Source organism: Doryrhamphus excisus, linkage group LG2, assembly GCF_037039965.1.
Source record: "Doryrhamphus excisus strain RoL-2023G ecotype Guam linkage group LG2, RoL_Dexc_Guam_v1.1, whole genome shotgun sequence".
NCBI lineage: Eukaryota > Metazoa > Chordata > Actinopteri > Syngnathiformes > Syngnathidae > Doryrhamphus > Doryrhamphus excisus.
In genome coordinates, this window is record NC_136358.1 from 22,986,676 (window position 1) to 23,130,854 (window position 144,179).

Consider the following 144,179-nt stretch of genomic DNA (forward strand, 5'->3'; position numbering starts at 1 on the left):
AGGGGAGTGAAGCAAAGACAGCGGTAATGGGCTGACTGTGCTTTTTTTTGAGGGGGGGGGGGCATTTGAAGTCTACAATTGGAAGACTGGTCTCGGCTAAAATAGAGAGTTGCAGGAGCCGAAAGTAAACCCTTTCTAATTGGTTTGTGGGGAAGATTCTGAGCTGGATATATTTCATAAAACAATTTGGGGCTGCACGGCGGTCGAGTGCATGCGTGGGTACTCTGGGAATAATATGTGCTAATAATACTGATTATTAATAATGATGATTTTAATTTTAATTTTAATTTTAATTTTAATTTTAATTTTAATTTTAATTTTAATTTTAATTTTAATTTTAATTTTTTTATTTATTCATTTTATTATTATTTTTATTTTTTATGTATTTTTCATTTTTATTGTTTTTATTATTATTTTGTCACGTACTGAAGTACGAGGTGACATGACCATCTTAAACTTGTTTCGTAACGTATGCGGTGCATTTTACAAGACGGAGTGAATCATCAACGCCACACAGCTCATGAAAAAAATAACTAAATAATGAAGTATTTTTGGCTGCACGGTGGACGAGTGGTTAGCGCGCAGACCTCACAGCTAGGAGACCCGGGTTCTCCACGTGCATGCGTTGGTTTTGTCCGGGTACTCCAGTTTCCTCCCACATTCCAAAAACATGCTAGGTTAATTGGCCACTCCAAATTGTCCATAGGTATGAATGTGAGTGTGAATGGTTGTTTGTCTATATGTGCCCTGTGATTGGCTGGCCACCAGTCCAGGGTGTGCTCCTTTGCATTTTCTTGGATGGAGTTTACCGCTTGGAGGACATCCTTTACGGTAATGGTAATGGTAATGGTAATGGTAATGGTAATGGTAATGGTAATGGTAATGGTAATGGTAATGGTAATGTAATGGTAATGGTAATGGTAATAGTAATGGTAATGGTAATGGTAATGGTAATGGTTTTATTTCATTTGAACATGCAGCAGATTACAATTCAGTGCATCCCATAATCAGTTCACAGTTCCACATGTCCAAAAGGAGTAGGAAGAAGCAAAGCTTATTAAATCCTACCCCTCCACCTGGTACTTTTACAATCAGTAACTGTTACATTTGTTCACTTCCTGCTTTCCATAATACAGTTTAAGGTTTGTTTGTTTTTTTAAAAATAATGCACCTCGTACCGAAATGAGGATATTATGCACTGTGGACTCCTATAGAGCAACTACACATAATAACCCGCTCAGAACTCTTTCTAGATCTTCCAGATGCTGCACCTCTTTCCGCCATGCAATTGAGTTCCGTAATCCTAACAGAGACTGGAATCCCACTGCGCTCCTCGACTCTTTTTTCCAGGGCTTGGAAAACCTCCCAAAGAACTTGGATGACTTCATCATCACCCAATCACGCTTTTTTTGGCGCGATGGCAGATGGGGCATTGGGCCCACTGTCCTCGTCCCCTCTTGGACTCTACCTTCTCTCCTGTTCAACCCGGTTTTTGCCAAGCTTGATCTTAGGAATGTTTACCACCTTGTGTGCATCTGAGAGGGAGATGAATGGAAAACAGCCTTGCATCCCTCTCGGCCACTTTGAATATCTCGTCATGCCGTTTGGATGAACTAATGCGTCTGCTGTTTTTCCCAGTGCCTCATAAATGATGTCCTACAGGAGTTTAGTGGCCATTTTGTTTTTGTCTATCTCCACGACATCCTCATTTTTTCTTCTGTCTGCTCCACATGCTCCACCTCCGTCTGGTCCTCCAGCGGCTATTAGAGAGTCGGTTATTCATCAAAGCCAAAAAGTGTTCTTCTCTTCCGTTCCTGGGTTTCATTGTGGATTTAGGTCAACTTAGACCCAATCCGGCCAAAATCAAAACTGCATCCGACTGGAAATGTTCGTAGTCTTGATTCAGTTGGATTTCATTTTAGTCCTGTAGTCTGCAGTCACGAGGGTCGCGGGGGGTGCTGGAGCACACCCTGGACTGGTGGCCAGCCAATCACAGGGCACATAGAGACAAACAACCATTCACACTCACATTCATACCTATGGACAATTTGGAGTGGCCAATTAACCTAGCATGTTTTTGGAATGTGGGAGGAAACTGGAGTATCCGGGGGGGGTACTTTCTCTTTAGAGTTGGGACACCATGGAAAGATTCCAGTCAGATAATCATTTAATCAATCCATTTTCTATACTGCTTATCCTCACTAGGGTTGCAGGTATGCTGGAGTCTATCCCAGCTATCTTCGGGCGAGAGACGGGGTACACAGGCACATATAGACAAACAACCATTCACACTCACTTTCATACCTATGGACAATTTGGAGTGGCCAATTAACCTAGCACGTTTTTGGAATGTGGGAGGAAACCGGAGTACCCGGAGAAAACCCACGCATGCACGGGGAGAACATGCAAACTCCACACAGAGATGGCCGAGGGTGGAATTGAACCCTGGTCTCCTAGCTGTGAGGTCTGCGCGCTAACCACTCGTCTGCCGTGCCGCCCAGTATTGCACATATTGTACCTGAATTTGACTTGAACGAGCGGACTCAGACCACTTGAGTGCGGTGAACTTCAGGTCAAGGCCGGGACCATTAAGAACTTTTGACACCTGTGTGTCAAGACGCAGATGATGGACCTCGCTGTTTATACTTTACATGTTTATTTCCTTTCTCTGTTATAATTACTGCTGGCCGTTTTACAAAAGTCAGCGGATACCAAAACAAACCTTTCTCATTATCTGTATCACCTGAAGTACTTTGTTTACCAATTCTGTGGCTCGTGGGCACGTACTCCCACCTCTCTTTCAACGGCTGCAGTCACCCTTATCATTGTGAATGTTGATTTGAGCTAAACGGCAGCAGTTATGACAGCACTCCTATGCGGAATGACGGCAGCTACTTGTCCCAGAGTCAAGTACAGGAGAGCTTCTATTTTAATTCCTCTTACTAATCTGTAACAACCGGCTTTGTTTGACAGGGACTTGGATTTTGGCAACACGACTAAATCCCGATATACAAAACTACAACAATAACCACAAAAGTGGTCTGACTTTCTAATAATATGAACATCATTTCAGATGTGCATCCAAAATAATAAGCTTTCTTAAAACCTCCCCTGGCTAATGTACTGTATTGTCACTAATGAAAAATAGAATATCATCAAATGCTACGTGACGTGACAAACGTTACAGAACGGTCGCGGAACTTTTTTTTTTTGTCAAAATGAATGAATAAATACATTCATTCATTTTCTACCACTTATCCTCACGAGGGTCGCAGGGGGTGCTGGAGCCTATCCCAGCTGTCTTCGGGCGAGCCAGCCAATCACAGGGCACATATGTGGGAACTGATTATGGGATGCACTCAATTGTAATCTGATGCATGTTCAAATGAAATAAAACCATTACCATTACCATTACCATTACCATTACCATTACCATTACCATTACCATTACCATTACCATTACCATTACCATTACCATTACCATTACCATTACATATAGACAAACAACCATTCACACTCACATTCATACCTATGGACAATTTGGACAATTTTTACAACCAGTAACTGTTACATTTGTTCACTTCCTGCTTTCCTAATATAATGTATGTTTTTTTATTTGATTAATTTATTTTTTTTATTTTATTTTTTTATTATTATTATTTTTTTTTGTCACGTACTGAAGTACGAGGTGATATGACCATCTTAAACTTGTTTCGTAACGTATGCATTTCACAAGACGGACTGAATCATCAACGCCACACAGCTCATGAAAAAAATAACTAAAAAATGAAGTCTTTCGGGTTGCACAGTTGTCGAGTGGTTAGCGCGCAGACCTCACAGTTAGGAGACCCGAGTTCAATCCCACCCATTTCAAAAACCATGCTAGGTTAATTGGCCACTCCAAATTGTCCATAGGTATGAATGTGAGTGTGAATGGTTGTTTGTCTATATGTGCCTTGTGATTGGCTGGCCATCAGTCCAGGGTGTACCCCGCCTCTCGCCCCAAGACAGCTGGGATAGGCTCCAGCACGCGCCGCAACCCTCGTGAGGATAAGTGGTAGAAAATGAATGAATGAATGAAGTCTTTCAGATCAATTACACACGTACACAGTACACATATAGCAGAATCAGCTGCATCCTGTAGCCAAACAAACTTTTGCCTCTCAGGAAACACAAGGACAATCAAACATAGTTTGCTGTCAGTGCTTGGAGGAAAAACATAATCAGTTAAGCATAAAGACAACATTATGTGCCTTTGTATATGCTTGGAATTTTATGGCCTACTTTTGGAGGAAAAAAATTCAGACCCTGCGTTTCAGCATTCTTCTTCTATGTACCTTGAAGCACAATATGATTGTACTGTTTCTTAAACTGGCTCCTATTGTACATCGCTTCCATAATTTTAGTCCACATACGGATGTATTGGACATAGTTTAGGATTGTGACGACATAAAGATGTTGAAGATGTAACATTTCCCTGAGGTTGTACAGCACGGGTCTCAAACTCAATTTACTTGGGGGCCACTGGAGCTAGGGTCTGGGTGAGACTGGGCCTCATCAGGTTTTCCAAAAAAAAACAAAACACATTTATTAAAAACAGAAAAATGAATAAACTTTGCTTTGGTTCCGATTTTCTACAATAAAAGCTCTGATAAAACATTCACTGTTCTCAAATATCTTAATTTTTATTTTTCTACACAAAATAAGATGAAACATAAATAAATAAATCAAGAATAAAGAAAATCAATCATCAGTAATAAATAAATAAATATGATAATAATAATAAAACGGCAAATAATAAAAACTTAAGAAACCACATATAGTTGGTGGGTAGACAAATTATTTTTTTCAGTTTATAATTATTAAAGCATCATTAGAACCCTGTGGACATGACAAAACACGACTATAGTCACATTTATACTCTTTTTATTTACAACATATTGCGCAACTGCAGGGTCTTGAGACACATGCTAACTCGCAAACTACAGAGCTAGCGACCTAAACGGTAGCCTTCAAGTTTTTTCCTTTAAACTTAAATAGCCAAAAACTTACCACTTCCACACGGGCCGTGTGTTTGAGACACCCGTTGTACAGGGTGTCAAAAAAAACAAAAAACAAAACATCATAAAAACTGTATAATTTGAAATGTCTGACGCAAATGGAACGAAATAGGTATTCATTCATTCATTCATTTTCTACCGCTTTTTCCTCACGAGGGTCGCGGGGGGTGCTGGAGCCTATCGCAGCTGTCTTCGGGCGAGAGGCGGGGTACACCCTGGACTGGTGGCCAGCCAATCACAGGGCACATATAGACAAACAACCATTCACACTCACATTCATACCTATGGACAATTTGGAGTGCCAATTAGCCTAGCATGTTTTTGGAATGTGGGAGGAAACCGGAGTACCCGGAGAAAACCCACGCATGCACAGGGAGAACATGCAAACTCCACACAGAGATGGCCGAGGGTGGAATTGAACCCTGGTCTCCTAGCTGTGAGGTCTGCGTGCTAACCACTAGATCGCCGTGCCGCCGAAATAGGTATTATGTTTCCAAATAAAAGCCTTATTGCTCAAAAGAGGTCAGATGTAGGTCAGTTCTTCCACACGACTGTAAAAAAAAATCACATGGTCGAGTCTCAATTATAAGGTTTGTGAGTTCTCTACAGCCGGCATTATTACCCTAACTCCCGTTTTTTGCTATTGGGCTTTTGCAGTTATGTCCCCTTAGCTACACACAATAATTACACAATAACACACAATAATTGTCCAATACCTACACCTATACCGATCACATTGATTAAGTGTAAATGTTTAAATGTCCTATTGGCTATATCAGGGGTCACCAACGGTTTCTACAAAATGAAAATGGCCAAGAGCTACAAATTTCTGTAAGATTTATTTTCCTGGTTTATTTCCAGCCAAACAAAGCAAGTATGCTTGTTTTACTGCAACATGAACAAAATGCTGGGTTGGTATTTCAGAATGCATTTCTTTCTAGTGTTCTCACATTATTAACCGAACCTGAATGGTGTACAAAGAAGGTGTTGGTCTTGCCAGGCTTGCAGGGGCCTCATGTGGTTGTGGGGGCGGGGGCTCTTGGGTCCCTTCAAGCACCAAGCACGTAGGGTGACACCTGGGTCATATGATATGAAGAAGAACCATAGAATTTAGACATAAACATATTTGCACGAGTGGTTAGCACGCAGGGCTCACAGCTAGGAGGCCCAAGTTCAATTCCACGGTACCCGGTTTTCTCCGGTACTCCGTTTTCCTCCCCCATTCCAAAAACATGCTCGGTTAATTGGTGACTCCAAATTGTCCACAGGTATGAATGTGAGTGTGAATGGTTGTTTGTCTATATGTGCCCTGTGATTGGCTGGCCACCAGTCCAGGGTGTACCCCGCCTCTCGCCCGAAGACAGCTGGGATAGGCACTAGCACCCCCCACTTGTGAGGATAAGTGGTAGAAAATGAATGAATATTTGACATACTTTTTCAAAATCACTGGTGAAACCTGGAGGATCAGGCGTCTTCTTTCGGGATAAGTTGTTGTTAGAAATGTCGTCAGAATGTTGTATTCTCGTGTTAAATGATGCCAAAGTTTCAGATAATGACATTTGAACATTTGAAAGTGACCCCGGAAAGAAATTTGGGATGGCTCAAAACACTCGGTTTGAAAAGGCGTGGTAAAACCATTTCTTTGTGATGTCACAGAGGGGAAGACTTCCTTATATGGTTCATAGTTAGAAAGCACTTTGGGCGTGGGACCAATCACAGCGGAGTGGGCGGAATAAACTAAAACTGACCGCTGTGGCGACTCCGAAATCAGGAAAAAGCCAAAAGAAACAAACAAGACTGTTTTGGCAGGAAGCACAAATCGACGGAAATAGAGCTGGAATAGGTGCAGATTCTGAAAAATCTAAAAAGTTTTCTGTGCGGGTTATTGGGTGTAGCTGCTCTATAGGAGTCCACTACTCAATACAAAAATAGTGGAAAAATGAGCATAATAGGTCCCCTTTAATGATCTCATCCAGGGTGGTGGCATCTTCCTCTTGGCTCTCGGTTTTAAGAGGAATGGGTAAGACGAGGGGTGAAATGAACGGGAAGGGCAAATTCCAGGATGCTAAGTAGTCTCCTCCCTTCCTCCAATCATCTTCTCCCCACATTTTACCATGAACAATCACATTACATGAACAATTAACCCTCCCACACTTGTTCCAACAAGCACACATTAGTAGTCTTGATTGGCACATTACTCACAAAAGGTTACAGCAACGGTTTCCTAACTTTTTAGCGAACAATGAAAGGATGCATGTAAGATGTTATATGTATTATACAGTCTAGTATTATTTTGTTTCAATGGGGTGATGGGGGGGACCAGATACTAATGCCGCCTTGAAAATTAAAGTTTTTGCTAGACTTTTCCAAAGAAACACAAAGTATCTCAGCTTTAGTTTCCTGCTGCTAGTTTTCCTCACCTTTCCAGCTTCCCTGTGTATAAAAACAACCTCATGTGTGGCTTTAAAGTACTATTACTATTATGCTTTTTCCACTTTCCTGACCTATGAATGTAGTTAGAATTCTGTATCCGGTGGTTAAACCATGCCAAAGTTTCAGATATTTAGAATTGAGCCTTTTTTTTGTCAAAATGAATGAACAAATACATTTGTTCATTTTCTACCGCTTATCCTCACAAGGGTTGCAGGGGGTGCTGGAGCCTATCCCAGCTGTCTTCGCGTGAGCCAGCCAATCACAGGGCACATATAGACAAACAACTATTCCCTCTCACATTCATACCTATGGACAATTTGGAGTCGCCAATTAACCTAACATGTTAAAATTAGCATGTTGAAAACTGTGAAAATAGTTTTAATGCTAACATGCTAACAATAAGAATTGTAAAACCTAACGTGAAAACGTAACTTTATTCGTTCATTCATTCATTCGTTTTCGGAGTCCATCCCAGCTGTCTTTGGGCGAGAGGCGGGGTACACCCTGGACTGGTGGCCAGCCAATCACAGAGCACATATAGACAAACAACTATTCCCTCTCACATTCATACCTATGGACAATTTGGAGTCGCCAATTAACCTAACATGTTAAAATTAGCATGTTTTACAATGCTAGCATGCTAACACGCGGCATGAAAGCACCGTCTACTTAAGTTTATATCTCTGATAATCCCAAAAATGCTAACAATGCTAACTTTTAACATGCTAACACCAAGTATTGTACCTTGTGAAAATAGTTTTAATGCTAACATGCTAACAATAAGAATCGTAAAACCTAACATGAAAACGTAACTTTATTCATTCAAGCTTTCCAGCTTCCCTGTGTGTAAAAACAACCTCCTGTGTGGCTTTAATGTACTACTACTACTACTACTATTATGCTTTTTCCACTTTCCTGACCTATGAATGTAGTTAGAATTCTGTATTCCTGTGCTAAACCATGCCAAAGTTTCAGATATTTAGAATTGAGCCCTGCAAGAAGTTTGGGATCCGCCTCTCCTACGACGTCTAGGTTTTCTGGAAAAGTCAGCCTTGAAAATGGATTTGAAAGAATGTCGGACATGAAGTTCGTTTCTCCTGCTCCTGCGCCAGCCATAGCGAGCTTTATGGTGTGCAAGGTACAACAGGCGCAATTTTTGGTGTGCATTACCGCCGCCTCTGCCTGTCAAACCGGGCTTTGTTTTGCTCTGATCAGCATGTCAGATGATGAAAAACTGTGGACATTACTGTACGCCTGCTAGCTGGCCTTGAAATCTGATTGGTTACAGAAACAGCCCCACTGCTAATAGCGTTTAAGTGACATGAGCCAGCACTCCTGATTCTGAAGGCCCTGGGCAGATTACGTTGGTAACACATACAATGAAAGAGAGAGTTTTTTGTAACACTGGCTCCCTGTGACATCACAGAGTGTCAGTTTCCTTATATGGGCATGCACTGTCGGACAGATACGTTCTCTGCACTTTCTTTGGGTGTAAGTGATAGCTACATTTGTTTACAAGTCCTAACGACGCATCAGGCACAAGTGGTTATTCCCTACCTGTCAATAGCATTTCACACAGGACTGTTTAGTGAACATGGTCCTGGACTATGCGGCTGGACTTAGCAGACCGCAGACTTGCTGAAGCCCTACACCAGTGGTCTCAAACACGCGGCCCGCGGGCCAAATATGGCCCGCAGGACACTAGTTTGAGGCCCCCGCCTTGATATGAAAGTTTAATGTTAGTGCGGCCCGCGCAAGTTTGATATGGATGCTGTATGGTATCATGTACCCAGAAAAAATTATTACGTTTGATTAATGTTCATGTTAAAGGTTAAATAACTGTTAATAGTTATCCTCCCTATCCGTGTGGAAGTGGTACGTTTTTGGCTATTTAAGTTTAAAGGAAATAACTTGAAGGCTACCATTTAGGTCGCTAGCTCTCTAGTTTGCGAGTTAGCATGTGTCTCAAGACCCTGCAGTTGTGCAATATGTTGTAAATAAAAAGAGTATAAATGTGACTATAGTCGTGTTTTGTCATGTCTACAGGGCTCTAATAATGCTTTGTTCATTTTAATAAAAAAATAATTTGTCTACCCACCAACTATATGTGGTTTCTTGAGTTTTTATTATTTGCCGTTTTATTATTATTTTTATATTTATTTATTACTGATTGATTGATTTTCTTTATTTGATTCTTTATTTATTTTTCATCTTATTTTGTGCAGAAAAATAAAAATTAAGATATTTGAGAACAGTGGAATGTTTTATCAGAGCTTTTATTGTAGAAAATCGGAACCAAAGCACTGAAAAAGTTTGTATATTTTTCTGTTTTTAATAAATGCGTTTGTTTTTTTTTTTGGAAAACCTGATGCGGCCCAGCCTTGCCCAGACCCTAGCTCCAGTGGCCCCCAGGTAAATTGAGTTTGAGACCCCTGCCCTACACCTTTCCAACATCAAAGAGTCAAAATAGCAAGTAGTAAGTAACAGTTTATCAGCGTCTTAACTGTGTTTATTTTGTGTAAGTCATGGAGCAAAAATGCTAGTCAGTGTAGCATTATAGAGTGTGCATACAGGGAGCGCGGTGCAAATTACAAGTTCACAGAGTCTTCAAGAGAGTTTTCAAGAGCCATTTCCCACCACAGTCAGTGGGTCTACCCGAGTTTTTTTAAATGTTGGTAGTCCCCCCCCCAAAAATTACATGTTTACAATACAATGACATATACAAATACATTACATGTTATCGATGTTGTAGAAAGCCTAACCTAAGCCTAACCAAACGCTAAAATGCTAAAGCTATGTATGTACGTACTCTACAGAATGCCAAGGGTACGGAAGAGGAAGTCGACTGCGTTTGTGGTTCAGAAGGGATCGGATGAGGCTGGAGGGCCCCAGCAGAGGCGGCAAACCTGATTTTCAGTTCATAATGTTGCTTGTGGATGCCAGCATGTTGTTCATGTTCTTGTAATCAGTCACAAAAAGTTAAGGCTACATATTGGAACTGCCGCCACTGCTTCTGTGTTTTTATTTTTGAGTTTGGAAATTTTTTGAGTTTTGCAGGTATTCATTTCAATGTTGCTATTTGGAATCAGTGCACCCAGGAAGGAAGGAACAATGTAATACTGTAAGTATTACATGTTATGGTTACCGCATGCTTATAAAACCATCAAACCGTGTTGGAGGCTTTTGGAGGTGTTTTAATAACGGTCTTTGTCGGCGGCATACGTATGTGTGTCCCATAATAAGCTAAATCAGACAAGGCCATTAAGTTTGTTCAATAAAAGAACGACATGTAAACATGTGATAGGTAACAATAACAATGGTAGTAGTAATAACAATAATAAAACACCAGTATTTATGCTATATTTTCCAAGTATGTACTTCCATAGTTGTGACTATTTCCTGTAGTGGCTTTACGAGTTACTTTCCATTATCCACAGGTCTGTAAACACAACCGAGGAGAACTAATTAATCTTTGCTCATTACTCTGTGAAATATTCAGTGGCTCAAAGCTGTGTTGATGTTCTTGTTGTCATACATGGAATTCCTAACATTGTCAACTTGTGAGGTTATCATACCCGACTGGTCGCTTCAATGAGGTGACTGGTGCAGGAAGTTGTTGTTGTTCTGTCTGCATCACATGAAAAAATAAGTGAGTGAGATGATTATTTTGTGCATTAAGAGTGTTTCGTTGATATTGATGTTCCAATTGATGCACAAGTGGTGCAGATGAAAACCTGGCACTGTGGGAGGCGATTCACGCTAAAATGAGGCTTTACGGTTAAGAAGGGAGTGGTAGGTCTTTTAGAATTGGGACGCCATGGAAAGATTCCGGTCAGCTCATCATTTAGTCATGTGGATAAGCTCTTTTAGCAATATACAGTATGTGTGTGTGTGTGTCCAGATGGGCGTGGGTTTATCAAAAGCAAAGATTTTGTCCAAAGGGGTGTGTGGTCTTGTTGAGTCACACAACACACACAAGTGACGAACACTTCAGACTAACCAAGCAGGATCAAAAGGTTAATTAAGATGAAGTGTTTGTTTTTCAGTGTGCAGGAGTAGAGGCGACATGACTTCAGGTCAAATGTCTGAAGGGGTTCTGGAAAAAATTTAGGAGAACCACTGAGCTCCAGGTTTTAGGGTCAGAAAATACTTCCCACCTGCAGACTTGGAGAAAGCAACACATGCTTTTATTACAAACTCCACACAGACCGTGTGGCCTATGCCTATAACTTTTATTTTATTTTATTTTATTTTATTTTATTTTATTTTATTTTATTTTATTTTATTTTATTTTATTTTATTTTATTTTATTTTATTTTATTTTATTTTATTTTATTTTATTTTATTTTAGGGTTAGGGTTAGGGTTAGGGTTAGGGTTAGGGTTAGGGTTAGGGTTAGGGTTAGGGTTAGGGTTAGGGTTAGGGTTAGGGTTAGGGTTAGGGTTAGGGTTAAGCATGGGTTTTCTCTGGGTACTCCGGTTTCCTCCCACATTCCAAAAACATGCTAGGTTAATTGGCCACTCCAAATTGTCCATAGGTATGAATGTGAGTGTGAATGGTTGTTTGTCTATATGTGCCCTGTGATTGGCGGGCCACCAGTCCAGGGTGTACGGGTCGCCCGAAGACAGCTGGGATAGGCTCCAGCACCCTCCGCGAACCTTGTGAGGAAAAGCAGTATTTTTATTTTTTAATTTAATTTAATTTAATTTAATTTAATTTAATTTAATTTAATTTAATTTAATTTAATTTAATTTAATTTAATTTAATTTAATTTAATTTAATCCTCCTCTGTATGGATAGAAAATGGTGTTATTCCAAAATATGATATACGCACACATATTTAACATATCCAACATTTAAAAACCAACACAAACTAAGGTCGAATTCTTGTTCATTTTGGAGTGTAGCTGTCACAATCCGCACCGTTGCTTGTGTGACAGTTTTTGTTTTCACTTTGTCAGCCTTAGTTCCTACTCTCATGCTCTTATTTTGTATTATTTCCTGTGTTGGTCTGTCCTGTGTTCCGTCACATTTACTTTCTCTACGCGCACCTGTATGTAATTTGAGTGTTGTATTTAGTTCAGCCAGGTGCGTCTGCCTTTTGTTGGTGCATTGTTCATTTCCACGTGTTGTATGCCAGTACTGCATTCGCTTTCGGGGAATAAAGCTAAGCTTTTACCTGTACCTTCTCTTCATCTCTGCAGCAACACTGACATGCCTCACCGTGACAGTAGCCAAGATTTTTTGGAAAAACATGGCCTCTAAAGTCACAAGAAATTGGCACTTTGAGCTACTGTTGTGCATGGTGTCGCCAATTTGCTGAGACTTTGCACATAGCTTTGCTTCTTCTTTGGCTTTTTGCTGCTTCTTGGCTCCACTCAAACACATAGCAGCCCCTCAAGGAGGACGTTCCATGGAGCAGAGTGCACTAATGCTGCTGAATTGAATGAAAAACAGTGAAAACCAGGACATTATAATCACTTTCTCAATAAAAGGATGCACGTGTAAAAAATTGAAACACTGCATTTGTTATCTTCAACAGAACTTTTCCAGAAAGACCATCGTTCCTACTGATATTCTTGACGATGTTCCTTTTGATGATTTTGTAGGTTTGTGAGAGCTACAAGCTGTTACCTGCCATAGTTCCCATTGCACACACGTTTTATCAGGTGTTTTTTAAATCTTTTATTTTCAGTGCTTTTCCTTCAGAACTGGATTGTGTAAAGCCCGCTGGAAGGTCGGGAGAGCCGAATAAGTGCAATCTTTGAGTTTCTTTCATCTTACATACACCACTATGTCCATTCTAGCGAGCTTGTGTGTGGACAGTTTGGAATTACACTGTCCTGGCCCAATTACCTTCCTGCCGGGACGGCCATCAGCTACAACAATGCAATCATACAACCACACAAATGTAGTGAACAGATGCTTTGATAGTGAAAATGCTTTCAGCTATTGTGCACCGTGATGAATGTTGTGCTTTTCTTTCTGATCCAAAACCTTGAAAATAATTTCTGCACGCAACAGTGGAGCACATGCTTACTTTGCTGTTGTTTGTATTGTACTGGAAGAAATGCGACCTATTGTCAGGTGTGCTATGGGGAATTGTCAAAATGTACTTATTTAGTGCCAACATATAATTCATCTGCTGGGCCGCTGGTGTCTGTTGGTCAGGGCTGACACAGGGACTGCCTCTTTTGGGTTTATTTTCCAGCACTGACGGCAAATACGTACAAATCCATGGCTGGACCTTATGGAAACGTATCTTTCTGTTGTAGCTTGGATTAGCAAATTCTTTGACAATAATGAGAGGTACACTTGAATAAAAATTGCATGCAAATCCATACTACCCAAACATATGGCTTCTAGAGAAAATGTCTGACTATTCATGCTAAAATGTTCATATCAGAAAGCACATATGGGGGGGCAGACTCGCATGCCCAGACACCCAAAGGCTATTTGGATCAGGTGGCTTCACCCCCTCGTGACAGCTCTCTGTGTTTTCCTCTTTTTCCTCTGTTTCCTGTATCGATGCTCTTATTTTGTCTCCACTTCCTTTGCTGTTCCCTGGACCTTCATGGAAACGTATGTATCTTTCTGGTGTAGCTTGGATTAGTATTCACTAAAAAACGAGTTATTTGACAATAATGAGAGGTACACTTTAATAAAAATTGCATGCAAATCCATACTACCTAAACATATGGCTTCTAGAGAAAATGTCTGACTATTCATGCTAAAATGTTCATATCAGAAAGCACATATGTGGGGGCAGACTCGCATGCCCAGACACCCTAAAGCTATTCGGATCAGGTGGCTTCACCCCCTTGTTGTCTCCACTTCCTTTGCTGTTCCCTTTCTAGTTTAGTTCCCCGTTGGATACTCTTATTTTCTCATTCACTTCCTGTCCTGTTTGCTTGTTTTCTGTTAGACTGCTACCCTTATTAAAATTATACTTTTACCTGCACAACGTTCCTGTGTCTGCATCCTTGGGTCACGACCATGCCTGCCTGTGACAGTACATGACTTTTACACAAATAACTCATCATATTAATTATATATTATATTCATTATAATCATTATAGAGCATCATATGAGGCAGACAAGACACATTCGCCACCCGTGTATGATAATAAGTACGAAAACATGGTGCTTATTCCCATTTGCTGCCTTCATTACGGATTCAGGAATCTTGGAGGATACTTTGCTTTGCCTCATCCACCTAATAAATGAATTAATTTCCAATTATAGTCTAAAGTAGAAGCATAATACCTTGTACTTGAGTACTAAGACCGTTGTGAGCAGGGCTGACCTCCTCCAGGGCAGGCAGACAGCTGGCTTCGCCATGGAGCATCACTGATGGCCTCCATGCCATCCTCCTCCTTATTTGGCATCCTGCAGCTCAGCTGCTGGGTCATGATATCACGTGCCCTCCAGATAGATTCTGTATAGGACAGCGCATGCCGTTATGACCTACTGTGATATAATGTATCACACTATATTTACTACTAAGAATATTAACATTACAACATTAACATTAGTATAGGAAACATATAGTTTTATTTTATCAATAATCAAGCAATTAAAAATGAATTAATGGATACTCATTTGTAAAAATATTAGTGTTTTAAAAAATGTGTAAATTAAAAGTGTACTAGAAAATTAATAGTGACAATTGGGAAGTAGTAAGATTCAAGTTTGATTATTTAATTTGATGTATTTTTAAGAATAGTTTTCTTTTTCTCCCTCACACACTTTTATTTTGTCATCTCACTGAAACAATCCCATAACATTGATGTTTTTCTCTCCATGTTAGCTTATGATGGCTTATGTAATGTTTAGTTGGGGTGGTTTCTTTCTTTCTTTTTGTACTAGACTATGTACGCTAGGATGACTAATAATGAACTGGTTGCTCTTGGCACATGGTTGGGTGCCTCGGGCTGGGTGAGGGTGGTCGCCTATGGGGGTTTTCTGTGTGGATAAGGAATAATATATGTTTTTGTTGGGATGAGGTTGGAATCTGGGTGGTTTGGGGGGTGGGACTGAATAATTTTTGACTTCTTCCCATTCCCTTTCAAAAATGTGTACGTGTATATACATGTATTTTTATTTGTATTGATTATGGTGGGGTTTGGGTGTTTTTTTATGTTAGAAATAAACTAAATGTGGGCGGCACGGCGGTCGAGTGGTTTGCGCGCAGACCTCACAGCTAGGAGGACCAGGTTTCGATTCCACCCTCGGCCATCTCTGTGTGGAGTTTGCATGTTCTCCCCGTGCATGCGTGGGTTTTCTCCGGGTACTCCGGTTTCCTCCCACATTCCAAAAACATGCTAGGTTAATTGGCCACTCCAAATTGTCCATAGGTATGAATGTGAGTGTGAATGGTTGTTTGTCTATATGTGCCCTGTGATTGGCTGGCCACCAGTCCAGGGTGTACCCCGCCTCTTGCCCGAAGACAGCTGGGATAGGCTCCAGCACCCCCGCTACCCTCGTGAGGAAAAGCGGTAGAAAGTGAATGAATGAATGAATAAACTAAATGTGAAAGAAATCTAAGAATCCAGTTCAGTTCTATTATGTAAATAACATTTGTCAGTATATCATTTTATTATGTAACTCTAACAATTGTCAGTATATCATTTTATTATGTAGCTAACAATTGTACTCAGAATCCAGTATGTTATTGTATTATCAGGGCTCTACATTAAAAACAAAAATGACTTGCCCATGGTGAATCCTTTACGGTGAGAACTACTTGCCCGAACCTGTGCTGTGACATGCCGCCGAGCAATGCCGTGCGTACATTACATGAGGAATTTAGCAAAAAAGCTAACATGCCGTGAGCACTTTAGCATCTGGTGAGATGGCACTATGTACCAAAAGTGTCAAGGCGGTCCTAAAATATCCCTGCATCATGCTATGTCTGTATTGTTTATTGTTTACATGTCTATATCGTTAATAGCATCGCCATGGTTACACAAACCTTTCCATAAAATAAATACTGCTGTAGTCCCTAACGTCATAAAAGTGTCAATCAAGTGCTTCTATTTAACGGTCCTAAAATCCAAATCCCCAAATAATAGTAAAAATATAATTTCTGGCTGCATAAAGTTTGCAAAAAGTCACTTTCATCTGAGTACACGGATATGCTCCTTGAAAAAACTGATTTAGCAGGTAATATGTACTATTATAAAAATAAACACAGCGAAGGCCATTTTCACACCTCTAATGGTGAACATGACCACAGCGCCATCACTGGTGTTGCTAATGATCATTTAATTCATCTAATAATGCATCAGCAGTTCCCTAAAAGCCATTCAGTGATGGTCCAGTCTGACCCCACAGAAATACGGGGGCACATAAAAAGTGGACCGATACCTGCCAGCTGTAGATGTAATCTCATGCCAACAAGCTTCTCCATTCTCCACAGAGGAAAACTGGAGCTTTCTCAGAGGGGACCATCATTGGCAGAAGATGGAGGCCACCTTCGAAGCAGCAGAACATTGCTGTATGCTTTCCCAAAAGAATTGCCAGAGGAACCTCTTATAGACGGGTGTGTGCCTTTCCCAATCATCACCGATCAGTTTCACTGACCACAGATGGCCTGCAATGAAGGCGTAGAAACATCTCAAAGATGATGATCATCACCATTGTTGTCGTTTCTGTGGGAGAACATAGGGAGAACATAACAGTGTCACTTTGTACAATACAACCCCAGAAGATGGAAGTCATTTCATTCATTCATTCATTTTTAACCGCTTATCCTCACAAGGGTCGCGGGTCTATCCCAGCTGTCTTTGGGCGAGAGGCGGGGTACACCCTGGACTGGTGGCCAGCCAATCACAGGGCACATATAGACAAACAACCATTCACACTCACATTCATACCTATGGACAATTTGGAGTGGCCAATTAACCTAGCATGTTTTTGGAATGTGGGAGGAAACTGGAATACCCGGAGAAAACCCACGCATGCACGGGGAGAACATGCAAACTCCACACAGAGATAGCCGAGGGTGGAATTGAACCCTGGTCTCCTAGCTATGAGGTCTGCGCGCTAACCACTCGTCCGCCGTGCAGCCCGTCGTTGTCAATGAATGATGATGTAATTTTCAAAGACAACCAATTGGTCAGTGGGCGGGACTTTTATCAACTCTTCGCTTGTATCTCAAAACCAAACCTACTCATGAGCAAGTTAGCTCCAGCAGACGTGTTCCCGTAGTATCCAGCTAAAAGGTGAACCAGCGTCATAGTACAGAATATCCGGACTTAATCCTCAAACTCATCCAGAATAAGGAAAAATCCTGTAATCCTGTCATTTGTAGTGAAGGCACCAATTTGGTGGACTGGCCCTTTTACTATTAGTTGCAATATAGAAGTCATTCATTTTTCAATATGTAATCTCCTAATTTTACACACACACACACACAAAGGCTTGGCTTTTCCGTCTAATCTTTATTGAAGCTCCTGTTCCTGACAAATATGTGCTCAGAACAGTGATGAGATTTAGTTATGTTAGCTGAAGGCCTTTTCTTAATTAAAAGGTTTGTATTTCATGTGTTGTTCCAGCGACAGCCATGATAACGGCTATCTGTGACAGCCAGATAAAAGAGGCTAATGAATTTTTAGTCATGCATACACAGCGTGTGACAGGTGAGGAGAAAAAGTAAATACACATAGTGTAGTGGACAAGCATTTTTATGGTCGGAGGGGGGAAAAAAACATGTAGTATAAAGTTATAAATTAATTTGTATTTGACAGAGGAAACATAAGTACATGATCCCCTACCAAGCAGAAAGCATTCTGATTACAACAAGCCAGGTATGTGTCCATGAAACCCACAAAGGAAAGCATGTGGGGGCCACTTTTTACTATATTTTACTTTATATAAATTATATGATTTGAAAAGCTCCAGCTCCACCAATCTACTAGCACCGGGTTGCACAATTTGATCTCCTGTTATGCAGCCTCAGATATGCTGATAACATACCCCCCCCCCCGCCCCCTCGATAATACATGACCGTGGCTCTCATTGTTACTGATGATTTACTTTCCCTCGTCTACAGTCACCACCATCGGTCTTCCAAGCCACTGTCGCACTCTACACTACTACTATACTTAGCATAAATGACAAACATAAAATATGTGACGGTAACGTACATTCAACATATTTCACTGGCAACACAATCACAAAGAAAAATGAGCCCACTTAAACCTTAACATTGGTTCGTAGCTTGACAATATAACAAAGTAGTAAATAAAGGAATTGTGTACTCCACTGGGATGTACGACGGACAAGTGGTTAGCACGCAGACCTTACAGCTAGGATACCAGAGTTCAATCCCACCCTCGGCCATCTCTGTGTGGAGTTTGCATGTTCTCCCTGTGCATGCGTGGGTTTTCTCTGGGTACTCCGGTTTCCTCCCACATTCCAAAAACATGCTAGGTTAATTGGCCACTCCAAATTGTCCATAGGTATGAATGTGAGTGTGAATGGTTGTTTGTCTATATGTGCCCTGTGATTGGCTGGCTGGCCACCAGTCCAGGGTGTACCCCGCCTCTCGCACGAAGACAGCTGGGATAGGCTCCAGCACCCCCTGCCACCCTCGTGGAAAATGAATGAATGAATGAATAAAGTTACATTTTCATGTTAGGTTTTATGATGCTTATTGTTAGCATGTTAGCATTAAAAGTATTTTCGCAAGGTACAATACTAGGTGTTAGCATATTAGCATATTAAAAGTTAGCATTGTTAGCATTTTGGGGATTTTTAAAAATATAAACTTAAGTAGCGTATTAGCATGCTAGCATTGTAAAAAACATGGTATTATGTTGCTTTGCCTCACACTTGTTCCTATGTGTACCACTGTGTACCACTACTTCCATTGCTAGTAGCTTCTATGCTAAGTCTTGATTCTAGCTTTTGTCTTTTTTCTCCCATCATTAAGGGTAGATTTTGGTTACCATCTTTTTACTGTTGTTTCCGTGACTGTCTTGTGCTCCGTCTTGTCTTGTTTCAAGCAGAACATTTTGTAATATCAACTTATTCTAATATCACGTGATTTACGCTGCGTGTGCGAGTGATTGTGTCCAAGTGTCCATGAATGCAGCGGCAAATTGTACCCGAGGAGTTACGTGATACACCTGAATGCACCAAAGCTTGCTCAGCACTGATGGCAGTGTGCTAGTTTTCATCCTGCTTGTTGAGTATGAAGTGTCCATTATCTGACTGGAATCTTCCCATGGTGTCCCAACTCTAAGAGAACAACTACCGTAATTTCTGGACTTTTGAGCGCACCTGATTATAAGCCTCACCCACTACATTTTTAGAGGAAAACCGATTTTGTACATACACAAGCCGCACCTGTATATAAGCCGCATGTGCCCACATGTACAGTGAAGAAAATAAGTATTTGAACACCCTGCTATTTTGCTATTTCTCCCACTTAGAAATCATGGAGGGGTCTGAAATTTTCATCGTAGGTGCATGTCCACTGTGAGAGAGATAAACTAAAAAGAAAAATCCAGAAATCACAATGCATGATTTTTTAACAATTTATTTGTGTGATACAGCTGCTAATAAGTATTTGAACACCTGAGAAAATGAATGTTAATATTTGGTACAGTAGCCTTTGTTTGCTATTACAGAGGTCAAACGTTTCCTGTAGTTTTTCACCAGGTTTGCACACACTGCAGGAGGGATCTTGGCCCACTCCTCCACACAGATCTTCTCTAGATCAGTCAGGTTTCTGGGCTGTCGCTGAGAAACACAGAGTTTGAGCTCCCTCCAAAGATTTTCGATTGGGTTCAGGTCTGGAGACTGGCTGGGCCATGCTAGAACCTTGATATGCTTCTTACGGAGCCACTCCTTGGTTTTCCTGGCTGTGTGCTTCAGGTCGTTGTCGTGTTGGAAGACCCAGCCACGACCCATCTTCAATGCTCTGACAGAGGGAAGGAGGTTGTTCCCCAAAATCTCACAATACATGGCCCCAGTCATCCTCTCTTTAATGCAGTGCACTCGTCCTGTCCCATGTGCAGAAAAACACCCCCAAAGCATGATGCTACCACCCCCATGCTTCACAGTAGGGATGGTGTTCTTCGGATTGTACTCTTCATTCTTCTTCCTCCAAACACGCTTATTGGAATTATGACCAAAAAGTTCTATTTTGGTCTCATCTGACCATAAAACTTTCTCCCATGACTCCTCTGTATCATCCAAATGGTCATATGCAAACTTAAGACGGGCCTTGACATGTGCTGGTTTAAGCAGGGGAACCTTTCGTGCCATGCATGATTTCACATCATGACGTCTTAGTGTATTACCTACAGTAACCTTGGAAACGGTGGTCCCAGCTCTTTTCAGGTCATTGACCAAGTCCTGTCGTGTAGTTCTGGGCTGATTCCTCACCTTTCTTAGAATCATTGAGACCCCACGAGGTGATATCTTGCATGGGGCTCCACTCCGATTGAGATTGACCGTCATGTTTAGCTTCTTCCATTTTCTAATGATAGCTCCAACAGTGGACCTTTTTTCACCAAGCTGCTTGGTAATTGCTCCGTAGCCCTTTCCAGCCTTGTGGAGGTGTACAATTTTGTCTCTGGTGTCTTTGGACAGCTCTTTGGTCTTCGCCATGTTACAAGTTAAAGTCTTACTGATTGTATGGGGTGGACAGGTGTCTTTATGCAGCTAACGACCTCAAACAGGTGCATCTGATTCAGGATGATACATGGAGTGCAGGTGGACTTCTAATGGGCAGACTAACAGGTCTTTCAGGGTCAGAATTCTAGATGATACACAGGTGTTCAAATACTTATTTGCAGCTGTATCACACAAATAAATTGTTAAAAAATCATGCATTGTGATTTCTGGATTTTTCTTTTTAGTTTATCTCTCTCACAGTGGACATGCACCTACGATGAAAATTTCAGACCCCTCCATGATTTCTAAGTGGGAGAAATAGCAAAATAGCAGGGTGTTCAAATACTTATTTTCTTCACTGTACATGTAACATGTAAACATATTTACAAAGAAAGACGGTACACAGAGAGAGTTTTCAAAGTTTTAATAATATAACTTAACAATAATAATAATATAACTTTCTTCACAAACGGTGCCTGTGACGCGGCAGTAAAACGGTAGCAACATGGTAACAACACGCAAGCAACACAATAGCAACAACGTTTCCAGCGTCTCACCATCGATTCGTTTATGCCAAGTTTACGTGCAGCAGCTCTGTTTCCTTCTTTATCGGACAGCTCGATTGCTTTTAACTTGAAAGCTGCGTCATATGCCTTTCTTTTTGCATTTTCCATGATGAAGGTATGTTCACGCTAATTTCATTTATGCACAAGACAAGAAGTTGCAGTCTTCCTCGACGCATATATTCCACTGGTCTTAATCTTACCTTTTCTACTTGAGCGCCCCTGGCGGTCGTTAGAAAAAATACATAAATAGGCCGCATCACTGAATAAGCCGCAGGGTTGAAAGTTTGGGAAAAAAGTAGCGGCTTATAGTCCGGAATTTACAGTATCCCTTTGGGCTGAATCTCCACCCACAGTGCCAGGTTTTCACCGCTGGGGCCGTTCGGGGATGAATTGCAACACTAATATAAATAAAATCGTCTTAATGCACAAAGCCATCATTCAGACTTACTTATTTGTTGATATGATGCACACAGAGCAAGGAACTACTTGACGCTCTGTCACCTTCCTGCTGCACCGTGACGCATTCAGGTGCCCTCGTAATTGTGAGTCAGCTGGGATAGCCTCCATCACGCCTGCGACCCTAGTGAGAATAAGCGGTAGAAAATGAATGAATGAATGTTTCTACAAAGACAAACAAAGACAAAGAACTCGAAGTTGGTGAGCAATCCAGAACGGAATGTGTTCTAATTTAGAGGCTCCACAGTGTTTTTACTTGAACAGAGGACGGTATTGCATGTTGTCATTCCCGCACTTACCTTAAAGAGATTGATCCTGTGCTATGCCTAAGATGAAAAGCAAGCTCTCTATTGTACTTATTAGTGTGAGTGTTGCAAATACTGGGTGAGGGTTCAGAGTGTATAGGGGAGAGTGGGTGGTGGGCTCTTTTTCATGATAGTAATGGCTTCCCTTTCCTGACACCAAAGCGCTTTACACTAAAAGCCATGATTCATTCACCCCACGGCTGTAAACTGGGGGTGCTGATAGACATTTGTGGCTAAGGCTGTCCTCGAGTTTGCTGACAGCAACATAGCTGCCAGTTAGCGCCAACGGGCCTAACATTGATGTGTACAGTCCTCCCTTGCAATACCGCGGTTCCATTGTCACGCCCTTGTGTTATGGCGTTTTTATCATCAATGAGGTCTATTATTAGTCAAAACCAGTGCTGTGCATGAACGAATCATTTTTCTAAGAATTTTGAACGTATTGTAAATAAAGGACTTGAACGTGAACTCGCTTGGATTATGTCAGAATCAGCACCACTGTTTAGGTTCACTTATTACCTGACTGGGGAAACTTTTATTCATCACTTATTTGTCTCAGCTGACCTCTTTTTTACCATCTACAGATCCTGGATGACAGTTGAACCTTGGTTAGTGTCATTTAGAAACATACTCTAACCAAATCAATTTTCCCCATAAGAAATAATGTAAATTGCAAATATGTTAACACAAAACAAGGTTTTATTTCAAATATTTGAAATAGATTGTTTTATTTTTCCTCTGGACCACGTACTCTAACCAAATCAATTTTACCCATAAGAAATAATGTTCATCTGTTCTATGAATGTTGAATGTATTTGTAAATAAAGGACTTGAACGTGAACTCCCTTGGATTATGTCAGAATCAGCACCACTGTTTAGGTTCACTTATTACCTGACTGTGGAAACTTTTATTCATCGCTTATTTGTCGCTTTCTCAGCTGACCTCTTTTTACCATCTACAGATCCTGGATGACAGTCAAACCTTGGTTAGTGTCATTTAGAAACGTACTCTAACCAAATCAATTTTACCCATGAGAAATAATGTAAACTGCAAATATGTTAACACAAAACAAGGTTTTATTTCAAATGGATTGTTTTAGTTTTCCTCCGAACCACGTACTCTAACCAAATCAATTTTACCCATAAGAAATAATATTCATCTGTTCTAAGAATGTTGAACATATTTGTAAATAAAGGACTTGAACATGAACTCGCTTGGATTATGTCAGAATCAGCACCACTGTTTAGGTTCACTTATGACCTGACCGTGGAGACTTTTATTCATGATGTCGCTTTCTCAGCTGATTACTTTTTAACCATCTCCAGATCCTGAATGACAGTCAAACCTTGGTTAGTGTCATTTAGAAACCTACTTTAGCCAAATCAATTTTACCCATAAGAAATAATGTAAAGTGCAAATATGTTAACACAAAACAAGGTTTTATTTCAAATGGATTGTTTTATTTTTCCTCCAGGCCAGTACTCTAACCAAATCAATTTTACCCATAAGAAATAATGTTCATCTGTTCTAAGTATGTTGAACGTATTTGTAAATAAAGGACTTGAACACGAACTCGCTTGGATGATGTGAGAATCAGCACCACTGTTTAGGTTCACTTATCATCTGACCGTGGAGACTTTTATTCATGGTGTCGCTTTCTCAGCTGACCTCTTTTTACCATCTACAGATCCTGAATGACAGTCAAACCTTGGTTAGTGTCATTTAGAAACATACTCTAACCAAATCAAATTTGCCCATAAGAAATAATGTAAATTGCAAATATGTAGTAATATATATACAGCAGGACATTTTTCCCGGCGAGAGCTCGCTGCCGGATAGTTCACTTTCATGTTCACAAAAACATTCCTGTGTGAAATGCCGTGTGACAAATGAATTCATCTCTTGCTAGGAATCACCAACTACTATAACTTCTGCCTGAGCTTGCCTTGTAAACAGAGAAGCAGAGCTTGGGAGGAGGGCAGAGAGCATATGGCGCCTACAGCCACGCCCATAAAAAAGCCCGTGCATCTGTGACATCACAAAAGAACAATTTCGCAAAGCCCTCTGAAACCGAGCTTTCAGATTCATCCCAAACTTCTTTCAGGGCTCACTTCCAAATACGGAAATCTCGTTATTTGAAATGTTGGCATGGTTTAACACCAGAATACAACATTCTAACTACATTTATAGGCCCCCTTTAAGATTTTTTGACTGCCCCCCAGCATGTGCGTGCCTAGAACCGGCCCTGGTAGACAGGTAAGACTGCAGCAGGATGACTTCATAGGGCCCAGTCACAGCACCATAGTGCCATGACGCAGATGAAAATGGATGCCTGCTGATGCAGGTGTCTAATGCTTAAATAGCGATTTGGGTATCAAAATTAAACACTTCTGGCTCTATTTCATCAATTAATTCACAAGATAGAGTTAGAAAAATATCCCTATTGGGGGGTTAGCCTGTAAATTGCTTGTTTTTTTGGTATTTGTCACAATAGTAAATTCTAATTCGAAGTAAAATCCCATCAGTACGCACAAAAAGTGTTAAGTTGAGTGATTTTCATATAAGGAATACTTTTGTTACAAGTAACATTACCTTATTCACGTGTAATCACCCCATTCCTCCTCCTTTGGTTCGTCCATAAACGCCGTAAAATGGCGACAGTGTGATTCCCGGGAGAGGAAAGGTTAGGCTTGAATAAAAGAGTGAAAGTGCTGTTTGCTGATTGGCTGGAAAACCCGCGTCTCGTGCCACGTCGTGAGCGCGCGCGTATAAAAAGCAAGCACGGGCTCCGGCAGTCAACCCGTGTGCGCGCGCAGACGAGGACTTGCACAGAAAGACTTTATCACTTCAAAAACAACCCGAAGGTAAGATGATAATTTATTCACGTCACAAAATATCAGTATTGCAGTACAGTGTATAGTAATACGCTCATTTAAATATTTTATATTACAGTGAAATGGTGTTTTTTTGTTTTTTTTTTAACTTTTCCATGTTATTGTTCTCTCCTCAGTCCATGGCTGTCCCCGCACAGCGCAGATGCGTGTGGATGTTGCTTGTGGCGTGCGTGTCGCTGGTGGTTGGAACGGACTGCGGGAAAGAGTGCGCTCTCTGCGTGTACCGCCTGCTGGGACAACACTCCGCTTTCCCTTCACCGGTAATCTTACTTTTTGACTCGTTATTTGCTCCTAAAACACATTTATGCGCTCAATGCGAATAGAAAACTAAAACAAACAAGACTGTCTATAGCATTTTGATTTTATATTAACAATAAGAAAAAAAGTCATGTTTATGATTATGACTAAATACTTATATAAAATAAGATCAGACAGACTTTATTCATTGTTTCTAAACAGTGCAGTACAAAAAAGGATAAAATAGAAATAAAAATCCAAATGATAAAAATAAAAAAAATTAAATACAAATAAAATAAATAAAAAGCTATGAAAAATAATCTCCACAACCTACAAATATAATGAGTTTGTAAACAATGTAAAAATATATATAACTGTTAGAATACACACAAAAAACATTGATATTTGTGAAAATAAAGACTGAAAATAATACTACCGATACTATCTCATATTAAGATTAAGATATATAATTAACTATCTAACAAGATCTCAGTGTATAGACTGGTCATATACCACATCTCATCTTTATCTACATACTGTATTGTATATAAAACTGTTGATTTTGTTAATACTTGGGTTGTTTATATTGTTTATTTTTCTATATTGTGTATTTTGTACTGCTTAACTGACTCTGTACTCTTGTTGCTGTGCAATACAAATTTCCACACTGAGGGACGAATAAAGGCATATCTTAATCTTAATCTTAATCTTAATCTTAATCTTATCTGCTCATCCCTACGTTATACACACATACAGTAAATATGTAGAAATATATGTGTAAAGGAATATGACCCAGTTATGTTTATGTGTGGTTATTAAACAGGCTGACGGATATATCAAATATGCATTGAAGGGGTTTTTAGTTTTTACAGAGCGAAACAGAAGGAAATGATGACATAGGGATATTTGTCTTGCCACCCATTACACACTAAGCTATTATGGTATGTTTGTCATCGCTTGCCACCAGAGGGTGAGATCTCCCAAGTGCCAATATGTCCTCAATTCAATTTTCCTCATCATTAATTCTGTCTTCATAAGCCAGCGGCGCTGAAAGCTCAGCAAGAATGTGTTCTCCGTGATGTCTTAGCAGGCATCCCTGATGCTTGAAAGGAGCTAAATCCCATGACACATGGGAGGTTTTGGAGCAAGTTATGGATGACACTCATTCCCCAGGCAACAGTACGGGGCTTCGTTATTTGGGAGGGTGGCTAAAAAGGAGATTGTGGAAAGGAAATATTCCATTTTGTCTTTCTCTGTTCTTTGCTTTGTCAGAACAAACAATGTAAAATGGGGTAGACGTCTGTCTACTTTTGTGGTCAAGTGGTGATTGAGTCAACACTTGGTGCATGGAAGGGGTCGGGTGTTAGTGAAATGAGAATAGATGGAATGGGCCACCTCAAGTGGAAGAATTTCCGTACCGAATACCGAGAATGGATCACTGGGGTTTCACCGTGGAGATTTTTATTCATGATGTCGCTTTCTCAGCTGACCTCTTTTTACCATCTACAGATCCTGGAAACCTTGGTTAATGTCATCCGTTCCAGGAGGTCCGATTATAACAGAAACGTACTCTAACCAAATCAATTTTCCCCATAACAAAATAATGTCAACTGCATTATTTCGTTGAACACATTCATTTTTTTCAAACCTTGGTTAGTGTCATTTATAAACATACTCTAACCAAATCAAATTTACCCATAAGAAATAATGTAAATTGCAAATATGTTACCACAAAACAAGGTTTTATTTCAAATGGATTGTTTTATTTTTCCTCCGGACCATGTACTCTAACCAAATCAATTTTACCCATAAGAAATAATGTTCATCTGTTCTAAGAATGTTGAACGTATTGTAAATAAAGGACTTGAACGTGAACTCCCTTGGATTATGTCAGAATCAGCACCACTGTTTACTTATTACCTGACTGTGGAAACTTTTATTCATCGCTTATTTGTCACTTTCTCAGCTGACCTCTTTTTTTAACATCTACAGATCCTGGATGACAGTCAAACCTTGGTTAGTGTCATTTAGAAACATACTCTAACCAAATCAAATTTACCCATAAGAAATAATGTAAATTACAAATATGTTATCACAAAATAAGGTTTTATTTCAAATGGATTGTTTTATTTTTCCTCCGGACCACGTACTCTAACCAAATCAATTTTACCCATAAGAAATAATGTTCATCTGGTTCACTTATGACCTGACCGTGGAGACTTTAATTCATGATGTCGCTTTCTCAGCTGACCTCTTTTTACCATCTACAGATCCTGAATGACAGTCAAACCTTGGTTAGTGTCATTTAGAAACGTACTCTAACCAAATCAATTTTCCCCTTAAGAAATAATGTAAATTGCAAATATGTTATCACAAAATAAGGTTTTATTTCAAATGGATTGTTTTATTTTTCCTCCGGACCACGTACTCTAACCAAATCAATTTTATCCATAAGAAATAATGTTCATCTGGTTCACTTATGACCTGACCGTGGAGACTTTAATTCATGATGTCGCTTTCTCAGCTGACCTCTTTTTACCATCTACAGATCCTGAATGACAGTCAAACCTTGGTTAGTGTCATTTAGAAACGTACTCTAACCAAATAAATTTTCCCCATAAGAAATAATATAAATTGCAAATATGTTAACACAACATAAGGTTTTATTTCAAATGGATTGTTTTATTTTTCCTCCGGACCACGTACTCTAACCAAATAAATTTTACCCATAAGAAATAATGTTCATCTGGTTGACTTATGACCTGACCGTGGAGACTTTTATTCATGATGTCGCTGTCTCAGATGACCTCTTTTTAACCATCTACAGATCCTGAATGACAGTCAAACCTTGGTTAGTGTCATTTAGAAACGTACTCTAACCAAATCAATTTTCCCCATAAGAAATAATGTAAATTGCAAATATGTTAACACAAAACAACGTTTTATTTCAAATGGATTAGTTTGTTTTTCCTCCGGACCATAAAGGCTGTGCTGGATTGGCTAGTTGAACATTCATGGCTGGTGAGGCACCGACTCCTTTGGGGCTTTTCATGTTACAACTGGTTGCTCGTTTAGACGATAACAACAAAAAAAAGGAGAATAATTAGAATTTGGTTTACAAAATGTTGCTCTCCAGGGACTGCTGCTCCTCTTTTGCTGGCTTTTCCTTTTTATGAAAGAACAGCAAAAACCCTTTCAGGGTGAGGGTTTGTTTATGCCCCCCATTTTTCCCGAGATTTACTATTTACACACATAAAATACCTATTCTTCTCAATATTAATATAAGTCTGTCTGTATTTGTTTTAGTGCTGAGCACTTCCCCTTTACCGAGATAATGGATCCCATCTCTCAGGTGTGGTACATCAGGATGATGATTAGCCTGCTCCCAATAAAAGGCCATTCCGAAATGTGCATTTTTTTTCCATTGGTATCTGGTGTGACCACCATTAGCTTCACGCAGTGCAAAATACTGTATCTCCTTGGCATAGTGTTGGTTGTGTTGTTGATGAAGGTCTGTAGAATGTTGATCCACTCCTCTCCAATGGCCGTGTGAAGTTGCTGGATGTCAGTCGGAAATGGAACATGCCGTTGCATTCGCTGAACCATAGCATCCCAAACATGTGGGGTGACATGAGTATGCTGGCAATGCAAGAACTGGGATGTTTTCAGTTTCCAGTAAGTGTGTTCAGATCCTTGCGGCATGGGCCGATGGTCTCAGATGAGGGGCACAACAGTGGGCCTCTGCATCTCATCACGGTATCTCTGTGTAGTCAATGTGTAGTGCGCTCATTGGCAGCAGAGGGCAGACACGTCACACCTACCTGAAGCCTAGACCTACACTAAAAGTGCTAGTCATGTTTGTGTGTGAGAGGCTGTTCTCACCACGTATAGATCCATAATTGTGTGGAAATATGGGCTATAACTATAAAAGCAATCTTCATTTGCTAAATGTACTGCAAAAAAGGTCAGTAAGGATAATTCATAATGCCGCCTTCAGAGAACATACTAACTCCTTATTTCTAAAATCACAAATACAGTAAAGTCTCGTTATATCGATATCGGTTATAACGAATTACTACTTATTACGATACTATTTTCATTTCCCGGCAAATTTCTAGTCTTTTATGATATAATTAGTTCCGTTAGTACGATACCTGGTTATTATGATAATCCGGTTACTACGATGCCCTTTTCATCTCCCGCCAGCCAATTTGGTCTGCTTATATCGATACAAAAGCAGCTTAAATCAATCTTTGCTTAAGGATTTCAATACCAAAAAAGAACACGGCGAACGGCTGCTTCCAGTCAACTTTATTTTTCACACTTCCACCACCAGAGCGCAGCACACACACCGATTCCCGCACTTCCTGGTTCACAGGTCATGCTCAACCCGCCCCACATAGCTGGCCAAACACATGCCTGCAACAGAAGAACCAACTGACATAGCATACACACTTATTCCAACGAAGACACAAGCGTACAAATACATGTATTTAATTGTGTTGTATTCAGATATCTTTTTATCGCTTGCAATAATCACTGTTTTTCATATGTACATGCTGGTGGTTGGTTCTTCTGTTGCAGGCATGTGTTTGGCCCGCTATGTGGGGCGGGTTGCGCATGACCTGTGAACCAGGAAGTGCGGGAATCGGTGTGTGTGCTGCGCTCTGGTGGTGGAAGTGTGAAAAATAAAGTTGACTGGAAGCAGCCGTTCGCCGTGTTCTTTTTTGGTATTGAAATCCTTAAGCAAAGATTGATTTAAGCTGCTCGACATTGTTCTATACTATAGAACAATGTCGAGTGCATTATTGCCCACTTTTAATGCAGTTCGGCGCAGGATTGGATATATGGATAGTCCGGTTATATCGGTATTTTTTCCGACTCCCGAGAATATCGATATAACGAGACTTTACTGTACTTCAACTTGCTGATATAGTTCATCTTCAAACAGCTGAAATAATGCATAAGGCTAAAAATAACCAATTAGCTAAAAATGTCATCCAATACTTCTCTACAAGAGAGGAGAAATATGATCTCAGGGAAGAAGTACATTTGAAACACTTCTATGCTAGGACTACGTTAAAAAGCCATAGCCATAGCCATAGTAAACGTATTAGGAAAGCAGGAAGTGAACAAATGTAACAGTTACTGATTGTAAAAGTACCAGATGGAGGGGTAGGATTTAATAAGCTTTGCTTCCTCCATCGCCATAGCATTTCAGTATGTGGAATCAAACTATGGAATGGATTGAGTAAGGACCTCAAACAATGCACAACGATGAGCCAATTCAAGAAACAATACAAGCAGTTGATGTTTGCTAAATACAAGGATGAAGAGTCTTGAACCAGTCATGATGTGCTATATATATCACTATATTGACACTTACTATGGTACCCATTATGGCATTGGATGCTCATATCACCTCCTACATCAGTACGGGACAAACATTTAAAATTTTAAATTTTAAATTTTAAATTTTAAATTTTAAATTTTAAATTTTAAATTTTAAATTTAAATTTTAAATTTTAAATTTTAAATTTTAAATTTTAAATTTTAAATTTTAAATTTTAAATTTAATATTAAACTACTAGCTTTGCTTCTTCCTACTCCTTTTGGACATGTGGAACTGTGAACTGATTATGGGATGCACTCAATTGTAATCTGATGCATGTTCAAATGAAATAAAACCATTATCATTTCCATTACCATAATTTTGCCCCCATTTTTGCACATAGACGGCATGCACGTGTAAGTACGCCGGGTTGGGACCTCCATTCAAATATTTGAGAGGAATAGTTCTTTTGAAAATAGTAAATGTTTTCGGGCTATCAATCACATTCATTTTTTTTCTATAAAGGTACATTTAGTAAGGTAATTTTACAGTTTTTAATACACTTATCAACGTGAGACTGGATAATATGTTTGCTTTTTGCTATTAATAAACATTATCACCACAATACCCGCAACTCTTGTGAGGAAAAGCGGTAGAAAATGAATGAATGAATGATTCACCACAATATTATTTAAATAAATAGACATTAGTAAGGTAAACTGTCCATCACTCAAATATTATTCTCTTTAAGCAAATAATCTCACAAAATAGAATTGTGTCTAACATTACACATGAAGGTTTGTGAGAACGCCCACCAACCAAGTGAAACAGTGTCCTGGGGCCCCTTTTTTCATCATTTACCAATATCTTACGCAGGTCTAATATACAGTTTCACTGCTTTGCTTATGACACCCAATTGCATACTCCCCCCTGAAATCCGAACCTGGTTCACCACAAACGTTCTCAAACTCAACAGTGACAAAACCAAATTCCTTTTCATTCAAACGAAATCATGACTTTCCAGAGTCAACAGCTCCTCCATTTTCATCCAAAGAGTCTGGGTGTCAGCCTGGATTGTGAACTGTCATACAAATTCCAATAACATCAATAACATCATTTAATCTGCTTATTTTCACCTCCATAATATCAATCGAAGGCTGCACAGCGGTTGAATGGTTAGCGCACAGACCTCACAGCTAGGAGACCACGATTCAATCCCACCCTCGGCCATCTCTGTGTGGAGTTTGCATGTTCTCCCCGTGCATGCGTGGGTTTTCTCCGGGTACTCCGGTTTCCTCCCACATTCCAAAAACATGCTAGGTTAATTGGCCACTCCAAATTGTCCATAGGTATGAATGTGAGTGTGAATGGTTGTTTGTCTATATGTGCCCTGTGATTGGCTGGCCACCAGTCCAGGGTGTACCCCGCCTCTTGCCCCAAGACAGCTGGGGTAGGCTCCAGCTCCAGAAGTCCCTAAACCTCAACTGGTCCAGAACCCGGATTTTAACCAGAACTTGTACATTATTTGAAATGACCGACATATCAAAGTATTGATATTTTGATTTGAGTATTGATTTTCGAGGCCAAAGACCTGGCATCAGCGGTATCGGTATTTCAGTACCGATCCGCACATCACTATTACAGAGAGGTAACCTTATTTACCAGCTCAACAGGTAGCATAAGTCTCGTGCTGAAAGATACAGCCGTTCCATCAGTCGGCATCCCAATGAGAGAGGACATCGTGAGTAAGTGACTGTGAAAGTGCTGCATGCTAACGCTATGAGAATACGTTTCGCCCAGTCTGGGGGAGGTCAAAATAAAAAGTAGTAGTCGTTATGGTTGACTCTTTCTACAGGATGTTGCTATTGTTGATGGAGGTAGCATTCGTTGCTATGGGCCCTGTGAACTCAATACGCTCAGGAAGGAAGCTCTGGTCATGCTTAGAATGACCAAAATACTGCATTTCATCTCATCCTCAATGTACCCGCTACTACATGGTCATACAATGTGTAGAAAATGATTAGATGTTGATGGAGGTTTTAATGGGGGGGCTGTATAGGGTGAATCTCATTACATGCATTGTTAATGGTAATGGTAATGGTTTTATTTCATTTGAACATGCATCAGATTACAATTGAGTGCATCCCATAATCAGTTCACAGTTCCACACGTCCAAAAGGAGTAGGAAGAAGCAAAGCTTATTAAATCCTACCCCTCCATCTGGTACTTTTACAATCAATAACTGTTACATTTGTTCACTTCCTGCTTTCCTAATATAGTTAAAGTTTTTTTTACTTGATTTTTTTTATTTTATTTTATTATTATTATTATTTTTTAATTTATTTATTTATTTATTTATTTATTTATTTATTTTTTGTCATGTACCAAAGTAGGAGGTGATATGAGCATCCAATGACATAATGGGTACCATAGTAAGTGTCAATATCGTGATATATATAGCACATCATGACTGGTTCAAGACTCTTCATCCTTGTATTTAGCAAACATCAACTGCTTGTATTGTTTCTTGAATTGGCTCATCGTTGTGCATTGTTTGAGGTCCTTACTCAATCCATTCCATAGTTTGATTCCACATACTGAAATGCTATGGCGATGGAAGAAACAAAGCTTATTAAATCCTACCCCTCCATCTGGTACTTTTACAATCAGTCACTGTTACATTTGTTCACTTCCTGCTTTCCTAATACGTTTCCTAATACAAGTTTTTCTTTGTTGTTTTTTTTTTGTCACGTACCGAAGTACGAGGTATGACCATACAATGACATAATGGGTTCCATAGTAACTGTAAATATAGTGATATGTCCTCACATGGTGAGAAAAAGCTGACTTTGTCAGAAAAAGTCACAATTTTTAAAGAAAATATCAAATCATTCCACCAGTTTGAATACAATAATAATGAAATCTATGCCAATGATTTGATTTTTTTTTCCAGACATGCTCACTAGAGTGATTGTTACATTTGTTCACTTCCTGCTTTCCTAATATAGTTTAATTTTTTTGTTTTTGTCACGTACCGAAGTACGAGGTATGACCATACAATGACATAATGGGTACCATAGTAACTGTCAATATAGTGATATGTCCTCACATGATGAGAAAAAGCTCATTTTGCCAGAAAAAGTCACAATTTTAAAAGAAAATATCAAATCATTCCACCAGTTTGAATACAATAATAATAAAATCCATGCCAATGATTTGATTTTTTTTTCAGACATGCTCACTTGAGTGCGATGGTGAGTTGGACAGTCAGAAGCTCCGCCTTTGCTGGGACATCCTACTGCAGGAAGAAAACAACGTTCCTCTCGGTGGGGACCTCCGACCACAAGAAGCAGAAGCAACTGGCATCATTCCTACGCATGACGAGGAAGAAACACCACCAGGACACCAACTGGCCAAGAAGTACGGTGGCTTCATGAAACGCTACGGTGGCTTCATGTCTCAGCGTTCGCCTTCGGAAGGGTTATTCGGTGATTCCGCACATCATGACGAGGAAGAAAGCGCTCGCCTGGACATCCTAAAGATCCTGAACGCAGTGCATGGTGGGGAGGGGGGCGGCGAAGAAGGCGAGGCTGTGAAGCGGTACGGAGGCTTTATGAGGCGCGCTGATGACGGGGAGGTTCAGGGCGACCTGCTGGAGGCGGTGTTAGGCCGTGGGCTGAGAAAGCGATACGGAGGGTTCATGAGGCGTGTAGGCAGGCCTGAGTGGCTGGTGGACAGCAACAAGAACGGGGGAGTTTCAAAGCGTGCATGGGAAAATGGCGAGCTCCAGAAAAGGTATGGGGGCTTCATGGATTAGGAGCTGATACACTTCATTCTTTTCTATTCAACCAATAACCTTCATCCAGCTTTGTATAAAGTGCCGCTGCCGACGTCATTGCTTCAGTGTGTCCTGTGATAACAAATATATGCATACTATCAAACGCATTTGTTTTGATATTATTTATTAAAATATTGTGTTGATCGATTTCATCTGTTTGTATTTCTGTATGCTCCTCATAAAGTGTTCACTGTTGTGTGTGTGTGTTGTGGGATTGGCTATCGACCACCTTGGTATTTTATCAACAGTGATGGGAATAACTGCGTTACTAACGCCGTTACTTTTTTCAGTAACGGGTAATATAACTAATTACTTTTACTGCCAGCATAACGCCGTTACCATTTTCGACATCCCGTATCTGCACGTTACTGAAGCCGTCTAAAAATGTATCACCGACTGCATAACTAATCTGCAGCGCAGTGAGTGTGGCAGAGTTACAAGGCCAATCAGAGAACTTGGGTGGGCGGGTGTTTATAGCACATAACCAATGATGATTGGCTAAGATTTAGTAAAATTGCGTCTTCAGCCAATCAGCGAATTTGGGTGGGCGGGTGTTTAGAACACATTAGCAACGAGGATTGGCTAAGGTTTAGTAAGATTGCGTGTTCAGCCAATCAGCGAACTTAAGTGGGCGGGTGTTTAGAGCAGGTCCAAACAGCGTTTGCCAAATGGAAGTTCAGACGCTACTTTAACCTCGTTGATGTCAAAGGTAAAATATACTTTATGTACCCGAAAAAAAACTTTGTCCACGTCTTGTGTGAGCAACTCAAACCCACAGAAACACCTGTCGACTGTAATAAGTGCAAAACTCTGCATTGGTACCCGTCTTTGCTGTGTGTGTGTAGGGGGGGGACTGGGGGGGGGGACTACTGGTAACTAGTTACTTTTGTAGTGGAGTAACTCAGCTCCTTTTTTTGAGAAGTAACTAATAACTATAACTAATTACATTTTTAAGTAATGTACCCAACACTGGTTATCAAACATGTCAATAAATGAGGTTGATTGTGTCAGGAAGGGCTGGCACCGTACAAACAAAGCCAAAACATCTTGTTCTCCTCAGTTATCAGTGACCTTGGCATAAAACTTGCATGTAATCTGGAGCCCAGTCACAATCTCATCGGTCAAGGGTCTGTTCTGAGCTCAATAAAAGTGGGTCTGGGCGAGGGTGGGCCGCATCAGGTTTTCCAAAAAAAACGCACTTATTAAAAACAGAAATATGAATAAACTTTGCTTTGGTTCCGATTTTCTACAAGAAAAGTCACATTTATACTCTTTTTATTTACAACATATTGCGCAACTGCAGGGTCTTGAGACACATGCTAACTCGCAAACTAGAGAGCTAGCGACCTAAACGGTAGCCTTCAAGTTATTTCCTTTAAACTTAAAAAGCCAAAAACTTACCACTTCCACACGGATAGGGAGGATAACTATTAACAGTTATTTAACCTTTAACATGAACATTAATCAAACGTAATATTTTTTTCTGGGTACATGATACCATACAGCATCCATATCAAACTTGCGCGGGCTGCACTGACATTAAACTTTCATATCAAGGCGGGGGCCTCTAACTAGTGTCCTGCGGGCCACATTTGGCCCACGGGCCGCATGTTTGAGACCCCTGACTTAAAGCTTGTTTCTCTGTCCCTCTTCGTCGTCACACAGGCTGGTGCTCTTATATAAACAAACCCCTGTTGTGTTTTGCATCAAAGCCTTGTCTACTCAGAGCTGCAGTAACATTCCTTTGGATTACCGTAATGACATGTATATCACTGGAAAACACAGAGGGCTTCACTTCAGCAACAGTTGGAATTATTTTGAAATGAGCAAATGCTTAAAGACCTTTAGTTTTGTCCTTTGTCACCAGCAACAGCTTTGGCGTTAAAAGGGTTGTAATGAAATCATTGGAAAAGTGAGGGTCCATGAGCCACAGGGCTAAGATCGTCCTAATGTTTAAAGACGTTGACATTACCCAAGTCCAAAGAGTTCTTCAGATTTGCATCCCTCCATCACCTCAGGTCATCTGGAGCTTCTTCTTCAAATAATTGCACTACAATTGAAGGTCTTGGTTGAAAGCCAGACTGGTGAGAATATCGGAGCTCATTGCAGTTTTAGCATTTTCCTTTCCAAGAACATTTTCTTCCGGCTTTTAGCAGGAGCAGTTTCTCCAAGAGTCAGAGGACTTATTCATTTGCAACTGAGGACGAGTGGTAAAGGCCCAGGCCACACAGCTAGGAAACCCGAGTTCGATTCCACCCTCAGCCATCTCTGTGTGGAGTTTGCATGTTCTCCCCGTGCATGCGTGGGTTTTCTCCGGGTACTCCGGTTTCCTCCCACATTCCAAAAACATGCTAGGTTAATTGGCGACTCCAAATTGTCCATAGGTATGAATGTGAGTGTGAATGGTTGTTTGTCTATATGTGCCCTGTGATTGGCTGGCCACCAGTCCAGGGTGAACCTCGCCTCTCGCCCGAAGACAACTGGGATAGGCTCCATCACCCCCGCGACCCTCGTGAGGATAAGCGGTAGATAATGAATGAATAAATAAGAATTTCTTCATTTTTTCTACACGGCGGATGAGTGGTAAGGGCCCAGGCCACACAGCAAGGAAACCCCAGTTCGATTCCACCCTCAGCCATCTCTGTGTGGAGTTTGCATGTTCTCCCCGTGCATGCGTGGGTTTTCTCCGGGTACTCCGGTTTCCTCCCACATTCCAAAAACATGCTAGGTTAATTGGCGACTTCAAATTGTCCATAGGTATGAATGTGAGTGTGAATGGTTGTTTGTCTATATGTGCCCTGTGATTGGCTGGCCACCAGCTAGGATAGGCTCCAGTACCCCCGCCACCCAAGCGGCATAGAAAATGCATGGATTTATACAATTGAGTGTACAAATCTCTTCATTTCAGTCCCTTAACTCCTTTGTGGCAAGCTGATGTGTTCATGTAATGGTTCAGATTGTAACGGGGGGAAAACAAGACCAAAGTGCAAGACACAGGAGGCAGTTGAACAGTTGGTAATTAGCTTTATTAGACAGAAAATGGTAGCAGACTGAGAGTTGAATGGCGTCTTTCAGTCAGAGGCGGGAATGTAGCAAGTCATGGGTAATGGGAATGAGCCAACCTGAGGCCATATGAACTTAAATCGTAACACAGGAAGGAGATTGGACATTCTAGAGATTGGGCATATAGGAAAACTCCAAAAGTTCTTTTATATTTTTCTCTTTGTTCTAAATGTTAATAATGTTAAAAACTGCATTTCTGTCATTCATTTTCATGATTGTGTTTGGCGGGCCTTTATATTGCTGACTTTTCTTTTTCCTCTGAGCTTTATTGTCTTTTTGTTTTCGGGTAGCTTGCGTTGCGAGAGCGGAGCAGTGAGGCAGGACGACACAATCAACAACGAGTGCTATTTTTCAGCCGTGCGTCCACACCAAGAAGACACCAGCATTCTTCTCCTGTATGCCAAGACTTCCTGTTTATGCTTTGGGTTTTTTAATGCCTTGTGCCTTTTGTCATTTTTTTGGCAACTTCCTGAACTGCTTTGTTATTCTGACTCAGCTCTACCTTCACCACGACAGTCTGCATGCATCAATATAGCAATGTCACGTATCCTATTTATTATGTATTGTGTAAAACTAAAAGAAGAACAACATCCACCAATACGAGTTTATAGTTTGTTTTTCAGAGAGTAGTAGTAATGTTGTTGTTGGATATGTGCGGCAACAGGCAGTGTGTTAGCGTGAATTAACGTTGTGCACCAAACAAATATGCACACTAGCATCCAATAATGTCATCAGACCTGACCTTCACAGCATCATCGGGGGGCTGTGTACCTGCACGTGGCTCAGGGGTGCTATAGGCTCAAACCGTCCAGTCCCAAGGTTCTTCAATCAGTTTTCACAACTTCCCCCCGACTAATCTTGTACCAGCTGACTATCTGCTCCATCCAGCAGTACAAAAACAGGTGATGAAGTAGATCAGGGGTCTCAAACACGCAGCCCGTGGGCCAAATGTGGCCCGCAGGACACTAGTGTGAGTCCCCCGCCTTGATATGAAAGTTTTATGTTAGTGCGGCCTGCGCAAGTTTGATATGGATGCTGTATGGTATCATGTACCCAGAAAAAATTATTACGTTTGATTAATGTTCATGTTAAAGGTTAAATAACTGTTAATAGTTATCCTCCCTATCCGTGTGGAAGTGGTAAGTTTTTGGCTATTTAAGTTTAAAGGAAATGACTTGAAGGCTATCGTTTAGGTCGCTAGCTCTCTAGTTTGCGAGTTAGCATGTGTCTCAAGACCCTGCAGTTGCGCAATATGTTGTAAATAGAAAGAGTATTGTAGAAAATTGGAACCAAAGTGAAGTTTTTTAATTTTTTTTGTTTTTAATAAATGCGTTTTTTTGGTTTTTTTTTTGGGAAAACCTGATGCGGCCCAGTCTCACCCAGACCCGAGCTCCAGTGGCCCCCAAGTAAATTGAGTTTGAGACCCCTGAAGTAGATTCTCTCACCATCTGTGGTCTTGGTACTCTTCTTGTCTCCTCGCTCTTCGCCGTTATGCCCAAACTCAAACGCCAATCACAGTTTATGTAACGCTGCTTTTTCTCTCTGGTCTCTCTTTCCCCATGTTATTTTCTGTGGTTTTAATAATTAATCTTCAATGCAATCGGAACAGGAGAAATATACCTGTTGTAAAGCAAAACTGTTTTGGAAAAAACAATCATACAGTTCACTAATACTGCATGAGTGATGCTGAACAGGACAGTCACAGTACCAAACAAGCAAGGCAAAAAAATAGCCTTATACCCAATATATGGAATTGTATATTGTTATTTGGTTATGGTGCATTTCAGGTGGCATTGTGTTGGAACAAAAGAATTATAATTAGCAGTGAGTAACAAAAATATGATAATACACTAGAATAAACTAAATGGACATAAGCATAGTTGCAGTAATTCAGGCTGGGAGAAGGAATTCATGACATAACATATTGTAGAGTTTCAATTCCACCCTTGGCCATCTCTGTGTGGAGTTTGCATGTTCTCCCCGTGCATGCGTGGGTTTTCTCCGGGTACTCCGGTTTCCTCCCACATTCCAAAAACATGCTAGGTTAATTGGCCACTCCAAATTGTCCATAGGTATGAATGTGAGTGTGAATGGTTGTTTGTCTACATGTGCCCTCTGATTGGCTGGCCACCAATCCAGGGTGTACCCCGCCTCTCGCCCGAAGACGCGACCCTCATGAGGATAAGCGGTAGAAAATGAATGAATGAATGAATGAAACGTAACCTTCTGCACGCTACACTCCTCCATGTTCTCTCACTTCCTCCTCCCTGTCATGTGTGATCTGAAATGTTAATGCACTACTGAAAAGTTGCAACATCACCTTCGTTTGCCTGTTGTGCGAGAAATGGAAAAGTGGAAATGCAAAAATTGTTGGGATCGGGCACCAAGTTCCGGGTGTGCCCCACCTCTCACCTGGGTGGGTATTTGTGATGATAAAAAGGTATAACTGTGTCATTGGTATTGAATGAGTTAAAGGGGACCTATTATTATTATTATTACTATGCTCATTTTCGTCCCTTTGTATTGCGATGTGGGCCCTTATTGAGCAGCTACACACCTTAACCCACACTGAAAGCTGTCTAGATCTTCTGGAATCTGCACCTATTCCAGTTGTATTTCCTTGGCTTTCATTGTGTATCATATAACTTCCAACTTTATTTCCAATTTTTTATTTTATTTTATTTTATTTTATTTTATTTTATTTTATTTTATTTTATTTTATTTTATTTTATTTTATTTTATTTTATTTTATTTTATTTTATTTTATTTTATTTTATTTTATATAAGCCCTCTGCATAACCAATAGTCATAACCATACGTCAAAGTCCACGTAAGATATACCAGATATACAAGTCCAAAGGCCGAATGAGTCTGATGAGGACTGGGCTGGAGAGTAAAGGTCCTACACCATTTGGCCCCGGACTGACTGCTCATAAAGGTAAAAGGCCTGAAATGAGATGAAACAAAGCAACAGAAGGAAACTAGGAAGGAAAATAGAGAGCCAAGACGTGTGGACGAACAGGAAGTAAAATCAATGTGGAAAAGACTGATGCTACCAGTTTTATGTCCATTGTGGGTTTTTCTTGGCGCCACGTGGCTTTGAACATAAGTTTGATTTTCACGATGTTCGTTTCAGCCCATCAATTTACCATTCTTTGCTTTTTCACGCTATCTGTGTATGATGACAGAGGGCCTTTTTTCCGTCCTTTATGTTGCTTTTTAAGGCTAAAAACAACCAATTACCTAAAAATGTCATCCAATACTTCTCTACAAGAGAGGAGAAATATGATCTCAGGGAAGAAGTACATTTGAAACACTTCTATGCTAGGACTACGTTAAAAAGCCATAGCATTTCAGTATGTGGAATCAAACTATGGAATGGATTGAGTAAGGACCTCAAACAATGCACAACGATGAACCAATTCAAGAAACAATACAAGCAGTTGATGTTTGCTAAATACAAGGATGAAGTGTCTTGAACCAGTCATGATGTGCTATATATATCACTATATTGACACTTACTATGGTACCCATTATGTCATTGGATGCTCATATCACCTCCTACTTCGGTACGTGACAAAAAAAAAATTAAACTATATTAGGAAAGCAGGAAGTGAACAAATGTAACAGTTACTGATTGTAAAAGTACCAGATGGAGGGGTAGGATTTAATAAGCTTTGCTTCTTCCTACTCCTTTTGGACATGTGGAACTGTGAACTGATTATGGGATGCACTCAATTGTAATCTGATGCATGTTCAAATGAAATAAAACCATTACCATTTCAATGTTTTTTCCGATTGTTACGTTTCTCATTTATCAAGCCAACGGTGTCAGCAACCAGATCTGTAATTGTGGTCGAGAGCTGTGTTTGGGAATCATGCGACAGCTTCAACCTTGAAGGTCTTGTTATAGTAACATACGTACTGTATCTCCTGCCTGAGGGAAGACATGATAATCATCATGCTTTATAGTGTTGTACTTTGAACAAAGTAAGTATCTATGTATCTTTGTTATTTGTTAGCCCTCTAACTTCTCCAGCAGCGTCTCTAACACGCTCTTTGCAACAGTTTGGCCGGGGCTGGGTGCTCATGTTCAAACACTTGCTCTGAGGAATTAAGCTACACCACACGAAACACACACACACACACATAGACAATAGCTACTGTATATTGGTTGTCAGTTAATGATAGCAATTTGGCAAAGTTTAGCTACCAATATTAGCTATTGAATGTACAGCCTGTAATTTGCAAATTGTTGGGCTCTGCTCTGAAACTGCTTTTGTGTGTGTTGCATACATGATGAGCATGTACTGTACATGCATGCACGTATGTACAAGACTGTACATTTGAATGTGATTCCATTCACATTTGTGAAAATCTGTTGATTTAAAAGTATTGGTAGCATATAACATATACGTAATACCATACATATTATTGTATTTTTTTATCGTTATTTTTGGAAAATTAGGTGGCTGAAAAAAAGAAAAAAAGTCAAAAGATTATGGTAATAAAAACATATACAGACAAAAAAAATTACAAAGATTATTTAAGAAGAAAGTTGAAATATTAGGGGAAAAAAAGAAACAAAGTTCATACTAATAATAGGCTTATTCACCCATATCACAAAGCTGAGATGCAGTTTTTTCTTGAAACAATAACTTCGGAGTATGTTCTTTACAAAATATTAAAATGCACCTTGCATCCTTTCATATTTCACAATGTCGCCCCCGCTGGATGTTTGGACAACCCTGCTGTAGACTTTGCGTAACACTGTGCACTGTTGACAATAGATAGCCTTATAATTTGTATTATATGTTTTCTCTGACAAAAAGAAAAAGAAGAATTCTTAAAATGAAATGGGTTTGCTGTTAAGGACAATGGTGTTAAAAATGTACAAATTAAAACGGTCATGACAATAAACACTCTATTCTTATTTTTAGTTCCATTACTATTTGAATCATCGTTGTAATGTATAATAATTACAAATGTACGTAAATGTATAAAGAGAAAATACAGGTTTTAAAAAAAAGTGTACATGTGCAACGCTGCAAGCCAGGCAGTCACTTCCTGTTTACATTGACGCAAAGAACCAATCAAACGGCCTCTTCTTCTTCTTTGCTTTGATTGGCGCTCTGAATCTTCTTGTAGCCATTGGCTGCCCGAATAAAACGAAACATAAGAAGTAGCAACGAAATTAACTTCACACAAAAATGTACTTGTGTAAAATAACCCATAATGAAATTAATAAAGTACAAACACTGAACATCAAACCAAGTCCAACAATGCCTCGCGTTGTTAAAGGGGTAGGGCGTTAACCTGTCACGTGACACAACTCCCGCCTCCCTGTTATGTTGTGTGGAACTTGGACGTTACGTCACAGGCCGAAGTTCACTGTATTTCCCTGGAGGCTACGGTAAATGTAAAACAGTTTGTCGGGACAACGAGGTCGAACGTAAGGTTTTCCCGCTTCAAACAACAACGGTAAGAGACTTAAAGAGTCTACTTCTGTTGCTTCATTATATTTTTGTTGTTTACCAATTATCTAACGGCAGTCAAGGGGAGCAAAGGTCCGTTGTTTGTATGCACAGATGGAGAAGGTCGTGTTATTTCCGTTGAACAGCTGTGTGATTTACTATCAGGAGTATTTAAGCTAGTACCATGGTTGACTCTATAGTTTTTCCATTTTGATAGGCCGGTAGCAAGTTTCTAAAGCTCAATACCATTCCTACAGCTATCGAGCATAAGTCCTGCTTCATTACTTACATTATTAAGTTAGTAAATAGAAAATGGTATGTTTTTCACAGTCTATGTACACTTATGATGACGGGGTGTCTAAAGTGTGGCACAAGAGCCACTTGTGACCGTACCTTGTTTTCTCTCTCTCGCTTTTTTTTTTTTTACAGTGGCTCATTTTAACACGTAAAAGGTTGTTCCATTATAGCACATGTATCATATTTAATAACAAAACATGACCTTATTAACCGTATTAACCTTATTAATGTAGGAATGTTGATTTTGTGTGTTGATTTTGCCTTCAAAATGATCTCTAGATCAGTGTTTTTCAACCTTTTTTGAGCCACTGCATGTTTTTTTACATTGGAAAAATCTTGTGGCACACCACTAACCAAAAATCACGTGCATCAAAAAGTCTATCGGAGGAACAAGGTAGGTGTTGCCACACGGACCAATATTACATTGCTCTGCCAGTCTTTACACCACAGACACTCCACAGTAGCCATCTTTACATGACGAGTTTTCTATTTCCAAATGACCTTTCGGGAAACAATGGTATCCATGGAAAGGAATATTCCAATCTCTTGTCTACATGCACCGTGAAAATCAACCAGAATAGTCAATGGGTCATGTGCGGTAAAACGTAAACATCAACATCACGTGATACCGGCTTCCCCGAGTTTTTCTTTCACTTGTTGGAATAACTCCGTATTGTCAGTTTTTCGTCTGTCCAGTCTTGAAATTTAGTTTGAATCAAAAACAAACTTTGCTTAGCAGTCCAATGCCGATTGCTGACCTCCATTTTTAAAACTGAAGAACGTCTGGATCTGCGTGTTACGTCATATCTGAGCATGCGCTGAAAGAACGCACCCGGGATTAATTTAAACAGGAAAAGATCACATTCAATCTTGCTAATATTTTATAATTAAACTCAGGACATGTTTTATATAGATATATATTTTCTTTTTTAATAAAACTGGACTTGTGAATAAAGTATAGAAGGGTTTAGATTCTGTTTCACAGATGGCGCTAATGCACACGAAAGCTGCTTGCCAACCGCCAATAAACAACAGAAGAAGAAAAACACCACAAAGAAGAAGAACGCACCCTGATAAATTTCCGTTTGAGCGGGTACAAGATACCTCAATCGGATTGGGGAAAGGAATATTCCATCCCTGTTCAATTCTTTCCGTTTGAGCAAATATACCAAATGCAATTGGAATATTTAGGTCCATATATTCATGGCTATTGACATAATATTTGGAAATGATGATTAATCAATGTTAACTATAAAAAGTGATATTGGATAATTCCTCGCCGCGGCACAGTGGTTGAAAATCACTGCTCTAAAAAAAAAAAGGAAAACACATGACATGAAGTGGGGACACTATCGGACTGCCTTAACACTTTTAGGACTTGAGGCTGTCTTGCTAGATGCTAGCATCGTAGCCGTTAGCATGTTAGCATTTAAGCTAATTTACTAATGTCTAAAGGCAAATTAAAAAAAAAGAAAATCACTGCTCTAGACAAGCAACTCATGTCAATTAGTTGAAAGTGTCTTTCTTTTCTCCTACATGTGTTTACTTGTCAGACTACGACACATCACCAAACATGAAATTGTTCCTGGAAACCCTACAAGTCATTCTGTTGTCCATCTGGTACAACGTGGAGTCCTTCATCTACTGCTTTTTACCTAAGAAGAGGAAGAATATATCTGGCGAGGTGGTTCTCATCACAGGAGCAGGCAGTGGGATCGGTCGTCTTATGGCGCAGGAGTTTGCAGCTCTCGGCACTGCGTTGGTTTTGTGGGACATTAACCAGGAAGGCATGAAGGAAACGGCGCGATTGGCTAAGCAGAGTGGAGCTATAAGAGTTGACTATTATCTGTGTGACTGCAGTGACAAGAATGAGGTCTATCGAGTCGCTGACCAGGTAAGACCTTTTCCTGCTAACATCATGGTTCCCCAAAAAGTTCTTTTACAAAAATCTAATTATCTTATCAAGTAAAATTATTTCTTTTTACTCAGTTCTTTTGCTTTTTTTGAATAGCACCACTTTTTCCACTGCGGGCCACATATTGTACATGGAAGGTACAGCAATGCTTATACATAATATATGTATATATTTCAAGAAAAAACTGCATCTAAGCTTTGTGATTTAGGTTAAAAAGCCTACTAATAGTTTGAACACCCCCACCCCCTTTTTTGCTGTTGTTTAAAAATATATACATATTTAAACTTTCTATGTACATAATCTTTGTAATTTTCAACTCATAATATTATGAATTATTCCCAGAATATTAAAGTTTTTCCCCAACCTAATTTTCCAAAAAATTGCAATTCAGTCTGTTTGTTTGTCATAATATTTTGTCTTAAAAAAACATTATTTTCATTAATATTTCAAGTCTATGTTAATAATTTTTTTCTCATCATATTACAGGTTTAATAAATAATAAAAAATTAAAAAATAAAATAAATAAATAATTTAAAAATATTTTGAATTTATTTTTGTAAAGTTAAAGTTTTCACATTTCTGCATTTAAAAAAATATCCAACTATTTGAGTTAATGAGCTTATTAGGGTTTGATGTTCCAATATTCATTCATTCATTTTCTACCACTTGTCCTCACGAGGGTCGCGGGGGTGCTGGAGCCTATCCCAGCTGTGTTCGAGCGAGAGGCGGGGTACACCCTGGACTGGTGGCCAGCCAATCACAGGGCACATATAGACAAACAACCATTCACACTCACATTCATACCTGTGGACAATTTGGAGTGGCCAATTAACCTAGCATGTTTTTGGAATGTGGGAGGAAACCGGAGTACCCGGAGAAAACCCACGCATGCATGGGGGGAGAACATGCAAACTCCACACAGAGATGGCAGAGGGTGGAACACTAACCACTCAACCGCCGTGCAGCCTTGTTCCAATATTGAACTTTTCAATATTGAAGTTTTTTAAGTATTTTAAGCTGTCTTGTGAAATGCACTGCGTAAGTTTAAGATTACAACGTGCATACTGCAGCATATTTAGAGGGGTGTAATATTTGACCATTATATTTGACCACCTAATTCTTATATTGTAAATAGTACACCTGTTTAATGACGACTTCATGGAATTAGACAAAAGTAAATTTCAAGGAATAATAGCGTTCGTGCTACTGATGTCACACAAGGCTGCATACAAACCTGCGTATGTTATGAAACAAGTTTACCAAATAACTTTTGATACAAACTAAAAAAGACGTGAGCTGAAGAAAAACTAATAAAGTGGAGGCAGGGTGAGCAAACGCAACACGAGCCGTTTTTAACTTGCCGAATGAGGTGCCGCTGAGCTCCTTTGTGACCGCCGCTTGCAGAGTCGCTGTGTGTGACTGGCCAATCACAGAGTGAATACATATTGAGCATTTTCTTTAAACACAATTATGACAAAATGTACTCAGTTCATACTCGTATCCGGCAAAAACACATTATGTGTAACAGATACCTGTTTATATCCGTTAACTAGTATCCGGCTCATCGCTAGTATCCCTACAACTGGCCTGTTGTGTAAATAAGATAAGACGAGCTTGGGGGATATACTGCTAAGCGAGTTTAGTGTGTTTGCAAGGTGTTTGAGTCTTGGCTTGCTTGTTCAGTGAAGGTGGCTCTTTTTTCAAGCAGCTACATATATCACCATGGTTACTTAGGCTAAATTCATGACCGAGCCCCGACCAGGTTATGTTCAGACTTTAAAATTGGTGGACGTGGGAGCAAGATTAATTGGAATATCGCTGCGACGGGAGATCACACTGATTCGCTAGCCTTCCCTGATTAAATTGTGAGAGATATCGATTTTCAGTCAAGGGAGTACTCTATATTTGTTTTTTTTTTTTGAGCTGAGCATCAGGAATGAAATGCAATACTCCAGCGAACCACAGTGAGCCATTATCCACAAATAGCGAAATCATGGAAAGGTAGTAAACCTTCCCAGAATTGTCTGGCCAACCACAATGACCCCAAGAGCGCAGCAACAACTCATCCAATAGGTCACAAAAGACCCCACAACAATATTCAAAGGCCTTTTTTTGCCTCAGTTAAGATGTATAAAGTAGCTGTTGCTTGGGCTGGGCGATATATTGCTATTTAAAAAATATTGAAATTTACTTTAAGCACAATATCAAAACCAAGCATATCGTGGATATTGAAACAGACTGGATTTGAGCTGTATCTCCCTCGTGCTTGCATGCAGGAACAGAAGCCCGGAGGCTCAGCTGAAGCAAACAGGCTACCACGTCTGCGGTGGAAGACGTCTGCAATATGCAATATGGAAGTACTTTGAATCCATAGCATCAAAAACAAATTTCACCACCTTTTAAAACTTACCATGAACTCCAATATGAGGAATGTGTGCGGTGTCTGCCACGCTCCTGTTGCGTTCCTCATGAGGAAACGCAGCCTCATCACATTGCTAATATATGGTCCCCATGGCAACATTTGACAAAAGGCTTTAAAAACCTGTTGAAAATGATGAATCTATTTGATCAATTTTCGATTATATCGATTATAAAACAACTTGAGAGCTGCATGGCGGTCGAGTGGTTAGCACGCAGACCTCACAGCCAGAAGACCAGGGTTCAATTCCCGCCTCTGCCATCTCTGTGTAGAGTTTGCATTTTCTCCCCGTGCACTCCCGGGTACTTCGGTTTCCTCCCGCATTCCAAAAACATGGTAGGTTAATTGGCCACTCCAAATTGTCCATAGGTATGAATGAGTGTGAATGGTTGTTTGTCTATATGTGCCCTGTGATTGGCTGGCCACCAGTCCAGGGTGTACCCCGCTTCTTGCCCGAAGACAACTGGGATAGGCTCCAGCAACCCCAACCACCCTCGTGAGGATAAGTGGTATAAAATGAATGAATGAATGAAAACAACTTGGCACATGTTTGGATTTAACTTTGTCAAAATTCACTTTGTGGAAAAATATTGGGATATGTATCGATATTCATGTTTGGATTTAATTTTGTCAAAATTCACTGTGGAAAAATATCAGGATATGTATCGATATTCATGTTTGGATTTAATTTTGTCTAAATTCACTTTGTGGAAAAATATCGGGATATGTATCGATATTCATGTTTGGATTCAATTTTGTCTAAATTCACTTTGTGGAAAAATATCGGGATATGTATCGATGTTTATGTTTGGATTTAATTTTGTCTAAATTCACTTTGTGGAAAAATATTGGGATATGAGGTTTTGGTTCATATAGCCCAGCCCTAGCACTTATTATTTGCTCTATCTTTCCATGAGTATAATGCCACAGTCAAAATGCAACTTCCACTAAACCCTGACCCCTCCCCCAACAGGTGAAGCGGGAGGTGGGCGATGTCACTATTTTGGTGAACAATGCTGGCATTGTGACAGGAACCAAGTTCATGGATGCACCAGATTCCCTAATCGAGAAAACAATGGAAGTCAACACCATGGCACACTTCTGGGTCAGTCTTATTGCGATTTTGGAGTATTTCTTGTATCTGTCTAGCGTAATGGGAATTTTTCATACAAATATGATTGATGGTTTGTGTCTTCCTCTCTACTGTCAGACCTATAAGGCCTTCCTTCCTGCCATGATTGCCAATAATCATGGTCATTTGGTCAGCATTGCTAGCTCTGCAGGACTCATAGGCGTCAATGGATTGGCAGGTATGGGTTTTCTTATCTTTTACATTTAATTTAAATTCATTCTATATATAAATATATGTATTAGGGTGCACAATTATTGAATTTTGATATGGCTGGGTACTAAAAGTGTTCCAATATATGTAGAAACAACACATACAAAATATTTTTCCAATACATGATTATTTAAGGGTGCCACCATACATCTGTTTTTGTGGAATAAAGTGGTGAACAGTTCAATGGTCGCCATGAACTCTGAGGTGATCTTTATGTTTTTGTTGGTATTTATACTCCGATTACATATTACTGTGGTTTTGTCTTTGTAATTTGAATGATTTGTAGTCATATTTATAGGTATTTAGTGCTCATTGCCTCTACTGTAGCTAACATTAGCTAGCTACAGTATGCTAATGATAGTTAGCTAATAGCTGAGCAAGCATAACATCAACAACAGTAATATAGAGTAGACAGTATTACTGATGCCTCATATTTATTGAGAGTAGTACTGTAGTCCTACATAATGTGATATACACTTGTCCATTTATTATTTTAGGCACTGTGCAGCACAACCCAGCAGCTCTCCTAAGATGCTGCCCTCAACAACTAGTTCCTTTCAGACTAGCAGTCGCAGCTTGGTCTTTGGTCTGGGCCCCCTTTGATAACCCTATAGAAAATAATGCTGTATAGAAGTTCATTGTACTCAACATTTCCACCTCAACTTCTTAGACTAGAAATTGCACATTTTCCGAAATTTTACAAAAGTTTATGTGTGAGGTGACACCCCTAAATCTCAATGGATTTCCTCAAAACTTTGCAAAAGACATTTTTATGTTAGAAAAAAATGGAATGCCAGCCAAATTGATATTATGAATTTGAAATTTCCCAAATCAAATTTGATGCACCCTAATATGTATATGTATATATATATATATATATATATATGTGTATGTGTATATATATGTATATATATATGTATATATACTATGTGTATATATATACATATACATACATATACATACATATATATATGTATGTATATGTATGTATATGTATATATATATGTATATATGTATATGTATATATATATATATATATATATATATATATATATGTGTGTGTGTATGTATATATATATATATATATATATATATATATATATTATGTATCACAATTATGTGAAATATATTTTGAAAGGTTACATCCTGGGATTGCGTGGTACTTTATTGTATTCGATCCATGTTAATTTCTTAACATACAGCCTTAAAATCTGTTAAAATTTGTGCTCCTCCAACCTCGCCTGCCCGAGGAGGAGCACTCCTTGTCGCACACACTTTGTCAGAGACACTGCTGGTGCCATGGAGCTCAGGAGAAGCCGGCCACGAGGGCACCGCGTTGACTAACTGCAGACAATCTTAGTAATGGAAGTCAAAGGTCACTACACATTTTTTTGTAGGACTACCGTATTCCAGACAGTGAGCACTGTGGTTCTCTCCACCTCTGTGCAACAAATGCACAAACCTCATTATGTGAAACTTTGGCATGGTTTAACACGAGAATACAACATTCTAACAACATTTATAGTTCAGAAAAGTGGGGAAAAAAGCATAATAGGTCCCCTTTAAAAAATGACCTTGTTAAATTTTACCGTCTTGTCCTTGCAGACTACTGTGCCAGCAAGTTTGCCGCAGTGGGATTTGCAGAATCCGTGGGTCTTGAACTTCTGGCAACGGGCAAAGATGGCATAAAGACCACCATTGTTTGCCCGTACTTCATTAATACCGGGATGTTTGATGGATGTCAAACCAAGTAGGTGTTTTCACAGGATCTCTGTCACAGTTGTGGGAATACAGGATGTAAACATGTTCCTTTCAACCTCTTCTACACTGTTCATGCAAAGTCATTAGGTACACATTCACGCATTGTACAGTTAGCTTCAGTGAGTGGATGATGATTGCGGGGGCTGCACGGCGGTCAAGTGGTTAGTGCGCAGACCTCACTCTCGGCCATCTCTGCTAACTATTGTGTTAGCATATCTTACACCTATTCGGCTAGTTCTCTATTCTTTTATTGTTAGAACTTGCCTTCCATGAGGACGTAATGTCTGTTTTGGTCAAGTAGTTTGGAAAATAAATTACCCGCAAAAAATGCCACTTAGTATACTCCTGTGCAACTTATGTATGTTTTTTTCTACCTAATTATGCATTTTTGGCCTTGTGCGACTTATACTCTGGAGCAACTTATAGTCCAGATAATACGGTACTACATGTTATCACCAGTGTCTTTGTTCTTGCGTGATCACACCATATACTATATCATGTATGTATGTATGTACTACATTTATATGTCAGAAAAGTTGGGAAAGCATCATTAAGAACATAGTTGGTCTCACGCAGGTAATATTGTACGCTAACTAGATTCAATTTTTGATAAAAATTTTAATTGGATGACAATATGTTTTTGTTCGGTTATCATGCGGCTAACCATTGCACCTAGCAAATGTTAATTTATTCCATTTATCCCATCCATTTGTCATGTGCATTTCACATTGTTTTCTGCATGTAAAGATAAGATAAGATATGCCTTTATTCGCAGCAAGAATACAGAATCAGTTAAGCAGTACAAAATACACAATATAAAAAAAAACAATATAAACAACCCAAGTATTAACAAAATCAGCAGTTTTTCCCAGAGTTGTATACAATACAGTATGTAGATAATATGAAACGAGATGAAATATATGACCAGTCTGTACACCAGGGGTGGGCAAATACTTTCACTTGTGGGCCGCATTGAGGAAACAAAATTGTCCGGGGGGGCCAGAACATATATATATATATATATATATATATATATATATATTTAACTCACACACTATTTAATACTTATAATTTTCCTTGAATTTTTTTTGTCTAATTTTATCTGTAAGTGTTATATACTATCAGCTGTATGTTTTCATGTCCCTTTTTTTCAGGAGCACTTTAAACATCACACCACATCTAACTACGTCATTTAATTTGACAGTTTTGTTGTTTTTTTTTTACTAAATAAGACTTGCAAGTCATGTTGCCAGTTTGTATGTTAAAAGTTGAAATACTTGGAAAGCAACTGGCGGGCCGGATTCAAACGCTTGGTGGGCCGCATGTGGCCCCCGGGCCGTAGTTTGCCCACCCCTGCTGTACACTATGAGATCTTGCTAGTGAGTTAATATGAGGCATTATAGAAATACTTCACATATTGTATTTAGAACCTTAATATTGCATGTGGAGGTTGATCAGATATTACACAGTGAATGGGGTTTGACCAAAACCATAATAGTTGTAGATTAAAAGTGTTTTTGCGTCTTAAGGGAAGTTTACTTTTTGTTAGGGTCCGGCCTTGTATTTGCAGACAAAAATTTTCCATCTGGAATAGACATATAAACATGCTAGGTTAATTGGCGACTCCAAATTGCCCATAGGTATGAATGTGAGTGTGAATGGTTGTTTGTCTATATGTGCCCTGTGATTGGCTGGCCACCAGTCCAGGGTGTACCCCGCCTCTCGCCCGAAGACAGCTGGGATAGGCTCCAGCACCCCCCGCGACCCTCGTGAGGACAAGCGGTAGAAAATGAATGAATAAATATTGGAACATCAAACCCTAATCAGCTCATTAACTCAAATAGTTGGATATTTTTTTAAATGCAGAAATGTGGAAAAAATACAAAAATAAATTCATAATATTTTTAAAGTTATTTATTGTTTTTAATTATTATTATTATTTTTAAAGTTATTAGAATAAACCTGTAATATTATGAGAAAAAATTGTAGGTACATAGACTTGAAATATTAATGAAAAAAATGTTTTTTAAGACAAAATATTATGACAAACAAACAGACTGAACTATCAGCATAATGACAACACAATATTCAGATATTCAATTCTGTTGTGCTGCCAAGTGGTTTGTAGATTTGACCTTGTTAGTTTGAGAATGTTCTGTTTCAAGAAATTAGCCAAATCAATGAAGAAAAGCTGTAATGGGTTTATTCCCTGAGTTATATTGCTATAAAATAATGCATACATATAACAATATCAATCAAAAGTTGAAAAACACAGCAAAAAAAACCACTGATTTGGAAAATAAACAGAATAGAACTGAAAAATATTGATGTCATGACAGTACCTGTCCGATACTCAAAACTAAGCATGTTACTGCTCGTCTTAAAACACAGCATGTGAAGTTGTGAGTCATAATTGTACAGTCAAAGAGAATTTCCAGCACATCTACTTATTATCTGAGGCCTTACAGGTAAAAAGTACCCCAATATTTAAGTATATCATGTTATCGCAAATTGAATTGCCACAATTCCGTCTCTGATTCTGAAAGAAAATCTGAATGCTAATGATGTCCAAACCTTCCAGAGATACCGCAGTCACATGACTCCTCAACCAGTAAACAACTGCCTTATGTCTCCATGTTCATGTTTATTGTATTGGACACAAGAATGACGGCGTCACTTTGCTTAGGCTCAAACCAACACACCAGAGGCATCAGGTGGGCTGATGTTGTGATGAAGGTGTTGAAGGACCTGTCCATTCTTATATCTGTCTACCCACCTGCATCTATTCTGCACACCCTGAAACAGCCTGAAGCCCCAAAACCATGTTTTTTTTTTCACATTTGCTTGTGGTTCGGCACATAGGCATTCTAAAATAAGCTGTCCCTTCCCATCCTCTTAAAGCCTTAGTATCTGCACTCCAGTCATGACTATAAACACATATATTCTGCTTGGGATAATAAACGTATGTTCTGTGCACTTCATCAAACACCAATTGAATATGTCAGCTTTTGTCATTCCAGGCGCACAGGTGATTTTATTTTATTTTATTTTATTTTATTTTATTTTATTTTATTTTATTTTATTTTATTTTATTTTATTTTATTTTATTTTATTTTATTTTATTTTATGGGCTGCATGGTGGTCTAGTGGTTATCACGATTTTTATTTGATTTTATTTGATTTTATTTGCTGCATGGCGGTCTAGTGGTTAGCGCGATTTTTATTTGATTTTATTTTATTTGCTGCATGACGGACTAGTGGTTAGCGCGATTTTTATTTTATTTTATTTTATTTGCTGCATGGCGGTCTAGTGGTTAGCGCGATTTTTATTTTATTTTATTTTATTTTATTTGCTGCATGACAGACTAGTGGTTAGCGCGCAGACCTCACATCTAAGAGACCCGAGTTCAATCCCACTCTCTGCCATCTTTGAGTTTGAGGTTTGAGTTTGCATGTTCTCCCCGTGCATGCGTGGGTTTTCTCTGGGTACTCCGGTTTCCTCCCACTTTCCAAAAACATGCTAGATTAATTGGCCACTCCATAGGTATGAATGTGAGTGTGAATGGTTGTTTGACTATATGTGCCCTGTGATTGGCTCCAGGACCCCCTGTGACCTTCGTGAGGATAAGCGGTAGAAAATGAATGAATTATTTTATTTTATTTTATTTTATAATATTTTTTTTTTGCCTTCAACAGGTGGCCAAGACTGCTCCCGATCCTTGATCCAAATTATGTCGCCAAGAAGATCATCCAGGCTGTCCTAACAGACCAGGTCTTTCTCCTGTTGCCCAAGAGCATCTACATCATCGCTGCTCTCAAGAAGTTAGTGTCTACCACCAAGTTATATAGTCCGTTCCATTTGAAATTCATGATTGTGTATTACCCTCGTAAAAAACAAAAAAACGTCCAGAAAGGTCTGGGATGGGATGTGGGACAGTATGTGTTGAGTAAGTCTAATTGGTGCAATACACTTTCTTTCAGACTTCATTTAATTTTTCATAAGCTTCATTTCGAACATTTGGAAAATGAAGTAAATTTGCAGAGGAACATTTTCAACAGTAACACAAAACAATGGAGCCCGTGCAAGAATAGCCAATAAGTCCGTCACTGTAAATGTAAGACATGGGCCGAAACAAATTGGTGAAAAGTTGATGAAACATAAGCGAGATTCAAAGGAACCACCATTGAGTAAATTGGTTATTCACAGGTGTGAAGTATGTGTAAACTGCGTCAACATCGTGCATCGTTTCTGTCAACTAATCATGAATGCAAAGTGAACACACCACAACCTCCAGTATGTGCAAACGATGCTGGCATATGGAAGCGTTCCTCTGTGTGGCTCCTTCACGGGAATGGGTTCACTTTTCCACCACCGATTGAAGCAAATCAAGTCAGTTCTGGAGCTTCTTGGATTTTTCTGTTAATAAGTGATCTTAGTGCCCAAAGCAACACCTTCTCCTCAGCAATCCCATCTCCCACACTGTCAGCGCCTCGTTTTTTTTTTCCCCCTTTCCCTTCCTGCACTTTGCACATTCTCTGTCTGCAGCTGTGAGAAAGTATAGACTTGGATTTCTTTTCTGCATGAACTTCTCTGTTAAGAGTTCAGAGAAGTACATCTTGTATGTCCCTTAGAGGAAGTGATGAAGCTGGGGGTGATGCCTGCTGTTGAGTGGCGTCACACAGGACGTAGCGGGACCAAATAATGCCACAACTGGGTCACGGATGTGGGAAGGGTTGGTGACAATGCATACCCATGCGGTAAAAATGCGATTACTGTTGTCAGTACGTGACAAGTTGTAAATAAGTTGTGGTCAGAAGTGGCGTGCCTAGTGCACAGACTAAATAAAATAAAATAAAAATAAATTACACGCATTGTGGAAACGCTTTTTTAACAACAGGTTAACAGTATAGATAGTGGCCGACAGCAGCTTCTGTGTGAATGTTCACTGCATTTGTTATAAAGTCATTGAAGTCATTGAAGTGCGGGCTGCACGGTGATTAGCTTGCAGACCTCACAGTTTGGACACCCGAGTTCAATCCCACCCTCTGTGTGGAGTTTGCACGTTCTCCCCGTGCATGCGTGGGTTTTCTCTGGGTACTCCGGTTTCCTCCCACATTCCAAAAACATGCTAGGTTAATTAGCGACTCCAAATTGTCCATACGTATGAATGTGAGTGTGAATGGTTGTTTGTCTATATGTGCCCTGTGATTGGCTGGCCACCAGTCCAGGGTGTACCCCGCCTCTCGCCCGAAGACAGCTGGGATAGGCTCCAGCATACCTGCAACCGTAGTGAGGATAAGCATTATAGAAAATGGATGGATTAAATGATTATCAGACCGGAATCTTTCCATAGTGTCCCAACTCTAAAAAGAAAGTACCCCCCCCCCCCCCCGCCCCCAGGTACTCCGGTTTCCTCCCACATTCCAAAAACATGCTAGGTTAATTGGCCACTCCAAATTGTCCATAGGTATGAATGTGAGTGTGAATGGTTGTTTGTCTATATGTGCCCTGTGATTGGCTGGCCACCAGTCCAGGGTGTACCCCGCCTCTCGCCCAAAGACAGCTGGGATAGGCTCCAGCACCCCCGCGACCCTCGTGAGGACAAGCGATAGAAAATGAATATTGGAACATCAAACCCTAATCAGCTCATTAACTCAAATAGTTGGATATTTTTTTACATTGCAAAAATGTGGGAAAAAAGCTTTTAATTTTACAAAAATAAATTCAAAATATTTTAAAAATTATTTATTGTTTTTATTTATTTTTATTTTTTTTAAGGTTACTAGAATAAACCTGTAATATTATGAGAAAAAAATTGTAGGAACATGGACTTGAAATATTAATGAAAAAAAATTTTTTTAAGACAAAATGTTATGACAAACAAACAGACTGAATTGCAAATTTTTGCAAAATTTGGTTCGCACTCAAAGACAGCTGGGATAGGCTCCAGCACCCCCGCGACCCTCGTGAGGATAAGCGGTAGAAAATGAATGAATGAATGAATATTACAACAATGACTTTTGTTGCAAAAGTTGATTGGAAGTTTTGAGAAGACGATGACAAGCTAGCAGGAGCGTTTGGGCTGGGTGAGCTGTGTGTCAAAAGTAGCCATTGTTTTATGGGCTTATCAGTTACTAAGGTTTTTTTTTTTTACATTAGCTGGTAGTAATGGAGTGCACCCCTGCAAAACGTGGGGCTCTGCTGTAATAACACCCAGCTACTAAAAAAGAAATGTCCCCATCAGTGTACATCAATTGCAAGTGCAGGAAGACAAAGATGAGGCGGGTCTATCACAGCATCCCCTGGAAGTGCCAAACCCAGAATGTGAACCTTTGTCTTTCTGTAGACAGGAATGGTTTTGTGGAGTGAACAAATGGTCTTCATGTAGAAAATGCAGCTCACATATTCTGAAAGCCATCTTCACCTGAAACAATGATGTCCAATACATTATTGAGTAAAGCTGAGCTATATCAAATAGGGAAAATGGCCTAGCGGTCAAGAGGTTAAAATGGATTCATTCATTTTCCGAGAGCCGGCTTGGTCATGAAAGGTCTGCAGGTTAGTAATGCCATGGACCAATTCCAGCACGCTACCTTTGTTCTGTAATAATGTACTGTAAGCACCCGTCTCAGAAAGAAGACAGGTGACCTTAGATGACCTTAGAGACATCATGGCAGGCTGTGGCCGTGATGACAGATGATGACCGTTTTTAGGAAGTCTGGTTTAATGCGCTTTGTCACAGTTTTTCTCAGTAGGCCCTTTATAATTGGTCGATTAATGGTATCTCTGCACTTGAAATTGTTCTATCCACGACACACAGGTTATTATACTAAAAGGGGTCACAGAGGATCCGCTTCAGTGTTGTTGTTGTTTTTTTTTTTTTTTGATCACGTACTTCCTGAATAACAAAGTTAATTATATCAGGACTTGTAGCCAGCATTAAAAAAATCAACTTAGTACATTTTCATTTTCAGCACTTTGCGCGTCAGTTTGTAATTCTACGTCTTGTTGACTGATTTGAATGAGGCTTGAGATAGCTAACATCAGTGTCCTGTAGTTACAGTTATTGTAAACGCTCGACTAGTAGCATTTGTAGGTAACACTCCACACCACGGGTTCATCGTTAAAGGGGAAGTACACTTTTGGGGGGAATTTTGCCCATCATTCAAATCCTCTTGTGAAACATGAACACATTTATTTCCCTTTTCTGTGCATTCTAGCGTGAGAAAACGTGTCAATATGAGCTAGCTTACAGAACTGGTGCACACGTCTTGTGCCGGAAGACACGGCCATCACAAGGAGAACAGATATCATAAGTCTTGTCGCTGTAGCGTCAGGTAATTGCTCAATGTGCACCAAGGCACCTAGGAAAGAATTTTGGGTAATGTTTTAAATCATTAAAATACGGCAAAATACTATAAGTACTGTATTTTCCGGACTATAAGTCACACTTTTTTTCATAGGTTGGCTGTTGGTCAAGTAGTTTGGAAAATAAATTACCCGCAAAAAATGTGACTTATACTCCAGTGCAGCTTATGTATGATTTTTTTTACCTAATTATGCGTTTTTGGCCTTGTGAGACTTATACGGTAAAATACGGTATTATATATAACGTATTTTCCGGACTATAAGTAACACTTTTTTTCATAGGTTGGCTGTTCCTGCGACTTATACTCCAGAGCGACTTATAAATGAAAAAAGTTTTCAAAAAAAACGCATTTATTAAAAACAGAAAAATATACAAACTTTTTCAGTGCTTTGGTTCCGATTTTTTACAATAAAAGCTCTGATAAAACATTCCACTGTTATATATCTGTTAAATATCTTAATTTTTATTTTTCTGCACAAAATAAGATAAAAAAATAAATAAACAAATCAATCAATCAGTAATAAATAAATATAATAATAATAATAAAACGGCAAATAATAAAAACTTAAGAAACCACATATAGTTGGTGGGTAGACAAATTATTTTTTTCAGATTAAAATGAACAAAGCATTATTAGAGCCCTGTAGACATGACAAAACACGACTATAGTCACATTTACACTTTTTTTATTTACAACATATTGCGCGACTGCAGGGTCTTGAGACACATGCTAACTCGCAAACTAGAGAGCTAGCGACCTAAACGGTAGCTTTCAAGTTATTTCCTTTAAACTTAAATCGCCAAGAACGTACCACTTCCACACGGATAGGGAGGATAACTATTAACAGTTATTTAACCTTTAACATGAACATTAATCAAACGTAATAATTTTTTCTGGGTACATGATACCATACAGCATCCATATCAAACTTGCGCGGGCCGCACTAACATTAAACTTTCATATCAAGGCGGGGGCCTCAAACTAGTGTCCTGCGGGCCACGTTTGGCCCGCCGGCCGCGTGTTTGAGACCCCTGCTCTAGTGCGACTTATGTATGTTTTTTTCTACCTAATTATGCATTTTTGGCCTTGTGGGACTTATACTCCAGAGCGACTCATAGTCCAGATAATACGGTATTACATGTTATCACCAGTGTACTTGTTCTTGCGTGATCACACCATATACCATATCATGTATGTATGTACTACATTTATATGTCGGAAAAGTGGAGAAAGCATCATAGGTCCCCTTTAAGAACGCAGTTGGTCTCATGCAGTGTATTAACAACACGGCCAGATGCAGGTAATATTGTACGCGAACCATATTAAATTTTTGATTAAACTTTTAATTGTATGAAAATATGTGTTTGTTCGGTTACCATGCGACTAACCATTGCACCTAGCAAATGTTATTTTATCCCATCCATTTGTCATGTGCATTTCACATTGTTTTCTGCATGTAAAACCATAATAGTTGTAGTTGTACAAAAATCTTCCACCTGGAATAGATAGATAGATAGATAGATAGATTTTAAGATTTTTCATTTTCATAGATTTTTCAATAAAGTCTCAGCTAACCACGCCTCAAATAAACGGCCGTAGAGTTGTTTTCTATGAAATAAGTTTCGATAAGAGCACTTATAAATTGTGTTCTCTCCTTGTTCTTTTATTTATTTGGTCCATTTGTCTGAGGACGGAGCCATTATTCCATAATAGAAAACATTGCTCTTTGGAACAGTGCACACAAATGGATAAAGTGCCTCGCCTGTCACCTCTTTAAATCCACATAAAAGCCATTGTAGTCAGGATTTTAATAATGTGTTGTTGTATTCACCGTGATTATCTTTCTTTACTTTGAAGGCAGTCATTGTTAGTCGAAGGATGTCAGTCATTCAAATGCTGCGAGTGCAGACTGATTTTTTTTTTAGAAGAGATGCATTGTTTGGCATTATGGACACCTTGCAGAAAAGATGGCATGTAATGGCTCAAAACTTGCTTTGATGCTCTGAATCACTGCTGCACTGCATCTTGCTGAAAAAAATGGACTCCACTTTCAAGTCGACCTTGTCAAAATTGTTGCTTAGTTTGATTGATGTATTGTGACAAGTGAACCCTGGTGGGCTGAAACGTAAACCGCTTCCATGTTAAATATATGGATCCGTAAGTACATTCCTGTTGTTGGTGCTCATTGATTTCAATACGTCATGGAATGGCGTTGCTGTGATTTGTCATGTAAAATCTATAGCTGCATAAAAAACCTTTTGAGCTGATCCTTACAGAGGTGCCAGAGCTCACTGCGGCTTTGACCCCAGCCGAGCTCATGTTTTTTATTTAATTAGGGCAGGGGTCGGCAACCTTTACTATCAAAAACGCCATTTTACCCCCTCGCTCACTAAAGAAATATAAACTGGAGTCGCAAAACAATATCTTATAAACTTTCAAAAGTTTGAATGTTTCTTAATTTTAACAAGTTTTAACAGCAAATAGAATATAGTACAGCAAATACAAGTGCAGTATGTAATTAGGGCAGGGGTCGGCAACCTTTACTATCAAAAACGCCATTTTACCCCCTCACTCACTCAAGAAAAATAGACTGGAGTCGTAAAACAATATCTTATAAACTTTTGAAAGTTTTAATCTTTCTTAAGTTTAACAATTTTTAACAGCAAATAGAATATAGTACAGCAAATACAAGTGCAGTATGTAATTAGGGCAGGGGTCGGCAACCTTTACTATCAAAAACGCCATTTTACCCCCTCGCTCACTAAAGAAAAATAAACTGGAGACGTAAAACAATATCTTATAAACTTTCAAAAGTTTGAATCTTTCTTAATTTTAACAAGTTTTAACAGCAAATAGAATATAGTACAGCAAATACAAGTGCAGTATGTAATTAGGGCAGGGGTCGGCAACCTTTACTATCAAAAACGCCATTTTACCCCCTCACTCACTCAAGAAAAATAGACTGGAGTCGTAAAACAATATCTTATAAACTTTTGAAAGTTTTAATCTTTCTTAAGTTTAACAAGTTTTAACAGCAAATAGAATATAGTACAGCAAATACAAGTGCAGTATGTAATTAGGGCAGGGGTCGGCAACCTTTACTATCAAAAACGCCATTTTACCCCCTCACTCACTCAAGAAAAATAGACTGGAGTCGTAAAACAATATCTTATAAACTTTTGAAAGTTTTAATCTTTCTTAAGTTTAACAATTTTTAACAGCAAATAGAATATAGTACAGCAAATACAAGTGCAGTATGTAATTAGGGCAGGGGTCGGCAACCTTTACTATCAAAAGCGCCATTTTACCCCCTCGCTCACTAAAGAAAAATAAACTGGAGTCGTAAAACAATATCTTATAAACTTTTGAAAGTTTGAATCTTTCTTAATTTTAACAAGTTTTAACAGCAAATAGAATATAGTACAGCAAATACAAGTGCAGTATGTAATTAGGGCAGGGGTCGGCAACCTTTACTATCAAAAACGCCATTTTACCCCCTCGCTCACTAAAGAAAAATAAACTGGAGTCATAAAACAATATCTTATAAACTTTCAAAAGTTTGAATCTTTCTTAATTTTAACAAGTTTTAACAGCAAATAGAATATAGTACAGCAAATACAAGTGCAGTATGTAATTAGGGCAGGGGTCGGCAACCTTTACTATCAAAAACGCCATTTTACCCCCTCGCTCACTAAAGAAAAATAAACTGGAGTCGTAAAACAATATCTTATAAACTTTCAAAAGTTTGAATCTTTCTTAATTTTAACAAGTTTTAACAGCAAATAGAATATAGTACAGCAAATACAAGTGCAGTATGTAATTAAGACAGGGGTCGGCAACCTTTACTATCAAAAGCGCCATTTTACCCCCTCGCTCACTAAAGAAAAATAAACTGGAGTCGCAAAACAATATCTTATAAACTTTGGAAAGTTTTAATCTTTCTTAACTTTAACAAGTTTTAACAGCAAATAGAATATAGTACAGCAAATACAAGTGCAGTATGTAATTAGGGCAGGGGTCGGCAACCTTTACTATCAAAAGCGCCATTTTACCCCCTCGCTCACTAAAGAAAAATAAACTGGAGTCGTAAAACAATATCTTATAAACTTTTGAAAGTTTGAATCTTTCTTAATTTTAACAAGTTTTAACAGCAAATAGAATATAGTACAGCAAATACAAGTGCAGTATGTAATTAGGGCAGGGGTCGGCAACCTTTACTATCAAAAGCGCCATTTTACCCCCTCGCTCACTAAAGAAAAATAAACTGGAGTCGCAAAACAATATCTTATAAACTTTGGAAAGTTTTAATCTTTCTTAATTTTAACAAGTTTTAACAGCAAATAGAATATAGTACAGCAAATACAAGTGCAGTATGTAATTAGGGCAGGGGTCGGCAACCTTTACTATCAAAAACGCCATTTTACCCCCTCACTCACTCAAGAAAAATAGACTGGAGTCGTAAAACAATATCTTATAAACTTTTGAAAGTTTTAATCTTTCTTAAGTTTAACAATTTTTAACAGCAAATAGAATATAGTACAGCAAATACAAGTGCAGTATGCATGTGTAATGAAAGCAGTATCACCTTGGTTAAACCTCAATACCTGACGCCTAAAGAAACGTGTAGCAACGTTCTCACATCCACAGCGAATTTGCAAATATCCCAAGATTTTGATTGACTGCCAGATTTGGAGGAAATTTTGGGGTGTCAAAGTAGTTCAGAGGAGTTGATCAAGTACTCTTGCTAGTACACGGTCTCATATTGCACTTAGAGCTTAATATTGCACGTGGAGCTTGATCAGATATTGCACAGTGAATGGAGTCAGGAATAACTATACTGAATATAAAAACAAAGTATTGCAAGATATGATATTTATAGGTTATGATGATCTTATTATCACATACTATTTAATCATGAGCTTATTATCACGTACTATTTAATCAAAAGACCATTTTGTTTCCAGAAAATGTTCAGTTTATTACATGTATTATATCTAAACAGTGTAAACACAACAATTGCTAAAATATTTCAACAATAATATTTTATCAACAGTCTTATCTTTCTAATGTCTGACAATTAAAGTTCCATTAATCAAGTTTGGGTTTTTTGGTGACTGGAGAAGCACTAGGCACTAAGCACTCGTGTGCTGTTCTCTGATTGGTTGTTTCACGGGCACGATACCAGAGCAGCGCGCTCTGAGTGGACAGCTACGGGGGCTGATACTGGACATGGTTAAACTCTATACTTTATCAGTATCACTGCCCTGGGCTTTGACACAGTATCATTTTGGCCTTTTCCCGTATCATTCATGGGCGGTTTCTAGGGTACAGGGACAATTAATACTGTAGTATGTGATAAGGTATGATATGATATGATATGATATGATATGATATGATATGATATATAAAAAAATCTGTCACTCATGGTTAGTAGTTGTGTGAAGATATTTATTGAAAAAAAAACTCATTTTAAACAGAAAGTTATATTGACTGATTTCTGTTTTGCTGTTCCCTCCTCAGCATCCTCCCCACGAAGCAAGGCACTCTGTTGGGTTACTACCTTGGAGCCTTCAACCTCATGGATTCATTCCGAGGAAGAAACAAAAAAAAGTTGTAAAGCAAAAGGAGAGCGGAGGTAATGGCTGCTACAAAGATCCTTTTTGAAATTTCAATCTTATTATTGCTTCTTCAAAGAACGTTTTCACTATGTCCTATAATAATCCATCCGAGTGTAACGCAGTGTTTATTATCAGGCATCATTTACACAAGCCTACAAAGAATGTATGAATTCCTTTAGTCACACTTGTCCTGTGTTTCTTTTCAGTGCTTTCAACCATGAAACCACACAGACCACATCCCTCCAATGCAGCAACAAAATGCACATGTAGGTACAGTAATTTGTACACTTATTCACACGTATAGCAATAATTCATTATTTGTCACAGAAAAAACGGTGAGGGACATTTAATCTTTTGTCTAATAGATCCTCAATGTCATTTATGTTCATGTACTTATAATTATCACGTCACCGAGCATTTCATGAGCATCGTTGTTCAAGTCATTTATTATTGTCTCTGTTATTAAATTAAATATTATTCAAATCTGGGCTTAAAAATAAATATCATTTCCTCTGCAGCATGTTCTCCCCGTGCATGCGTGGGTTTTCTCCGGGTACTCCGGTTTCCTCCCACATTCCAAAAACATGCTAGGTTAATTGGCCACTCCAAATTGTCCATAGGTATGAATGTGAGTGTGAATGGTTGTTTGTCTATATGTGCCCTGTGATTGGCTGGCCACCAGTCCAGGGTGTACCCCGCCTCTCGCCCGAAGACAGCTTGGATAGGCTCCAGCATACCTGCAACCCTAGTGAGGATAAGCGGTATAGAAAATGGATGGATTAAATGATTATCAGAGCAGAATCTTTCCATGGTGTCCCAACTCTAAAAAGAAAGTACCCCCCACCCCCACCTCCAGGTACTCCGGTTTCCTCCCACATTCCAAAAACATGCTAGGTTAATTGGCCACTCCAAATTGTCCATAGGTATGAATGTGAGTGTGAATGGTTGTTTGTCTATATGTGCCCTGTGATTGGCTGGCCACCAGTCCAGGGTGTACCCCACCTCTCGCCCGAAGACAGCTGGGATAGGCTCCAGCAACACCCGCGACCCTCGTGAGGATAAGCGGTAGAAAATGAATGAATGAATGAATCGTTTTAATTTGAGCGATTCTGGTCCGATTCCTCATTTCGATTCCGATTCTTTTCAGGGGAGGCTCATAAAAAGTTTGCGTGGTAACCATTTTATGAATTACTTATTAATGACCATGAGTGAATAACTAGTGAGTAATAACAACTTCCTGGCTAAAGCTAGCATTAACATCAAGTAAAGTACACAGCATTAGTTAGCCGGATATTTGAATTATACTGAATTATTTGCATTCACACAAATGAAATTCTGCACCGTTTTTTGTCTGTGATTGTTTTTTTTTTTACTTCTTATTCCACCATTTCTTTAGCACCTCCCACATTTCTGAACCGATTCAAACCAAATCCAACATCACAAGATTCGAACCATTCAGAACCATTCCTGATCCAGCTGTAGTCATTCACACTTATTGATTATATAGAATATTTGGTCTGCATTTTTGCTTTCAAGGATAAGAGGTAGAAAATGAATGAATGGACACATTAAATGGCGCCCCTTACTGGTGAAAAAACATTTTATAATTTTTTTATTGCTGTGATATTCCACTTATTTCAATTGGTCGCTCATTTTTCTGTTTTCCTGAATTTGTTTTTGTTGAGCTTTCAAATGACCTTCTCCCGTTTATATGGAGGCATAGCATTTTTATATTGATACATGTGATGCCACCCAGGTGCCCCAAGTACGAGGGGGTTGCAGGTTTTAAAAGGTTAAATACTCAGGAATGTTTTTTTGTTAATTTCATTGTAATTATGCTTTCATGACAATAATTTGTTGTCTGTCTGTTGTTTACACTTGGTGTATTTAGACATTCCGATTTCAAATTAAGAAAGCTTGACAATTGAACATCATCTTTATGAGTATTACATAATCATTCAAAGACTTTGTGTTATATTCCAATGGTCCAATCAAGTACTGCAGTACTTGATTTGTCTATTATTGTTTTTCAAAACTCGTATCAATAAATTCTTCAAATTGGAATGCAGTGGTGTTTGAGTCTCTTGCTAATTATTATGCAGTTAATCACTGAGTTTAACACTGAAAAGTATAGATACACTCCTGATCTACTTTGGAAGAAATTGCAAGAATTGACATTTTGCACTGTTGGATCTTAAGGAGGTTCTAAGTAGATAAAAAAAAATGCTAAAGCAATTTTATTAGAAAATTGCTATTCATCAGCTGACTTGGATTTGTTGGGCTGGATGGCTGGCATTCGTCCGCAGTGGAGAACACCCGGTTTGCCGACTGGGGTCCTGCTGGAGCGCCATCAAGGTGTGTGCTCTCACATCTAAAGTCTCCTTAAAGAAGGTATCTCATGCTGTAAGTTTCACCAGTGATATAATGTTCTCTTGAAAAAGTAAGTCGAATGTGTTTTTGTCGAAACGAAGGTGACTTTATGGGTAGAGAACATCAAATCAATCAAACGTCTAGAATGTTATTACTTTAAACAGTTAAGGTTTGATCTGACAGTATTGCATATTTTTTCAATATGGCTTTTCAAATTTAGCACAGAGTCTAAAATTATTCCTAGATACAGTATTTTTTGCATGATATTTCCCCATAAAGTCACTGTTAATCTGAATTTGCAAGGGATCGGATGGGGTTTTCCTCATTGAAAAACTAATACACTTTCTTTGTATTCAGGGTGAAGCAGGAGTTGGTAAACCAGGCTGAAATTTTCCGTAAACGGCCGAGCTTTTACCAGACCCAGGAACAATGGCATCCTAAATGTAGGAACGGGTACAAAAAATAGGAACCAAGGCCATCACTAGGTTCTGGGGGGGGCTTAGCCCCCTGGAGATGCACAGAATGAATGTAGTAGACATTCAAAAAAATCCCAAAAAACAAATAAGGAACAAGAACCAGGATATAACTTTCCCACTTTTGGACAGATTTAGTAGAGATACTCAATTGTTTTAGGCCACCATTAAATGTACACACAATTTATTATATTATTAATTAGCCTATTATTATTACTATCATTATTATTCTTCTGATTATTACTACAACTAAGGCTTGTATTAGCCTGTCTATCGGCTTGCTTATTAGCCTGCTTTTGCCCTAATATATGAAATTTGTCAGAGAATTTTTTGAAAAAAATAAATAAATAAATAAACATTTTAACCAATAAAAAGTATCAAATTATTTGGGGGGGCGGGGGGGGGATTAAGAACATTTTTTTAAAAATCTCAAAAAACAAATAAGGAACAAGAACCGGGATATAACTTTCCCACTTTTGGACAGATTTAGTAGAGATACTCAATTGTTTTAGGCCACCATTAAATGTACACAAGTACACACAATCTACACTGCAAAACCGCTGCTCAAGCTCTGCAACCATTCTGTCCAGTGGACAGTGATCAATGATATAATAATCATTATTATATTATTCATTAGCCTATTATTATTACTATCATTATTCTTCTTCTGATTATTACTACAACTAGTAGGCTCGTATTAGCCGGCTTTTGCCCTATTATATGAAATTTGTCAGATTTTTTTTTGTAAAAAAATCAATTAAAAAATTTATAAAATATCAAATTATTTAGGGGGGGTTAGAAACATTTCTTTAATCCAAAGAAACAAATAAGGAACAAGAACCGGGATATAACTTTCCCACTTTTAGACAGATTTATTTATTTACTTTTATTATATGAAATTTGTCCGATTTTTTTTTTTGTAAAAAATACAAAAAAAATAATAAAATATCAAATTATTTAGGGGGGGTTAGAAACATTTCTTTAATCCAAAAAACAAATAAGGAACAAGAACCGGGATATAACTTTCCCACTTTTAGACAGATTTATTTATTTATTTACTTTTATTATATGAAATTTGTCAGATTTTTTTTTAAATATAAAAAAATCTATAAAAAATATCAAATTATTTAGAGGGGCTTAAGAACATTTTAGAGGGGCCGAAGCCCCTTAAAATAGGCCTAATGATGCCACTGATAGGTACCGACCAAATTCAAACGGTGGTGGATGGACGGATGGATGGATGGGTGGATGGATGGGTGGATGGACGGGTGGACGGACGGGTGGACGGACGGGTGGACGGATGGGTGGACGGATGGGTGGGTGGATGTTCTTGAAGAAGACACTTAATACACCAGTGAATGGAAAGCTTCCATTCTTGCAGTGGTTCATAATAATTAATCATTTCTTTGAATGATTTGTATTATTTTAGTGTTTTTCTGTTTTTATTGTTTAAAATAATTTAATTTAACTAATTTAAAAATAATTTTCACATATTTTCCACGATTTTGTTGTCTGTGTTAAACGAAAAACACGCTAACTGGGGCGGACGCTAACCAAGGTTCGTCTGTATTTCAACTGCTTGATCCGTTAAGCACGCTTGAATTAGTCAGACTTGAATTAGAGAGAGAGAGAGGAAAGCGAGAGAGGGCGGCTCAATCAGCTTATCTTTCTACCACATTCACCCCTTCCAGTGTCTTGGTCTTGTTCTACTCGCCATGGCGCCACGGCGGTACATCTCCCCCAACTCACAGAAAGTCACTGCAGCTTCACACCCCGGTCCCTACGGTGAGTAAATGCTTTTTACTTCACGGCAAAGACTATCCAATGCTAACATTGTTAAAAGCATCTGTCCCAAAAGGTAAAATAAGATAATAAACCTGAAATGAACTGTGCACCCCAAATGTACTAACTATAATTCACATCAGGTTTCCATAGCAAGTCCAAGTCTAAAAGCGATATTAATATTTCAGTAGCTTGTTTTCTATGGATTCAAGGAAGAACTATCGTACTAAGACTTGAATTGTCATATTTAACATTTTACAGCGTGAGGATTGTTCAATTAGTGGTTAGCGCGCAGACCTCACAGCTAGGAGACCAGGGTTCGATTCCACCCTCGGCCATCTCTGTGTGGAGTTTGCATGTTCTCCTCGTGCATGCGTGGGTTTTCTCCGGGTACTCCGGTTTCCTCCCACATTCCAAAAACATGCTAGGTTAATTGGCCACTCCAAATTGTCCATAGGTATGAATGTGAGTGTGAATGGTTGTTTGTCTATATGTGCCCTGTGATTGGCTGGCCACCAGTCCAGGGTGTAACCCGCCTCTCGCTCGAAGACAGCTGGGATAGGCTCCAGCGGTAGAAAATGAATGAATTAATTAATTTTAATGGCAATATATAAGCTTTAGGGACACAACACTGCCATTTTCACTGAAACACTGAAATCACTTCACACTCTTTATTGCTCTCTGGTTCTACCATATCTTACTTATTGTGTGGAAATATGGGCTAATAACTATAAAAGCAATCTTCACTCACTAAATGTACTGCAAAAAAGGTCAGTAAGGATAATTCATAATGCCGCCTACAGAGAACATACTAACTCCTTATTTCTAAAATCACAAATACTTCAACTTGCTGATATAGTTCATCTTCAAACAGATAAAATAATGCATAAGGCTAAAAATAACCAATTAGCTAAAAATGTCATCCAATACTTCTCTACAAGACAGGAGAAATATGATCTCAGGGAAGAAGTACATTTGAAACACTTCTATGCTAGGACTACGTTAAAAAGCCATAGCATTTCAGTATGTGGAATCAAACTATGGAATGGATTGAGTAAGGACCTCAAACAATGCACAACGATGAGCCAATTCAAGAAACAATACAAGCAGTTGATGTTTGCTAAATACAAGGATGAAGAGTCTTGAACCAGTCATGATGTGCTATATATATCACTATATTGACACTTACTATGGTACCCATTATGGCATGGGATGCTCATATCACCTTGTACTTCGGTACGAGGTGCATTATTAAAAAAAAACCTTAAACTGTATTATGGAAAGCAGGAAGTGAACAAATGTAACAGTTACTGATTGTAAAAGTACCAGATGGAGGGGTAGGATTTAATAAGCTTTGCTTCTTCCTACTCCTTTTGGACATGTGGAACTGTGAACTGATTATGGGATGCACTCAATTGTAATCTGATGCATGTTCAAATGAAATAAAACCATTACCATTTTGGAGACGCCATATCCTGAAAAACTTCCTGAAAAATAAAAAAGAGACACCTTGTCTGGGGGGCCGGCCAACCTGATTGTGACCTGTTGATTTTTTATGAACTAAATGCTAAAGAAAGCGATGCATGGAAAGGTTATTTTTTACTTTGTTGGCACAATGTGGCACCAAGCCAGACACCACGCTGGGGTTTTGCTATGAGTTATTTATTCCATTCAATAGTGTTTATCACCTTGGGTTCTTCTACTTCACATCAAGTGACTTAGCTAATAAATATCTTAAAATTAATAGTACAAATGTGGGATTTTTTGGTAATGTTGATCAGTATTCATTGTGTCCCGAATAAGCTGAACGTACCCCATCCATACAGGGTGGCGTCCGGGAGGCATCATGATAGATGCCCGGGCCACCTCAACTGAAGAGCAGCTCCACTCTGAGCTCTTCACCCTATCTCTTAGGGTGAGTCCAGCCACCCTACGGAGGAAACTCAGTGTCTTGTCTCCGTAATCTCATTCATTCGGTCACGACCCAAACTAAAGGTCGTGCCCTTCTGGACTAGACGTTTCCGGGGATGCCAAGGAGTGTGATCCCCTTGTAGTTGGAACACAGCCTCCGGTCACCCTTCTTGAAAAGGGGGACCACCAAACTGGGATGCCAACCCAAAGGCACAGTTCCCGAATTCCACGGTCGTGCCCCGCTGTAAACACTGTGGACCGGGTACTCCTACCCGTTTCTGAGGCATTGGACGGTTTGCCAGAACACCTTCACAACAAGTTTGGGGTCTGTCCGGCTGATACGACCACAAAGTCATAAATCATAGACCTCTGGCCGAGGGTGTCCTGGTTCCAAGTGTACTTATGGACATCCCTGTGTTAGTTGTGGACAAACTGTGGTTGCACAGATGTCCGATAACATCACACCGCACGGGTTCAGATCGGGGAGGCCGTTCCTCCCAATCATGCTCTCCAGCACCCCTCTGATATGGACTCCAAGACGGCCGGGTACTCTGTTTGGTGCGTCCACGCAAACGACATTCAGGACCCTTTCCCAACCCAAAAGTGTAGGGAAATGACCCTCTCGTTCACCGGGGATGACTTAAACAGAGAGGTACCAACCCGAGGGGGCTATTAATAAGTCCACAGTTCAGGATCCTTCCCCACTGGAGTGTTGACTCCATGTCCCAGGAACCAGATTTGGCCACCGAAGACCAAGTCGCCCAGGCACCCACCCTCGATGCCACCCTTATGCTTGTCCCCGCAGGTGGTAGGTGTTGGGAGGGAGTTCCCATGTGGCTTCTTCAGGATTTGGGTCACCGCAGGTCTTTACAGTATGATTGTGGGTTCCATTGATAAACCCATTGAGAAGCACTGCCCTGCAGTACAGGATGCCTTGGACTATGATGGTACTGTACGTCACTATTCCTTACCCTGATGCCAACAATAACAATGGTGGTCTGGACCAGAGGGCCTGCTGCGTCTTATCTCGTCAGCACAGGAAGAAGATTAACTCCACTAGAGTAATGCTCTTAGCTGAACTGAGGTCTGTTTATTTCAACAACATCCCTAACTTGACCTCCTTTGTTTTGGACGTGACCTGGCTGTTTCTTCATGGTATCGTCACATCAATGTAGTTCATTTATTTGGTATCAACCATATCCATATTTCCTCGGGGGGCCGTCCCTATGATGTCCGCCCGGAATCGGGGGGCCCGGGTGTTGGTCCCCCGATGGCACGGCCTGCGGCTTCTCCCATTTGATTTGATATCTAAGGAAACCAGTGAGCCTATCCCAGCTGACTTTGGGCGAGAGGCGGGGTACACCCTGGACTGGTGGCCAGCCAATCATAGGGCACATATAGACAAACAACCATTCACACTCACATTCATACCTATGGACAATTTGGAGTGGCCAATTAACCTAGCATGTTTTTGGAATGTGGGAGGAAACCGGAGTACCCGGAGAAAACCCACGCATGCACGGGGAGAACATGCAAACTCCACACAGAGATGACAGAGGGTGGAATCGAACTTGGGTTTCCTAGCTGTGAGGCCTGCCCGCTAACAACTAATACATATATATATATATATATATATATATATGAAAGACGAAACAAATTCCGTTTTGATCACGTCATAAATACTATACTTTTTTTATCCTCTGCAGGAGAGCCACACAAATTTGATCCTTCATTCAGAGGTCCAGTGCACAGAAGGTAATGAATATGAATATGAGTATATGAATTCTTGTGATACAGCTGAAACACCAATCTTGACAACCTAGTGCTAAAATATATATTTTAAATTGGACTTTTTTTATTGGAAACAAAAACGTTTTGTCCTCAGATTCATACCAGGAAACATCTCTGTCCACATGGAAAATCCCTTGTTTTTCACGGTTAATTTGTTCCCAACTAGTGAAAATACAGCTTGCCCCATTCCCATCCCCGCTTATCCTCACTGGGGTTGCGGGGATGCTGGAGCCTATCCCAGCTGTCTTCAGGCGAGAGGCGGGGTACACCCTGGACTGGTGGCCAGCCAATCACAGGGCACATATAGACAAACAACCATTCACACTCACATTCATACCTATGGACAATTTGGAGTGGCCAATTAACCTAGCATGTTTTTGGAATGTGGGAGGAAACCGGAGTAGAAGACATCAGTTTTCAGCCCTCTTATCGTTTCAGGCATCGTACTTTCAGTTGCCGTCAGGTTGAGTTCCCATCACATCATCACGTCTCAATGTGATTCGTGCTGGTTCAGACGCTTACGTTAAATAGTGCTTGCTGTCATTGTTTTGTTCCACTGAAATATGCGCAATATTCTGAAAAATCTGAAAAGGTCTTGGTAACCTTTCTGCCAATTTGCCATTACACAGGCTGCGCTTCACCTGCGCCTCGAATAGCCAGGTCAGAGCTGACCAGCCTTCTCCGCACCTTTGGCTCACTGTTTTGTCACAAAATTGTCACTCTGCCAAGCTGAAAATGTCGACATCGGCGCACTTTTTTTCATAGGTTGGCTGTTCCTGCGACTTATACTCCAGAGCGACTTATAAATGAAAAAAGTGTTTATGTTCCATAAACACTGGACACCTTTTCTGTTCATGTTTATTTTTTGTGTAGCTGAATAACCATTGTGTTAGCATATCTTACACCTATTCAGCCTGTTCTCTATTCTTTTATTGTTAGAACTTGCCTTCCAAGAGGACGTAATGTCTGTTTTGGTCAAGTAGTTTGGAAAATAAATTACCCGCAAAAAATGCGACGTGTACTCCAGTGCGACTTATGTATGTTTTTTTTATACCTAATTCTACATTTTTGGCCTTGTGCGACTTATACTCCGGAGCGACTTATAATACGGAAAATACGGTAATATATATACATATACTGTATTTTCCGGACTATAAGTCACACTTTTTTTCATAGGTTGGCTGTTCCTGCGACTTATGTATGTTTTTTTCTACTTAATTATGCATTTTTGGCCTTGTGCATTATACTCCGGAGTGACTTATAGTCCGGTACTATATATACCATAATTTCCGGACTATAAGTCACACTTTTTTTCATAGGTTGGCTGTTCCTGTGACTTATACTCCAGAGCGACTAATGTATGATTTTTTTATACCTAATTATGCATTTTTGGCCTTGTGCAACTTATACTCCGGAGCGACGTATAGTCCAGAAAATATGGTATATTGTAGCCTTCTGGTAACTTGAAGGATGGACTGATTTTTTCCCCCCTTTTCTCATACCTGTCTCACAGGGGCTGCACAGATGTCTTCTGTTGTTTCATCTTCATCCTTGTCATCCTGTCATACGTCAGCCTTGGGATCGTAGGTAAGTCCTCTCTCTCCTCAGACACACGCTCGTGTCAACATAATGTGAGCGGACTCGACATCTGAAAACTAGCAACTCCGATCCCATCAGGGCTGACAATATCACCTGAGGATATGTTCAATATTGTCTGAACCACGGACTCTTTCATTATTTTTACAGTCTCACCTGAAGATAATAACAATGTGCAGATTCTATGCATACATGGAATTAAATATCTGCTCGTTTACTTTCTCGAGCAAGTCAGAATCCCTGAGATTACAGAAAGGAGACACACAGGAGAGCAAAGGTTGTTTCTTCAATAACAGGCATTAAGTTGGTCATAAGGTGGTCTGCAACCCTGACATTGAACTGGTTTGTCTAAGCCTGACACCTTTTCACTTGCCATGTGAATTTCGAAATATTTTGTTACCCATCACCTCGTACTTCGATACGAGGTGCATTATTTAAAAAAAAAACTAAACTGCATTATGGAAAGCAGGAAGTGAACAAATGTAACAGTTACTGATTCTAAAAGTATCAGATTAAACAAATTAACAAATTAAAAATATTTTATATTTTTTTACATTTTTTTTAATTTTTAAACTTTAAAAATAAATAATTTAATTTATTTAATTTAAAAATAATTTATTTAAAAATAAAAATAAAAATAAAAATAAAAATAAAAATAAAAATAAAAATAAAAATAAAAATAAAAATAAAAATAAAAATAAAAATAAAAATAAAAATAAATTATATTAGGAAAGCAGGAAGTGAACAAATGTAACAGTTACTGATTGTAAAAGTACCAGATGGAGGGGTAAGTTTTTAACAAGCTTTGCTTCTTCCTACTCCTTTTAGACATGTGGAACTGATTATGGGATGCACTCAATTGTAATCTGATGCATGGTCAAATGAAATAAAACCATTACTGTTACCATCTGTTTTCTATGCCGCTTATCCTCACTAGGGTTGCTGGGGGGTGCTAAGGTACTACAACCTGAACTTCTGACATGATTTGAAAGGAAGCGTCATCATGCTGTGGCAATGACTGCAGAGAGTACAAATTTCAATGACGGGTTTAAGAGCATGTTGATATTTTCAAATCCGAATAGAAATAAGGGAAAATCAATGTCCAGTTCAGGTAATTAAATATTCTGCACTCTTTGATGAAAGAATTATATGCACAATATCTTAAATATCAACAAATACAGCACAGTACTTGTACAAATATAGAACATAAAGCAATGTAAATAAAGGTTTAAGCAGTCATGGAAATTGATGGGTGTGTTTTTTCCAGCCTGGTTACATGGTGACCCCGGGAAGGTTCTCCATCCAACCAACAGTAATGGCGAGTTTTGCGGTCAGGAGGGGACCTCCAATGCGTGAGTCATTCCTTGCCTCTTACACATAACAACAAACTAATAATGACTAACAACATAAACAAACGGTACACAAACACCCAATAAGATGGGAGACAGTGGAGTGCAAGACAAGAGCTGATATTCCAAGATTGACAGGAATGACCGGGAAACAATTCCTGGGTGACTCTCGAGTCGAAGCCCATGCAATCCAATTCAACAATTTATGGAATGGAATGGCCTTTATTGTCATTATACAAGATGTACAACGAGATTGGAGAGCTTCTCCTTTCAGTGTAATAGTTACGTTGAAAAAGTATACAAAAAGTAAAAGTAAAAAAAGACAGTTTAACAAGATATATACAAGATATACACATAGTATTGTGCGCAGACCTCACAGCGAGGAGACGAGGGTTCAATTCCACCCTCGGCCATCTCTGTGTGGAGTTTGCATGTTCTCCCCGTGCATGTGTGGGTTTTCTCCGGGTACTCCGGTTTCCTCCCACATTCCAAAAACATGCTAGGTTAATTGGCCACTCCAAATTGTCCATAGGTATGAATGTGAGTGTGAATGGTTGTTTGTCTATATGTGCCCTGTGATTGGCTGGCCACCAGTCCAGGGTGTACCCCGCCTCTCGCACAAAGGCAGCTGGGATAGGCTCCAGCACCCCCTGTGACCTTCGTAAGGATAAGCGGTAGAAAATGAATTTTTTATTTTATTTTATTTTATTTTATTTTATTTTATTTTATTTTATTTTATTTTATTTTATTTTATTTTATTTTATTTTATTTTATTTTATTTTATTTTATTTTATTTTATTTTATTTTATTTTATTTTATTTTATTTTATTTTATTCTTATACACTGCAAAACCGCTGCTCAAGCTCTGCAACCATTCTGTCCAGTGATCAATGATATAATCATCATTATTATATTAGTAATTAGCCTATTATTATTACTATCATCATTATTATTCTTCTGATTATTACTACTACTACTACTAGTAGTAGTAGGCTAGTATTAGCCTGCTTGTTGGCTTGCTTATAAGCCTGCTTTTGCCCTATTATATGATTTTTTATTATTTTTTTAAATCAATAAAAAATATTTTTTAAATCAATATAAAATATCAAATTATGTAGGAGGGCTTAAGACAATTTTAGGGGGACTGAAGACCCCCTAAAATAGGCCTAATGACGCCACTGCAAAACATGAAGGGTTTACGTGGGTTTCAACTACAGGTAAATCCATATCTGATACACGTCTTTTAAGCAAATTGTTTTTTTTTTGTTTTTTTTTTCAGGAAGCAGCCAATTCTCTTCTATTTCAACATCATAAAATGTGCCAGTCCCGCTATTCTCATCAACCTACAGTGCCCAACAACTCAGGTACGAAATATATTTTGCAAAAAGTACAGGAGGTTCCTGCCTTGTGTGGGGTTTACATTCCCGGGACCACCAGCCAATGGCGAAAAATCTGAGTAATTGATACGCCCGTTAAAATGACATTAACTTTAACAGTGAAGCATAAAGACATAAACATGTAAAAATAAATAATGCAACTTTGTTCTTAAATAATCTGCATAGAGGTTATTTTTGTAACATTGTGACTTTATTCCCATAATATTTTTAGTTTATTCCCGTAGTATAAATAATGTTACAACTTCTTCCCCAACCTAACGTTCCAAACATGACGACTTTGTTAAATATTGGCCAATAGTTCCAATCATTGATAACCTTTTACATAAAATTTGATGTAATTATCGCTGTCGTTGCACATCAAATTGTTTACTACAAAGAGATTTCTCCTACTTATTATAGCTAAAAACGTATTTCTATCTGCGATTAAATAGAAATATAAATATTTGATATAATCTATTTATGAATAATTATTTATGATTTATGATTTATGATTTATTATTTATTATTTATTATTTATTATTTATTATTTATTATTTATTATTTATTATTTATTATTTATTATTTATTATTTATTATTTATTATTTATTATTTATTATTTATTATTTATTATTTATTATTTATTATTTATTATTTATTATTTATTAAAGAAAGTCTAGTCTAGTCTAAAATGTGATTAATTCTGAGTTAACTATGGGCAAAGTGCGATTAATCCCAATCAAATATTTTAATTGACTGACAGCCCTACTTTTAATTTGTTAAATCCACGGCCCGCCTCCCAGCACTCCGCTGTGATTGGTCACATCCCAAGTACTGCCGTCTAATTTTGTATTGGAGTTGATATTTCATTTTCATGTTCACAAAAACATGAAAATATTTTTTCTTGTTGAGAATCACCACCTCCAACCACTTCTGTCTGAGCTTGCCTTGTGGAAAGCCATAGCTAACAACCGTAAACAGAGCCAAGCAGAATTGTGGGGAGGGCAGTCCTAGAGGGTATCTGGCCTACACGGCATGCCCATATAAGGAAGCATGTCTCCTGGTGATGTCACAGGGAGACTGTGTTAGAAAAAACTCTCTGAAAGCAAGTGTTTTCCAAATGCGCAAACTCATTATCTGAAACTTTGGCATGGTTTAACACAAGAATACAACATTGTAAATATATTAATATTTATAGGCTATAAAAATGGATAAAGCAACTTTAACAATCATGTTTTAGATATAAATGACACAAAACCATACTCTATGCTCAATCAGTCATAGGTGGGGATCCACAAAAGGAGACCAAGTTAACCATTCTGAGCCACTTTGTTGTTTTAAGAATACATCCCCAACTTCATTTCCATCAAGTGTAAATATCAATGCAAAAGTACATAATTATGATCTTTTTTTGTATGCAGACATATAATTCCAGGCTCCACTGGCCCATTGAGCCTTTATGACTTTATTTTCCGTATGTGAAAGGCAAATGTTCTGTGTTTGTTCCAGATGTGTGTCTCCAAGTGCCCTGACAAATTAGTTACTTTTACTGCGATGCAACTGCAGCACAAACTTGGCAACAGTTCCTGGGAGTATTACAGACAGTTCTGTAAACCTGGATTTGATCAGCCTGAAAAGGTATGGTCACCATGCATGATCGCTTGTAGTACTGTACAAGTACTGTAGGGGTTGCTGTTGGGAAAATCTACTTTCTAAAGCCTCACCCTTTATCTTTACAGGGTTGTCTATTGTTAGATAGATATTATTATTATTATTATTACACCTTTAGAGTCAGTCCATGCAATCTAATACCTTGTCATAGAGGGCCTTATTGACACAAACACCAGTACTACGGTAATGGTTACCATCATAGGCCAAGGTTTTTATTATTATTTTATTATCCAATAGTGACAATTCTTCACCTCCAATCAACAGAGAGATGATGAAGGCCATGTTCACACTGCGGGTCAATTCTGGTTGTTTTTGCTCATATGTGACATGTGAATCCTTCCTTCCTTCCTTCCTTCCTTCCTTCCTTCCTTCCTTCCTTCCTTCCTTCCTTCTTTCCTTCCTTCCTTCTTTCTTTCTTTCCTTCCTTCCTTCTTTCCTTTCTTCTTTCCTTCCTTCTTTCCTTCTTTCCTTCCTCCCTTCCTTCCTTCCTTCCTTTTCATGTCCATCCTTCCATCCATCCATCCATCCTCCCTCCCGCTCTCCCTTCCTCCCTCCCTCCCTCCTTCCTTCCTTCCTCCCTTTTCATGTCAGTGTGAACAGCACGATTCCAACACACGGCGATGGTTGTGACATGGTGCATCCATCCATCCTTCCTTCCTTCCTTCCTTCAGTCTGTCCATCCATCCATCCATTCTTCCTTCCTTCCTTCCATCCTTCCTTCCTTCCTTCCTTCCGTCTGTCCGTCCATCCATCCATTCTTGCTTCCTTCCAGCCCTCCTTCCTTCCTTTTCATGTCAGTGTGAACAGCATGATTCCAACACACGGCGATGGTTGTGACATGGTGCATCCTTCCTTCCTTCCTTCCTTCCTTCCTTTCTTCCTTCTTTCCTTCCTTCCTTCCTTCCTTCCTTCCTTCCATCTTTCCTTCCATCCATCCTTCCATCCTTCCTTCCTTCCTTCCTTCCTTCCATCCTCCCTCCCTCCCTTTCTCCCTTCCTCCTTCCTTCCTTCCTTCCTTCCTTCTTTCCTTCCATCCTTCCTTCCTGCCATCCTTCCATCCTTCCTTCCTTCCTTCCTTCCTTTTTCCTTCCATCCTCCCTCCCTCTCTCCCTTCCTCCCTCCTTCCTTCCTTCCTTTTCTCCTTCCTCCCTTTTCATGTCAGTGCGAACAGCATGATTCCAACACACGGCGATGGTTGTGACATGGTGCACCCTCCTTCCTTCCATCCATCCTTCCTTCCTTCCTTCCTTTCTTCCATCCGTCCGTCTGTCCTTCTGTCCTTCTATCCTTCCTTCCTTCCTTCCTTCCTTCCTTCCCTCCCTTTAGAGTTTAAAATATTACAGTCCAATTCCAAAGATGGCAAGAAGCATCCAAGCGTAAATGTTCTTTTGTTTTGTCCTTTTCACTTTGGTATCTTCCAGCCGGTAGCTGAGGTGCTGCGAGACGAGGATTGTCCTTCGATGATTGTGCCAAGTAGACCATGTAAGGATGATGCTTGAATTTTCTCCTATAGAGTCATTCTAGTATTCAGTATATAGTATAGTATAGTATACGTATAGTATAGTATTGATTATAGTAACCGAGTGTGTGCGTGTGTGTGTATCAGATCTTCAGAGGTGTCTGCCAGATGTCCTCACTCTTAATGAGACCGTGAGTTTGGCAAATAAGTCAAAGTCCAAAGAAGCTCTGGAAATAGCAGATAGTGTCACCGAACTCCAAGATGTTGCCCGGTATGTCTTCTATTTCACATCATCTTTTTTCTTTTTCCGAATTATTTTCAGCAAAAAACTGTCAGTAACTCTCAAAGACAGTGGATGTAACACAGCAAGTGAAACAGTGCCGGTCAACGGTAATGTGACTAGTTAAACAGTAGCCAACCACAAAAGTCGTTTTGACAAGCATCACAATTGAACAGCCTCATAATTCCTTTGTCACACACTTTGTCAGCCACTCTCCGATGTATCGGTCGATCTTTAGCAGTTATACACCAGAAATGACTGTAGTATTCTACACTGGTCAGTCAGTAATGGTGAGACACAAAAGCACCAGACCAGAATGCCAAAACAACAGGATTTTATTGCAGGTGGTCTGAATCCCCGACGTCACTTCCTGTCCGGGACATTGGGTAATAATAAGGTGTTATTTCTACACTTTGACACACTTTTTCTCATATTTTAACTGTGTTTTAATGAATAAATATTGTATTTTAATGTATCTTTTACTCTGTTTACTTGCTTTTATTCAACTCCATTCTTCTGTAAAGTGTCTTTGAGTATTTTGAAAAGCGTTATACAAATAAAATGTATTATTATTATTATTAATATTGTTATATTCATGTTAATAATAATTATTATTATTATTAGTAGTAGTAGTAGTAGTAGTAGTATTATATTAATAATAATAATAATACATTTTAATTGTATAAAATATGATATATTAATATTATATAAATATTATATTTGTATTATTATTATATTAATAATAACAATAACAATAATAATAATAATAATAATAATAATAATAATAATAATAATAATAATAATAATAATAATAATAATAATAATAATAATAATAATAATAATTATTATTATTATTATTATTATTATTATTATTATACATTTTATTTGTATTGCGCTTTTGAAAATACTATAATAATAATAATAATAATAATAATAATAATAATAACAATAATACAGTCTATTTATAAATAAGCAATCCTACTTTGCTGAGATTGACTTATGACGGTTGGGTCTGGAACCAAATAACCCCAATAAACGAAGGATTACTACATTTATTTATTACTTGTTGGCCATTTTTTTGCTTCCATTCCAAATTGTACTCCTTTTCATCCTTGCAGAGGAATAAGAGGACTGGTGGATGCTCAGCAGATCGGGCAGAAGATAGTGGAGGATTTCTCCAAGTCATGGCCATGGATTCTCCTGTAACTACAATCCAAAGTGCACACAAAGTCAGCCACAGTCAATGATAGAAATTAATCTTATTTGCTATTTATCATCACGACCACGCCTTATAGGAACACATGAACTGGAGCTCTCACTGTTATTTTCACTTTCAAATCACTCTTTGTCTTGCAGAGGTCTTCTGATGTCCTTGGTTTTCAGTTTTATCTTCATCGTTCTGCTGAGGTTCACCGCTCGGCTGCTGTTGGGGACGACCATCATAACCGTCATGATGCTTCTGTCATATGGTACTCATTTCAGCTATGGACTTCATTCTTTAATGGTTAATGATAACATCTGCCAGTCCACTTAGATTTAGTATTGATTTTTTCATTTTTTTCATCCTTTGGTCTTCCAGCAACTCATTGGTTGTCTTTGCTTACGTTTAGGTTTATGGTTCTGCTCCTTGAGGTTGACCGAGCTCGGACAAAGTCAAGGTTCTGATGTGTCTATCATGCAAGTCGGTCTGCAAACGGATATCAAAGTCTATCTGCAGCTGAAACAAACTTGGATCATTTTATGTAAGTTTTTGTTTTCATTTGTTTTACATGAAAACAGGAACAACATCAAACATCAGCACGAAATGGATACAGATACAGAGGTTCATTCATTCATTCATTTTTCTACCACTGGAGCCTATCCCAGCTGTCTTTGGGCGAGAGGCGGGGTACACCCTGGACTGGTGGCCAGCCAATCACAGGGCACATATAGACAAACAACCATTCACACTCACATTCATACCTATGGACAATTTGGAGTGGCCAATTAACCTAGCATGTTTTTGGACTGTGTGAGGGTGGAATTGAACCCGGGTCTTATTGCTGTGAGGTCTGTGCGCTAACCACTCGACCGCCGACACCACAAATAAGAACGTTAAATAGCACTCCATCAGATAATCAAATCCGACTGGGGCGGTTGGTAATTGTGTGAATGCCGAAACCATTGAGCTACCTATGCAGACTATTCCAAATATTCCCATATTTAGTGTCATTTCATATTTTTCCAATAGAAAATGAATGGTACTCCGGTTTCCTCCCACATTCCAAAAACATGCTAGGTTAATTAGCCACTCCAAATTGTCCATAGGTATGAATGTGAGTGTGAATGGTTGTTTGTCTATATGTGCTGGCAACCAGTCCAGGGTGTACCCCGCCTCTCCCCCAAAAGACAGCTGGGATAGGCTCCAGCATACCTGTAACCCTAGTGAGGATAAGAGGTATAGAAAATGGATGGATTAAATTATTATCTGATCGGAATCTTTCCATGGTGTCCCAACTCTAAAAAGAAAGTACCCCCAAATGAATGGTGGGGGGTACTTTTGTTTTTTTCATTTTCCAATACAAAATGAATCGTACTCCGGTTTCCTCCCACATTCCAAAAACATGCTAGGTTAATTGGCCACTCCAAATTGTCCATAGGTATGAATGTGAGTGTGAATGGTTGTTTGTCTACTATATGTGCCCTGTGATTGGCTGGCCACCAGTCCAGGGTGTACCCCGCCTCTCGCCCGAAGACAGCTGGGATAGGCTCCAGCACCCCCCGTGACCCTCGTGAGGATAAGCGGTAGAAAATGAATGAATGAATGAATTGGCAGTAAAACTAATAAGTTGACTTATGAATACTTCGGGTACACTTCAGATTTGACAACATTCTGTAAATGAGCAGGCATTTAAAAAAAAAAAACATGTTTGTTGTGTCTTCTTTTCCGTTGTCAGTGATGTGCCTTGGAATGACGGAAGTTTCAATCTTCTTCATTCTGGTCATCGTGAGGCGGAGGGTGGAGCTGGCCGTTGCCCTCCTGAAAGAGGCTAGCGGGTACGTCCATCTTCATGGGGTGACATCTGGGTGTCAAATTAGCATTGGTTGCAGTTTTACTCTGGTTTCCTCCCACATTCCAAAAACATGCTAGGTTAATTGGCCACTCCAAATTGTCCATAGGTATGAATGTGAGTGTGAATGGTTGTTTGTCTATATGGTAGAAAATCAATGAATCAATTGTTGCAGTTATTGGTTACTTTCCCAAAAATGTATGAATTAGTAACATAATTAGTCCCTGGTGTGCAGTCAGGGCCAGCAAGGCCTTCTCTCAGAAGTCATAATATTATAAGAAACAAAATGACAAAGGTCACAGAAAACATTATAATGTTATGAGAATAAAGTCAAAATATTAAGACAATAATTACGAGAGAACACTTACCAGAAAATATTACAAATTGTTGTAATTTTACACAAAAAAAGAAAAAATATTGAGAGTAAAGGTTGTATTATATCAAGAAAAAAAGTTACAATGTTACAAGAATAAACTTCTAATATTATGAAGACAAATAATGTCATTTTAGTAGCATAGAGATGAAGTATTAAATCATTTATTTAAAGTTGTAACATCATAAGAAACAACAATGTCATTTCGGGGGAAAAAAATTATAATTTTTTTTTTCATCAATATCACAAAGCTGAGATGCAGTTAATCCTTTTTAGCATATCGACACTTCACCAGTGCTTCAGATTTTTTTTATAACTAAAATAACATCATAATATTATAAGAAAAAAATGTGAGTGTGAATGGTTGTTTGTCTATATGGTAGAAAATGAATGAATGGTTGCAGTTATTGGTTACTTTCCCAAAAATTAATGAATTAGTAACATAATTAGTCCCTGGTGTGCAGTCCGGCCCAGCAAGGCCTTCTCTGCTGGCCTAAACACTCCTTGAAACATTCATTCATTCATTCATTCGTTCATTCATTTTCTACTGCTTATCCTCATGAGGGTCGCGTGGGTGCTGGAGCCTATCCCAGTTGTCTTCCGGTGAGAGGCGGGGTTCACCCTGGACTGGTGGCCAGCCAATCACAGGGCACATATAGACAAACAACCATTCACACTCACATTCATACCTATGGACAATTTGGAGTGGCCAATTAACCTAGCATGTTTTTGGAATGTGGGAGGAAACCGGAGTACCCGGGGAGGTACTTTTCTTTTTAGAGTTGGGACACCATGGAAAGATTCCGGTCAAATAATTATTTAATCCATCCATTTTCTATACTGCTTATCCTCAATAGGGTTGCAGGTATGCTGGAGCCTATCCCAGCTGTCTTGGGGCGAGAGGCGGGGTACACCCTGGACTGGTGGCCAGCCAATCACAGGGCACATATAGACAAACAACCATTCACACTCACATTCATACCTATGGACAATTTGGAGTGGCCAATTAACCTAGCATGTTTTTGGAATGTGGGAGGAAACCGGAGTACCCGGAGAAAACTTGCACGGGGAGAACATGTAAACTCCACACAGAGATGGCTGAGGGTGGAATTGAACCCTGGTCTCCTAGCTGTGAGGTCTAACCACTCGACCCCCGTGCAGCCCTCTCCTTGAAACAGTATTGGTTTATTCCTAACAGTCTACTGTTATTGTTACGGCCATTTATGACGGCCATTACTCCAAAGTGTTCACGTGTTTTGTCATCGATTTCGTTGCAGAGCCATCGGTCACGTCATGTCCGCTCTCTTCTACCCAGTCGTCACTTTTCTCTCTCTTGCTTTGTGTGCTTCCTACTTCACCGTTACTGCCTTGTATCCTACACAAAGGTAAACAAAAGGGTTCCAATTTTTTTAATTTGTGTCCTCCAAATGTGACTCACACTTTTAATTCCACTTCATATCACCATACTATAAGTACTATACTATAAGTACTATAATATATTTATTTCTACATACAAAGTGCATCACCATCTCGGTGGGCGAACACATTACGTTGCTTCTGTTATGTTTTGCTCCAAAACCAGTATTGTGTTCCGTGCAGCTTTAACACTGTAAACCAGGAACTTAGCATCTTCAAGGGAAGCCATCCATAAAGTCACGTCTCCTGATGTGAGATGTCCTCATTCCAACGCCACTTGCAACCCTGAGGTACAGTATACTGCTCCCAATGCTCGTTTTTATCTTTTGAACAAATCAGACATACAGTGGGGGGAAAAATAATGATTCCCTGTGCCCTCCAGAAGTATTCCAACAGGGAGGCCAATTCCTTTTCTTCTGTTAAATATCTGTTACTTAGTTCACCAGTGCTTCAGGATTTTTTTTAACCAAAATAACTTCATAATATTATAAGGAAAAATGACATTGTAAAGTTGAAATATTAAAGAAAATTTTAATTTTTCAGAAGTCATAATATTATGAGAAACAAAACGACAAAGGTTGCAGAGAAAGAGAATAAAGTCAAAATATTTAGACAACTACAAGAGAACACTTACAAAGAACTAGTTACAAAACAGTACAAATTGCTGTAATTTCACACAAAAAAATAAAAATATATTGAGAGAAAAGGTTGTATTATATCAAGAAAAATGATTTTTTTAAACCAAAAAAACATCACAATATTATAAGGGAAAATGACATCATAAAGCTGAAATACTAAAGAAAAAATAAATTTTTCAGAAGTCATAATATTATGAGAAACAAAATGACAAAGGTTGCAGGGAAAGAGAATAAAGTCAAAATATTAAGACAACTTACAAAAAAATAGTTACAAAACAGTACAAATTGCTGTAATTTTACACAAAAAAATAAAAATATATTGAGAGAAAAGGTTGTATTATATCAAGAAAAAGGATTTTTTAACCAAAATAACATCACAATATTGAAAGGAAAAATGACATCGTAAAGTTGAAATATTAAAGAAAAAATAAATTTTTCAGAAGTCATAATATTATGAGAAACAAAATGACAAAGGTTGCAGAGAAAGAGAATAAAGTCAAAATATTAAGACAACTACAGGAGAACACTTACAAAAAAAATAGTTACAAAACAGTACAAATTGCTGTAATTTTACACAAAAAAATAAAAAATATCGAGAGAAAAGGTTGTATTATATCAAGAAAAATGATTTTTTTTAACCAAAATAACATCACAATATTATAAGGAAAAATGACATCGTAAACTTGAAATATTAAAGAAAAAAAATTTTTTTCAGAAGTCATAATATTATGAGAAACAAAATGACAAAGGTTGCAGAGAAAGAGAATAAAGTCTAAATATTAAGACAACTTACAATAAAATAGTTACAAAACAGTACAAATTGCTGTAATTTTACACAAAAAAATAAAAAAATATTGAGAGAAAAGGTTGTATTATACCAAGAAAGAAAGTTACAATGTTACAAGAATAAACTTCTAATATTATGAGGGCAAATAATGTCATGAGATGAAATATTAAATATTTTTTTAAGTTGTAACAATCATCAATCAATCATTTCAGGGGGAAACAAATAGTTACAAAACAGTACAAATTGCTGTAATTTTACACAAAAAAATAAAAAATATTGAGAGAAAAGGTTGTATTATATAAAAAAAAATGTTTTTTTAAACCAAAATAACATCACAATATTATAAGGAAAAATGACATTGTAAAGTTGAAATATTAAAGAAAAATTAAATTTGTATGAATGAATGAAAAAAAAAAAGAAAATTAATGAAAATGAAAAAATTAAAGTTCTGCACTGTCCTGAAATGAGTGTTCCAAAAAATCAGAAATGCTGAATACAAACCAACAAATCCAAGGCCATGGTTCTGCAGCATTGTCCGCAGCAATCTGGCACTTGTGGTGATGAGAGTGCATCGAGAGCAGCCAATTGGGTTGGCATGGGCATCTAGTCCAGATGCCGCCTGGAAACCTGGTGAGATGTTCCAGGTGTTCCGGGTTCCCTGGGGTAGAACTAGGACATGTTGGAGAGACTAGGACATGTTGGAGAGACTAGGACATGTTGGAGAGACTTTGGGTTGGCATGGGCATCTAGTCCAGATGCCTCCTGACCCCCCTCCCGACATGTTGGAGAGACTTTGGGTTGGCATGGGCATCTAGTCCAGATGCCTCCTGGAAACCTGGTGAGATGTTCCGGGTGTTCCGGGTTCCCTGGGGTAGAACTAGGACATGTTGGAGAGACTAGGACATGTTGGAGAGACTAGGACATGTTGGAGAGACTTTGGGTTGGCATGGGCATCTAGTCCAGATGCCTCCTGACCCCCCTCCCGATATGTTGGAGAGACTTTGGGTTGGCATGGGGATCTAGTCCAGATGCCTCCTGACCCCCCTCCCGACATGTTGGAGAGACTTTGGGTTGGCATGGGCATCTAGTCCAGATGCCTCCTGACCCTCCCCGACATGTTGGAGAGACTAGGGCATGTTGGAGAGACTTGGGTTGGCATGGGCATCTAGTCCAGATGCCTCCTGACCCCCCTTCTGACATGTTGGAGAGACTTTGGGTTGGCATGGGCATCTAGTCCAGATGCCTCCTGACCCCCCCCCCCCCCCCCGACATGTTGGAGAGACTACGACATGTTGGAGAGACTTTGGGTTGGCATGGGCATCTAGTCCAGATGCCTCCTGACACCCCCCCCCCCCCCCCCGACATGTTGGAGAGACTTTGGGTTGGCATGGGCATCTAGTCCAGATGCCTCCTGAACCCCCCCCACGCCCCCCTCCCCTTAATTTGGCATCTAGTCCAGATGCCTCCAGGAAACCTGGTGAGATGTTCCGGGTGTTCCGGGTTCTCTGGGGTAGAACTAGGACATGTTGGAGAGACTAGGACATGTTGGAGAGACTAGGACATGTTGGAGAGACTTTGGGTTGGCATGGGCATCTAGTCCAGATGCCTCCTGGAAACCTGGTGAGATGTTCCGGGTGTTCCGGGTTCCCTGAGGTAGAACTCGGACATGTTGGAGAGACTAGGACATGTTGGAGAGACTTTGGGTTGGCATGGGCATCTAGTCCAGATGCCTCCTGACCCCCCACCCCCGACATGTTGGAGAGACTAGGACATGTTGGAGAGACGAGACTAGGACATGTTGGAGAGACGAGACTAGGACATGTTGGAGAGACTAGGACATGTTGGAGAGACTAGGACATGTTGGAGAGACTTGGGTTGGCATGGGCATCTAGTCCAGATGCCTCCTGACCCCCCCCCCCCCCCCCCCCCCCCCCCCCCGACATGTTGGAGAGACTTTGGGTTGGCATGGCCATCTAGTCCAGATGCCTCCTAACCCCCCCCCCCCCCCCCCACGCCCCCCTCCCTGGTAGAACTAGGACATGTTGGAGAGACTTTGTCTCACAGCTAGCCTGGGAATGCCTCACTAGCCCCCCTGGTAAAACTGGTAGAGGTGGCCAGAGACCAACAGTCTCAGTTGGGAAGCCTGGGCTGGCCGACCCGGACCCGGATCAGCAGAAGAAAAAGGATGGATGTACCGTTACACCCCAGACATTTTTTTGGAACATTTCCCAACATCGGTTTCATTCCCTCACATCTCAGACGGTCAACAGTAGCAGCAGCGACAAAGAAATGGCGTGCCTGGGTTCCCGGTGTTGGTTTACGTTGGACGGAGGGGAGACGCTGTACCACCGCCACCTCTTCCTGCTTCAGCTTTCCAACCTGCTCGTCTTTCTCTGGTTGGTTAACTTCAGCTTGGCCTTGGAACAGTGCACTCTAGCCGGAACGTTTTCCAGCTACTACTGGGCCAGGAGGAAACCTCAGGATGTTCCTCCTTGGCCGCTGTTTTCAGCCTTCAGCACGGCCATCAGGTCAGATTCAAACTTTGTATACGTTGAGGATTTGTGACGTTGAGGATTGTTGTTTTGGTCTGAAACTCATTCAGACAAAAACAGTAGTAGGTTTTCCATATTATATATAATCAGGAATGTTGGCAAAGTCGCCATTGGAACCTTGTTGATGATTTATTATGAAATGTTTATCCATAATAAAAATAAAAATAAAAATAAAAATAAAAATAAAAATAAAAATAAAAATAAAAATAAAAATAAAAATAAAAATAAAAATAAAAATAAAAATAAAAATAAAAATAAAAATTTATGTGAGTGTGAATGGTTGTTTGTCTATATGCCCTGTGATTGGCTGGCGACCAGTCCAGGGTGTACCCCGCCTCTCGCCCAAAGACAACTGGGATAGGCTCCAGTACCCCTCGCAACCCTCGTGAGGAAAATGGTAGAAAATGAATTAAAATTAAAATTAAAATTAAAATTAAAATTAAAATTAAAATTAAAATTAAAATTAAAATTAAAATTAAAATTAAAATTAAAATTAAAATTAAAATTAAAATTAAAATTAAAATTAAAATTAAAATTAAAAGACAGCTGGGATAGGCTCCAGCACCCCCGTTACCCTCATGAGGAAAAAGCGGTAGAAAATGAATGAATTAACATTAACATTAACATTAACATTAACATTAACATTAACATTAACATTAAAAAAATAAAAATAGGTTAAAACTTCAACAAATTTTAAAATTAAAATATTAGGAAAGCAGGAAGTGAACAAATTTAACGGTTACTGATTGTAAAAGTACCAGATGGAGGGGTAGGATTTAATAAGCTTTGCTTCTTCCTACTCCTTTTGGACATGTGGAACTGTGAACTGATTATGGGATGCACTCAATTGTAATCTGATGCATGTTCAAATGAAATAAAACCATTACCATTACCATTTGGCTGCTCCATAACCAAAATGTATATTATCTAAAATAAATATACAGTAACAACTGTACGAAGAGAATTTTAGAATACATTTTTGTTACTACATACTTCATGTGCCAGACCACATCCCAATGGTGTATCACATAATCACTGTATCATGACAATATCATTTAAATCCGGAGTTATGACATATTCATATCGCTATTTATTATCATTTTAGGTTTGTGGTGATAACAAACACTTTTCTTCAGGTATCACACAGGCTCCTTGGCCTTTGGGGCTCTGTTTCTCTCTGTTGTCCAGCTTTTCCGGATCATACTAGAATACCTGCAGCAGAAACTGAAAGGTGTACATGTCACGTAGTACATAGTACATAGTGTACACACCAGGGGTGGAACTGTACGCCATAATCACAGTACACTTTGTTTCATCTAGCTGAGTAAACTTCCCGAAATCATCTGGGAAATCTAATAAATCTATAAAATCTAATTAGCATAATGTGTCATTTCAGGTGAATCAGTCACAACTGGACTGTTCGTGTTGTTCAAGTTCCTTATTGACCCACTTCCTGTCCCTCACTTAATGGACACTGTGTTGAAACCCTGGACCCTTCTGAAAGTTTCATACCAAAAAATCCGATTAGAAATACACGTACTGTTCCACCCCTGATCAATTCATGTTCTTCTGCTTCTGTTCGTCCTCCAATAATCTTGAGTGTATTTTTTACAGGTCTGGACAACAGCCTGTCCAGGTTTATAATATGCTGTCTTCAATGCTGTTTCTGGTGCTTGGAAAAATTCCTTTGCTACATGAACCGAAACGCGTACATCATGGTGAGTCGGTTCATGTGTCTTTATAAAAGAAAGCTTAATCCTTGGAGGACTGCTAAACGTTCCAAACATGTCATAAATGTGATCTCTTATCCTCCAGATGGCAATCTATGGCAAGAATTTCTGTACTTCGGCCAGAGAGGCCTTTTTTCTTCTCATGAGAAATATGGTCAGGTAAATGGTCTTGTCTTTTGTTTGTTTGGATTGGAAAGCAGGAATACACAGTAACATAGTTGGATATAAAGTATAGTCGGTATATACGTATATCCATGTACTGTATGTATGCAGGTTGATCATGGTTTGTTTCAGACATGCGTACATTCGTTATGCAATTGCCCCATCTGCTGTCCAAACTTGGTACTGACCTGGTCAATATGAGAGCATACTGTACATGAAGTTGGACCTCCAGTACATTTCAAAAAGCAGTTGCTAAAGGGTAATCCAAGGAATTACTATTACTAAACGCCATTTTCGACACCCCGTTATTGCACGTTACTGAAGCCGCCTAAACTATGGTGAGATAACCCATCAGGTTTTAGCGAAATTGCGTCTTCAGCCAATTAGAGAACTTGAGTGGGCGGGTGTTTAGAGCACATAAGCAATGAGGATTGGCTATGGTTTAGTAAAATTGTGTCTTTGGCCAATCAGAAAACTTGGGTAGGCGGGTGTTTATAGCCCATAAGCAATAAGGATTGGCTAAGGTTTAGTGAAATTGCGTCTTCGGCCAATCGGAGAACTTGAGTGGGCGGGTGTTTAGAGCACATAAGCAACGATGATTGGCTAAGGTTTAGTAAGATTGCGTTCAGCCGATCGGAGAACTTGAGTGGGCGGGTGTTTAGAGCACATAAGCAACGAGGATTGGCTAAGGTTTAGTAAGATTGCGCCTTCGGCCAATCTGAGAACTTGGGTGGGTGGCTGTTTAGAGCAAGTCAAAACAGCGTTTTAAAAAGGAAGTACAGACACTACTTTAACGTCGTTGATGTCAAAGGTAAAATGTACTTTATGTCGCTGAAAAAAAAACTTTGTCCACGTCTTGTGTGAGCAACTCAAACCCACAGAAACACCTGTCAACTGCAATAAGTGCAAACCTCTGTTTTTTGAGAAGTAACTATAACGAATTACTTTTTTATAGTAACGTGCCCAACACTGCCCCTGATGTACTGTATGTATGCATGTTGATCATAGTTTGTTTCAGACATGCGTATCTTCATTCGTTATTCATTCGCGTACATTCGTTATGCAATTGCCCCATCTGCTGTCCAAACGTGGTACTGACCTGGTCAATATGAAAGTGGAACATACTGTACATTAAGTTGTACCTCAAGTACATTTTAAGGCAGGGGTCTCAAACTCAATTTACTTGGGGTCCACTGGAGCTAGGGTCTGGGCGAGGCTGAGCCGCATCAGGTTTTCCAAAAAAACCCCACATTTATTAAAAACAGAAAAATGAATAAACTTTGCTTTGGTTCCGATTTTCTACAAGAAAAGCTCTGATAAAACATTCCACTGTTCTCAAATATCTTCATTTTTATTTTTCTACACAAAATAAGATGAAAAATAAATAAACAAATCAAGAATAAAGAAAATCAATCAGTAATAAATAAATATAATAATAAAACAGCAAATAATTAAAAATTAAGAAAACACATATAGTTGGTGGGTAGACAAATTATTTTTTTCAGATTAAAATGAACAAAGCATTATTAGAGCCCTGTAGACATGACAAAACACGACTATAGTCACATTTATGCTTTTTTATTTACAACATATTGCGCAACTGCAGGGTCTTGAGATACATGCTAACTCGCAAACTAGAGAGCTAGCGACCTAAATGGTAGCCTTCAAGTTATTTCCTTTAAACTTAAATCGCCAAAAACTTACCACTTCCACATGCATAGGGAGGATAACTATTAACAGTTATTTAACCTTTAACATGAACATTAATCAAACGTAATAATTTTTTCTGGGTACATGATACCATACAGCATCCATATCGAACTTGCGCGGGCCGCACTAACATTAAACTTTCATATCAAGGCGGAGGCCTCAAACTAGTGTCCTGCGGGCCACATTTGGCCCGCGGGCCGCATGTTTGAGATCCCTGTTTTAAGGTCATAGTCCAGATATTTCCGGAGAAATATCATTAAATTGTGTCTTAACAAGTTTACAATTCACATGTTTTTAGTAATAATCTCGCCTTAAATAATGAAAGATTATTCATGATCGATTGAGTTATTTTGTAAGACAAACTTTGTGTTTGTTTGTGTCATTGTGTAAGGATGTAAGATATTCCTTCCATTTCTACTCCATAGGGTTGCTGTTCTGGACAGAATCACCGACTTTCTCTTATTTCTGGGCAAAGTCATGATAGCAGGAGGAATTGGTAAGTGGACATGCAACAGTCCATTCTGACAGTTTCCTTTTGGCGCAGATCACACCCAGCGTGTCCTCCTGTCTGTCTTTCAGGTGTGGTAGCATTTCTTTTCTTCACACGGAAAATACCACTTCTACGGGAACAAGTGCCCAACCTCAAGTACTGTGAGCTTTCGATCATGGTTAGTTACAGACACTTGCAAGAATGAATATTCAGCCAACTATTTAGTCATTACAATGCTTTTAGACACGATACAGTAATCCCAATTGCTTCCAGACCGACAGTGATATTAACATTTCCTTTATTTATAAAGAACTATTTTGTAATTAGAGCATTGAAAGCCTGTTTACGACCTTTTTTAAAACATTATTAGAGGCTTCTAGACAGGAAGAAAACCCTTATAGTCACATTTCCACGCCTATTTCCCAAATTTATGAGATATAACAAGAGAAGATAAGAAAATAAGACTTGATATAAATGCATGTCCTTCAGTACCCTTGCATATCCTTGCGTATCCTGGTGTATCCTGGCGCCTCGACGCAGGATCATGATCCAAGGATCACTGATCACTACATTTTAAAAAAAACAACCTTAAACTGTATTATGGAAAGCAGGAAGTGAACAAATTAACATTAACAAATTAAAATATTTAAAAAATGTAAAAAATTTAAAATTTGGAAAATTTTTTAAACATTTTAAAACTTTAAACATAAATAATATAATTTATTTAATTTAAAAATAATTCATTTAAACATAAAAATAAATTATATTAGGAAAGCAGGAAGTGAAGAAATGTAACAGTAACTGATTGTAGGATTTTGGAATCAAGCTATGGAATGGATTGAGTAAGGACCTCAAACAATGCACAACGATGAGCCAATTCAAAACGTACGTCGGTACGTGACTAAAATTACAATTAAAATTAAACAAAAAAAACTAAATTATATTAGGAAAGCAGGAAGTGAACAAATGAAACAGTTACTGATTGTAAAAGCACCAGATGGTGGGGTAGGATTTAATAAGCTTTGCTTCTTCCTACTCCTTTTGGACATGTGGAACTGTGAACTGATTATGGGATGCACTCAATTGTAATCTGATGCATGTTCAAATGAAATAAAACCATTACCATTATTATTTCTTTGTCCAAATCAGGCAATAGTGGTGGGTGCCTACCTGATTGCTCATGGTTTCTTCAGTGTCTACACCACCTGCGTCAACACTCTTTTCCTCTGCTTCTGTAAGTACAGCAATACTCTACCTAAGTATTCATCCATCTCTTTTTCATACCAGTGTCCTGCATTCACACTCAACAGAGGGACGCTTCCACATTGTTTTCACTTAACAGACAAACCATTCCATCCTGGTTTCTCTGTGTCCTCTGACAGATCCAAAAAGGCAGTTTTTCTTAGCCTGTGTCACCAAGTGCTTGCTCATTTGGGGTTCAATAATAAAATAAATAAAATAAAAATAAAACTCCCACATTCCAAAAACATGCCAGGTGAATTGGCCACTCCAAATTGTCCATAGGTATGAATGTGAGTGTGAATGGTTGTTTGTCTATATGTGCCCTGTGATTGGCTGGCCACCAGTCCAGGGTGTACCTCGCCTCTCCCCAGCTGGGATAGGCTACAGCACCCCCCGCGACCCTTGTGAGGATAAGCGGTAGAAAATGAATGAATTGATTTGTATTTCGATGGGAGAGAAATAAGTATTTGATCTCCTACAAGCCATCAAGAATTAGACGTGTCGCTTGAGCATAAAGAGCCCACCCCATAGAGCGAAGAAATTCTTGAAAGAAATCCAAGATAACACTCAATAGCTGCTTGATGTCAAGGGAGTTGGGAGCACAGTGTAACCTGTCTAAACATTGAACATAAAAACACTACATTCTGTCTTCCATTTCTAAAATAAACCAACAAAAATAACAATATTAGACTGTTTGATCTCCGTTCACCTGGAAGAGGTGGCCGGAGACTAGGAAGTCTGGACTTCTCTACTGAGGGTGCTGCCCTTGTGACCTGGACCCACATAAGCAGAAGAAAATGTAATGGGAATAAAGTCTAAATCATATGGGAATAACTAATATTGAGAATAAAACATACAAAAATTGTTCAAGAAGAAGGCTGAAGTACTTCTAAAATAAATAAAAAAAACTGCAGCCAAAAATGTTTGGACAGCCCCCGGCGAGACATTTGTGGATTCATGCAATGTCAATTGTCAATGTCAACAGATTCCACTGAATCTGAGATTCCCTCTCATCCAATCAGGTGACGACCTGGAGAGGAACGACGGGAGTTCAGAAAAACCTTTCCTCATGTCCCCAGAGTTGCACAGGATTTTGGGAAATTCCTCACGGCCACATTGAGATGCAACCAACCTAACAGCGACTCTGCAAGCAAGATGGTAAAAAAGTTCACATTGGGAGTGACCAGGATGGATAGGATCAGGAAGGAGTACATCAGAGGGACATTACATGTTAGAGACCTTGGAGATAAAGTCAGTTATCGGCCAGACTGAGATGGTTGGGACATGTCCAGAGGAGAGATAGTGAATATATTGGTAGAAGGATGCTGCCAGGTAGGAGGCGTAGAGGAAGACCAACGAGGAGGTTCATGGATGTAGTGAAGGAGGACATGAGAGAGACAGATGCAGAAGACAGGGTTGGATGGAGGAGATTGATTTGCTGTGGCGACCTTCAATTCTGAAGGGAAAAAGCGCAAAGAGAAAGAAGAAGAACTTTGTCCTTTTGTTTTTCTGATGTTGTATTTTATCTTGGCGATATTGCAAATAACCCAGTCATCTCATTATACTGCAGTATTACTGAAGATTCTTTGTTTTTCCCATGAATTAAATACAGTGCATTCCCTTTTTAAAAAACGTACCAGACACATTAGATGTATTTGTACAAAGTATTGGCTAGGTACCACCACAAGAGACCAGGTCTACGAGAACAAGACGAGAGGAGATATTAACATTACTTTTAAGAAAAGTACCATGAAAAAATACATGACCATATTTAACGGCCTTTGTTAGGTTTCTGATGGACAAAAGAATGAAAATAAAGTTCTTTTTCCTCCACTTCTGCACCCCTTGTCAATGCCAACCACGTTGTGTGGCAAAGAGAGGAAGTACTTGTTTTAATGGTAAACAAAACACATTTTATTTTTACAATGTTTCACAACACTGCCGACTAGTGGCCAACATAAGTAACGAAGTGGGGGAAAGAAGGGGAAGGAGTGATTAATGACACGTGAAAAGGTATTATGATTACAAATATGAAAAACACATACCTGATGGACAAAAGAATGAAAATAAAGTTCTTTTTCCTCCACTTCTGCACCCTACACAGACGGGACATAAATTACACATTGTAACAAAAACCACGACGGGCCTAATGTAACGAAAATCCCGCCAGAAATGTAAATGAAAAGAAGCCCTTTTAACTAAAACCAACCATCAAAATAACATAAAACCACTTGAAATGACAAATATGTCGACATGAAAACAATATACACAACACAGAAAACCAAATCTTAAACTAAACAACACTTTTGTCGGCAGCTCATTAACTGAACTTACCCTCGTCGATGCCAACCATTTTGTGTGGCAAAGAGAGGAAGTGCTACCAGAGCTGGGGGCAACTACGGAAGCCCGGGAGGAGCAGAAGTGAAAGGATAAAATAAACACACATACAAAGAAAGCAATGAAAATAGAGTAAACAAGATAAGAAAATTAAATAACTCATTGAGATAAAATTCACACAATAACTAAATAATAATAAATTCATGCATTAAGAAAATAAATAATAAAGTGCATTTTTAACTCTGTTACACATATTGAAATCTACTCATTTCATTTCTACAATGTCACAGTCACAGGGAGCTTTCAGAAAGCTTTCAGAAAGCGAGCGTTCAGAGCCTTCACAAACTTCCTTTAACACCCGAATACAACATTTGACTACATTTATAGAGAATTGGCACTTCATTCTCGTGAACGTGCAAAACCTAAGATTTTAATAATAACTTGAAGGTTAAAAGGCAGATACTGTTGTGAGTATGAGTATTTTTTCGTGTGTAAATACCACTCAATTGGGGCCTCATGCGCATGTTTGCGATGTTTCCTGTGATTTCCAAGTGTCCCTGAAAGCAATCTAATGCACCTAAATGCACCATTTCTAGAAGTAGCTAGCTCAGCACCGGTAGCAGTTTTGCTAGTTGGCGCGTGCGTCCCACGTGCAGCCGGAAGTACCCAGCCTTTGTGTGCAGCGTGTGACTGAACAAGGTAAGATTCATGATTTAAGATGTGTTGGGAGCTAAATTGAAGCTAGTTTAAGACAAACGTGTTGGTACACGTAGTTCTTATGGATTACAATCCGCACAAACGTCATTTTACGTCGTCCCTGGTGGGTAACTACAAAAGAAGTTAATCGCTGGTTGGATGTAGTAACTAGATTTGTCCATTGGGGGGCACTGTTTGACTGGTCAATTTTAGGAAGCCAAGACGATATTATTGTTATTATTTTTAGCATCTGTGCCAATTGACTTTTTCCAAAAATAACGCTATTGATATTCCTCACGTTTTTTATGTCCAAAATATATAATTTCAACGTTTATTCCAATTTGTATTATTATTTTAACATTGCACCAAAATTAGCTGAACATTTCTGATTTACCAACAAGACGTTTTTGAGGACAGTAAACTCTTTAAACAATAGTTATCCTACGACATTCATCCTTCACTGAGGATGTGTCCAAGCCGCACCCTTGAGGTGTTTCATCAATCCATTTAATGCATTTATTAGATAACTTGAGCTTTCATACAAAGTTATGTTCAATTCCTGGTTATCGACTGAATGCTGGTTGTTGTCCATCAACCTGGTGGGAGGACCAATCAACAGCAGGCATTCTGAAAGTGGGTGTGTCCACGCCGGTGTGAGAGCCAACATTTCAAGGATGAGGAATTCACGTTCAGGGAGCAGAGTGAAGTGGTTGTAATTATGCCGGTAAGAAGGGGCCATGTGGCGCCCCAGAATACCTTCTTGGACACCATCATTCGGAAGTTCGAGGGTCAGAGTAAGTAAAAGGAACCTTCAACTCCTTCAAAATAGTCAGCTGCTTTGATAGCAGAGATTTGTAATTACAAAAAAATATTTATTTATTGTTACGGGACTGGGGCAGCACGGCGGTCTCGTGGTTAGCGTGCAGACCTCACAGCTAGGAGACCAGGGTTTAATTCCACCCTCGGCCATCTCTGTGTGGAGTTTGCATGTTCTCTCCGTGCATGCGTGGGTTTTCTCCGGGTACTCCGGTTTCCTCCCACATTCCAAAAACATGCTAGGTTAATTGGTGACTCCAAATTGTCCATAGGTATGAATGTGAGTGTGAATGGTTGTTTGTCTATATGTGCCCTGTGATTGGCTGGCCACCAGTCCACGGTGTACCCCGCCTCTCGCCCAAAGACAGCTGGGATAGGCTCCAGCACCGACGCAACTCTCGTGAGGAAAAAGTGGTAGAAAATGAATGAATGAATGTTACGGCATCGTCGCTGCTTGTACTTTTTCTTTAGTTTTACCATTTCGGGGTACGTCGGTTGTCATAGGGAGTACTTTTGAACAAGTCGAATTATGAATTATGAATGAATATGTGATCTATGCTGAAGTCAACTACTCAAATCAGTCAATTTAATCACAATGAACATGAAAAAAGATACATTTTTGTATCGATTTTTTTCCATCACCCTTAGCCGATGGCCGATTTTGCTTGGGCCGATATTTGTGGCCGATAACTGCTTTTGCTCCCTCAATTTACATGAAAAAACAACAATGATAACAAATATTCCAGGTCTCAAGTTCACACAAATATTTATTGAAATGTAAACACTGAACACAGTAGGATTCAGCTTTAAAACTTTAAAAGGAGGAGCGGTGAAAACCTGTTCCTGTGTGAGTGGACATCCACGTGTATTTTTGTATTTCAGATACCACATTAAAGGGAACCGATTATAATTTTTCCCAATAAATGTAGTTAGGATGTCAAATGGTGTTAAACCATGCCAATGTTTCAGATCATGAAGTTTGAATTCAAATCAATTCACTTAATTCGGTTTTTATTGGCCAATTCTCTCGATTCTATTGTCATGGAAACCATAGCATAGCATAGCATTTGGTCCATCATCAGGACTGTAAAACCTGAAATGTATCCACATTGCTGCTGCATCTTGCAACGTCTGTTTTTCACTTGTGTCCGCCATGTTGATGTCTTCACCCCTCCTCCTTCCCTTTCCAGATCGTAAGTTCATCATTGCCAACGCCCAGGTGGAGAACTGCGCCATCATCTTCTGTAGCGATGCCTTCTGCGGCCTCTGCGGATATAGCCGCGCTGAGGTGATGCAGAAGCCCTGCACCTGTAGCTTCTTGTATGGACCCCTCACCAAAAGACCAGCAGTGGCCCAGATGACGAAGGCTCTCCTCGGAGCTGAAGAAAGGAAGGTGGAGATTACACTCTACACCAAAGAAGGTACGGCGTATTTGTTTTGCCGTTTAATCCATTAATTCCCATTGGAGTGAATGCTAGCATGTGGACCATTCCAAGGAGGCGTGGTTAGCATGTCTGTAACACCACCTAATTCATAAATTAATTAATTTATCATTAATAGTGAGTTAATCGATTTGAAAATGGATTAATCTGATTAAAATGTTTAATCATTTGACAGCCCTAGTTATTACTTCTGCATTTTTACTATGTACTTGAGATGGCTGATATCATTGATTGATGCTTTGGCACAGTTATTCAAAGTAATTTATCATTAATAGTGAGTTAATCGATTTGAAAATGGATTTAACTGATTAAAATATTTAATCACTTGACAGTCCTAGTTATTACTTCTGCATTTTTACTATGTACTTGAGATGGCTGATATCATTGGTTGATGCTTTGGCACAGTTATTGAAAGTAATTTATCATTAATAGTGAATTAATCGATTTGAAAATGGATTAAACTGATTAAAATATTTAATCACTTGACAGTCCTACTTATTACGTCTGCATTTTTACTATGTACTTGAGATGGCTGATATCATTGGTTGATGCTTTGGCACAGTTATTCAAAGTAATTTATCATGACTAGTGAGTTAATCGATTTGAAAATGGATTAATCTGATTAAAATATTTAATCATTTGACAGCCCTACTTATTACGTCTGCATTTTTACTATGTACTTGAGATGGCTGATATCATTGGTTGATGCTTTGGCACAGTTATTGAAAGTAATTTATCATTAATAGTGAGTTAATCGATTTGAAAATGGATTAATCTGATTAAAATATTTAATCACTTGACAGTCCTAGTTATTACTTCTGCATTTTTACTATGTACTTGAGATGGCTGATATCATTGGTTGATGCTTTGGCACAGTTATTGAAAGTAATTTATCATTAATAGTGAGTTAATCGATTTGAAAATGGATGAATCTGATTAAAATATTTAATCATTTGACAGCCCTAGTTATTACTTCTGCATTTTTTCTATGTACTTGAGATGGCTGATATCATTGGTTGATACTTTGGCACGGTTATTCAAAGTAATTATCCTCACAGGGCAGTGATCGCTAATCTGGTATCACATCACTGGGATTTAATGTTTCATCCGCAATACTTTTCTTATTAGACCTAAGCAATACCCCATGTGAGTTATTAAAACACAAAAGCCTACTGGGGGGGGGGGGGGGGGGTCATGTTGGCACATTATAACAATGAAGGGAACAAATGACCAAAAGACCGATGAAGCAGATTATAATCTCATAGATCCAACCAGTGAAAGCGGGCCACAGTTATTCAAGTGTCTCATGATGTTGAATTTATCGTAGTTTTTTATGAAGCTGATGCCATCAGTATGACACAATTTTTTTGGAATGTTCAGCATAGTCAAAGGCCTGCAGTCACATGCAAAAGGTCCATTACACAAGGAGGAGGATATAGATAAATATATGTATATATGGCAAAGTACGACGACAAGCACAGTATGTTTTAACAAGGACACAAAAATGCTACAGTACAGCTGAACAGTGCCATGACAACCAAGAGGCACGGTCACAGGAGTGAAATACATGTTCGTCACTCAATAATTTCTTATGTGCAACCTCATAGGTTAATCAATAAAATCCAAACTGGAACTTAAAAAGTGTAGAAAGTGTATGGTGAGGGGTTTTCCTTTTATGGCACAGCCTATTTATAATGGTGGACATTAATTTTCCTCATAATGTTGCAACATTATTTTGGTAAAATAAAATTACTCATTAGATCACATCTTTTTTTTAATATATTTTGGTAATGGTTTTATTTCAGTTGAACATGCATCAGATTACAATTGAGTGCATCCCATAATCAGTTCACAGTTCCACATGTCCAAAAGGAGTAGGAAGAAGCAAAGCTTATTAAATCCTACCCCACCATCTGGTAACAATCAGTAACTGTTACATTTGTTCACTTCCTGCTTTCCTAATATAGTTGAAGTTTTTTTTGTCACGTACCGAAGTAGGAGGTGGTATGACCATCCAATGACGTAATGGGTACCATAGTAAGTGTCAATATAGTGATATATATAGCACATCATGACTGGTTCAAGACTCTTCATCCTTGTATTTAGCAAACATCAACTGCTTGTATTGTTTCTTGAATTGGCTCATTGTTGTGCATTGTTTGAGGTCCTTACTCAATCCATTCCATAGTTTGATTCCACATACTGAAATGCTATGGCTTTTTAACGTAGTCCTAGCATAGAAGTGTTTCAAATGTACTTCTTCCCTGAGATCATATTTCTCCTCTCTTGTAGAGAAGTATTGGATGACATTTTTAGCTAATTGCTTATTTTTAGCCTTATGCATTATTTTAGCCGTTTGAAGATGAACTATATCAGCAAGTTGAAGTATTTATGATTTTAGAAATAAGGAGTTAGTATGTTCTCTGTAGGCGGCATTATGAATTATCCTTACTGACCTTTTTTGCAGTACATCTAGCGAGTGAAGATTGCTTTTATAGTTATTAGCCCATATTTCCACACAATAAGTAAGATATGGTAGAACCAGAGAGCAATAAAGAGTGTGGAGTGATTTCTGATTGAGAACAAGTTTTGCTTTGTTCAATATTGAAATATTTCTGGCCACCTTATGTTGTATATTTGTAATATGAGGTTTCCAGCTCATATTTTCATCTATTGTGATCCCCAGAAATTTATTTTTTTACTTTATTTCAGTAAAATTACTGCAGATTTGTCAATTTCCGCTGTTTTTTAATAAAATATATATAATTTTTCTGATTAAGTTCTTTTTTTACTTTTTTATACCGCACTTTGGACACCCCTGATTTAGAATCAACCCCTCCGTCATGGAGTATTAAACTTGCGATTAACATTTCATCTCCTGTCATCCACCTTGTCTTATTGCTATTTGTATTTTTTTCAACAATTCCCACCTTTATTGCTTTTGCCTGGAGACAAGCAGAACGGCTCAATGACCAGAGCAGACAATATGGCCGATATGACTGTTCACTCATTTGGCATTCAGGGAGATGGGGTGGGGGCTGACACAGCACAGCAAGTATTGGAAAATGTATTTTCTCATGTTATAATACACAGAAAAGGGAAAGAAATATGTGTTATGTTTCACGTAAAGATTGTGGATCTAAAATCCCAAAAACGGTGCAGTTCCCCTTAAAGAGGCTACCATAAGGGTATCCAAAGTTCCTCCTGGGGCCATTATCGGTCAAGGGATATTTTTTTTTCTAAAGATTAAAATGGAAAAATAAACATTTTACAGGAATAAAGTCACAATGTTAAGAGAAAGTTGTACCTTTTTGTTTATAGTGGTTAATTGAGTCCGGACCCGATAGCGAAAAAGGAATTTCCACGATATAGGATTCAGTTTTAACTCATTTACTACCTAAGATGTATTTATACATCTTTTATATTTGCACACAGCATATTTTGCCTTTTGGAGGAACGACATTTTAGTAGAATTCCCTTGTTAGTTTGCTAAAGAGTCATTCCTGTACTCTAATTGGTTTAAGGACAGTTTTACCTTTTACTTTGGATATGACTTTTTTTTAGCAACAAGAAAAAAATCGAAGGATTAGAAAGGATGAATACATTTAAGTATGCAGCATATGGCACCTCACACCTCCAAGCTGCTAACATCATTTCTGAATGAGGCCTGAAACATTGTGATAGCATGTGTGTTTATGTGAGAGTCAGACTGTGGGAAAAATGGAGATTATCTTCTCGGTCCATTCATTAATCTCTAATCCTGTGGGATATCATTTCTTTTTCACTGGGTGTGGCGTTGATGCACTAATGAAAGCTATGATCCTTTTGTCCTACCATGAAGGCCTACCAGTCACCTTCATGTTGAACTCACTCACAGTGAATATTTCAATATTTGAAACCTATGTTGTTATAGTCCAGACCCATCAATATAAATGCACATATTATACAATTACAGTTGATCAAACTAAATATATTTCAAATTCTAATTCAATACAGCAATCCCTTGTGACTACTAATATATCATTGTATACATTTTTCCTACGAAAAGTAGCCCAATATTAGTAAACTAAATGTGTATTTTTAAGCAAAATTATCCCAAATAGAGCATTTTCAACCATAAAAAAAGACTAAATGAAGTAAAATACAAATATTGATTGTCAGTAATGTTACTGTAATGTTAGGATGTAGTATTCTACACTGGCCGCTTGGTGTCATTAATGTTACTGTAATATGAGGATGTGAGGATGTAGTATCTACACTGGTTGCTAGGTGTCAGTAATATTTTTATGTTAGGATGTAGTATTCTACACTGGCCGCTAGGTGTCAGTAATGTTACTGTAATATTAGGATGTAGTATTCTACACTGGTCGCAAGGTGTCAGTAATGTTACTGTAATGTTAGGATGTAGTATTCTACACTGGTCACTAGGTGTCAGTACTATTGTTATGTTAGGATGTAGTGTTCTTCACTGGTCGCGAGGTGTCAGTAATGTTACTGTAATATTAGGATGTAGTATCTACACCGGTCACTAGGTGTCAGTAATGTTACTGTAATATTAGGATGTAGTATCTACACCGGTCGCTAGGTGTCAGTAATGTTAGGATGTAGTATTCTATATTGGCGCTAGGTGTCAGTAATGTTACTGTATTAGGGTGTAGTATTCTACACTGGTCGCTAGGTGTCAGTAATGTTACTGTAATGTGTAGATGTAGTTTTCTACACTGGTCGCTAGGTGTCACTAATGCCCAAAATGTAAATTCTTGCAATTTCTCAACTGGTCTGAAAATGTGGATTGTGTGTGTGTGCGCGCAGAGATTATAGAAATAAATAGATGATGACATTGAGTGGAGTCATTGTGATATCATTGTGTGGTAGAGTTAGCATGTAGCTACGGTAATCCGTTCTGCAGCAGACATAATGTCACCTTCCATCAGTAACTGCCCTTCACACATTTAGACACACACACACGGATAAAAAAAAAAACTTATTACAATGACTTAGAAATGAATTTCATGCTCCTAAATCTTACCATAAATGCTTGATCTAATAATATCAGATACAAGGTCCAGTGGACGGCAATCATGTCATCGTCTTAGCTTAATATTCTCATTTCAACCACGTTGAAAAAAAAAATAATAAAGATAACATTAGGCAATTGGCTCAGAAATGTTCAGTGCTTGGTGTAACGTTGATTATGATTATTGTTTCAGCTAATTATAGCCCGTTTCATAGGTATTGTGGTGTCTAAATAGGATTGTTGTTGTGTCATTTGAAATTGAGTAATTCAGGATTTTACATCAGTTATGTCATAAAATTGAATTGTTTCAAAGCGAGCATTTAAAGCGCAGGTGTCCAAAGTGAGGCCAACGGGCTAGTTGTGGCACACAGCTTTTTTTATTATTATTGGCCTGGGGCACTTTAAAAAATTAAATGAAACATAAAAAGTAAACAAAAAAAAAGCAGGGGTAGTCAAATGCAGGGGAACATTATAAATAGTGTTGGGCGATATGGACCTTGGCATATGTCAGGATTTTTTTATGTAAATGTAAAACATGTTTTACATTCATTCATTTTCTACCGCTTTTTCCTCACGAGGGTCGCAGGGGGTGCTGGGGCCTATCCTAGCTGTCTTCGGGCGAGAGGTGGGGTACACCTTGGACTGGTCGCCAGCCAATCACAGGGCACATATAGACAAACAACCATTCACACTCACATTCATACCTATGGACAATTTGGAGTGGCCAATTAACCTAGCATGTTTTTGGAATGTGGGAGGAAACCGGAGTACCTGGAGAAAACCCACGCGTGCACGGGCAGAACATGCAAACTCCACACAGAGATGCCCGAGGGTGGAATTGAACCCTGGTCTCCTAGCACATGTTTTACATGTAAATGTAAAATGATGTAAAACGATATAAAATAAAAATTCAGTGGTGATTTCAAAAGATTTTCAACAGTTTTTTCCATAGTTTTTAAACTGTTATACATGATCATCATTTGTTACCATGTCTGCAATACCATCCTATTTCTACATTGCTTTGTGAAAAGAAAGAGAAATGATCATATATTTGTATGTATTAACACGTTAAAGCTAAAAGATAGCAGGCATGCCTGGAAATGAACTTGCCTAACACGCACAAGGAGTGATTTAAATGGAACGTGTGCAATGAGTACCTACACTGTGTGCTGTGTGCCTGTGATGCTGTGCGGTGGCGACATCTGGTGGACTCATTTACAATTACAGTAAGAACATGGCAATGCCAATTCATTCCTTCTTTGTGTGGTCAAGCTGCATCTGCATCGCTCCACTCCACTCCACAACTGGGTCTATTTGCTGAGGTTCCCAGAATGTCCATCCATCCATCCATCCATTTTTTGATGCCTCACTAGTATCGCGGGTATGCTGGAGCCTACCCCAGCTGTCTTTGGGTGATAGGCGGGGTACACCCTGATATATAATCAGTTTGACTTTGTCTGCAGGAGTGTGTTTTCACTGCTTGATAGACGTGGTTCCGGTGAAGAATGAAGACGGTCTGGTCATCATGTTCATTCTTAACTTTGAGCTTCCCACTGACCGCCGATCAATCAACTGCTCTCCAACCAGAGAACTCAACAGAGTACTGCGAATGCCTCGGCTGACTCTGGGTAAGAAAAGTCCACTCATTACTGTAACAGAATAGCATTTGCATAAATGAAGTTCCTTGTCACCATATAACCATTGGAATTTTCATATTAATTGTTGCAAACCAGGAAAACAATACCCATTTTGTGAAATACACGGTACACAGGTCAGACTCCGCAATCCGGGTTTGAGGGTGGATTGTACGCTCCCGGTGGGGAGTTGAAGTATGTTGAGGTCTTGTTCATCTGTGAGCTTGACGGGCAGGTCAGTATCTGCACCCGACTGTCGTATTGAAAAGAGAAGAAGGCAAGGTGCTTCTACGTTCCTCATCTATGCCCACAAACAGCCAGTCTGCAGGGTGGCTGGACTCTAGAGATGTGAGGAGTGAGGAGGGCGGTCATCCAGGAACGGCTCTCAGCCTAGGTCAGCCTTAAAGGGGACGTATTATGCAAATTTTAGAACAGCTACACCCGATAACCCACACGGAAAGCTTTCTAGATCTTCCATAACCTGCACCTATTCCAGCTAGATTGCCTTATATTTTCCAAAATGCTCTGTATTGACTTATTCCACCCACAGCCCGCTTCCAGGCATGCACACCTCGCTGTGATTGGTCATACTCCCAAGCATTCCCAAAGACTTTCGGACGACTCCGGAACCCCACTTTCTAATTTAGTCAGTATAGAAGTTGATAATAAATAAAAAAAAAAAAACCTTGGGAGAGCTACTTCAAAAATGGCGACTGGCTGGAGACCTCTGTATGAACGATCCTGGTCGCTTGACGATCTCGACATCGGTTGTGGAAATGTGGTCATGTATATGACTGCGAAAAATACAAATACAATTTCAAATACAAATACACGTATTTAGCAGGGCGACCTGTGTTTAAAAAAAACTTGGGTTGGCTATTAGCAACTCCAGACATCGACAGCATGCAATGCAGGTAAGACACTGCGTGTATGCACGCGCTATAATGCTACACAGATAACTGATTACTTCACTGATAAAGTGCCACTTACGGCTTGTGCTTCTGATTCTTCAACATGAACAAGTAACGTTTCTTCGCCTGGATATCTGCCACTCCAACTACTTCTGCTCGCTTCTTTAGGCACTTAGTTGTCCTTCAAACCTTTTTGATTGCTACGCGCTAACACGGTAAACTCAGCACAGTGAAACATTGCGAGGGGAGGGCAAGCCTGCAGCTTGTACCCGGGAACGCCCATATAAAGGAAATCCAGCTCACTGAGACGTCACAGTGACCCCGGGACTCCGAACACTCCACATAGATTGCATATGGTATGGAAAGAATGCAATGTATTCATTCTCATGTGCTTATCTAGCTTGCCGGCAGCGCCTCCGTCTCCTGCTTCAGTCCTTCAGACCGGGACTGAGTGGGATATCGCAAGACACCGAGCTCGGTGGCCGCCATGCTAACCTTCCTCCCCTGGGACATGAATCAGTGGCGCTGGAAAACCTGCTGTCCTTCCCCGAGAGACAGCAGCTGGATGATGCAGGATCTGGTCTCCTCCTGTGGGGCGATGAAGACTTGGACGAGGAAGGAAGTTGGCTCAGACGACAAGGGGGAGAGAGGGAAACCTTTGTGCCTGCTCGACGACAAAGTGAGGGCGACCGAAGGAAAAAAGATTGCAAAGTGTTTGGCCTGCTGTGTGATACAAGAGCATCCCCCCGTGCTCCAGCCTCAGCACCACCGACCCTGACAGACCTGTCTCTGGCGTCCTCGTGTGGCTGTACGAGGTAATTTCACTGGCCTTTGTCTGCCTTTACATCACCTCCAAAGTCAAACATTGACTTCAACCCAAACTCTAAGCCTCAGAAGTCAAACACAGCTCGGACCAGACTATATATGATGCCACTAGTAGCAAACTCTAGTCTGTTTGCTCGACTGCTACAGTTCGTTCGGTCAAGTAATGGTAATGGTAATGGTTTAATTTCATTTGAACATGCATCAGATTACAATTGAGTGCATCCCATAATCAGTTCACAGTTCCACATGTCCAAAAGGAGTAGGAAGAAGCAAAGCTTATTAAATCCTACCCCTCCATCTGGTACTTTAACAATCACTGTTACATTTGTTCACTTCCTGCTTTACTAATACAATTTATTTTTATTTTTTTATTTTTATTTTGTACCCCTTATCCTCATGAGGGTCGCGGGTTTATATTTTAATTTTAATTTTAATTTTAATTTTAATTTTAATTTTTTATCACGTATCGAAGTACGAGGTGATATGACCATACAATGACATAATGGGTCCAAAAGGAGTAGGAAGAAGCAAAGTTTATTAAATCCTACCCCTCCATCTGGTACTTTTACAATCAGTAACTGTTACATTTGTTCACTTCCTGCTTTCCTAATATAGATTTTTAGTTTTTTTATTTTATTTTTTTTTAAATTTTTGTCACATACCGAAGTACAAGATGATATGACCATACAATATAATAATAATAATAATAATAATAATAATAATAATAATAATAATAATAATACATTTTATTTGTATAGCGCTTTTCAAAATACTCAAAGACACTTTACAGAAGAATGGAGTTGAATAAAAGCAAATAAACAGAGTAAAATATACATTAAAATACAACATTCATTGGTTAATACACAGTTAAAACATGAGAAAAAGCGGTGCACAGCAGTCAGGTATGAAAAGTTAGACATTAAAAACAGATTTAAAGAGGTGGGTTTTTAGTTGTTTTTTGAAACTGGAAAGGTCAGGGCAAGCACGGAGTGAATGGGGCAAAGAGTTCCAGAGGGTGGGGGCAGCGATGGAGAAGGCTCTCAACCCCAGGTTCAATAACATAATGTACCATAGTAAGTGTCAATATAGTGATTTACATATAGCACATCATGACTGGTTCAAGACTCTGTCGTGATGAATGACGCCTTTGTTGAATGTTTGGTATTTTTAACCTTCTGGACTTCCATTTTATTCTTTGTTTTTGATCATATTCACCAAATTTCCAGTTGGGTTTTGCTAACCATCGACTGGTTTCTATCTGTTGATGTTCAAACCCACCGAGCACCCATTTCATCAGGACACAGCCCTGGTGGTCCTCTGTCTGCAGCTGGTTGCGAAATCAAGGTTAAATCCAATTCAATCCAATCCACTTTATTTATATAGCACATTTTATAAACAGTTTCCAAAGTGTTGCACAGACTACTAAAATAAAAAGTAAAAATAAAATACAATAAATAAAGGTACAAATTGAATTTAATTCAAAACTAAAAGATCAAATAAGAAATAAAATAGTAAAATAGACATTAAAAAAATTAAAAACAAGAAGCAAAGCAATAAAAGTATAAAAATAAAACCAATTAAAACACAAAGAAAGAACTAAAAGACACAGGACCAAATGACTAACTGCATAGATTTTATTGATTGTATTTAATTTTCCTATTTATTCATGTATTGATTTATTTTGGTCAGCAGGTTAGATGGCACATGTGGGAATTTAAAACTTTCCTCTTCAGTGGATGACATCAAGAGTAGCCAACATTACTGGGAAAAGAGGCTCCAGTGTCGACACAGCTGTACAGGTGACAAACAGACTTTGTTTTTGACTTTTCTCCCCAAATCCTTTACAAAGTCAGTTCAGAAAACTGAGGGTGTCTTTTGCGACTAAAATTGCGTTCTTTTTTCATAATATCTTTTTTTGTACTGTTAATATTTTCACTTAGTTGGCTGAAAATTTCAGCAGATTTTTTTTTTTATTTCTTGTTGCTGTTTTAATTATTATATTGTATTTTATACATTTTTTATTTTTATATATTATTATATTTTATTTTTATTATTATATTTTATTATTATTATTATTATTTTAACAATTTCTAAATATACAACTTTCTTCTTGTAAATTTCCTTCTGATAATGTTCTTTTTCCTAATGTTTTTTTTTTGAACTTGTCAACTTTATGCTACTAAAATGACATCATTTTAACTGAAGATGTTATTCAAGATATTATTATTTATTCTCCTGAAATTGACTTGACTTTCTTAACAATTTGACTTTTAACTGTAGAGATTTCCATGTTGTTGTTTTGGGGTTTTTTTGTTGTTGTAATTTTCTTGTTAAATAATATTTTGACAATGTGCCGCGGGCCTCAAATGGCCCCAGGGCTACACTTTGGACAACAATGTCTAAAACCTGGGGCCATTTTGTTTAAAAAAGATGCATAGGAGCAAAAGGAGAGCCATTGATAGTAAATGTTCATGTGAATATTTCGATATTTCCATATTTTTCGTCAGGGAGTTTTAGGTGTTTTAGGAATGATACTTTACATTTTGAACACTGGCCACGTCCTATCACGACTACTCTCTATTAATTTCTTTTTTTTTATAGCTGGAATAACAACCAGTAGAAAGAGTAGTGCACCTGCTGGGATATCAAACACTGACATATGGAGGACCAACAGTCAGGTAACATTACATCACTGAAATACGTCCGTAGTTGGAGCATAGACAACCTGCTTATGTTTTTTTTTATTATTATTAGAGTCCTCTCGACAAGAAATAACACCCCTACAGTCACCCTTACACTCCTATTACCCAATAAAGTAGCCAAATTAAGAGTAAATAAGCCATTTAAGACACTTCTTTGAGACTTGTGATGTGTGTGTTACTACAAATGTGTTCCCTAATGTGTTTTTATTGCAGATTTTATTTAGGGATTTTTGTGTTTGTCGTGAGATCACCCAAACTGCAATAGAAGTATTTGGTGCTGCAAACAAATCTAGTGACCAGTGGCGAATACTACATACATACTAACATACACCTAATGTGCTTTATCTGTATATATACTAAGGGTGTGGAAAATAATCGATACATCGATGCCCATACGCGTGATGCGAGTGCATCGGCTTATTCACCTGGTATGGATGTAATTTACGGGTGAAATCTAGATTCATCGTGATGCATTTGCGGGTATTGGTAAAATCCGACGGAAGCCGTGAGGCACATACAACTACTAGTAAAACAGCATGGACGTTCGTAGCAAGCAGCAGCGAGGAAGTTTCTATATTTAACCCCCCCCCGCAACGTTTAAATGGTATGTTAAATGGTACGGCGGAAAGCTCGACAAAACGTCCGTCATTTGCAAAGAAGCCGTACAACGGCAGCACGACAAACCCCCTTAAAAAGGGGACACCACAACACGGCCAAGTCTACCGCCGCCTCCCCCGTCTAGTTCCTAGTTGGACACCGGGGGAAAAAAACAAGCAAATCGGGTCAGAACAATTGGATCTTCCGCTTCTTCCTGAATTTGGAAACAATTTTAAAAGGGTAGAAGTTGTTTTCCACTTTCTGCTCCTCACTGCTGTATTAGCCTAGCTGACAGAAATATAAACAAACATTGATTGCATTAACATTGTTGTTGCTGTACTGTAATTTTATACAGCAGTAATTATTGTTGAATTGTTTTACTCCACCACTGAACCACTGCTATTGGAATTGCATGATGTGAAAGGAAAGTTTTTTTTTTTTTTTTTGTCCCATCCAGCCATTGGGGCAGATAGTATTGTTGGTCTAAATGCCCTTACATGCTAAACAGATTTGCTCTGTGTCAGGAAAGGTGTAAGCTACAACTTTCCTGTACCATGGAATTTTATTTGCCGTTATTTGATGTTTTTGTTATGCGCATTTGGAGCGACCGGACCGGAGCAAGAAGAAACACAGAAAAGAAGAAGAGAAACTGGGGTGGGGGTAGGGGTGAGACAGTAGAGAGAGAGACAAAAACAGCAGCAACAACAATTCCCATAACAACAAAAGTGACAAACAGGACTGCATCAGTTAAATGTCAATGATGGCTAAAGGTCACAATGGAGATGATATCACTGAAATGAAAGTGGCAATAGTAACAATGAAGACATGAACCGTGATCGTAAACACAATTACAGCCATACAGTTGCAGTAATTAAAATCTCACTGCTTGACATCATTATTACTGTAGGAAAGTTGTTTTTGAAAAGTTGTTGCTGTTTTAAGATGGCAAAAAAAAATATATCAAGAAGTGGTGCATAGTAAAAAAGACAAACAGCACTTTAGTTGGATTTACTGCCAAGTGCCTAGAAGGAATAAAGCCAAATCCTTTTTGTCGGACCATAATGAATTCCAGTTTTTCCCTTTGCTTATTTGTATCATGTTGAATTGCATCATATTGCAAGAAATTGCACCATATCATATCAGATTGCATTGATGTGAACTAAATGATTATTGCATCGTATCGTGAAGAGGGTGAATCGTATCGCATCGTATCACCAGAAAATTCCATGTTTCGTGAAAGTATCGTATTGCTGGCAGTGCATCGAGATGTGTATCGCATTATCTAGTCCTTTTATGTTATACAGTAAAGTCTCGTTATATCGATATCGGTTAAAACGAATTACTACTTATTACGATACTATTTTCATTTCCCGGCAAATTTCTAGTCTTTTATGATATAATTAGCTCCGTTAGTACGATACACGGTTATTATGATAATCCGGTTACTAGGATGCCCTTTTCATCTCCCGCCAGCCAATTTGGTCTGCTTATATCGATACAAAAGCAGCTTAAATCAATCTTTGCTTAAGGATTTCAATACCAAAAAAGAACACGGCGAACGGCTGCTTCCAGTCAACTTTATTTTTCACACTTCCACCACCAGAGTGCAGCACACACAGCGGAAAACACCCGTCCCTCGCGCCTACCCCTCTGGGTGGCAACACCTTCCCTATCGATAGTTCCGGGGTGAATTATGTCCCGGTAACCGGTAATCACTACAGCGTAAGTTTATTTTTATTTACTGTAGTACAAAATTTATTGTAGTACAAAAGCATGCTAGATACGCAATCCATGAACTCAGGGAGAAAATTACATGCCATATCAAAGATCCGCCCACTTTTAATGCAGTTCGGCGCAGGATCGGATATATGGATAGTCCGGTTATATCACTATTTTTTCCGACTCCCGAGAATATCGATATAACGAGACTTTACTGTATCTGGCTAGCCCGTTTTTGCAGTGAATGATTTTTTTGTTTTCCTGCTTCCATTTTGTACGCATGCAGCAGATGACCCACAGTTTACGAGACAAAAAGGCAGACGCTTTTGTGGCGCTTCCTCCGGGGGAAATCAGACCTCCGTGCAAACTGATGGGCAGAACCCACCTTGTCACTGAGAAAGTGACCCAGGTAAGTCGGAACACTTTTCACTCAGCTCTCCAAAATGTGCCTAGGGGATCATTTGCGGCTTGCAGCACATATAATACCATCAAAATAAGAGTTTTTGGTATGTGGCTCTCAATGGGAAAAAAAGTTGGGGCACCCCTGCCTTACATGGACGTTAGTAAAAGTATCTCTCACAAGAAAAAAAAACCTTGGTGAGCTCTAATATAGCCAGTAGTACATTTAAACATTTACACTGCATGTATATCCCTATGGGTATCGGCTCATGTCACTCATCAATGTATAAAACCCTGATGGGAACATCTCTAGTTCCAGGATTAAACAGTTCAACCCGGATTATCATGACTAGTACGTATCGGGCGGATCCCACGGTCGCCACGTTGATGGAGATGCTACACAGTTAAACAAGTGCTTGTTACTACAGGCGTATTTCAGTATATCAGTATAAACCTTATACACTTTAAAATGAATCTCAAAGCCGTTTTCACCTGAAATTGTTTTTTTTTTCATCAAGCTATGTTAGAGAATACACTTTTGTGTACCATAATTTGATGTTATGATAGTGAAAGCCATTGGAAGAAGGCCAGTGCTTTTCTTTTTCTTTTAAAGAAATTGCAGAAATTCACTGATCATGGTCGGTTCTGATCCAATGAACTGCGATAAATGAGGGAATATTGTATAAATACATTAATTCATTCATTTTCTACCACTTATCCTCACGAGGGTTGAGGGGGGTGCTGGAGCCTATCTCAGGCGGGGTACACCCTGGACTGGTGGCCAGCCAATCACAGGGCACATATAGACAAACAACCATTCACACTCACATTCATACCTATGGACAATTTGGAGTCGCCAATTAACCTAGCACGTTTTTTTTTGGAATGTGGGAGGAAACCGTAGTACCGGGAGAAAAGCCATGCAAAATTCCACACAGAGATGGCCGAGGGTGGAATTGAACTCGGGTCTGCGCGCTAACCACTTGAGCGCCGTGCAGCCCGAAAATGAGATTTATTTCAGCAAATTATACACAAAGCCTTTTCAAGCATAGAAATGTCTAAATGAGGTACAATACAAATATTCAGAAGAGGCATTCAAGGACATTGTGATGATACAGTATGGAGTATCATCGTCATGTTGTGTCAGACACACAAGTACCAGACTTGATCGCCGGAACAACTTCGCTTTTAATGCAGGTTTCTTATGACAGTAAAACAACTCTGATCCCCCTACGTCACTTCCTGTCCGTTTCCACTCAGCTGCCCTAGCATGGGAGCACATTTACAGCAAAGTGTCTTATTTTTCTCTTATGATTCATAGGAGTGGAAAGGGGCTATTTTCTGTTTATAAATAAGGAATCCTACTTTACGGCAATTGACTTATCATGGGACTTATCGGGTCTGTTTGCAGCATGTTTTTGGAATGTGGGAGGAAACCGGAGTACCCGGAGAAAACTCACGCACGTGTACACCCTGGACTGGTTGCCAGCCAATCACAGGGCACATATAGACAAACAACCATTCACACTCACATTCATACCTATGGACAATTTGGAGTCGCCAATTAACCTAGCATGTGTTTGGAATGTGGGCGGAAACCGGTGTACCCGGAGAAAACCCTAACCCTAACCACTCGACCACCGTGCAGCCCTGTATAAATACATGTATAGAAAAAAAAACATGTTGCTTCTGGGGAGGGGAGACTTCCTTTGGAACGGGGTAGATTTCCTAAAACTAGCCCAGAGACTACATGCTGTCGGATATATCTTTTGTAGATACAGTAGCTGAATTGGGAGAAACGTGTTTTATTTTTCCGTCTTCAAAATGCATGACTGGCTCAGCGATTCCAAGAGAGAGAGAGAGAGAGAGAGAGAAAGGCGGGGGGGAGAAAAAGCAGTGAAGGAACATCTCAGCTCAGGCAGTCGTCCTACAAGCACAAGAAGCTCTGCAATCTGCTGCCATTGGACAAGGTTTACTTTTACAACAAACTTTTAATGGATAAAGATCAAGTACTTTTTTGGATTTTATTGTACTTTTTATCAAAGCATCTTTCTTCCAATGCTGACTCTGCTACTTTGGTTGTTTTGGACACTACTGAAAGGGAAGTAGTTTCTAGTTTCTAGTTAATTTCTAGTTAATCCTGTATTTTGTGTAGCGCTAACCCTAGAAATGGAAGCATCTTCCATTCATGGATTACAGTGATTGAAAAGAGTAGTGAAAGGAGAGCCGTTAAGAAGCTAATGAAGAACTATCCACATCTTTGGGAACAAGTGTGAAGGGTGAAAGCACCATCAAACATTTGACTGCTGGGACAGACGGACTTGATTAAGAAATCTTGCTGCGTGTGCGGTACCATGTCATCGCTCAGAGATGGAAATATGCCTCAGGACTGCATGGGAAGTTTGGGAAATGAACGTAAAAACACCCGAGTAAATAGAGTTGTCCGAATATCCTCCATCGTCGCTCATGAGGTAAGTGCATCAGCAGAAAAGCAGTATCCTTGGCATATGGAGAGATTGTCAGTTTTGCTGTGATTTGCAACACAATCAATAGCCACGTTTACACGAGTTTTTCTCTTTCCGAATGACTTTTCCGAAAGCAATGGTATACATGGAAAGGAATATTCCAATCCCTTGTTTACATGCGCCGCTATAATCAACCAGAATAGTCAATGGAGCATGCGCAGTAAAACGTAAACACCAACATCACGTGATACCAACATCCTCGAGTTTTTCTTCCACTTGTTGGAATAACTCCCTATTGACAGTTTTCCTTCGTCCAGTCTTGAAATCAAAGTTTGAATCAAAAACAAACTTCCCGCAGTAGTCCAGTGCCGATTGCTCGCCTCCATTTTTTTAAATGGAAGAACGTCTCTAGCTGCGTGTTACGTCATATCTCAGCATTCGCTGAAAGAACGCACCCGGGAACAGGAAAAGATAAAGTTCATTTTTGCTAATATTTTATAATTAAGCTCGGCACATGTTTTATATAGATATGTATTTTCTTTTTTTTTTATAAAACTGGACTTGTGAATGGCGTATAGAAGGGTTTAGATTCTGTTCCACAGATGGCGCTAATGCACACGAAAGCTGCTCGCCAACCGCCAATAAACAACAGAAGAAGAAAAACGAACGCAGTCTGACAACTTTTCGATTGAACGGATGCAAGATACCTCAATCGTATTGGGGAAAGGAATATTCCGCCCCTGTGAATCCGATTATATATTCATTGGGATTGGCACTTTTCTTTGGGAATGAGGTGTATACAAAGGTTACATTCTTTCCGTTTCAGCAAATAACTCAAATGGAATTGGAATATTTGGGTCCATGTAAACGTGGCTATTGAGAATGTGTGATAGCTGTTTGTGTCAATTAGGAGGATCATATAGTAAGACTAAACACACTTCGAGGTCAGGGGTCACCAACACCGTAGTTTGCCCACCTCTGCCCTAGCATTTACAATTGCTGTGTGTGTGTGTGTGTGTGTGTGTGTGTGCACGTTTTCAAACCTTTGTTTGTCCTTGATTGTATGGTTGAGGTGCCAATGATGTATAGCGCAGTCCCCTTATTGGGGACCCTTATGTCAGATCCCAGCTGAATTCTATGATGAATTACACCATTCACAGCTCCTGCCCCAAGGTCCACTTACACACGTATGGATATTTATGTTTGAATCCCAGTATAGCGCATGGCCCAGTTTTCCTGGTGTGAAATCATGTGTGTGTGTGTATTCATTTATAATAACTAATGAATACCCCCGTTTTATTGTGTCAAGAGTCACACCTATAAAAATACCCAGAAGGGCCACTTTCTCAAGTCACATGTGCCGTTAATAAGTAAACTAACTTTTCATATAAACAGAGGAAAACGGCCTATGAACATATATATTTTGACATTCTAACTCATCCCAACAGGAAGTCAGCAAACTGCTCTCTCACAGTAATACTAGTAGCATGCAATGCAACTGCACCACATAATAATAAGGGCGTGTACGCAAGCATACTTGAAAAACAATACTCTTTTTGCTTGTTCATAACCCACAAGGTATGCTAGGTAACTCGCTGTAGTCATTCATTCATTTTCTACCGCTTATCCTCACGAGGGTTGCGGGGGGTGCTGGAGCCTATCCGAGCTGTCTTCGGGCGAGAGAGGCGGGGTACACCCTGGACTGGTGGCTAAGCCAATCACAGGGCACATATAGACAAACAACCATTCACACTCACATTCATACCTATGGACAATTTGGAGTGGCCAATTAACCTAGCATGTTTTTGGAATGTGGGAGGAAACCGGAGTACGCGGAGAAACCACGCATGCACGGGGAGAACATGCAAACTCCACACAGAGATGGCCGAGGGTGGGATTGAACCCTAGTGGTATCGAACGATGTGTAAACCACACCCAAACCTTCACATTTGAGCAAAACAAGCGCACGAGCAGACCAGACCTGAGTTGCTTTTAAGCCAACTGAAAAAAACAAAAAAAACGCATTTATTAAAAACAGAAAAATGAATAAATTTTGCTTTGGTTTCGATTACGGTTTAAGAAAAGCTCTGATAAAACATTCCACTGTTCTCAAATATCGTACTTTTTATTTTTCTACACAAAATAAGATGAAAAATAAATAAACAAATCAAGAATAAAGAAAATCAATCAATTAGTAATAAATAAATATAATAATAATAATAATAATAAAACGGCAAATAATAAAAACTTAAGAAACCACATATAGTTGGTGGGTAGACAAATTATTTTTTTCAGATTAAAATGAACAAAGCATTATTAGAGCCCTGTAGACATGACAAAACACGACTATAGTCACATTTATACTCTTTTTATTTACAACATATTGCGCAACTGCAGGCTCTTGAGACACATGCTAACTCGCAAACTAGAGAGCTAAGTTATTTCCTTTAAACTTAAAAAGCCCAAAACTTACCACTTCCACACGGATAGGGAGGATAACTATTAACAGTTATTTAACCTTTAACATGAACATTAATCAAACGTAATATTTTTTTCTGGGTACATGATACCATACAGCATCCATATCAAACTTGCGCGGGCCGCACTAACATTAAACTTTCATATCAAGGCGGGGGCCTCAAGGGCCGCGTGTTTGAGACCTCTGGTCTATAGCTTTCCATGAAGTTGCTTCATGGACCACTGTGGCTTTTGGTTTTCTAGAACGGATGGATGCCAACAATTTTTTGTACTTGTGTAGGTTCTATCTCTGGGTGCCGATGTCTTACCAGAGTACAAGATGCAGACACCCAGGATCCAGAAGTGGACCATCCTCCACTACAGTCCATTCAAAGCTGTATGGGATTGGGTCATTCTGCTGCTTGTGATTTACACGGCCATATTCACTCCTTACTCAGCTACGTTTTTATTGAGGTAGGTCAACATCCACACTTTTGAGATCCAGTATGATATTGAAGGGGATATTAACATTTTTCAGAATGCCAAAATGTGGATTCACAATGGCATGGTCTGATGGCAAAGGCAGAGACGCTTTCTGACTTTGAACGGGCTTGGATTGTCGCACAACACTAGCAAGGTCTTTCGCAGTGCGCCATTGCTCCTGAAGTTGGACACAGCAAAACAACCATTTGAATCTTCTTCTCAGATCCTGAGTGTTATGGAACAAAAAAAGTCAAGTGGTAGAGCCAAAAAAATCACCGGCCCTGAGCCAGAGGATCCTATTGGCCGTCCCTCAAGGCACGATCCTGTGCCCAATTGAATGTTGTTACCGGTGCCGAGTGTTTGAATATTTGAAGATAGTGGCTTTTGTTCTTCCTTCAGCATACAAATGGTTTTGGACATGATATATTTGATATGTATCCACTGTGAGTGATGTAATTGTTTCTTTCTAACTCCAGCGACCAAGAGGAAGCAGCCATGCAAGCATGCGGTTATTCCTGTTCCCCCCTCAATGTGGTGGATCTCATCGTGGATATCATGTTCATCGTTGATATCGTCATCAACTTTCGGACCACTTATGTTAACTCCAATGATGAGGTAAGTCATGATAGTTTAAGCCAGTGCTTCTGAAGTAGTGGGGCGGGGGGGGGGGCACTTGGCGGTCCTTGAATGCGCCGTAGTTATGTCATGAGTCATATTTAGGTCTTAAACCTGGATTGGGTTATGAGTGGTCAATGGTAATTGACAGTGGCGTCATTAAGCCTATTTTAGGGGGCCTAAAATATTCTTAAGTCCCCTTTAATAATTTTATATTTTTTATTGATTTTTTGTACATTTTTTATTTATTTTTTTTTTTACAAAAAAATATCTGACAAATTTCATATATTAGGGCAAAAGCAGGCTAATAAGCAAGCCAATAAGCAGGCTAATACTAGTAATAGTAATAGAAATTACTAGTAATTACTACTAATTACTAGTATTTTTTATAGATTTTTTGTAAATTTTTTATAGAATTCTTTTATCACAAAAACATATCTGACAAATTTCATATATTAGGGCAAAAGCAGGCCAATAAGCAGGCTAATACTAGTAATAGTAATTACTAGTAGTAATAATCAGAAGAAGAATAATGATGATAGTAATAATAAGCTAATTAATAATATTCATTTATTCATTTTCTACCGCTTTTTCCTCACGAGGGGGTGCTGGAGCCTATCCCAGCTGTCTTTGGGCGAGAGGCGGGGTACATCCTGGACTGGTGGCCAGCCAATCACAGGGCACATATAGACAAACAACCATTCACACTCACATTCATACCTATGGACAATTTGGAGTGGCCAATCAACCTAGCATGTTTTTGGAATGTGGGAGGAAACCGGAGTACCCGGAGAAAACCCACGCATGCACGGGGAGAACATGCAAACTCCACACAGAGATGGCCGAGGGTGGAATTGAACCCTGGTCTCCTAGCCGTGAGGTCTTGTCCACCATGCCGCCCTAATTACTAATATAATAATGATTATTATATCATTGATCACTGTCCACTGGACAGAATGGTTGCAGAGCTTGAGCAGCGGTTTTGCAGTGTAGATTGTGTGTACTTGTGTACATTTAATGGTGGCCTAAAACAATTGAGTATCTCTACTAAATTTGTCCAAAAGTGGGAAAGTTTTTTGGAATGTCTACTACATACATTCATATCCTGTGCATCTCCAGGGGGCTAAGCCCCCCCCTGTCCTCAGAACCTAGTGACGCCCCTGGTAATTGAAAAGGGAAGTGGCATTAGTGGTAAAATAATGTATGTGTGTGTGCCAACCAATCAGACGCTAACTTCTCACGTGTGTCATGTGTCTTCTCAGGTGGTAAGCCAGTCTTCACGTATCGCAGTGCACTACTTCAAGGGCTGGTTCCTCATCGACATGGTGGCGGCTATTCCCTTTGACCTCCTCATCTACCGCTCTGGAGAGGAGGTGGTTAGGGGAGGGGGAGAGGGAGAGGTAGGGAGATAAAAGGATAGAGATGGAGAAGATTTAGAAGTGGGATTCAGAAACATTAACCATGAGTAAAAAAATCTGCATTATCACACCTGACCTATCAGGTCCAATTCTCACCAGAACCGAATCTTAAGTATTACAATCACAGCGCAACCTTGGCTGTGAATCGTTGAATCGTTGAATGGTTGAATCATGAATCGTTTCCAAAAGGGTTTAACACAGCCGAGTGTAATCTTAATCTTGAATCTTATCCAATCAAATGAACGCCTCTCATTGCCTTTAAATGCGCCGGACTGGATTGCACATCAGAGCATCATTCATGCGCGTCATTCACCACATACGCCACCTCGTGGGACACGTCATCTGTTCCTGACAGTTACATTAAACACAGCAGCAGGCTAATCAAAGCATCTTACTTGTTTTCCACCAGCATTCCTGCTCTACATGACCAAATAGGAGAATCTTTGATGGTAAATTGGCAGTATATCCTCCTCATCTTCCTTGGAAAAAAATAAACAATAAAATAAAACATCCTTCAGCCAGATTTTAACAACCAACTTTATATTAATCCTTTTTTTTAGTTGTTGTTAATTATTAGTTGTCTAATGGCTAATAACTCCTATTGTCTCTCTTTGTGGGCCGCATGGTGGTCAAGTGGTTAGCATGTTGGACACAAGTCAGGAGATCGGGAAGACCTGGGTTGGAATTTCTGCTTGGGCATCTCTGTGTGGAGTTTCTCTCCGGGTACTCCGGTTTCCTCCCGAAAACATGCTAGGTTAATTGGCGACACCAAATTGTCCATAGGTATGAATGTGAGTGTGAATGGTTGTTTGTCTATATGTGCCCTGTGATTGGCTGGCCACCAGTCCAGGGTCTCGCCCGAAGACAGCTGGGATAGGCTCCAGCACCCCCACGACCCTTGTGAGGAAAAAGCGGTAGAAAATGAATGAATGAATAAAAATAATGTAAGGCTGTACGGCGGTCGAGTGGTTAGCGCGCAGACCTCACAGCTAAAAGTGGAGTTTGCATGTTCTCCCCGTGCATGCGTGGGTTTTCTCCGGGTATTCCGGTTTCCTCCCACATTCCAAAAACATGCTAGGTTAATTGGCCACTCCAAATTGCCCATAGGTATGAATGTGAGTGTGAATGGTTGTTTGTCTATATGTGCCCTGTGATTGGCTGGCCACCAGTCCAGGGTGTACCCCGCCTCTTGCCCAAAGTTAGCTGGGATAGGCTCCAGTTCGGATAAAGTCATTCTCCCGTTTCCTCATTTTGCATTTTGATGCTCAATTTCCAAACTGATTGCAATCCACTAGCATGTTTATGTATACTGTATATGAAAGTTTTCCATATTTTGACAGGTTTATTTACCTGTTCCTGACAGACCACCACCCTAATTGGCTTATTGAAGACAGCTCGGTTACTTCGATTGGTCCGAGTAGCTCGGAAGTTGGATCGCTACTCTGAGTACGGTGCAGCAGTGCTCTTCCTTCTTATGTGTACCTTTGCACTCATCGCTCACTGGCTTGCCTGCATCTGGTACGTTACCTTGACTTATGCTTTATTCAACCCCCAAAAGAAAACTGGGTGCCCATTACTCATGTTTTGCTGTTTGCGTTAGCATGAGGGAGATGTTTATGTCTATAATGGTGTCATTGAATCCCAGGTACGCTATAGGAAACGTGGAGCGGTTAACCTCGGCCGGGATCGGTTGGCTGGACACTCTGGCAGACCAGCTGGGAAGGCCGTACAATGACTCCATCTTGGGATCGGGTCCCTCCATACGAGATAAATATGTCACAGCTCTTTATTTTACATTCAGTAGCCTGACCAGCGTGGGCTTTGGGAACGTGTCCCCAAACACCAACTCCGAGAAGATCTTCTCCATTTGCGTTATGCTTATTGGTGGTGAGTTCCACAAAGAACACAGTATATCTATATAATGGTAATGGTAATGGGTTAATTTCATTTGAACATGCATCAGATTACAATTGAGTGCATCCCATAATCAGTTCACAGTTCCACATGTCCAAAAGGAGTAGGAAGAACCTACTAAATTAAATCCTACCCCTCCATCTGGTACTTTTACAATCAGTAACTATTACATTTGTTCACTTCCTGCTTTCCTAATATAGTTTTTTTTTTTTTGTCACGTACTGAAGTAGAAGTACGAAGTAAAAAGTACCATTCCATAGTTTGATTCCACATACTGAAATGCTATGGCGTTTTAACGTAGTCCTAGCATAGAAGTGTTTCAAATGTACTTCTTCCCTGAGATCATATTTCTCCTCTCTTGTAGAGAAGTATTGGATGACATTTTTAGCTAATTGGTTATTTTTAGCCTTATGCATTATTTTAGCTGTTTGAAGATGAACTATATCAGCAAGTTGAAGTATTTGTGATTTTAGAAATAAGGAGTTAGTATGTTCTCTGTAGGCGGCATTATGAATTATCCTTACTGACCTTTTTTGCAGTACATTTAGCGAGTGAAGATTGCTTTTATAGTTATTAGCCCATATTTCCACACAATAAGTAAGATATGGTAGAACCAGAGAGCAATAAAGAGTGTGGAGTGATTTCTGATTGAGAACAAATTTTGCTTTGTACAATATTGAAATATTTCTGGCCACCTTATGTTTTATATTTGTAATATGAGGTTTCCAGCTCATATTTTCATCTATTGCGATCCCCAGAAATGTATTTTTTGTCTTTATTTCTGTAAAATTACTGCAGATTTGTCCATTTTTTTTAATAACAGCTGTTTTTAAGTTACATTTGTTCACTTCCTGCTTTCCATAATACAGTTAAAGGTTTTTTTTATTTTTATTTTTTTTTTAATAATGCACCTCGTACCGAAGTACGTCTTATAATCTATATATATTTAGATTCCTGCCTCAAAAATGTGTTTGGAATTTGTCGTCGGATGAAGTCAATGACGCAGTGTCTCTCGCTTTCGATTTCCCCACAACAGCTCTGATGTATGCTAGCATATTTGGCAACGTGTCGGCTATTATTCAGCGGCTGTACTCCGGTACCGCACGCTACCACACTCAGATGATGAGAGTCCGAGAGTTTATCCGCTTCCACCAGATTCCCAACCCGCTGAGACAACGGCTAGAGGAATACTTCCAGCATGCATGGTCCTACACAAATGGCATAGATATGAACGCAGTGAGTATATTCCACTGGAATTGTTCTACATGCTCTACAGAACTATAGAAATATTCCATTCATAAGTAAGGTATCCAGGTCTGGTAACAAAAAGTTCTTTATGACCTTAAAATCACATTTTTTACATTATTGTCGCATTTTCTTCTTCCGAATGTCCCAAAGGGTGAGCTGACCCATCTTGGGCTGGGTTGCCTAATCTGGCCATATTGTTTTAGAGGTGTCATATCAGTTTTGTGCAGCCTCTTCCTTCCCACCTGGGAGGAGGTGGCGGGGGTCCGAGAAGTCTGGGCTTCCCTACTGATACCCGGACCCGGATAAGCGGAGGAGAATGGAGTGGAACAGAATGGAAATAACTTTCTAATCTCATCTAAAACCCGGTTTTAAGGCATCAACATTGTTGTCATGTTCCTGCTGACTACTTTGTGGGTCCTCCTCCAGGTTCTGAAAGGGTTCCCAGAGTGTCTGCAGGCAGATATATGTCTCCACCTCAACAGAACCCTGTTACAAAACTGTAAAGCATTCAAAGGTATGGATCGTTATGTATTCAGGCATGCATAATCATATTTTTTGAAAGCAGACTCAATGGATGTTATTTAATTTTGAGAAGTATGCTTCTCATTGTCAAATCTGTACACGGGATTCAGGATCAACTAAGGGCTGCTTGAGGGCCCTCGCCATGAGATTTAAGACCACTCATGCTCCACCCGGTGATACTCTGGTCCACGCCGGAGACTTGATATCAGCCTTATACTTCATCTCTAGAGGATCCATCGAGATTGTGAGAGGAGATGTCGTGGTTGCTATTCTCGGTGAGTGCTGATTTATGTTCTGATATTTCACACTAGCGCCATCTGGTGGCCGATTAGTATCTGTCCTAATGGTATCAAATCCACAGGTGGCCTCTAACCAGCATTCAGCATCAGAGATGTAACATCCTGTGTTGTCAACTAGACATATTCCATGAACAATAATCAGTATTTGGGGTCTTTATTAACCAGAGGAATGGATCAAAGCTTACTTTTATATTTCTGCCTTTTCCAGGAAAGAATGACATTTTCGGGGAGCCCATCAACCTTTTCACTCAGCCAGGGAAATCAAGTGTGGATGTCAGAGCTCTGACATACTGTGATCTTCACAAGATACACAGGGATGATATCCTGGAGGTGCGGACTTTATTGCACTCGTTTTTGAGAGCTGAGGCAATGAATGCTAGGTAACGATTGATGCTGGCTACAAGTAGTGGTCAGAAACATGGATTGGAGAAAATGACATTACATTCATTCACTTGGTGCTTTGGTGTTTTGCTTTCTCAATAGTCCGGAAATCATGGTGTGTATGTATTTCAAGAAAAAACTGATTATTCTTGAAAATTCGCTTTTAAAAAAAAAAAAAAATTTTTTCATTTCTGCTGTTATTTTTCTCATTTATTTTTTTTTTTATCATTTCAATTTTGCAAACTTATGAAATCATCATCCTAATATTTTATCATATTAGATTATTTGGTTCTTTATAAAAAATGCCATCTTTTTCATAATATTTCAATTGTATGCTATTAAAATTACATTATTTTCCCTCTACTTTATTTTTCTATTAAGTATTATTTTGAAATAATACTCTTTTTTGTAATATTTTTACTTTTTTATTTTTACTATTCTGGTCAAATTTCTGCTGTTATTTTCCCCAATTTTTTGTTGTTTTATTCATAATTTCCCAAATATTTATTCCTGTAATACTATGATTTTATTCCCATAAATTTACTTTATTCTCGTAATATTGTAACTTAATCCCCAACCTTTCATTCATTCATTCATTCATTTTCTACTGCTTATCCTCATGGGGGTTGTGGGGGGTGCTGGAGCCTATCCCAGCTGTCTTCGGGCGAGAGGCGGGGTACACCCTAGCCTGGTGGCCAGCCAATCACAGGGCACATATAGACAAACAACCATTCACACTCACATTCATACCTATGGACAATTTGGAGTGGCCAATTAACCTAGCATGTTTTTGGAATGTGGGAGGAAACCGGAGTACCCGGAGAAACCACGCATGCACAGAGCAAACTCCACACAGAGAATTGAACTCAGGTCTGCGCGCTAAACACTCGACCGCCGTGCAGCCCTGTATATAAATACATATATAGAAAAAAACGTGTTGCTTCTGGGGAGGGGAGACTTCCTTAGGGACGGAGTAGATTTGCTAAAACTAGCCCAGAGACTACATGCTGTCGGATATATGTTTTGGAGTCGGACAATTTGGAGTCGCTAATTAAGCCTAGCGCCGAGCATGTTTTTGGAATGTGGGAGGAAACCGGAGTATCCGGAGAAAACCCACGCATGCACGGGGAAAACATGCAAACTCCACACAGAAATGGCTGAGGCTGGAATTGAACCCTGGTCGCCTAGCTGTAAGGTCTGCATGCTAACCACTTGTGTGCCGTGCAGCCCGAAAATGAGATTTGTTTCAGCAAATTATACAGAAAGCCTTTTCAAATGTCTAAATGAGGTACAATACAAATATAAGACATTCACAAGAGGCATTCAAGGACATTGTGATGATACAGTATGGAGTATCACTGTCATGTTGTGTCAGACACACAAGCACCAGACTTGATCGCCGGAACAACTGGCTTTTTTTGCAGGTTTCTTATGACAGGAACAACAACTCTGATCCCTCTACTTCCTGTCCGTCCCCACTCAGCTGCCCTAGCATGGGAGCACATTTACAGCAAAGTGTTATTTTTCTTATTATGTATAGTACACTAATTCATACAGTGCATCCGGAAAGTATTCACAGTGCTTCACTTTTTCTACATTTTGTCATGTTACAGCCTCATTCCAAACTGTATTAAATTAATCTCTTACCTCAAAATTCTACACAAAATACTCCATTATGACAATGTGAAAAAGGGGTTTTTTTTTTACTTTTTTTGAATTTATTAAAAACAGAAAACAAAAAAATCACATTTACAGTATTCATAGCCTTTGCCATGAAGCTGAAAATTGAGCTCAGGTGCATCTTTTTTCCACTGATCATCCTTGAGATCTTTCTACAGCTTAATTGGAGTCCACCTGCAGTAAATTCAGTTGATTGGACATGATTTGGAAATATAATAACTGTCTATATAAGGTCCCACAGTTGACTGTGCATGTCAGAGCACAAACACCAAGCATGAAGTCAAAAGAACTGTCTGTAGACCTGCGAGACAGGATTGTCTTGAGGCACAAATCTGGGGAAGGATACAGAAACATTTCTGCTGCTTTGAAGGTCCCAATGAGCACAGTGGCCTCCATTATTGGTAAATGGAAGACGTTTGGAACCACCAGGACTCTTCCTAGAGCTGGCCGGCCTTCTAAACTGAGCGATCGGGGAAGAAGGGCCTTAGTCAGGGAGGTGACCAAGGCCCCGATGGTCACTCTGTCAGAGCTCCAGCGTTCCTCTGTGGAGAGAGGAGAGCCTTCCAGAAGGACAACCATCTCTGCAGCAATCCACCAATCAGGCCTGTATGGTAGAGTGGCCAGACGAAAGCCACTCCTTAGTAAAAGGAACATGGCAGCCCGTCTGGAATTTGCCAAAAAGCACCTGAATGACTCTCAGACCATGAGAAACAAAATTCTCTGGTCTGATGAGACAAAGATTGAACTCTTTGGTGTGAATGCCAGGCGCCATGTTTGGAGGAAACCAGGCACTGCTCATCACCAGGCCAATACCATCCCTACAGTGAAGCATGGTGGTGGCAGCATCATGCTGTGGGGATGTTTTTCAGCAGCAGGAACTGGCAGACTAGTCAGGATAGAAGGAAAAATGAATGCAGCAATATATAGAGATATCCTGGATGAAAATATTGCTGCATTCATTTTTCCTTCTATCCTGACTAGTCGAATAATGGAGGCCACTGTGCTCATTGGGACCTTCAAAGAAGCAGAAATTTTTCTGTATCCTTCCCCAGATTTGTGCCTCAAGACAATCCTGTCTCGCAGGTCTACAGACAGTTCTTTTGACTTCATGCTTGGTGTTTGTGCTCTGACATGCACAGTCAACTGTGGGACCTTATATAGACAGTTATTATATTTCCAAATCATGTCCAATCAACTGAATTTACTGCAGGTGGACTCCAATTAAGCTGTAGAAAGATCTCAAGGATGATCAGTGGAAAAAAGATGCACCTGAGCTCAATTTTCAGCTTCATGGCAAAGGCTGTGAATACTTATGTAAATGTGATTTTTTTTGTTTTCTATTTTTAATAAATTCAAAACATGTCAAAAAAAACTTTTTTCACATTGTCATAATGGAGTATTTTGTGTAGAATTTTGAGGTAAGAGATTAATTTAATACAATTTGGAATGAGGCTGTAACATGACAAAATGTAGAAAAAGTGAAGCGCTGTGAATACTTTCCGGATGCACTGTAGGAGTAGGAAGGTGCTATTTTCTGTTTATAAATAAGGAATCCTACTTTACGGTAATTGACTTATCATGGGACTTATCGGGTCTGGGACCAATAAACCACCGTAGTCAGGTATTGTGGACTTTGGTCTTTATAGTACACTGTCCACTGAGCTAATGCCATGTGTTTGTATTTGCAGGTTTTGGACATGTACCCGGAATTTTGTGAATATTTCTGGACCAACTTGGAGATCACCTTCAACCTCAGAGAGGTATACTTCTGTCAAGGCTGACGGTATTGCGAGTTCTAATCATGTGAGCCACGATGTGTTCTGGGATGCTATATGTACTACTTCTCTTCTACTATTTCTTAAATACTACAAAAAACACCAGCAACTGATACCGCCACTTTTGACACACGGCTTCCCCACCCAATCCTGTTTCTCATTGAAGTTCTTCAATTTTGGATCAACATTTACAATAAAAGTACTTTTGTAATTACTACATTATGCCGTCTCTTGGATTAGGTCAGAAATTCTAGTTTTACAACCTGTTAGACAACTTTGGACTGCATAAATAGTTCTCGAGTCATGGTCTGGACTTAATCCTGGAACTAAGCTAGCAAGCTCGCACACCGATGTCGGCCTCAACAACAAAATCCCGAAGTTGTTCTTGACCGTAGGCTTTCTGTGCAGGTGAATAGCGAACCGGCTGCCATGTTGAGTAGAGAAGACTCGAACTACGATGGCTGCAGCAAACCACGGTGGCAACCGAGGCTCTACTCCACTCATTCAGGTGCTTTTTACTGCAAATGTGCAGTAAATGTAGGATATCGACACATACTGTATTCTAGAGCAGTAACAATTCGTTGATGAAGCAATGATTAATCAATGAATCAACAACTTCTTTGGTATTTCATTTTTTTTATTAAAAAAATTAATATGTGAGGACAAGCGCTATAAAAAATGGATGGATGCAAATTTAAATATGCAAAAATTTCAACTTCTCAAATGGGAATATTTGTACATTTCCTTCGTCATCCATGAAAGCAGACCTATCATCTTTGACTATGGAAAATAGTGAAAAAAAACCCCTTCAACTATATTAGGAAAGCAGGAAGTGAACAAATCTAACAGTTACTGATTGTAAAAGGCTGTATAGATTATAAGACGTACTTCGGTACGAGGTGCATTATTAAAAAAAAAAAAAAACAAAAACCTTAAACTGTATTATAGAAAGCAGGAAGTGAACAAATGTAACAGTTACTGATTGTAAAAGTGCCAGATGGAGGGGTAGGATTTAATAAGCGTTGCTTCTTTGTACTCCTTTTGGACATGTTGAACTGTGAACTGATTATGGGATGCACTCAATTGTAATCTGATGCATGTTCAAATGAAATTAAACCATTACGATCGATATCTTTGCCCCTTTGCTCTGATATGTTGCGGACCCAACCACTAATTGTTTGGGTAATTTGAAGCAAAAAATAAGCAACATTTGCTTAAATATGCTCATATTGGACTAATAATTGTCTGTATTCACCAACAAAGTAAGAAGCAGTAATAAAAAGTACCACTTCCACAACGGGAAGAGAACTTCCTTTCACTCCATGGCTGCCTACATGCAATGTTGAGGTAACACAAGGCTTGTATTTCAATAGTTTTTGACTAATAAGTCATTCTCGATCAAGAAACAGCGATGTTTTGCGGCTCCCGTAAAATAGCTCTTTTGATAGGAAAAGGTTGCCGACCCCTAGTATAGTAGCTAGCAGACCCATGCAGTGGTCAATGTATCCTGCTCCAGGTTGTCTGCGACCCTGAACAGCATGAGTGGATAAAGGAAGGAATCATTTGAATGACTCTTTATGGCAAATTGACGTTGATGGCTTGTGACCCCTTGACAGGTGACACTGGGACACAGAGAACTGTGGACAGATGCATTGGAAGGCAAAGTCATGGGGAGCAACAAGAGGAACACGGCAAAGACCATCAGAAACATGCACTGTAAGATCTGAGCCGAGTACTCATGTCATCCAGCCTGTGTTATGTTCATCATGCAGTACACTAGAATTACACAATTGGCTGCATCAATGGCTTCGTCAGTAAGGTCTTACCCTTTGGAAACGGAAAGTCGGAGTTTGAGTCCTCATATGTGAAAATGGTTTATAGTTTGTATTCTTTTTTTAGTACATCAGAAAATCCACCAGGTTCTCATAAGGCATAAGGCCACTTTGGTGCTTTAGTGTTTTGCTTTCTCAATAGTCCGGAAATCATGGTGTATATGTATTTCAAGAAAAAACTTTATTCTTGAAAAACATTTATTCTTGAAAAATAGTTTAGAAAAAAAAAAAATTGTTTTCCTTTTTTCATTTCTGCTGTTATTTTTCTCATTTATTTTTTCTTTAATCATTTCAATTTTGCAAACTTATGAAATCACCACCCTAATATTTTTTTCTCATCATATTAGATTATTTGGTTCTTTATAAAAATACCATCTTTTTCATAATATTTCAATTGTATGCTATTAAAATTACATGATTTTCCCTCATTTCACTTTATTTTCCTGAAATAATACTCTTTTTTTTTGTAATATTTTTACTTTTTTATTTTTACTATTCTGGTAAAATTTCTGCTGTTTTTTCCCCTAATTTTTTGTTGCTTTATTCATAATTTCCCAAATATTTATTCCTGTAATACTATGATTTTATTCCCATAAATTTACTTTATTCTCGTAATATTGTAACTTATTCCCCAACCTTTCATTCATTCATTCATTCATTTTCTACCGCTTATCCTCACGAGGGTCGCGGGGGTGCTGGAGCCTATCCCAGCTATCTTGGGGCGAGAGGCGGGTTACACCCTGGACTGGTGGTCAGCCAATCACAGGGCACATATAGACAAACAACCATTCACACTCACATTCATACCTATGGACAATTTGGAGTCGGCAAGTAACCTAGCATGTTTTTGGAATTTGGGAGGAAACGGGAGTACCCAGAGAAAACCGGGGAGAACATTCAAACTCCACACAGAGATAGCCGAGGGTGGGAAAAAAATAATTTTACAGAAAAATGTGTTCTCTCGCAGATATGGTCCCGTGTTCTCCAGTGACGACGAGGTAGAAGATTCTGAACTGGCCAGTTCTTTACAGATGTCCATGGGTGACACTACGACTCCAAAGACCAGCATGTATCCTGAAACTGACCGGGGAGGCAAAGTCTGTAATTATCTAACAGGCAGGTTTTATGCTAATTATGCTAATTTCGGCCTTTCTTATTGAGTTGTGGACTCCTATAGAGCAGCTACACACAATAACCCACACAGAAAGCATTCTAGACCTTCCAGAATCTGCACCTGTTGGTCAGAAAAGTGGAAAAATGCATCATAGGTCCCCTTTAAAAAAACGGAATTTGTTTTTCTGTGTTTTGTGATAGATGCTTTCTCGGGAGTATCGAACATCTTCACCTTTTGGGGATCAGAAGGTCGAGAAGAGCAACGATACCAAGAGGTCCCGTGCTTGCGCATGCTAACCTCACCTCCTCTGCAGCCTTGCTCAAATCCGGCTCCTGAGCAGCCCTCTTCCCGCCTCAGTAATTCCAGCCCTCCTCCTCTTCCACCTCGTCCCTCTGGCATACCTCGGCGCCAGAGAAGAGAGTTAGAGAGCAGACTGGAGTCAATGCAGGAACAGATCACCAGGTTAGTCACTCGCTTGGAGCGGAATATAGCCCACAACAGTACAACTAAAACTCAGAGTGGGATAAGGTACAGAGAACAATGCGTCGTCCGATAATTATCGGCTCAATATAAATTTATAAATATAAATCTGATATCAGTTGATATCGATATCAGGATTTTCACAGCTCCACATGTCCAAAAGGAGTAGGAAGAAGCAAAGCTTATTAAATCCTACCCCTCCATCTGGTACTTTTACAATCAGTAACTGTTACATTTGTTCACTTCCTGCTTTCCATAATACAGTTTAAGTTTTTTTTTTTTGTTTTTTTTTATAATGCACCTCATACCGAAGTAGGAGGTGATATGAGCATCCAATGACATAATGGGTACCATAGTAAGTGTCAATATAGTGATATATATAGCACATCATGACTGGTTCAAGACTCTTCATCCTTGTATTTAGCAAACATCAACTGCTTGTATTGTTTCTTGAATCTTCCCTGAGATCATATTTCTCCTCTCTTGTAGAGAAGTATTGGATGACATTTTTAGTTAATTGGTTATTTTTAGCCTTATGCATTATTTTAGCTGTTTGAAGATGAACTATATCAGCAAGTTGAAGTATTTGTGATTTTAGAAATAAGGAGTTAGTATGTTCTCTGTAGGCGGCATTATGAATTATCCTTACTGACCTTTTTTGCAGTACATTTAGCGAGTGAAGATTGCTTTTATAGTTATTAGCCCATATTTCCACACAATAAGTAAGATATGGTAGAACCAGAGAGCAATAAAGAGTGTGGAGTGATTTCTGATTGAGAACAAATTTTGCTTTGTTCAATATTGAAATATTTCTGTCCACCTTATGTTGTATATTTGTAATATGAGGTTTCCAGCTCATATTTTCATCTATTGTGATATCCCAGAAATGTATTTTCCTGTACCCTTTCAATGTCTACACTGTCTATTTGTATTTGTTGGTACGTGTCCTTTTTGCTGTTACCAAACAGCATGATTTTAGTTTTATTTAGGTTCAAGGACAATCTATTATCATCAAACCTTTCTAATGATTTCGTCTGTACTCCCTCCATACTGTATACAAATTTGTTTAAATGTGCACATCTGTTTACCCAATTTTAGCTCCAACCATGAAACAGCATGATATATTGATGAATATATGTTTGACAAACCACGTTCGAGTGAAGCCACAACATTTGAACCATGATGCGGCGAGGAATGGCTGTATGTATTTTTAGAGTTGACCCCAGCTAACAAGTCGGACGGCCAGCAAAACTATGAAGAAAGTATGTCATTCATCATTCTAATCTAGCGCTAACTAATTAGAATTTATGAATATGTGTTTTCTAGGCTGGAGTTACAAATGTCCGCCGACATCAGGGTCATTATGCAGCTGCTTCAGAGGCAGATGTCAACACCCATCCAGGCACCCACTACCGTCCCCCTCCTCGACAACCCCCCGAAGACATCGGTCCCCCAACCACATCCGTCCAAAGGAAATCTCCAGCAGCTTCCAACATCTCACATGTTTTCATGTGATTCTTCCGTTCCATTATTTCCCACTTCCACATGTTCTTTACCTTCTTCACTCCACTCCATTTCACATACTTCCACTGACAATGGGTCATCCTCTATTGCCCCCACCCAGACGGGGGGAGATGGATCGGCTTCACCCTCTAAGTCATTCTCACTGCTCTCACCTCTCGCCCTCACAAGCACTCCAGAGATAGTCCGAGCAGATCTTCATGTCAGGACTCCAACAGGAGAATCACCATTTCAGGTATGGAACCATCGCAGTTGACGCACAATCTCAATCTCTTATCTGGGCTTGGTTTTACATTCTGTTGCTCTGTTCCAATAAACACACCTTAAAAATATACAATATTCATATCTCTGTGAGGTGTAAACTTATGAAAAGTATGATGGAAAGCAGGAAGTGAACAAATGTAACAGTTACTGATTGTAAAAGTACCAGGTGGAGGGGTAGGATTTAATAAGCTTTGCTTCTTCCTACTCCTTTTGGACATGTGGAACTGGGAACTGACTAGAAAGCAGGAAGTGAACAAATGTAACAGTTACTGATTGTTAAAGTACCAGATGGAGGGGTAGGATGTAATAAGCTTTGCTTCTTCCTACTCCTTTTGGACATGTGGAACTGTGAACTGATTATGGGATGCACTCAATTGTAATCTGATGCGTGTTCAAATGAAATAAAACCATTACCATTACCAAAAGCAGGGGATGAAATAACCAGCTCATACTCAATATACTTCATTACGATACATTTATGTTTTTAATGCCGTCACTTTGTGTACGTCTTTGGCAGGATGGGGCCACGGAAGGAAACGAATCGTGCCAGATCCAAGCACCGCTTCCTTGTCCTTCCGCCGTCAGTCAGTCAGGCTCAGGTACAGAAGCGGCATCGAGCGATCCACAGCAATAAAAACATCCGCCGCGATGAGCGGTAGCATTACTAGCCGATGGCTAAAACGCTGACAAAAAGGGAGAGTTTGGCTCTGGTGGTTGTAATATGCGTGGAAAGTGTAGGTAAAATAGACAGTAGCACAATAAAGAATAGGAGGGGCTAACAAACAGTCACCATGGAAACAGTAATATGAGGAGAATAAAAGGGTAGACGTGGTTTCAGAGGTGCAAAGGAATTAACCACCGACGAGCAGGAGCATCAGCTGCACCCCCCTCCCAGCGCCTACTAACAAAAGCACCAGACAGGAAACACAACAAACGCACCAAAACAGGAAGTAATAAAAACAACACATACGGAGAATCAGCATGACCATGTATGCGTCTTAAAGGGGAGGGTCCTTGTTGGTCTATATCGATGTATACGGTATTTCAGGCAGACATCCCTGAACCAGACCACCCCCTGATACAGTTAAACTGCATAAGTTGAAGTGGCCTTTTATTGTGGCCAACTAAAGACACACCTTTGCAGTAATCATCATGCTGTCTCATCTTCATATACCGGACCAGTTTACCAATGATGAATACTCATTTACCGTATTTTCCGGACTATAAGTCGCACTTTTTTTTCATAGGTTGGCTGTTCCTGCGACTTATACTCCAGAGCGACTTATAAATGAAAAAAATATTTATGTTCCATAAACACTGGACACCTTTTCTGTTCATGTTTATTTTTTGTGTAGCTGTATAACCATTGTGTTAGCATATCTTACACCTATTCAGCCTGTTCTCTATTCTTTTATTGTTAGAACTTGCCTTCCAAGAGGACGTAATGTCTGTTTTGGTCAAGTAGTTTGGAAAATAAATTACCCGCAAAAAATGCAACTTATACTCCAGTGCGACTTATGTATGTTTTTTCCTACCTAATTATGCATTTTTGGCCTTGTGCGACTTATAGTCCGGAAAATACGGTAATATATACACCATAATTTCCGGACTATAAGTCACACTTTTTTTTCATAAGTTGGCTGTTCCTGCGACTTATACTCCAGAGCGACTTATGTATGTTTTTTTCTACCTACGTATGCATTTTTGTCCTTATGCGACTTATACTCCGGAGTGACTTATAGTCCGGAAATTATGGTATATATATATATATATAAAAAACCGTATATTCCGGACGATAAGTCACACTTTTTTTCATAGGTTGGCTGTTCCTGCGACTTATACTCCGGAGCGACTTATAGTCCGGAAAATACGGTATTTATTTTTATTTGTGAACGAAATTAGCCTTTCATGTACGTAGAAAAAAAGCTTCAGATATTTGAGTTCAACTTGTAAAAAAATGTTCATATTTTTGTTGCGTATATGTATGTGTGTATCTATGTATGTACTACATGTACAGTGTGAAACTTAATCGATGAGTAAATAGCACGGAAAGTCTACAGGGTAGGATAGGTTTTGACATTTTGCATTTAGAGGTGAAAACATTAGGTGAAAACCTAATTGTCCCTTTTTGCAATAGGAATATTAATTGATGCTTGATTAATTGATTACTGTATGTGCTGTAGTTAATTCCCGCATTTGTTGTCAATATTTCCACAGTCTGTATTTGTGTTTGAATATTTCCTTGCATTACCAAATGTCATTTTGGTTATGTTTCATGTCAGTGTAGTCCAGGGGTGTGCAAAGTACGGCCCGGGGGCCACATCCGGCCCGCCAAGTGTTTGAATGCGGCCCGCCCGTTCTTTCCAAAGTATTTCATTTAAACTCAACATACAACCTGGCATTATGGCTTGAGTCGACCTTTTGATGGTTGAAGTAGCTGTTTTGTCAATTTGGTTATTTGATGTGGTCTGTTGTTTACAAAGTGCACCTGAATGAAGGGACACAAGCACATAATAATAATAATAATAATAAGAAGAAGAACAATAACAAGAGGACCCAAGGATAGTTAATTTATAACGCACTTTTTCAAATAAATGATGTCAAAGTGCACATATAGCAGATTGCCTGACACTTTTACAGATACAATAATGCCAGGGGGACTGTTACGTGTAATTTTGTTCAAATTCAATTTTGTTAAATCAATGCGGCCCGCGACTCAAAACGTTTGCCCACCCCTGTTGTAGTCTGTTTTTATCAAAGCAACATGGGTTCATCCCCACTGTGATTGGTTACCTTCTCCCCAAAACAAATTGTGCTACTTCCATACTTTCATCTGCAGATATGACAAACTTAAGGTCATTGGTGATTGGTCATGTGTAGGATAATCTGAGTTGTCCTGGTATCGACCCCTGAGGTACACTGCAGGTCATATCCAAATGATGGTGTGAGTCCTCTCAATTTACTGATTCGGAAATAATGATTGACAGATCAGTCTGATTGATTGTGATGACAATAGCTGTTGTCGTTTTGTCCGGGACGTTAGATTGGAATATATGTTGGGAATTCTTGTACATCGGACAATCCTAAGGAAAGTTTCCTAATCTAATCCCGAAGACCCTAATCCTTAGGAATGTTCGGAAAGTAACATCATTTTCAGATACTTTATCACATATACTGTATCACCAATACAGTCATCCCTCGTTTATAGCAGTTAATTGGTTGCATGCTAAACCGTGATAAATGAACCCACGGTGTCTGATGGGATCCCATTCAAAACATGGGAAGCCGGCATTGGAAAATCGCATCACAGTGGAAAATGGATGGATAAACATTTTTTTCGCTACGATTTCTTTGTTGTTTTTCTTTAAAATGTCAGTGGAGAAAAAAAAAGTTACGAAATACCGTTGGTTCCCAACTCCAGAGTTGGAGCACAGAAAACTTGTTAACCAAGTCAGGTTGATCAGCTGTTTAGTTAGTAAGATTCATGTGAATTAAATAAATACATATATATATAAATCATTTTTGGATGCATTTTCTAGTAAGCACATCCTCACCGATGTTGCAGGGGTATGCTGGAGCCTATCCCAGCTGACTTCAGGCGAGAGGCGGGGTACACCCTGGACCGGTGGCCAGCCCATGTAAAATCATTTGTGCTTTGCGTATTTGTGCTACGTTATATGCTGTAAAAATAAGAAATATTCCTATTTTCTACAGCACAATACCACAAGGCAGATATATAAGTTATTCCGGACATATTTCCTGCTCGTCCTCAGGCTCTTCCTGCTCCATGTCCACGCCCAAAGCGCTGCGACGAATCATCTGCCATCGTCTGTTCCTCGATATAAGCTTTGGGTTCGCATCTTCATTCTGTGGGTCTTCCTTGTGATTGTCGTCCTCCTTGGTGAACACTTTCATGTATCGGCGCATCTTCTGTAACATGGGGTCGTTCCTGTCCTCCACCCTGCAATCAATTTATGACTCAGCATGGACTACGCACCTTCACACACTGTTCACTTGCTAATAAGAAAATGTATATACATATAGAATAATCATCAAAACATGACAATTCATTAATTTGGAGTTTGAGTGCTGTCAAAGTTAAAGCGCTAATGAGGCATTAAATGGGACCTATGATTATTTTTCCACGTTTCTGACCCATAAATGTAGTTAGAATGTTGTATTCTGGTGTTAAACCATGCCAACGTTTCACATAATGAGGTTTACGCATCGAGAAGTGAGCCCTGGAAGAAGTTTGGGATGGCTCAAAACGCTCCGTTTGAGAGGGCGTCGCAAAACTGTTCTTTTGTGATGTCACAGAGGATGTCACAAGTTTCCTTATATGGGCATGGCTGTATGCCAGATACACACTCTGCCTCATAAAAATAGTTTATTTGAGTGTAAGGGGATATTTATTTACTATTCCTAAAGACGCCATCATCAGGCACAAGCGGTTGGAGTTCCTGATTCCAAAACATTCATTCATTCATTTTCTCCTCACAAGGGTCGCGGGGGGGGGGGGGGGGGTGCCTATCCCAGCTGTCTTTGGGCGAGAGGCGGGGTACACCCTGGACTGGTCGCCAGCCAATCACAGGGCACATATAGACAAACAACCATTCACACTCACATTCATACCTATGGACAATTTGGAGTGGCCAATTAACCTAGCATGTTTTTGGAATGTGGGAGGAAACCGGAGTACCCGGAGAAAACCCACGCATGCACGGGGAGAACATGCAAACTCCACACAGAGATGGCCGAGGGTGGAATTGAACCCTGGTCTCCTAGCTGTGAGGTCTGCGCACTAACCACTAGACCGCCGTGCCGCCCGATTCCCGAACAGCAAAAGAAAAAATATTTTAATCCGTCAACGGCATTCCACACTGGACTGTTTCGTCAAAGTCTGATGCCTTTCTAACGTTACTTGGTCGAGAGTAAGCAGTTCCAGGTTGTGATTCATTCAAATTACGGTCAAACTGGAGGCCCGCATATTAATTGCGCGTCAAAAGTAAAAAAAAAAGAAAAAAAAGTCATTTTGACCGAGACTCTGTTCCCAGCGCTCCCCAGTTTGAGGCCCCTACTGCGGGTAGTTTGTAAGAACATACTCACCGGAGGTACCAGCGTTCTGTGAGTCCGTAGCTGAGCCCACAAACTCCGAGTCGAGGCCAAAGGCAGCGGGGAAGCCTCCTCTCCAGCATCAGCGTCGTAGCAACCACCTGCGTTGACAACATCACGGTCGCCATGACGCGCCACCAATAAGAAATGCATTCTTTCACCGTGACTCTTGTGGGGGGGTGTGGTCACCTGAGTCCTCCACAGCTCATCTCTCTCCTGGGCCACCCGCCAGTGGGTGTCACTCATCATGGCGATCAGCAGGTTGAGCAGAAGGATGTAGGACACCACAGAGAAGGCGCAGTGCAGCACGTGGACGATAGGGGGCGTGGTGAACGTGTGGTCCACCGGCAGGTCGATGAGGCCCACGCTGAGCTCAAACTGGGAGAAGAGCGTAATGGGGAAGGAGCGATACGCCGGGATGGACTCTGGATCTTGGGTCATGTACACCATCCACAGCGCTGAGGAATCAAGACACGTTTATCAAGGTGAATTATCTCCATCTTGAATGATTTGTCAGGCAGGAAGCTCACGCACAGGTTGAGAAGCCGAGCAGAACGATGAAACTCAACCACATGAACTTGGTCAGATCTCCAAAGATGATCTAGGAGGAAATAACACCAACAATGTCAACATGTGAAGTCAAATACCGCCGATAGAGAACATACTAACTCCTTATTTCTAAAATCACAAATATTAAAAAAAACAAAAAACAAAACTTAAACTGTATTATGGAAAGCAGGAAGTGAACAAATGTAACAATTAGGTTATTACTTAAGCTTATGAACGTTTTTTTAATCGCACAAAAAATATTTTACCATAAAAATAAGTATTAAATAATTAATAATAATTGATTAATTAAAAAATAATTAATAATTAATTAAAAACAATTAATAAATACATAATAAAATAAAATAATAATGAATAAATACATAAATAATAAAAAACTAATTATAAAATAAATAAATGCATAAATAATAAAATGAAAATTAAAAATGAAATAATAATAAATAAATAATTAAAAATAATATTTGCAAAAATTAATCCTATTTTTAATGACCTCTCATCGCCCACTTGTAGTACCATCACAAACCACAAGGGGGCCGCACTTTGGGAATCACTGGATTAGACATTGTTGTAAACTAAATGACTTTCATTTAAACTACATCTCTTTTGTCGAAGGAACAATACAAGGCAAAGATGCAATCTTTTGTCATTTTTTCTTGCATCAGTCTGGGCTCAGTCGGGCTTTAAAAAAATCATCTATTTCATGCAAAAAGTTGAAAGTTGAGTTGAAATTTCACTTTGTCACAATGTGTCACAATTATGAGATTAAAAACTTTGGTATCAAAGTAAAAAAAAATCTGAGATTAAAAGTTAAAGTTATGAGATAAGAAAGTCAAAATTATGAGACAAAAAGTCATAGTTATGTTCAGTCAAAATTGCAAGATTAAAAAAAATAATTACAAGATGGAAAAGTCGAAATTAATTAAGAAATTAAATTAAAAATTAAATCAAAAATTAAAAGTTAAATTAAAAATTTAACTTAAAATGTTGAAATTCTAAGATAAAAAGTCAATTACGAGACTATGAGATTGATACTTTCAGATGAATGAGACAAAAGGTCAAACATACGAGTTAAAAAGTCAAAATGACGAGATAAAAAGTCATAAATAAGATAGAAAATGGATGGATGGAATTATGAAATCATGCATGTTGTTATGTATCATAATTACGAGATACAGACTGTATGTTTATATCCGTTTTTCTCGGCTGCCTTTGTCACATGCACAATTTGTATCTCATAATTACGATTTTTTTAATCTCACAATTGCATATTTTTTTGTCTGGTAATCAGGACTTTCCGATGTCATAATTAGGACTTACCTTTATGTCATAATTATTTTACCATTGGGATATTTCCATAAACATTGTGTTTCAGCACTGAAAATGACCACAGCTTCATCGAGATTCGACAGGCATATTGTTATGTATCATAATTTCAGAATTGCAAGATTAAAAAAATAATTACAAGATGGAAAAGTCCAAATTAAATAAAAAAATTTAATTAAAAAAATTAAACAAAAAAATTCAACTTAAAACGTTGAAGATAAAAAGTCAATTATGAGACTATGAGATTGATATTTCCAGATGAATGTCAAAGACAAAAGGTCAAACATACGAGTTAAAAAGTCAAAATGACGAGATAAAAAAGTCATAAATAAGAGTGCATATTTTTTGTCTGGTAATCAGGACTTTCCGATGTCATAATTAGGACTTACCTTTATGTCATAATTATTTTACCATTGGGATATTTCCATAAACATTGTACTTCAGCACTGAAAATGAAACCACATCTTCATGGATATTTGACAGGCACAAAAAGGCTACCTTCTGTATCATGATGACATAAGGGCCGAGCATTTCAAAACCACGGGCGAAGAACATGACGTTGCTCCACCCCAGCACCAGACACACCGCCATGACCTCGGCCTCGCCGTGCACGCTGCAGGCTCTCAACACACACAGCAACACGACCAGACATGCGTAGCTCACTCTGCAACGCAACAGTAAATATATTTACACTCCAATCACTTCAATGCTGGTTCTTTCCTGCACTTACAGGATGACGTGGAAGGGACCCCCCAGTGCCGTCTGACCAAAGTAACGCCTCACTCCCACCCGCAGGATGTCAGGTATCTAATATTGGGAATAATTACGGGATGCGCGGTGGTGTTAGTGGGTTTCTTTGCTGTACACAACTGTTGGAACTATAGAGACGCTATACCTCCAGCAAGAGGATGGCCAATGCTCCCAGCACACTGATGACCTCGCCCACCAGACGCAAGCTATCCTCGTAGGTCACATAACTCTCCTGATAGATGGAAAAAAACAACAACAAGTCTTTGGATTGTATTGGCGTTATTATGAGACGAAATCATATTCTTGGATGCACTCAGATTTGTGCATATTTGCATAAAAAAAACATACATAAGTCGCTCCAGGCCAAAAATGCATCATTATGTAGAAAAAAACATACATAAGTAATACAGTAATATATATACCGAAAATACGGTAATATATATGTATACCGTATTTTCTGGACTATAAGTCACACTTATTTTCATAGGTTGGCTGTTCCTATGACTTATACTCCAGTGCGATGTATGTTTTTTTCTACATACGTAATGATGCATTTTTGGCCTGGAGCGACTTATGTATGTTTTTTTTCCTACCTAATGATGCATTTTTGGCCTTGTGCGATTTACTCCAGAGTGACTTATAGTCCAGACAATACGGTAATATATATACACCGTATTTTCCGGACTACACTTTTTTTCATAGGTAGGCTGTTCCTATGACTTATACTCCAGTGCGACTTATGTATGTTTTTTTCTACATAATGATGCATTTTTGGCCTGGAGCGACTTGTACTCCAGAGAGACTTATAGTCCAGAAAATACAGTAATATATATATATATATATATATATACCGTATTTTCCGGACTATAAGTCACCCTTTTTTTCATAGGTTGGCCGTTCCTGCAACTTATACTCCAGAGCGACTTATAAATGAACGTAAACACTGGACACCTTTTCTGTTCATGTTTATTTTTTGTGTATCTGAATAACCATTGTGTTAGCATATCTTACACCTATTCAGCCTGTTCTCTATTCTTTTATTGTTAGAACTTGCCTTCCAAGAGGACGTAATGTCTGTTTTGGTTAAGTAGTTTGGAAAATAAATTACCCGCAAAAAATGCCACTTATACTCCAGTACGACTTATGTATGTTTTTTTCTACATAATTATGCATTATTGGCCTTGTGAGACTTATACTCTGAAGCGACTTATAGTCCAGAAAATACGGTACATATAAACTTTTCTTGAGAAACTTCAGACTGGAGGTTGGACAGCATCAAGATTGTCCCAGAGCCCCCTTCTTGTTTGCTATGGCGACAGATGAGGTCAGATGGGACGATTCATGATCGTCTCTAAAAAAGGCCCAACTTCACTTCTGGGTTCCATGGCTTTCAACAAATAGAATTACAGATCCCGGTTACATGGACTGCATTAAATCGAAATTGGACAATTGGACGATATCCGTTTTGTCCATTTTTCAATTGTGCACAAATGTGGAAATAATGAACAACAAAAATAAACTGTAGTCTGTAGTTCATTTTGATTCCCCTTGACTACATTCAGTTGCTTCAAATTATTTCATTGTAAGCATGTTTATTTGTACTCACACTGAGTGTCTTCTGGACTCGGATGGTTTTATCCATATGCGACGAGGAGTAGTTTTCAGGAGCGTCCTTTAGAGGGCGATATGTGCAACAAAGTGTGAATGTTCCAATGTAGAGCAGGTAGAAAACCATCAGCAGTCTACCAGGATGCAAAACACAGAGAAAAGCAAATGATAAAGCAACCTAGTGTCGGGGGGGTTAGCCTGTATCTGAAGAGCGTGTACCTGAAGTAGTGCTTTCCATACAGGTTCCACTTGAGGTTAACCAGCTGCCTCACTGGAGTCACCTCCAGTATCCTCCTAGCCTGGACTCAGAATACAAATATGATGTATTTATAGTCACCGTTACTTCAACCTAATACTAAATCCTAACCCCAGACTCAAAACCAAAACTCTATCCCCGTCACCATAACTCCCAACCTTGAACCCTAACCCCAACTCTATCCACTAAACCTAAAATCCGACCCTGGTGACCCTTAACCTTAACCACGAAACATAACTCTATTCCCTAAACCCAACTCCTAACCCGGTAACTCTTAACCCTAACCACGAACCCTAACCCCAACTCTATCCCAAACTCCTAACCCGGTAACTCTTAACCCTAACCTCAACTCTATCCCCTAAACCCAAAATCCTAACCTGGTAACTCTTAACCCTAATCACAAACCCGAACCCCAACTCTATCCACTAAACCTAAAATCCTAACCTGGTGACCCTTAACCACGAACCCTAATCCCAACTCTATCCCAAAACCCTAACCCGGTAACTCTTAATCCTAACCCCAACTTTATCCCCTGAACCCAACTCTTAACCCTAACCATGAACCCTAACCCCAACTCTATCCCCTAAACCCAAAATCCTAACCCGGTAACTCTTAACCTTAACCATGAACCTTAACCCTAACTCTATCCACTAAACCTAAAATCCTAACTTGGTAACTCTTAACCTTAACCACGAACCCCAACTCTATCCCAAAACCCAAAATCCTAACCCGGTAATTCTTAACCCTAACCACGAACCCTAACCCCAACTCTATCCCCTTAAC

General features: G+C 39.2%; 5 protein-coding genes and 2 long non-coding RNA genes across 14 annotated transcripts in view; 5 read left to right on the forward strand and 2 right to left on the reverse strand.

Annotated features, from left to right (window-relative positions):
• Positions 1-14,047: 14,047 nt before the first annotated feature.
• LOC131109704 (uncharacterized) lies at positions 14,048-25,122 on the reverse strand. The gene is made up of 4 exons (XR_013625959.1): positions 25,043-25,122; positions 22,137-22,268; positions 16,863-17,146; positions 14,048-14,931 (listed from the first exon to the last, which is right to left on the reverse strand). It is a non-coding gene; the product is annotated as an uncharacterized LOC131109704 (long non-coding RNA).
• A 49-nt stretch (positions 25,123-25,171) lies between these two features.
• penka (proenkephalin a) lies at positions 25,172-34,988 on the forward strand. Its single transcript, XM_058061884.2, has 3 exons — positions 25,172-25,314; positions 25,461-25,604; positions 34,146-34,988. Exons 2-3 carry the CDS (start codon positions 25,464-25,466, stop codon positions 34,728-34,730), a joined length of 726 nt encoding a protein of 241 aa, XP_057917867.2. The 5' UTR covers positions 25,172-25,314; positions 25,461-25,463; the 3' UTR covers positions 34,731-34,988.
• Positions 34,989-35,428: 440 nt separating this feature from the next.
• Positions 35,429-38,412, forward strand: LOC131109750 (uncharacterized). Its single transcript, XR_013625923.1, has 2 exons — positions 35,429-35,460; positions 38,105-38,412. It is a non-coding gene; the product is annotated as an uncharacterized LOC131109750 (long non-coding RNA).
• A 4,724-nt stretch (positions 38,413-43,136) lies between these two features.
• Positions 43,137-65,190, forward strand: LOC131109450 (epidermal retinol dehydrogenase 2). Its single transcript, XM_058061482.2, has 8 exons — positions 43,137-43,295; positions 45,139-45,479; positions 48,893-49,024; positions 49,130-49,229; positions 50,867-51,011; positions 54,719-54,844; positions 63,914-64,028; positions 64,218-65,190. Exons 2-7 carry the CDS (start codon positions 45,159-45,161, stop codon positions 64,008-64,010), a joined length of 921 nt encoding a protein of 306 aa, XP_057917465.2. The 5' UTR covers positions 43,137-43,295; positions 45,139-45,158; the 3' UTR covers positions 64,011-64,028; positions 64,218-65,190.
• Positions 65,191-68,352: 3,162 nt separating this feature from the next.
• LOC131109449 (choline transporter-like protein 5-A) lies at positions 68,353-96,050 on the forward strand. Of its 2 annotated transcripts, XM_078788864.1 has the most exons (22): positions 68,353-68,639; positions 72,254-72,302; positions 73,852-73,925; positions 75,202-75,286; positions 76,563-76,647; positions 78,167-78,295; positions 79,750-79,810; positions 79,935-80,058; positions 81,186-81,269; positions 81,424-81,536; positions 81,678-81,809; positions 83,004-83,103; positions 84,768-84,860; positions 85,109-85,196; positions 88,591-88,859; positions 90,020-90,114; positions 90,498-90,601; positions 90,699-90,772; positions 92,911-92,981; positions 93,065-93,153; positions 94,125-94,209; positions 95,240-96,050. In XM_078788864.1, exons 1-22 carry the CDS (start codon positions 68,570-68,572, stop codon positions 95,335-95,337), a joined length of 2,172 nt encoding a protein of 723 aa, XP_078644990.1. In that variant the 5' UTR covers positions 68,353-68,569; the 3' UTR covers positions 95,338-96,050. The 2 variants fall into 2 exon arrangements, with proteins under 2 accessions (XP_078644990.1, XP_078644991.1); XM_078788865.1 differs by lacking the exons at positions 68,353-68,639; positions 72,254-72,302; positions 73,852-73,925 and adding an exon at positions 74,608-75,045.
• A 1,091-nt stretch (positions 96,051-97,141) lies between these two features.
• On the forward strand, positions 97,142-136,339 carry LOC131109521 (voltage-gated inwardly rectifying potassium channel KCNH6-like). Of its 6 annotated transcripts, none has more exons than XM_058061646.2 (23): positions 97,142-97,253; positions 99,257-99,487; positions 105,989-106,153; positions 107,471-107,885; positions 109,585-109,694; positions 110,497-110,573; positions 113,200-113,322; positions 118,536-118,708; positions 119,194-119,332; positions 120,595-120,732; positions 122,114-122,268; positions 122,396-122,637; positions 123,701-123,900; positions 124,339-124,426; positions 124,545-124,709; positions 124,942-125,063; positions 128,483-128,554; positions 128,978-129,077; positions 130,186-130,285; positions 131,369-131,517; positions 131,716-131,977; positions 133,322-133,751; positions 134,298-136,339. In XM_058061646.2, exons 2-23 carry the CDS (start codon positions 99,358-99,360, stop codon positions 134,412-134,414), a joined length of 3,672 nt encoding a protein of 1,223 aa, XP_057917629.2. In that variant the 5' UTR covers positions 97,142-97,253; positions 99,257-99,357; the 3' UTR covers positions 134,415-136,339. The 6 variants fall into 6 exon arrangements, with proteins under 6 accessions (XP_057917629.2, XP_057917625.2, XP_078644993.1 ...); XM_058061642.2 differs by lacking the exon at positions 97,142-97,253 and adding an exon at positions 97,914-98,044; XM_078788867.1 differs by lacking the exon at positions 97,142-97,253 and adding an exon at positions 97,914-98,044 and having other exon boundaries at positions 120,595-120,705.
• Positions 136,340-137,058: 719 nt separating this feature from the next.
• trpv6 (transient receptor potential cation channel, subfamily V, member 6) overlaps positions 137,059-144,179 on the reverse strand; it is a 9,959-nt gene continuing 2,838 nt past the window's right edge. For both annotated transcript variants that reach the window (XM_078788869.1, XM_058061647.2), the window contains exons 8-16: positions 143,360-143,439; positions 143,139-143,274; positions 141,678-141,764; positions 141,513-141,589; positions 141,281-141,446; positions 139,427-139,493; positions 139,082-139,350; positions 138,887-138,993; positions 137,059-137,741 (exon numbers count right to left, since the gene is read on the reverse strand). In XM_078788869.1, the coding sequence (XP_078644995.1) occupies positions 137,522-137,741; positions 138,887-138,993; positions 139,082-139,350; positions 139,427-139,493; positions 141,281-141,446; positions 141,513-141,589; positions 141,678-141,764; positions 143,139-143,274; positions 143,360-143,439 (1,209 nt within the window). In that variant the 3' untranslated portion in view covers positions 137,059-137,521. The remainder of the gene's footprint in view (positions 137,742-138,886; positions 138,994-139,081; positions 139,351-139,426; positions 139,494-141,280; positions 141,447-141,512; positions 141,590-141,677; positions 141,765-143,138; positions 143,275-143,359; positions 143,440-144,179) is intronic.

Bases quoted from the DNA above. Each gene is read 5' to 3' on its own strand.
- penka (XM_058061884.2), top strand. From the start codon at position 25,464: ATGGCTGTCCCCGCACAGCGCAGATGCGTGTGGATGTTGCTTGTGGCG. The intron at 25,605-34,145 runs GTAATCTTACTT...TTTTTTTTTCAG, and splicing joins ACTCCGCTTTCCCTTCACCG to ACATGCTCACTTGAGTGCGA.
- LOC131109450 (XM_058061482.2), top strand. From the start codon at position 45,159: ATGAAATTGTTCCTGGAAACCCTACAAGTCATTCTGTTGTCCATCTGG. The intron at 45,480-48,892 runs GTAAGACCTTTT...CTCCCCCAACAG, and splicing joins TCTATCGAGTCGCTGACCAG to GTGAAGCGGGAGGTGGGCGA. The intron at 54,845-63,913 runs GTTAGTGTCTAC...TTCCCTCCTCAG, and splicing joins ATCATCGCTGCTCTCAAGAA to CATCCTCCCCACGAAGCAAG.
- LOC131109449 (XM_078788864.1), top strand. From the start codon at position 68,570: ATGGCGCCACGGCGGTACATCTCCCCCAACTCACAGAAAGTCACTGCA. The intron at 72,303-73,851 runs GTAATGAATATG...CCTGTCTCACAG, and splicing joins AGAGGTCCAGTGCACAGAAG to GGGCTGCACAGATGTCTTCT. The intron at 85,197-88,590 runs GTACAGTATACT...CTCACATCTCAG, and splicing joins ACGCCACTTGCAACCCTGAG to ACGGTCAACAGTAGCAGCAG.
- LOC131109521 (XM_058061642.2), top strand. From the start codon at position 97,969: ATGCCGGTAAGAAGGGGCCATGTGGCGCCCCAGAATACCTTCTTGGAC. The intron at 128,555-128,977 runs GTATACTTCTGT...CTTTCTGTGCAG, and splicing joins TCACCTTCAACCTCAGAGAG to GTGAATAGCGAACCGGCTGC. The intron at 133,752-134,297 runs GTATGGAACCAT...CGTCTTTGGCAG, and splicing joins CAGGAGAATCACCATTTCAG to GATGGGGCCACGGAAGGAAA.